Raw genomic sequence first — 118391 nt, forward strand, 5'->3', positions numbered from 1 at the left:
GGAGGGTTTGCACCGAACTCGGCTCCGAGCTGAGACCCAGCACCCCGCAGTTCCCACCTCCTCTGTTTGAGTGATGTTTTTCTCCAAAAATCAAAGAACTGCAGAGATATTTGCTATCACACACTGATCTGAGGCCCAGGCCTCTGCATCCCACTTCCCTGCTTTGCTCCCCAGTTTTCCACAGCTCCTGGCAGCCTTTGGAGGCACAGGGCAGCTGCAAAGTGCATTGTAGGTGCACAAAACCCTGGTCACTCACTGCCTTAGCTCTTGTCCCTGTCCTTAAAAAGTCCTGGAATGTCTCTAATCAGCCCCTCATGTGCCTGCTGGATCCCTGGAGAGTAAGAAATCTGGCATTCCAGCTTGCACAGATGTCATAAAAGGAGGAAGGAGAAACTGTTCCTCAAAAGTCGCCCTTTGTGGGACAGAAATCCCTTTGTCCTAGTTTTTGGGGTTCTCCTGAGGGTGCTCTGACACGGCTCATGGGGGTGCTGGATGATGCCTGGCTGCATTTTGGGATGCAGTTCCTTCTGCTCTGGGGGTGTGGGACCTGCTCTGGTCCCTTGGGGTCTTTCCAGGTCGTGTTGAGCAGCTCAGAAGTGACAAAGAGCCCAGGGGTTACAAACACCCTCTCCCTAATTCCCGAAATCTGCCGTGTTCAAGCCATCCCTGAATTTCTGCAAACCCAATCTCGAGGCTGCACCTTGCCTGCGGAGCTGCCAAACCTCCCTCCAAACCTCTTTGCCAAGTCCTGCCTGAGCTGGCTGAGGCTCAGAGGCCCCAGGGGAAGAGTTTTGAAGAAGTTCCAGGTAAAGGTGTAGCTGGAGAAAGCCGGGAGCATCCCGAGAGCACCCTGACAGTGCCAAGGGAGCCTCCAGCTATGCCACCCACATCCCTGCTCTGGGGCTGGGTTAAAGGATGCTCACACGTGGCCTCAAGCTGCCATCTAGTGTTTTCCACGTGGATCCTGCTGCCAGAGCCAGGGAAAAGCAGCCCGGAGCTGGGTTTGGCTGCAGCTCCAACAAGACCCTGAGAGCAGCAGGGCAGGAGGGGGCTGCTGGCTCCCAGCACCAGGAATTTCAGCCATCGACGTTATGGAATTGTCCAGATTGGATTTTTTAACTCTGCTGGGTTAGTGCCATATTCTGAGGAAGCAGAGCATCCAGAGCTTAAAAGTGTTTATAAAAACCAGCAATTGAAAAACTGGCAAGATTAAATCAGTCCAAACAATAAAGGCCTGCTCTAATCACAGCAGATGAGCTGGGATGGTGTCACATAAACAGGGAAGGGGTGGCCATGGTCACATAAATAGGGAAGGGGTGGCCACTCCAGCGGTTGTTTGGAGTCAGACGGAGCTGCCAAAGACAACAATAATGTCATTTGTCCCTTTGAGAATTCCAGGGTTTGGCCCCAAAGCAGATGCAGAGGGATGCATCCCCCAGGTCCTGCTGGAGGTGGGAGAAAGGAGACTGGAGGCACTGGGCAGAGGGGACATCAGCACCCCCAGCCTATGGAACGGGATGCACAGAGCTGGGGTGGCACCAGATGTTCTGCCCGGTCTCGTGGACAAGCTCTGGCCACCTTCAGCCCCATCTGGGCTTCGCCAGCCACAAAACACAGCAGCTTTGGGCTAACAGCCTTGCCCGTCTCAGGGCTTCCATTTGTTCAATTCCCTCTCCAAAGGGAGACGAGTTTGACATCAGGTGGTGATGGTGAATTGCCCCCGGCCCCTCTCCAGGACCGGATTGCTCGTGCTCAGAAGCCACAGTGGTTTGTTTTGTGAAGCGGGGCCCCTCCCGGCGCTGCTCCAGCACACCCTCCCTCCCTCCCTCCCTCCCTCCCTCCCTCCTTCCCGGTGCTGAGATCCAAGCCCTTCCCACCGAACAGAAGCTCCATTCATTCCCTGCTCGTTCCCTGTCCGCTCAATCCCTTCCAGAATCCCCTCAGCAGACTGAGCTTGGTGAGAGGCTCCCAGGTGAGGCTGGCACAGGGATTTTGGGATGGGATTATTTTGCCTGTGCTGTCCGCCCTGGATTGATGTAGGATCCCTCTGTGCGCTCAGGTGCTGCGCCCTGCCCTCGGTGGGGACAGAAATGTCACAGCAGCCACCTCTGTGTCACCGGATGAACGTGCACCAGGACACGGATGGGCTTGGAGAAACCTGGTCCTGAAGAGCATCCATGTTATATGAAAATCAGATTATTCACTTATCATTTCCAGTTCACACTTCAATTCCCCGTTGCCCTCAGAAGAATTCCATGCAGGAACCAGCAGGTTTGATGGAATCCTCCTCCTCCTGGCCCTCCCCACACATCCCATCACCCCCTCCAGCCCTCGTGGCTCTCTGGGCCATGACCTGAGGGCTCAGCAAGCAAGGCTGATCCCACATTATCCCAAATGCATCCCACGTGATGGGAGAGTCCAGCAGGGTCCAGCCTTGTGGAGCAGCACCTCAGGATAACTCTTCACTGGGCAGAAAAGTTTGAATTTGGGGGATATGTCTCTCTGATTTTTTGGTTCATCCTGCTCCTCAGGAAGGTGCAACAACACCTTCCACTAAACCTGATTGTTCCAAATTCCATCTAACCTGGGCTTAAACACTTCCAGGGATGGGGCAGCCACTGCTGGTGGCTGCAGCATCACCCAGACAAAGCCCAAACTCTCAGGGAGGCTCTTTGCACAATTTTTTTTTTTAATAAATAAATAAATAAAGGAGACTGGCTTAAATTAAAAGGCTCATCTCACCCTGACAAACTCAACTGCAAGAACCATGTGAGCTCAGCACAAAAAATCTGCTCCCTGCACAACACAAACACAAACAACCCCCAGAGCAGATGGGAGCAGCTGTCTGGGAAAATTGGTACTAATTGTTGCTGTGCTGGAGAATTCACAGCCTCAGCTCCCAGCAGCTCCTGGAGCAGGGACAGCTCCCAGGAATGAGGGGGTCAGCTCTGGTTCGGGTTTGGGGAAGGAAAAGAGGTTGGGGGGGATGAGCTGAACCCTAAAAGTGGCAATGCCAAGGCACAAGGAGGTAGAAGAGCCTGTAGTGACCCAACGGTGCCATCACCACCCAGGTGCCACTTGGTGGGAAGACCTGACCAAATTGATTCCAGTGACACTTGGAGCCACATCTCTTCTGGAAAATATTGGAGAAATTCAAACCTCTCCTCTCCTGCCTTGGCCCAGCTGGAGAATGGAGACACATCTTTGAATTCCATGGATCCCCAGGGAATGATCACAGCACAAAGGCTGTCACAATTCAAGGAGCTCTGTGGCATTGTTGGGGTGTCCCTTCCAACTCAGGGTATTCCTTAATGCTCTGACTCTGATTTAGCCTAGAGGAGCCCTCAGCACATGGTTTGATGTTCCAGATCATCTTTAAAGAGGGTTCAAAGGCGTTTCCAAAGTTCCTCTCTGTTTCACAGCAGGTATCAGTCCCATCAGGCTGTAAATGCTGCAGCACATCTCTGCTCCTCCTGCGGGGAGCCTCTGCCCAAACCTGTCCTTCCCAAACTTTCATTCACTTCTCAACACCCAGAAACCTCTGCCCAGCTTGTGACATTATCCCCTGTCCCACGTTCTGTGCTGGGAAAGGGGCTGGAATTTCCCAGCTTCTGCCGCTCCTCAGGCTGAGCCAGGAGCTGAAAGCTGGAAAACCTGGAGAGGTTCAGCCTCTCCAGCAGCATTTTCATGCTCAAGTGGAGTCACTGGAGCTCAGGAGAGGGAGATATTGCAGCCGAATGCAAACAGCACTGAAAAGACTGAACATAATTAAGGCCCTAACGACAAATGTTGGATTTGGGTTTAAAGCTGCCAAAAAAAATCTTCCTAATATCCCTGCAGAGGGATAAAACACTGAGCAAACCTGGGGGAAAGAGAGAGAAGATAGTGCTTTTCATTTCCTAGACTGATTGATGCTCTCCAAACAGCATCACACGCTGTCGCTGACAATTTCATGCTGAGTTACTCCTGCTGCCTCCCTGCCAGAGCCATACCTACAGATGGGAAGGAGATTTGGTGTGCCTGGAAAAGAAGAGAGGGAATATTTCTAGTTGACAGCTTGTTTTCTTTGGTCAATGCATGGAAGGGTTTGAGTTCATTATTTCATGTCTAGGCTCAGTTCCCAGCCAGAAAAGGTAGAGCTGGAGACGAGGGGTTAGACAAAAACTCAAATGCTTCTCCTAAATTTGTCCGAGCAAGTGAGCAAGATGTGCCTGGGGACATGGAAATGAGTTAATTGCTGTAATCCGAGTCCTGGAGAACATTTTAATTGGGTTGCAAATGGGAATTCAGTGCTTTAAAGCACTTTTGGAGCCAAAAACCTAGAGGTAAGGAGAACCCATGGGTGCTCTGCTGGGGCTGAGCCCCGAGGGAGGAGATTCAGGAGGGAGAGGATGAGGAGGAGGCACAGAAGCAGCACTTGGGATGTGGCTGATGGGCACTTCCAGCTCCCAGCCCTGCCAGGGCTGCTCTCTGTGCTCAGGGAGCTCAGCCAGGCAGTGCCCTCACCTCACCTCACCTCACCTCACCTCACCTCACCTCACCTCACCTCACCTGTGTCCATCCATGGTTTAGGATTTGTTTCGGCTCCAGCCAGGGGGGCTGGAGCTGTAACCTGAGCTGCAAGGGCAAGGACAGCACTGAAGGAGTAATATTTTCTTCATGGGGTGATTCAGAAAGCAAAGGTGGGGGTTTGGAGGGGGTTGGAGGGGTTGGGTACCTCCTGTTCAACCCAACTGATGGAAACTCAGCTCCTTAAATAACTTTTCAGTGCTTTCTGTGTGACACAAAGGATGCCTGGATAGGAGAATCCCTTGCAAGGAGGGGCTGGAGAACATCTGAATTTTCATTTGCACTCCTGCCTCCCCCTGGGGATCTGCAAAGAACCAGCAAAGCCTTTCAGGATGCTGAGAGCAGCCTGGCCAGGGTGCTTGGGGTGCATTGTCCAAAGGCCTGACCTGCATCTCCACAGACATGGCAGGGGATGCTCTTTGCTCTCACCACTGAAAAATCTTGTAGTGGGTTCAGGACATGACTCCTGAGCAGTGTAAACAGCTTGGAAAGGTCAGGGCAGGGAAAACACACATTCCCAGGACAGCTGGGCTGGGAGTGATGGTGTGGATTGAATACAGAAACGGGGAGCTCACAGAGCACTGTCACCTCAGCAGCACACAGCAGGGACAAGAGCCACACGATGTGAGGAACTGGATCCCAGTGACACTTGGAACCACGTCTCTTCTGGCAAATGTTGGACAAATTCAAACCTTTTCTCTCCTGCCTTGGCCCAGCTGCAGAATGGAGACACCTCAGAATTCCATGGATCCCCAGGGAATGATCACAGCACAAAGGCTGCCAGAATTCTGGGAGTTCTGAGGCTCGGGGTGGGATTGTCATGCTGCTCCAGGGTCAGGTCATGTCCTGGCACCTCCAGAGCTGAGCTCTCCTCCTGCTCCTGAGGGCTCTGCAAGGTCAGTCTGAGCTTCCACCCTGACCAGACCCAGCTGCTGGGCTCATCCTTCTCCTCTGTAGGAGCTCTTGTTCCTTGGGTCCCTATCCCAAGGGTGCTCCCTCCTTCCCAGAGGCTTTTGTGTTTGCCTTTGCTCAAACCCACAATGTCCCTGTGTCCACTTTTGCAGCCCTGGTGCTTCTGCTTTCCAGGAACCTTTGTGTTTTGGTGTTTCCAGCAGGTATGGAAATCAGCTTTTGGCAAATCCTTCCTGTGCTGGATCTGGGCTGGCTCCCCATGGATTCACCACATCCAAAACTCCCCAAACTGTCCAGTGTCAGGGAGACAGGTGAGCTGGAAATTGCCTGAACACAGGAATTCTCATGGCTGCTAAGCTGGGATCAACATCTCCTGCTCATCCCATTCACCAGCTTCCAAAAATTAATGGTCCTTGTTCAGTATGAGCAAGAAGAGCCTGGGATGTGTCTGAGCTGGGAGAAATCCATTCCCAGTGCTGGCTGTGAGGATTTCAGGACTCGTGGCAGATGCAGACGGCAGCAGGACAGAGGGGGAGATCTTTGGAGGGATCCAGGAGGCATTTCCCCTCTCCCAAGGGATCAGTGAGGCTCAACCAGGTGCAGGAAAGCAAGAAAGAAAAAGTCCATCTGGACAACACCCTTCTTCTGATTCAGAATGGGAAATAAAATGCCAGAAAAGGAGCTTTTTCTCTTTTTTTTTTTTTTTTTTTTTTTTTTTTTTTTTTTTTTGTTCTGAGCAGCCAGTAGGGCCTTCATATTTTCCCACTGACATCATCCAGCATGGTTTGAATCTAGAGTGACTGGTAAAGCCTCAAAGGCATAGTTGCAGTTGTCTTAGGAAAGTGAAATCATATGGTGCTCCCAAGATCCCCTCCCCCTTTGCTTTTTTTCTCTTCTTTTCTTCCACTCCCCTTTCTAATGTTTCTCACTCGGTATCCAGATGTTTCCTGAGAAAAAAGAAAAAAGGAGAACAAGAGGCAAAGCGAGGCCCAGGGCAGGATGCTGGAGTGGGAAAGGCCACGTTGCACTGGGAGCTTCCCAGGCAAAGCAGGGGAGTGCAGGGAGGTTCAGCCTGGCTTTGGGGCAGCCCAGGCTGCTGGGACACGGAGATCTGCCAGGACACTCACCCTCATCCCACCCCACCCCATCCCATCCCATCCCATCCCACCCCACCCCGTCCCGTCCCGTCCCGTCCCATCCCATCCCACCCCATCCCATCCCATCCCATCCCATCCCATCCCATCCCATCCCATCCCATCCCATCCCATCCCATCCCATCCCATCCCATCCCACCCCACCCCATCCCATCCCATCCCACCCCATCCCATCCCATCCCATTATCCCATCCCATTATCCCATCCCATCCCATCCCATCCCATCCCATCCCATCTCATCCCATCCCATCCCATCCCATCCCATCCCACCCCATCCCATCCCATCCCATTATCCCATCCCATTATCCCATCCCATTATCCCATCCCATTATCCCATCCCATCCCATCCCATCCCATCCCATCCCATCCCATCCCATTATCCCATCCCATTATCCCATCCCATCCCATCCCATCCCATCCCATCCCATCCCATCCCATCCCATCCCATCCCATCCCATCCCATCCCATCCCATCCCTACCAGCAGCTGCCCCAGCCTCTCCACATTCCAGAAAGGAGCTGAGCAAGAGATGTGGGATATGAGATGGGGATGAGGGATATGGGATGGGGATGAGGGATGCAGGATGCAGGATGCAGGATGCGGGATGCAGGATGCAGGATGCGGGATGCAGGATGCGGGTCCGAGTGCGGTACCCAGGGCCGGCCGTTGCCATGGAGACGCAGCCGATGGGCGGGCGATGCGCGGGGTTCTGGCGCCATCCGGTGGGAGCGCGGGGACATCGCAGCCCCCAAAATCCCGAACCCCCCGGGAATGGATCCGCGGTATCCCGGGCACAGGGATCCCCACAAAATCCCAGACCCCGCCGTCTGCGAGCCGTGCTTTCACCGCAGCCGCTTCCCCACCCGGCTCAAGAGCAGAGCACCAGAACTGAGGGAGCTCTTTCATCTTCTTGACCTGGCTGAAGCCAGCGGGAATGTGCCGAGCCAGTTTCAAAAGTGTTCCTTCCTCCCTCGCGTGATCCCGATGTCAGATTAACCAGCCACAGCCTTTCCCCCACCCGCCCCAAAACTGCTTTAATGGGGACAGGCTGGGACTTGTTGGCCCTAGGAAATGAAGATGATCATTGGGAACTTCCCGAGAAACCTGTCCATCCCCCTGCCTTCTGATCCTGCTTCCTAACGCTGGTTTCCATAAGCTTATCCCTTTCAGATCATGCAAATCCCGTGAATGCAGCAGGCTCAGGGAGGTTCCCAAGTTGATGTGCTGGATTTTCCTTTCAGGTTAGATTTTTTTCCCATGGGAAAAAGGAAAATTATCTTAACGTAGAACCCCTACACACACTCCTGGCATCAAGGATGCTGGAACCAAAAGTGTGGGAGAGGGATTCTGTACAGCACCAGCACCAAAATGAAATCTCTCAGCAGAGTAGGGAGAATTTGGGCAGTTCAGAGGTGTTGTAGGCAAAAATCCACAGCTGGAATTGTGAATTCTCACCGGTGGGAAAGAACTGGGTGTATATTAATAGAAGAGGAATGGCAAATTTTGGAGCTCTCAAGCAGAAGCCAATCTGCAAACAGAGCAGGGGGGTTATGTATTTTATATAAAACAAAGTAGAATATCCCAAGTGATGCAACTAAAAATAAAAAGAGACAGAGCCACAGATTGGGAGGCTGCTCACACACTGTGCTCCAACAACATGGATTGTTCAGAGCAGGAAAACTGGGGATTTACACTTCTGGGAACAAATGAGATGAGAAAAAGTGATTCTCTAGCTGAAGATTTGGGCTAGGAGAGTAGGAGGGGAGTGGGTCTGGGAAAATTTCCTCATGGCTGGAGGAAACACGCTGGGGTCGGTAAGGTCCGGGAGATGAGTGGAGGAGCTGGGGATGCTCCGGGAGCCGGGTGAGCGCACTGGGGGGAGCAAGAGAGCGAGGGAAGGAGCCGGGAGCGGCTCGGGTGTGTGACAAACCCAGCTCCGGGCTGGCTTTGCTCCCTCCGGCCGGTGACAAGGGACACGGCCGTGTCACATCCCCGGCGCTCTGCCCTGTGTCCTTGTGCTGTGTTCTGCTCGCCCAGGGAGGGGAAATCTCTTCTCTCTGCCCTGTTCCCTCTCAATCCCTTTGTCCCAGCTCCCTGTTCAGCCCCTCCAAGTCCTCACCTTCAGGTGGCTGCCCAGGTGTCCTGGCTGTCCCCAAGGTCCTACAGCTGAGCACAGAGAAACTGCTGCAGCGGGACAGACCTGCCCTGCCAGATCTCTGAGCTGGCACTGAGTTCATCGTTCCCTTGCTGTGCTGATGCTCAGGCAGAAGGAGTCCCCAGCAGCCTCTTGGTTATCTCCTTAGGACCCGGATTTTGGCTCTCCAAAAACCACTTTTCTAAAACTCTATAAATAAATCCCATTCTGCGTGCTTGAGTTAACATTAGCCTGAAAACCACCCTCCTTAGAGCTCATGTCAGGCAAACAAGACAGGCTTGATAAGTAGAAAGAGTGATTTATAAAGGCACCATATGGGAGCTTGTCTAAGAATCATAATTGATTAGTGAGCTGCAGAAATATTGCCGTGGTGCCGACACCGAGTCCCTCCGAGGTTCAGCTCCTCCCAGGGGCCTGGCACCTATTCCAACATGGAAATCACCCTCCATCCTCACCCCAGTGGCAGCCAAATTCCCTGAGGGGCTTCTCAGGCTTGTCCCACTTTTCAGTGATTCTGGGAGCATCCTCGGAGCTGGAGGACACGATGCACCCGAGGATAGCAGGGATGCGTGTGAGTGCAGCTGTCCATCTGCCAAGTCCTTTGATTTTCTCCGTGCTCCAGGAAGAACTCCTGGCCTGGGATCTGTCTAGACACTGCAGGCAGGTCCCAGGCCCTGGGGATTCTCATGACAAGAGCTCCCAGTGCTGACAGACAAGCAGGGAGGGGAGGAAAACACCCTGGATTCCCTCTTCACTGGGGATTTGGGGCTCAGTGAGAGCCAAGAGGGTCCCTCAGCACACTGAATGCTCAGGACACGTTGGCTTTTGTTCTGCACCACCTTGCAGCTTGCCCAGGGCTGTCCTGAGTCCCAGCATGAAGCTTTGTGGTCTCTCAGTGCTGTCTGTGCATAAAAAAGTTCCTTACAGGCTCGTGGCCTCACTGTGTCACTGGGCATGAAGTGAGACATAAAATACTCAATTTAGGGTGCGTGCCAAAAATCCCTATTTCTAGCAGCAGGCAGCATCCAGTGCCCATTAGCCAGGAGTTGTTGAGTTAATTAGAAATGTATATTTGATACCAGGGCTGAGCTGGGCCCCGCACGCCGCTAAGGTTTAATAATTGATTTGTAATTTATTTGCCCATTAATTCTTCCTCTTTCAGAGCCAAGCCAGGAGCTTGTGCAGGCTCGTCCATCATCCTGGGCAGCAGCAGCAGCAGCAGCAGCAGCAGCAGCCCCTGCTCCCCCAGAGCTGTCGGGGGTGACAGACTGGAGCCTCATGCAGGCTGTAATTAGTTACTGACTTCAGAAGCTTTTTATAGGAGCTGCGTGTGCCTCTCGAGGAAGATTAACAAAGGGTTCCTTTCCTCGGGCCGTGTGTCAGCACGAGCCGGGCTCCAGAAATTATTGATTCCCTTTCCATAAGGTTTGCATTTCCAAGGTAAGTGATTTGGCTCTTACAGGCAGCGGGTCCCAGGGCTCCATCCATCACGGCACAGCAACGGGGCTGACCCAAGCACCGGCAGCAGGTTCAGGTTTAAACACAGCCTGCAACACTTTCCCTCCCTGCCACCATTTATTATGATAGGGAGAAGGGTTTCCAAGGTGCCCATTCCCAGTTAATCAGAAGCAAAACTTAATTACGATCCCGGAGACCCCCGCTCGTTTCTCCTGTCACGGGATCGGGGGTTCATTCCTACCTGCTCGTTCCTCTTATTTGCTGCATGTTTTGTGAAATACCAGGGTTGTATCTGACTTGGAGTTTTCAAAGCTCCCAGAGGAAAACAGAGTTTCCCAAATGCCTGGAGTGTCCCAAGGCCCTGGAAACCAGGGACAACCTGGATGGACCAGAGGACACCAAGACAGCCACGAGCAGCAAGAGGACAAGCAGGCAAAATCCCAGCAGGATGGGAAAGGCAACAACAACAACAACAGCTGGCAAGCAGGAAAATATTTTGAATAGTCCAGAAGAATATTTCACAGAGGTGAAAATCCCGTTTTTAATCAAGAAGATACATCCCACACTCTCACCAGGAAGGAGAGCCCTGTGCCTGCCCAGCGCTGACTCCCCTCTCATCTCAGCAATCCTCACCATCCTCCACCTCTGGAAACCTCTGGCTGTCAAAACACACCCTGATAGAGGCATAAGGATGGGAAAAGTGGGTTGGGATGGAGCAGGAATGCCAGCTCCCCACATGGGCAGGGCAGAGACAAGACAAAAGCCTGCAGGAAGGTTGGGAGGCCCAGGGATGATTTTGGCAGGAGGGAGGCCACAGAACAAGCCAATCTTCATGTGTGAAATCCCACACGGAGCCGCTGCTATAAATAAAGTTGACGGATTGATTGCCATAAATCATAACCCTGCTGAAACCCCAGAGCTCTCACAAGCAGCAGGGATGCTCGTGGGGCTGGTTCTGGTCCCTTGGCAGGGGCAGGAGGGAGATCACTCATTCTTTGTGTTTCCTGAATCCACCTCCTCCCTCCCCCACAGGATGAGGGCTGGAGGAGGAGGATGGATTGAATCTCCTCGGGAAGCATTTGGTGGCATCTCTTCTTCATAGGGGTCCCCAGATCTGCAGGATCCTTGCAGTCCCAGGGAAAGTGATGCTTTCAGCACAGCTACAGCTTGTTTCGTGCAGAAAAGAAATAAGAACCCAAATCCTCTTGCTTTGAGGTTAAACTCCTTATTTACACAGATCTGTGGGGTAGCCCTGGGCTCTGGAGCAGATCAGAGGGGACACAGCTCTCACCACAGCCAGGTCTGCCCTGAGCCTCAGGCAGGCCTGGTCCAGAAATGCTCCAGAATAAAAGCCACGGGTCAGGATCAGCCCAGGACCAGCTCACACCTGCCTGGGAATGACCCTATGGGAGCACAGCCCCCGCCCAGGGCTCTCCCCAGAACCTGCTTTAGGGGTGCCAGCCTGGGGCAGCACAGAAGCACCTGGTTCCTTTGTCTGATCTGCCTGTAACTTCCCTGGCTGCAGCAGCGTTCCTGATTTACATCCCTGGGAAGAGATGAGATCTTTCCCTGGATAAAGCCCCTCAGCAAAACCCAACACCCCCAGTGACACCCCCGGCCAGCACCAGAGCCTGGAGCTTGCCCCTCTCCTTCAACCCCTTCAAAACCTTTCCCACAAACACACTTTCCTTAAAGTTCACAATGTTCTGGGCATAAATCCTCCCCCTCCCTTCCATGCTGCTGGAAGTTTGCTACTGGCTATATATTTTTAGATTTTAAAAATGTCACCCTGAAGTGCTCCGAGCGCACCTAAATACCGTAAGAAACAAACCCATATAGACTTGCTGTCAATAACCCAGCCTCAGATGGACTCCCTGCAGCCCTAGCACAGTAAATTACAGCCTTCCTCCCCCTCCTCAAATGATGGCTGGCTGCTTATTATTGGCTTTCATCTTTATTGCCTCGTCAGGTGGAATGGTTGGAGTGACAACAGCAAATAGCCAGCCACAAATTGTGTCTGCTGCCAGCCTTGCTGCTGCTTGTCTGCAGGCTCAGGGAGCCTCCAGGATCCTGCAAGGGTGCTGGGGTGGGCTGGACACACAGTACCAAGCAGTGCAGAGGGAATTCCTAAATCCCAGTGTGAGGATGTCCTGGGCAGCTGGTCCTAATTCACCCTCTCACTTATCCCACTACAAATTTTTCTTCTCTGGGAGCCATCCCATATCAGACCTCAGTGAATCCACAGCTGGCTGGATGTACAAACAGCTCTGGAACTGGAGAATATTTCCTGGGGCTGATCCTTTTGTTGCCACAAATTAACCCCCAAGTGTCTCTGCTGTCACCAGAACAATCTGATTTGTGCCTGGAGACGTGGGGCTGTGTCAGGTCAGAGTTAAAATTGGCTGAACTGAGCTCTTGTGGGTTTGAAACTCGTGGGGAGCACTTCCATGGGCTGGAAGGAATCTCCTGTCAATGCTCCTCTTCCAAAGGGACCAAGCAGAGAGCTCGGGAAGGCAGGGAGAGGAATTTCCAGCAGAGGAAGGTGGCATGGGCAGGTGGTGCCCTAAAGAAAGAGGGAGATGTATCAGCACATAAAGACCAGAGCCTTCCAGGCAGGGGTTAATCCAGGGGGGCTATGGGGACCCACCCTCACCCTGCAGACAGCAGGAAATTCTGCTCTTTGCCAAGAGGAGGGAAGCAATCCTGGAGCAGGAACAGACAGGCCAGAGCAAGCTTTTCTCATCCGACCAGAGCCTGGCAGGAGGATCCAGTTTCAGGATTAGGAAACGTCCCAGGAGCACCCAGGAACCCGAGGAGTCTGCTCGGGCAGCGGCTGGGAGGGGAGGCAGAGGGTGAGGGACACCCAGGAGCTGCCATCCCACCCTGGCCCTGCCACCTCCCTCTCACCTGGAGTGCGTGGGACGAACAGGGATGGGACAGGGCTGGGATGGGGATGGAGAAGGGTTGGGACAGGGATGGAACAGGGATGGGACAGGGCTGGGACAGGGATGGGACAGGGATGGGACAGGGCTGGGATGGAGATGGAGAAGGGTTGGGACAGGGATGGAACAGGGATGGGATGGGGATGGAGAAGGGTTGGGACAGGGATGGAACAGGGATGGGACAGGGCTGGGACAGGGATGGAACAGGGATGGGACAGGGCTGGGATGGAGATGGAGAAAGGTTGGGACAGGGATGGAACAGGGATGGGATGGGATGGGGATGGAGAAGGGTTGGGACAGGGATGGAACAGGGATGGGATGGGGATGGAGCAGGGATGGAACAGGGATGGGATGGGGATGGAGAAGGGTTGGGGCAGGGATGGAACGGGGATGGAACAGGGATGGGGCAGGGACGGGACAGGGACGGGACAGGGATGGGACAGGGATGGAACAGGAATGGGATGGGGACGGGACAGGGATGGAACAGGGATGGAGAAGGGTTTGGGCAGGGATGGGGCAGGGATGGAACAGGGATGGGGCAGGGACGGGACAGGGATGGAGAAGGGTTTGGGCAGGGATGGGGCAGGGATGGGACAGGGACGGGACAGGGATGGGACAGGGATGGAACAGGGATGGGATGGGGACGGGACAGGGATGGAACAGGGATGGAGAAGGGTTTGGGCAGGGATGGGGCAGGGATGGGACAGGGATGGGACAGGGCTGGGACAGGGCTGGGACAAGGAGGAAGGACTGGCTGGGACAGGGAGGAAGGACTGGCTGGTGGCTGATGGGGGCCAAGGCACCTGGTGCAGCAGGACAGTGCCATTTCTCTCTGCTCATCCTGTGGCATTTTGGGACCAGAATTCATTTCACTGCCAGCCCTGGACTGAGGAAAGGCTTTTCCCTCGCTCTGGGCTGGTGGAACATTGCAGGGACAAAGGTTTCCTCTGTCTGCAGTGTGGTTTAACCCCTTCCAGGCTCTTGCAGGAATGCTGGAACCACTTCCCTGCCAGGGAGATGAAGCTGCAGCTCCTCCAGCCCCTCCTGGTGACAGAGCCCTGAGGACCACACCACTCTCCAGTGATGTGCTGTATCCCTTCCCCTGTCCCTGGCAAGCAGGAAAATATTTTGAATAGTCCAGAAGAATATTTCACAGAGGTGAAAATCCCGTTTTTAATCAAGAAGATACATCCCACACTCTCACCAGGAAGGAGAGCCCTGTGCCTGCCCAGTGCTGACTCCCCTCTCATCTCAGCAATCCTCACCATCCTCCACCTCTGGAAACCTCTGGCTGTCAAAACACACCCTGATAGAGGCATAAGGATGGGAAAAGTGGGTTGGGATGGAGCAGGAATGCCAATCCCTCTCCCAGCACAAGCAGGATGAGTGGAAAGCAGCCCCCTGGGTGGGCAGGGAGGAGCTGGGAGCCCCGGGAAGAGATTCCTGTCTGCAAAACTCACCCACAGCAAAGCAGGAACACCCTCAGAGAGTCCCAGAATCACCCAGGATGGAAAAGAACCCTGAGACCATCGAGCCCAACCCTTCCCAGTCTGCTCCTGACTCGGTGGCCAGCCTTGAGCCAGGAAATTCCCCCTCCATCCCTCAGCTCTCTCGGCTCTTCAGTGAACTCACACAAGGATGGGGCCACTCTTCTTACAAGCAGGAGGCTTTTATGTTATAAATTAAAAGATCCAGACAAAATGAACCCTGAGAGCTGAATCCTCAGGAGTCACAATGACTCAAACACGAGCTTTTCACAGGAAAATAAATTCAATGTCCTGGCTGCTTTAATCATAAAGCTTTCCTACCTTTATCAACACTCCAGCAAATACTTGTGCCTTCATTTAATGCTCTTCAGCCTAATACCCACCAAAAAAGAAATCCAGCAGAAAGCCTGGCTGATAACTTCAACGAATTTCCATTTGACCCTCCCCTTGGGTTTTGGGGTGAGTGTTGAGTGAATGAGCTTTAAAAGCATCTTTTCATTTAGCAGAGGCTCACTGAGCCAAGAATCATACCTCACTCTGTCAGAAGAAAAACAAGATGTGGGCTTAGAGCAATAGAACAGCTCTGGAGCCCGGGATGGAAAATCTTTCCTCCGAAGCCAAACAAGGTTTCACTGCCAGTGTTGTAAGGCAGAGAGATGCAAAATTTTTGTGGCTGATATTTCTCGCCCCTGCCTTGGGATCTTGGGCTCTTTGGAAATGAAAGAGCCTCGGTTTAGGCAATGCTTTAAATGAGAATTTGTTAACCCTTGGTCAGGCTGTGAGGGAAGAGCAGGCACGGGCATCCCGTGAAGGGAAAATGAGTTAAAATGTGTTAGGATTCAGTGTTTGGGCTGTTGGTCTGTGCAACTCGCCTCAGCAGGAAATTTCAGAGCCAGGACAGGAATTTTAAGGTCAGGACAGGAATTCCAGAGCAGGGGCAAGGAGAAGGGAAGGAGATGGAAGTGTTTGAGAGCATCTTCCAGGGGCAGAAAACTGCTCAGAAGGACCTGATTTAGGGCACTGTGGAGTGAGAGAGGCAGAGTTTCACTTCCTCATCTTCTCAGCCTCACAGGGTGAGGGCAAAAGAAAATAAACAACAACAACAAAAAAAACCCATAAAAAACCCTCAAAACAAACCCCACCATTCTTTTTTTTCTTAGTTTTTTTCTTTTTATTTTTTTCTTTTCATTTCTTTTTTTTTTTCTTTTCTTTTTTTTTTTTTTTTTCCTACAGATCGTTTCATCTGTTTCATTCATTCCCCAGGGCTGCTCTGGGCAGGGGGACGGGAGCTGGGTAAGAGGAGAGGGAACTGGGCAGGGGAGTGGGATATCCCGGGATAAGGAGTGGGGGATCCCGGGAAAAGGAGTGGGGGGATATCCCGGGAAAAGGAGTGGGATATCCCGGGAAAAGGAGTGGGGGGATCCCGGGAAAAGGAGTGGGATATCCCGGGAAAAGGAGTGGGGGTCCCGGGCAGGGAAGGGCACCCCGGGCAGGGCTCGCTGCTGTCGGGAGATGGCAGCAGCTCTTTACTCTTTGCTCTTTGGTCTTTGCTCTTTGCTCTTTGCTTTTTGCTCTTTGCTCTTTGCTCTTTGCTCTTTGCTCTTTGCTCTTTGCTCTTTGCTCTTTGCTCTTTGCTCTTTGCTCTTTGCTCTTTGCTTTTTGCTCTTTGCTTTTTGCTCTTTGCTCTCCGCTCGGACGGGCCAGGCTGGCCCCCGGGGATTCCCGAGGCGCTGTCCCCATCCCGGTGGGATCAGCCCCGCTCCGGGAACCTCCTGGCTCGCAGCCGCCTCCCTAAGCCCGGCCCTGCTGAGCCGCGCTCAGCCAGGCTCTCTCCCAGGAAAAAACTGCCCAGCACTTCCCAAAGCCCCAAAGCCCCACCTGGAAACGCCTGGAGCGCAATTCCCAGCCCGTCCTGGGGAGCTGGGGATGGAGCGGGAAGCGCCCCAACAGCTGAGGATCAGCTGAACTCCCGGATTTTATTTGAAACGGAGTCCGAACCTGAAATCCAAGTCCTCTGAGCCCTCCCGGGGCTCCCATCTGCTCTATTTCCACCCACACAGGGGCGAGCCCGGGACGTGCCTGCGGGTGGCTGTCTCTCCATGGGGACATCCATGGGGACATCCATGGAGATGTCACCGGGAAAATGCTCTGCAGAACGCCAAGATGCCCTCGGTGGCCCCGAGAGGCCACGGCAGGACCCCGACCCCAACCCCGGGGCCAGCTGGGGTGAAAAGGCTGCTTGAGAGAGGTCAGGAGGAGAAAACCAACCTGCTTTTCTTCGGCAATTATGAAGTGACAAATTACCAGTGAAAGAGCTCATCTGTCTGGATTTGTTTGGAGAGTCCCCTCCTCGCCACAAACCTGAGGCACGGAGAGGGCCGGGATCACAGCCCTTCTCTGAAGGGCTTCCAAACACTCTGCTGACACCCCACTCCATCTCTGTCAGCGCCGGGAATGCTCAGAAATTAAGCGGTGCCTTTTCCTGCACCCCCAGCTCGGCGTCTCCCACTCTCCATCCCCACCGGGGACACAGGGAATGGCGTTTTGCAGGGGAAGCTGGAGTGCCCCTCCTCATCCCACGTCTCCAAGAGTTCAGGATTTGAGGAACTGCGGTGTTCCTGATAAAACAGAGATCCCCGGAGCTCTTTGTGTGCCGTCACTGAGCACGCTGCTCCCAGGGCAAGGGTGAATCCCGCGCACATCCAGCCCGGAGACACAACAAAAGCCCGAAGCCACGGCATGGGTGAGAGGTTTAATTGCATTACAATCATCTGCTGGTACCAAGGAATCGGGAGGAGAGTCAAAACAGGCACTTTGATCCCTGCAGAAGCTGGAAAAACAGCGACGACTTGGCCAAGGTGCAAACCTCCTCCTCCATCGCCGGCAGCAGAGGAGGGAGAGCAGAGCCCTTCCCCAGATTTAGGGGTCTGGGAGCGTCCCCCAAGCAGAAAACACAGCAGGAATCAAACACAAGATTAAAATAAAAAATAAATAAATAAATAATCAGTGGCCAGCTCGGCTTTGCTCTCCTTTCCTTTCTGTTATCAGCATCTTTAAAAATAGACGCGAACCCGATTTCCAAAAGCGAAGATTTCCAGCCAGCGGGCACCGGTGACCCGGGCAGCCCACGGGGCACTGCCCCCACCGATCCCAGCCCGGGAGAAGGGGCACAAAAAGCCCTCGGGAGGGAGGTAAATATTTACTCTCCAAGCACCGAGGGCTGCCCGGAGGTTAACGAGGCGCCCTGTGCAGCCGGAGATGGGAGCGTGGCCGGGCGGGCGCTCCGGGCTCCCTGGGGGCTCCCCAAGTGGAAATTCGCAGCTTTGGGAAGCAGCAGGTAAATAAAAATCCCCTGTGTCCCTTCCCCTGCTCTCCACAAGACTCCTGCCGGCTCTTGCCGAATGAGAAAAAGTCATTTTTCCCGAATGAGAAAGCACGGATCGGCGCTAACCGAATTGCGCCGCTGATTTTCCATTTCCATCCGCCCGGCCCCGCCGCTGCCGGGGGAGGATTTATCCCGGCTGTAAAACCGGCAGCGAGTTCCATCTCGTTTGTACCTGGCAACAAATCCACGTTAAACTCAGCCTAAAGGGTTCTCCCACCCTCTGCTCCTGCTCCCTGAGCGGCTCCAGGAGGGATTGGGGCTGGAAAGCATCACCCTCATCCCATGCTGGAAGTGCTGCCCGTCACCAAATCGCTCTGTGCCCCCAAAGGTGAGCCCTGGCATGGGGACAGTCCCCCCAAAACTGAGCCCCAGAACGGGGACAGAGTCCTCCAAAACTGAGCCCTGGCACAGAACAGTGTCCCCAAGCCCGATCCCTGGCACAGGACAGTGTCCCCAAACCCGACCCCTGGCAGAGGACAGTGTCCCCAAGCCCGATCCCTGGCACAGAACAGTGTCCCCAAACCCGAGCCCTGGTACAGAACAGTGTCCCCAAACTGAGCCCTGGCACAGAACAGTGTCCCCAAACTGAGCCCTGGTACAGAACAGTGTCCCCAAGCCCGAGCCCTGGCACAGGACAGTGTCCCCAAACTGAGCCCTGGCACAGAACAGTGTCCCCAAACCCGAGCCCTGGTACAGAACAGTGTCCCCAAACCCGAGCCCTGGCACAGGACAGTGTCCCCAAACTGAGCCCTGGCACAGGACAGTGTCCCCAAACCCGAGCCCTGGCACAGGACAGTGTCCCCAAACTGAGCCCTGGCACAGAACAGTGTCCCCAAACCCGAGCCCTGGTACAGAACAGTGTCCCCAAACTGAGCCCTGGCACAGGGACATTCCCCCCACAGCCCCAGGGTGGCCTCGGGCACGGCAGGGACAGGCTGGCACCGAAATGCCACCTCTGGGCAGCCCTGCCAAGGCCACAGTGGGCACTTGGGGACCCCAGCAGGTGCAAAGGGATGGGGAAATGTCTCGTGGAAAACAGATGAGGAAAATGGAGAAGGTCCTGGGGAGAACTCCTGGGGGTTCGGCTGCTCCTCCCTTACACCCAGCCAGGATTTCCTTGGGTTTGCAGTGCCTGGAATGGGGCCCTGATGGGGACAGTCCCCATGAAGAACTCAAGACACACCAATAAAAAACGAAGGCTTGGACTGGGTTATATTTTAAAATGCTCATATATTTTCTTTTTTTTTTCTTTTTTCTTTTTCTCTTTTTTTTTTCTTCTCATTTTTTCCACAATTCTAATACAATTGTTCTCAAAATACTGGCGTTTCCAGCAGCAGTTCTTTCTTTTTGTTTTTTTTCTTTTCTTTTTTTTTTTTTTAACCTTTTTGTTGTTTTTGAAGTGAATAATAATATATGGTAGTGATTTCACAGTAAAACAGACCTGCAGGAACGCCAGAGATACGTGACAAAAGACACCCCCAGACCAACCCTCCACCCCCCCCCTCCCACCCCTCTCCCATCCCCAAAAAGATTTTGGAAGTGGGGGGAACAAAAAATAAAAAGTTCATTCAAAAAATTATTTCAGAAGAGATTTCATATAAAGCCTTTAAAACACGGTCAGAAGTTTCTCCCTCTTCTCCAGATCCCTGTGGCTGAACACTTACAGAGAGAAAGAGAGAAAAAATAGAGAGAGTTTATAACAATCTCTGTAGAAGAAACAAAACATTCCAGGAAAGAAAATATCCGAGGATACGGTAAGGGATAAAATTACATTTGTACAAAAATAGATTTTAACTTTATTGATGCTTTAGATATTTTTTTCCTTATCTTTTCTCTTTTTTTTTTGTCATTCTAAATTTTAATGTCATTTTTTTCTTAATCTATGTATCCCATAGCCAAGGCATCCATCACTAAGTATTGGGAATTGCTAAAGCTATTCTTTTACTCCAAACCACCTGCTTGAAAGAAAGAAAAAAAAAAAAGAAAAACAAAACAAAAAGGCATCTTAAAATAGATGCAGTTCCTTTGTCTCGAGGAATAAAAATCCAGATTTGGCATCTGCCAATTTGGAAAGGGATTTGGATACAATGGGAGCAAAACAAGGAGGGAAAAAAAAAAAAAAAAGCGAGGAGAGGGGGAAAAAAAACCCAACAAAACAATGAACCAACATAAAAAAAAACAAAAAACCAAAACAGAACAAAACAAAAACCAGTTAAAAGAATGGACTTAAACCACAAAAAGCCAGGCAAAGTCTGTAATTGCTACAGTTCTCTATGTGTATATGTGAGCAGGGTATTATACAGTGTCGATATCTACAGTACATACATGGACACACACACACCCCACTGAGCCAGCCTGCTGCTGGTGGGCACAGCACAGCTCTCCAGCCTTTTTTATTTTTTGGGGGGGGGATCAGCAGCCCAGCCTTTTTCTGGGATCAGGAGCCCAGCCCAAGGCTCTCCCCACTGGCAGAGCAAGGCCAGGGGTCAGCGTTCCCCACATCCCCTAAAAACCCCCCAAGGCCAATCCTGGCCATTCCCAGTGCCAAGGGAGCTCAGAATTGCCATGGAGGGGTTTGGGATGTGCTGGATTGGGTTGAGGGCGGGTGGAACACGCAGCAAGGGATGCTGAGAGGCTGATGCTTGTGCTATCTTTAGAAAATTAAAGATTGTCCCACCAACAAAAAGGAATTAAAATAAGCATTGCAAATAGATCACCCGAATCAAAGCAGATTTCTGCAGGAGTTCTGAGAGCTGGTTAAAGCCATGTCAATGATGTGCCTTTTGTTTCCCTGCGGCCCCCTGAGCTCACCTCTCCACACTCAGCATTGTCATGATGAGGACAACAACAAAAAGCACAAAGTGAAAAGAATACAAAGGGAAAGAGTCAAACTCATGCAAAGCTCGTTCCTTTAAGGCTGCTCTGGACAAACAAAAGCTTCTCCTGCCCATGGGGAAGGGTTGGGATGAGGATGGAGGGGCTGGGCAGGCCCTGGGGGCTCAGGGAATCCCAACTCCCTTTCACCAGATGGGAAGTGAAATCCCAGGACAAGGCTAAGCCTTTCCCAAAATCCCCTCCACCACGGGCATGGATTGAGGCTGTCCTGCTCCAGCAGGGAAACTGAGGCACGGGGATGATCCTGACAGGGAGCCTGGGGTCTGCAGAGCCTCCCCTGTGGCTTTGTAAGGAAAGAGGGGAATGGGGATGGAAATAGGATGGGATGGGATAATGGGATGGGATAATGGGATGGGATGGGATAATGGGATGGGATAATGGGATGGGATGGGATGGGATGGGATGGGATGGGATGGGATGGGATGGGATGGGATGGGATAATGGGATGGGATAATGGGACGGGAGCTCCCAGTGTGCCACCCTGCAGCCACCACATCACCCAAGAGCCCCTTCCCAGCTATCCACCAGGAAAAAAGTAGCTCCACCCACCAGAGACCAGCAGGTTTATCCTAATGCAACATCCACCAACTTCCCCAAAGCTCTTCCTCTGTGGCAAGCAAATCCCAGGCTCCTTTCTGCTGGGAGAGCCGGGCTGGGGCCCGGGGGCTGGGTGGGCTCGGGGCTCTGGATCTGCCACCTCCTGGGGCTGTGCCAGCCTCCTGCTGCCAGGGAACAGCCTGCTCGTGTTTCCTGGCACCCCTGCCAGATTTCATTTCTCCTGCCTCGTTTTCTTGGCAAATTCTTGCAGGGTGAAGCTGTTTAATAATATTTTCAGCGGCTTGCAGGCTGCTGGGGAAACAGAGCCAAGGCGCTGCGCCTGCCTCTGCTGATTTGCCACTTCAGGCCGGCCCCAGGGGCAGTTACACCTGAAATCCTGAGTGCTTTTTGATTTTGGAGCTGCAGGGGATGGAGCTGGGATGACAACAGGCGTGTGGCAATGGTGTCCCCTGTCCAAAACAGAGGTGAGAGGGAGGTGGTGGGTGCTGCTCCATCCCCCTCCAGGAACAAAGGAGGAGTTTCCAACCAGCTTCAAAACAAGGGGAGCAACAAGAGGATCTGGGACTCACCCTTTTGCTTTTTAAAGCACAGAGGACATGGAAATCGTGGGGGAGCCCTTGGCCACAGGTACCTTGTTCTCAGCTCCCAGCACAGCGTGCCCATCCCGCCAAGGGCGGAAAACCTTTCCCAACATCCTTCTCCGCTCCCCTCTGCTTTGTTTTTCTTCCAATTCGTGTTTCTGGTGGGGCACTGGAGACACCTGATGAGGGTGAGGTGGGGAGGTGAAGGGGGGGGGATCACTCCCTCGCTGACCTCTGGACACACACTCCATCCCATAGGGCATGGGCACATTCCTGGGACTGTGTCCCTAATCCCCAAAACCCTGTCCAGCTCCCCGCTGTCACACCGAGACTCAAGGAAAGGGTTGTGCAAAAGCCAAGGTGCTTTTGGTGCTCTCAGAATCCTGGTGAGGGCAGGGATGGTGCTGCCAGCCCCCACATCCCTGTCCCACCGGAGAGATCCAGGGCAGGGGGAGCCTTGCTCTTGCTTCACCACTAATTAACAGCTTCAATTAACCAGCCGGGCTGAGCACTCCCACTCTTTGTTGCCTTGCAGGGTTTTGCAGGGCTGAAACAACAGGAGCAGCCTCCTGGCTGAGCCAAAACCCTGGAGTGGGGAGACACAGGGATGCTGGGGCAGCACTGGGATATACTGGGGCCGCACTGGGATATACCGGGATGCTGTGCTGAGAGCGGGGCACCCAGCAAGCCCCCAGGAGCTGGGGAAGGACCACGAGGAGTCCCTGGCAGCCTTAAATCAAGTGCTGCAGCTGGCTGGTGTCCACACGGGCACCTCTGGGGTGGGCAGCGATGCCCGGGGTGGCCAAAGGACAATTCCTGTGCCGTGTTATTGGGGGGGATTCAGCTCAATCCCAAATCCTCTGCTCTGCAGGGGAAGGAGAAGGCTCTGTGCAGCCACGGGTGACTCACTGACGGGGCACGGCCTCTCCCTCCGCAAAGTAACTACCGAGACTACTAAGAATAGTTAGAAACCAAAAATAGAATTTTTGCCTTTTTTTTTTTCCTCTCTTTTTTTTTTTGTCGCCTTCTTCTCTTTTTCAAAAAAAAAAAAAACAAAACAAAAACACAAAAAAAAAAAACCACCAAAAAAATCAAAAAAAACCCAACTCCATCCTCTGAAAATAGCCCAGCTGCAATCCGGCAGAGTCCAACCACTCCCCTCGGCTCATCCAAACCTCACTGCCCCGAGGGCTGGCACCGTCCTTGTCCCCAGGAGAGGGCTGGGGGTGGTGGCTCATCCCAAACCTCATGGCACGGCGGGGGCAGGGGTTGGCAAAGCTCTCTCCGCTCCCATTTCTCTACAAGTAGCACGGGGAACCAGCGAGCAGGTCTGGAGATGCAGCAGTGACAGCGAACGGACAGGGGGGGCAGGAGGCCGGGACGGCCGGGGGTCCCCCGGATCAGACGGTGCCTCCGGCTTGGGGGGAGCAGGGAGGGACGGGCTGGGGCCGAGGAAAGCAGAGGAAGGGCCCCCGGGCGAGGGACTGACCCAGCAGAGTTCTCTAAGTCATTTGGTGCGGCGCTTCCAGCATTTCCATCAAGAAGGTGTCGATGGGTGTGTCGCCTATTAGCTTGAAGAAGAAGAGGTGCTCCAGGCATTTCAGGCCGATGGACCGCAGGGCTGGGAGGCGGAGCAGGAGCTTGGCAAACCTGGGGAACGGGACACACGGCACGGTCAGACATCCCCAGGTGCATCCCTACTACTGCCGCTCCAAAGTTTGGGAGTCAGACTCTTGCTACCGAATCGCGGGGCTACACCCAGAACTGTGCAGGGAAATCACGAATTACAGCCCAGCCTGCGAGATCAGGCAGCCACGGGGGAGATTCATAACAAACACGTGCTGGGAACTGAGCTGAAAAAGTGAAATAAGAAATGAAAGGTCAGCCCTGAGCCGGGGGCACCCCGAGATGCTCGTGGGGTCCCTGCACTGCAGCCATGGAGAGGAGGCACCACGGGATCGGCCCTGGCAGAGCTGCAAGCAGCCTCAGCAGCTCGAGTGCTGGGCAGGGAAAAGGGCAAAGAGCTGGCAAAGGGCTGGAAGAGATGCCCAGTGGGATGAGCTGGCACTTGGCTGGGCCATGCCCCTTTTCCTGCAGGCTCTGGACACCTCCTGAGCAGCTCCCTCAGCCCTCGCTGGGGTTCTGGCCATCCCAGCTGAGCCCTGGGGCTGCTGGCGAGGCAGGAACCCGGCTGTCACCCCAAAGCGACACAGAGCTGGGGGGGGAGCACTGCAAACCAGCTGGGAAAGGGGGTGCTCCCCTTCCCCGAGCCCAGGGCTATGAGGAGGGCAAACAAAAACCCTTTCTGCACAGCCTGCCCTGCCTGGAGCAGATGGTTTGAGGTCACACAGGGCAGGAGGGCTGGGGAGAGCTGGCAGCGCTGCAGGACCCAGCAGGATGGAAATGAGCCATCTACCCAGGGAAAAGCTGCTGGGTGTTGGGATCAGAGGGTGACAAGCAGCTGTGGAGCCAGGAGAAAGCCACCAGCTCCTGCAAAAGTGCTTTGGAGTACCCCAGGTGCCACTGGATGTCACCTCCTTGTGTGAGTGCTCCCAACCCAGGGAAAAAGCTCTTCAATGCCCACAGCAGGGTTATCTGCTTTGCCTGCTGCAAAATCAGGGCTAGAACATCAGCAAAGGGCCAGGGAGAATGGGACCTTGCAGGAAACACACAGAGAGACATGTACAAGCACACAGATATTCTACATGCACGCACAATTCCCTCTCCCTACTTTCTTTAATAATTTTTTTTTTTTTTTCTGCTGAGCTGGCGAGAACTGTGGGAGCAGAGCCAGGAAAAACAAATCAGTCTTACCATCCCATTCAGGAAGTTTCACTTTAAACCAAACCAGATGATGGCTCCAGCCCTAGGATATGTTTAACTGTGAGATAACCAGCCCTGAGCACAAGGAGCCAGGGCTGGCAGGGGAGAAAAGATCCCTGGTTCCTGATTCCCTGGGCTGCTGGGTGTCACGTAGGCACCCAGCACTCCCTGGGGAGCAGCAGCGGGGAGCAGGGCTGGGTTTTCCCTGGGAATGCCTCACTCTGCAGAAAAATTCCCTTCCGGTGTTTACAGGGTGCTCCCAAGCTGCTGCTGGATGGGGATTTGGAGGAAGCCCCGCACCTGAAAAGGTGGGAATTCCAGAATTCCAGAAATCCCACAGCACGGAGCAGGGGAAGGCTCGAGCCTGGCTCCAGCTCAACCACAAGGAGAACTTGTTTGCAGCCCCAGCTGGTGATCACATTGTGCCATGAGGCCAGGAGGATGCTGAGAGTTTCAGGGAACTTTGGGGAGCTCTTGAGCAACCCCAGCCCATGGGTTCCCCCTCTTGAGGCACCTGGGATGGTGCCAGCAATGCCCAGCACCACTGAGGGATGCAGGGAGGGCGGCAGGGCCTGGGCACAGCTCTCGGGACATCCCCGAGCGTGCAGAACCTCTCTGGTCGCCAAGGGTGGGTGTGAACATCACACAAAGTTCCCAGCCCAAGGTCACTCAAAGCTAGGGAGAAATTAAATTCCAGAGCCCCTGGTGCAGCTTCTGGACTTAAAGCACTCCTTCCAACACCACTAAGCATGGAGGCAGAGCCCTGGGGAACTGCTGTGGACTGGTGGCTCAGCGTCTGTGTGTCAGGCATGGTGGCTTGGTGGGGATTTGGGGAGCAGGGCTGTCCCTGTGCCACCCCTGCCCACTCTCTGTGTGTGCCAGGGCTGCAGATCCTGCTCAGTGTGCAAAGCAGGAGCTCACCCCACCAAAGGAATAATCCAGGAGAGCTGCTGGCCATGATTCCCAAGGCAGCTCTGCTGGTGCCAGAACAGCTCTTCTGCAACACCACAACAGCCAAAGTCCAGGCTCTGACTCTGGATTTGCTCCAGAAATGCAATTTAATAAAGCTTTCTGGAAGAGGAGGCAGCTTGGGGTGCACACAAACCCCCCGGGAGAGAAGAGGTGAGAGCCCTGCTCTGTGCCCTGGGCTCATCCCTCGATTCCCCTGCTCCCCACAAACCAAATACACCCCATGGCACCCTCATCCTCACTCTGCCTGCCTCAAACCAACAGCAACATCTCAGAAATCCCTTCACAACACACCTTTCTTCATCTGCCAGCACTCTGGGACCCAAAGTGGGGGGAAAAAACAAATCCAGCATCACTTCTGAGGGCACGCTGTGCCCGCTGCACTCGCTGCTGTGAAAGCATCCTTTTTATTTAGTCATCCACACAAGGCCAGGAATGCAGGTGAGATGCAAATCCCAGTTGCCTGGGCTGATTTTTCCCCAACATTCATGCACCAGTAGCAGCTTCCAGTGCTTTGCTTGGTTTCTCAAGAAGCTGTCAGTAACTGAACTGGCAGTTGCCAGCTCCAGGCTGTAACTGGGAAAATGCGCCCACTCAGCTCCAGAGCAGTCCAGGAACACATTCCTAATTCCCCCTCCCATTCCCAGCTGGATTGGGGGAGGCAGGGAGGGGAGAAAAAGAGTATCAATTGAGGCTTTCACTTCCCAGCAATGATGCTCATCTGCCACCGAAAATTAACTCCATGTGAGTCCTATTTTTGCTGTGGTTTCGCTCGCCGCGGTTTCCAGAAGGGAAATGATCCCCCCACCACACTCCCACACGTGCTCATCCCACTGCTGGGGCTCCTCAGGTCTGCCCACCTTGCTGGATTTCCTGGCAAGGGAATAAAGAGCTCTGTGCACTGCACAGGGGAGGTTTTTTAGGGATGCTCACAGCTGGAGAGGGTAGAAATGAGAGGTTTTTATCTGTAGGGAGTCACTGGAGACAGAGAGGCCGGAAAGGAAGGGAGCCAAGGACAGCCTGGGAGCTGCAGCACCCATTGCAGGGGTTTGCAGGGGTTGGCAGGGTGCAGGAGGAGGGGCTCAGGGAGCTCACCTGCCGGGCTGGTCGGGGTATTTGTGTTTGCAGTAAGCCTCTAGTGACGCGTACACCTTCTCCCGCAGCGCCTCCACCTCCGCCGGGTTCGAGAGCCCCTTGGAGTCTAAAAGGCAACACAAAAACCATCAGCCAAACACCTCCAGGTTCCCACGCAGGCAGGAACCCCTCTGTGCATCCCTGTGAACCCCTCTCCATCTCTTCTAGCCCCACCAAAATGTGGATGCAGCCTCTGAGCTCTAGGGGAGCTTTATCTTGTGCCTACAGATTTTTCCTCACCTCATACCCCCACTCCAAATGTTTTGACTCGTCCCCGAGGTCCCAGACTCTCATTTTAAAGGGTTTGATTCCCCCTCCAGCCCTGGGCTCGTGGGGTTTCTCCCTGCAGCACTGTGGTGGGGCAGAAGGGAGAAGCCCCTGCTCTGGCACAGCCCCCAGGATGGGACACAGCGAGGATCTGTTTTTAGCAGGGTGAAAGGGACAGTGCAGAAATCGATATCCCCAGGCACATGTGCCACGGGAACCTCTCCAGATTCCCCTTCTTTGACCATATATGGCTAATCCCAAATTACAGACAATAAATTACTGCTGATTACAAGGAGGGGGGGTACTAAAAAAAAAAAAAAAAAAAAAAAAAAAACTGGTCAAGAAGAAAAACAAACCAAAGAAACAGTAATAAACTCTGCTGGAACAGCCTGGCCTGGCTGTGGTGGGAAAATCCAGGCAAGGAGCTGTGCTTGGGCACAAACTGTGCTGGGTGAGGGCAGGGAGGGAAGAGTGGTGCTGGATGGGGAGGTTTGTCCTTGGCTGCCATCTGGTTTTGCTCTGAGCTGATCCACTCTGAAATGCAGAGACCCCCTCCAGAGAGCTGTGCAGGTATGTGAGGCTGGCTCCTGCTGCACAGGGATTTGCTCCCTGGAATGCTGGAGAAAAACCCTGGCACTGAATCTTCTTCTTCCCTTGGGCAACTGGGGCTGAGGGGGAAAAGGGAGCAGCGTGACCCTCCCGGAGTCTGTGAAATTATGGCCAAAATTTGAAGGTTTTGTGTATTTTATGAGTACATTTCATGTCTTTCAGCCTCTCCAGGTCTGCAAAAGGCTTTTCCAGAAATGCAGGTCATAAAAGCCCTTGGATGATGAGGTTGGGAAGCAAGAGACAATAATCTCCATGCTCTGGTGTTGCTCTAATCCATGTTTTTCTCTTCAACAACATCAAGATTCCACTTTGCTCCAATTCAGGGACAACTCCCTCAGGCACCTGAACTTCCTTTTCACAGCCACTCTAAGAGGGGGACAGCTGATAGGACAAGGGGTAATGGCTGCAAACTGAAAAAGAATAGGCTTAGATTGGATTTTGGGAAGAAATTCTTCCCTGTGAGGGAGGGGAGGCCCTACACAGGTTGCCCAGAGCAGCTGTGGCTGTCCCTGGATCCCTGGAAGGTCTGAGGACAGGCTGGATGAGGCTCTGAGCAACCTGGGGCAGTGGAAGGTGTCCATGGCAGGAGGTTTGAAACAAGATGAGCTTTAAGGTCTTTTCCAAACCGAACCAATTCTCACCCCTGCCTCCCTTCCTGCCCTATCCTTGGCATCTGGCTACTTCCAAGGGGACTTTTTTGGGGGCAAGAAAAGCAGCCAAAAGCCCAGAAGAGCAGCCAAGAGGGGCCAGCAGAGCAGAGGCAGGCACGTACCAGGGTTGAAGAGGACGATGGCTCGCAGGCAGCCCAGCTCTGTCTTGTCCATCAGCATGTCCCTCATTTTGGACACCAGTTCTGTCAGTACTCTGCAAAAGGACACAGAAAGCACGGAGTCAGCACGGAAAAAAAAAAAAAAATAAAAAAAAAAAAAAAGGGAATGAAAAGCCCCAGGTGTCAGAGGCAGAGTGAGAAGCTCCGGTCACATTTAACGAAGCTGGGGATGGTGCTGGCCTGTACCAGCTGAGGATGTGGCCTCATTTTCCTCCTCCATCAAAAATAGCTCATTAGGAACATCAATAGTTCCTGTGTGATACAACAGGGACCATAAAAACCACCTCTATCCATTCACAGAGAGGCTCTGGCACCTGAGAAAGCTGCCTAAAAATAATAAAAAAAAATAACAATAAAAACCCACCCCAACAGGTATCTAAAAGTAATTTCCTCCACCGGTAATTTTTATTGCTCCCTTTGCTCTTACTGCAGGTGTCGGTCTTGAAATATTTTCCACTGATTGCCCAGTTTTTCATGTTAGATCCTGCAGCAAAGTCATGATCTTGCACTTATGACCTCACAGGAACAAATGATGTCACCCAGGTCCGAAGAACAATTTCCTCACAGAGCAGAGCAGCAAAGGTGATTTGGTCTCAACTCAAGATGAGTCTCAGGGAGAGAAATCAGCATTTCAGCAGCGTCTGGAGTCACACTGTGGGTCAAACACCCTGCAAGCCTGGCTTTAAAACACTTTGCCAAAGCCTGAGATTAAAGAGCCCCGGGGACACGCCTGTGGAACCTGCTGAGTACTGCTGGGGCCTTTCCATTGTGCAAATAAAATGACGTCTTGGTCCAATTAAAGATGAAAAGGAACGAAGGAGTGGCCTCCTCGTAACATCAGAAGGCATCTGGAGCCCATGAAAGGGGGCTTTGATTTGCACTGGCCATCCTCCTCCCCGTTTGGGTTTTGTGCAGCTTCCAGAAGGCTTTCACGGATGGACTCCCTCATCCCGGACTCCTCCGACTCCTCAAGCAGGAATGGAGGTGTAGACAGGGATGGGGATGTCCAGGCAAGGAGTTCTGAGGTGCAATCCCATCCCTCCATCCCTGCCCACCTGTCGAAGATGGCCCCGACGCCGGCGCTGTGGGCGCTGTTGCGGTGCACGTGCAGCCCCGTGGCCAGCAGGATCCCATCCTTCACTGCTATGGAGCGGTGTGAGAAGGAGGCAATTAGGAGCTCGTTCCACCCTGGGGAGGAGAAAACCACCGAGGCTGTAGGTTAGGGCCACGGGATCCTCGGGAAGTTTGGGAATCACCTCTCTGTAAGGAGGAAAACCCCGCCTGTGCTGCAGGAGCGTGGTTGGGTATGGGGAAGGAAGGGGGAGCCAGGTTTTTCTTGGATGTTAGGGAAGGAAAAAACCATCAAGAAGCCAAGCACTAAAAATACAGCTAATAAGGGGAGCAGTTTCCTCTATAAACCGTGCAGACACTGAGCAAACAGCTCTGCCTGGAGCTCCTGGTGGGTGTGGAGCCCTGAGCTCCCCTCTGCCCTCAGCTGATGTCTCCCAGCAGTTCCAGCCCTGTCAGCTCATCAGGCTCCTCCTCAGGCCACCAAAGATCAGCCCTGAGCCCTGTCAAAGGGACCATGAAGTCTCTGGCTTTGTTTGTGGGTTTGTTGCTTCTGCCATGAAAATACTGGGAGGGACTGGGGCTGCTCTCTGCACAGTCCCATGTCTCTGACTGCTTCCACAGCTACTTGGAAAACAGATTTTAGTCCTACTGTCTGCTTTGGGATATAGGAAGGACATCCTCTGAGCCCAGACCTACAGGGAAGGGAAGGAGATATTACCTCTATGTTTTCCAGCTCCCCTTCCCAACCCAACACCTCTTCAGTTCCTAAATCCATCACAGGCTGAGCTCAAGAAATCCCAAAACAAAGCCCCAAGGAGAGGAAATGCTGCCAAGCTTCAAGGGTGGAAATTTGGGTGATTTTCATCCAGGAGCAGCATCTTCAGTAAGAGAAGATGGGGTCTTCTGCAACACCCCTGAACATGTTCTGGAGTTCTGGTCCAGAAACCTCAGGATATTTGGATTTAGTTTTTTTTTTTTTTTTTTTTTGTTTGTTTTTTTTCCCAGGCTGGAAAAGCAACACAACAATATCCTTCACCTCTCCTGCCACAAGAACACATCTCACCGCCTGGAATAAACACAAGGCCCATGTGTGCTGCATTTACCTTCTGCTGCAGCCGTGGGTTGTGCCATCAGAAATGGTGACAAGGAATAAAGTTCACTCTTTCCTAAGTGGCCACAAGACGTTTCCACCCCAGCCACGGGAACATTTCTTTGGCTATTTACTGGGTGAGGCCTGGCACTTTCACAGGGATTGCAACACTGTGAAACCCAAGGAGGATGGAGAAAGAGCCTGCAGAAACCTTGTTCCTGGGAGGAAGAGGAACTCCCAGAGCCAGGTCCATGGGAATTTGTCCCACACAGCCCCACAACCAGCAGAAACCAGAGCTGGCTCTCCACACCCAGTCCAAGCTGGGCTTATTCCAGTGCAGGAGCGCTGGATTCATCAGCATCCTTCATCTCCATTATTCCCATATAGAGCTGGGATGTTTCAGCTGAAATGGGGAAGATTTTCCTACCTTGGCTTTCACCAGAACATCCCCAAAGAACACCCCAAAGGCAGAGGCAAGGAGGAAAAATTCACTATAACCACAGGCAGCAAACTGGAATTGGAGATCAATCAAATCCACCCCGAGAGTTCTGCACTTCAGCCCAAGCTCTGGAGTGGCAGAGCAGAATTCTGAGACTCCTGTGTCTCCTTCTCACCAAACAGGGTGGCTGCAGCCTCCAGGGATGCTCTGGCTCCTCTGGGATAGGGAAGGCACTTTGGCAGAGCAGTGGCCATCATGTCAATCCAGCTGCCTGCCAAGTTTCCCCAGCAGCCCCACAAAAGCAGCTGCAGCTGCAGGGATGTAACACTCAGCATCCTTTGCCAGGCTGAGAAAACATCAGGTTATTCCTGTCTCAGCTTGGAAACAAGAAAACCAGTGGAAAACACGTTTACAAAGTCAGGTTCCCTTCCAAACAGCTCAGAGAGGGAGTATTTTTAAATGATTCAGGATTTGAGGAAAGCTGCTGCCAGCCCATCCAGCACTGCTCCTCCAGAGCTGTGTGCTCCACTTGTTTTGCCTCCCAGGATGCCTGACTGAGGCTCTTAGCTGGATTTTAACGCTTCAATATTTCATGGGCAGCTGTTCTCAGCAGGCCACTCAATAATACATCGAGCCACTGGTTAGAAGACTTGGGGAAGGTTATCTGAGGCCCTGGCAGAGATGCTTTGGAGCAGGGAGCTCCAGGGAGCTGCTCCAGGAGCTCAGCAGTCTCAGGGCTGGAGCCACCACGAAATTTGGGATGTGATGGGGTTTGCAGCCCCTCTCCTGCTGCCCACGAGTGTGGAGTGAGCCACAAACAGAGAACACAGGTCAGGAATTCTCCAGTCCCAGCTTTAATCAGCTGCCTGCTAAAGAGAGAGGAAATCCTGGGACTGCCATGGGAGGTTTGGGTTCCACTTCCCAAAATGAAAAGGCAGAGCTTTGTCTGAATGCAGCCCTCAAAAATCTCTACAGAGAGGCTTCCCTGCTCATTCACTCTCACAAGAGGCTCTAGAAATCCCCTTCAAATCCACACTTTGGATGCTCCAAAGGGCTCAGAGCCACCTCTGGCAAAATCCATGGAGCACCTTCACCCAAGGACTGCAGGAGCCATCCTGGAAGGGTGCAGGACCTGGACAAAAGTGAACTTGGGGGAAATAAAAGGAACTTTAGAAGCACCAAGGACTTCAAAACTCCTGGTTTACAAAGAGCTTTGTGCCTCCAACACATCCTCCCTGAGCTCTGCTCCTGATTTCTTGCCCTCCACGAGCTTTGTACAGCAGCAGAAGCTTAAATCCACTCAACAGGGAAAGACCCTTCCTACAGCCAACTGCTTCCCACCTCCCAAATCCTGCTCCTGCAGCCCCCCTGCTGCACAAGAAAATTTAAAATAAGCCCTGAGACTTCTATTTTCATCCTGGTGGGTGGGAGACGAAGTGAGATGTACTTTTCACTCCTTTCTGGTTTTAATTATGATCAAATATTTCAGTTTGATGAAATTTCACGGGGGCCTGAGCCCCCTTGGTCTTTCAGTCCTTGGTTTGGGATGAAGGCAGAGTTTAACTCCTTTGGTTTAAGTCACCCAGCACCCATCTCTGAGTTCCTCATGGATCAGAGATGAAGCTGGGCCATTCTTCAGTTGATTGGCAACATTTTGGATCCAATTCAGCAATGCATCCCATGGAAGGCTTTCAAAATCCTTTTTAAAAACTGAACAGTCAGAGTCTATCAAGAATCAATGAAAGATTTTCAAGCTGCCAAGATCTAAATTTGAGGGTACAACCTGTCCCAGGTTCAGGGACAATCTGTTGCACTGATTCAGGCTCTCCTGGGGACAGATGTCACTCACCTGCTCTGAGCAAGATGACCTGGTCATCCAGGGGCAGCTCAGAGAAGTGGGGGATCCTCTTGGCCCACTCCACCAGGGTGAAGAGCTGTTTGTCTGCTGCCTGGCAGATGTTTGTCACAGGATCGTTGGGCTGCCAAAAAAAAAAACCCAAAAAAACAAAAACATAGAGATGGAAAAGCTTGGAAAAGGCAGAGTGAGGAAAAGAGAGGTTGCAGGAGCAGCCTGCCTGCCATCCTTGAGGTGGATGTTATCACTCACAGGCAAAGGAAGTGATTTGGCTGCTCCACCACAAGGGTTGTAATAGTTTTTAGCAAGCCCCAAAATGGGAATTGGGAGTGCTGAGACTCCATATCCATCACCCTGACTGATGAATCCAAGCAGCTCCAGCCTGAGGAAGGGCAGACTCCAGCATCTCCCAGCTTCATAAACCAGCACCAGAGGGGGCATTACAGGGAAGAAAAAAAAAAAAAAAAGAAAGAAAACCCCTTTCCTTTGAAATATTATCCAGTAACAGAAACCATCTGCTCTCAAGGAGGACAGTCAGCCTAAACACACCAAATCCCTGTTTAAAGGAACTGCTCACAGCTCAAGTGGATTTGTGATTAGGAACTGGAAGAGCCTGTTTAACCCTGGGGAAGGCTGAGCTCGCTGGCCCAAGTGTGTCTGTAGGGTTTGGACAGGGATGTATGAGCCCTTCCCATCTCCCACTGTAATCCCTGCTGATACCCAGCAGCTCAGATTGTACAATTAGCTTCTTCCCATGTCCTTAAAAGAGCAGTTTCCAACCTGGAGGAGAAGTGTTTACTTCACCCCTGGCTTGCAGGGGGAAGGGGTGTGAAGCCAGAGAAGAGCAGACACGAACCTCAGTGGAACCTGTGGCAGAGCCCCCTCCCAGGCTGGGCAGACCAGGACCAGGCTGCCCAAGTCACCCCCCGTGCCCCTCTGAGCCCCTGGCAGCAAACCCAAAGCTCTGTGCCTCAGTGGCCAACATCTCCCATTCTCCAGGCTTAAAATAGCCAGGATTTGGCAAGCTCAGGGCACCTGCCTTGGAAGTATTTCCACCTGTCGCGTGCAGAGATGGATGGGCACAGGCTGGCACTGCCACAGGGATGTGCCCCCCTTGTCCTACCCCCCTCCAGCAGCTCCCCCAGGGCTGCCAGGGCAGGGCAGTCTCACTCCCAGGGAGCTGGGGCTCTTCCCTGAGCAAGGAGATGCGAGCAGGGACCGGGAGAAGGAAATCAGAAGGGATTTATTTCCTCTGGACAACGGGAAAACCTGAAGTGTGTGTGAGGTGGAGATCTGCAGGGTCCAGTGTTTCATGGAAGCACAGGGAATGTTGATATTCAGATGCAGGGACGGGGAGAAGGGACACCAGAGGCCCTGAACATCCCCCATCTCCAGTTATCCCAGTTTGCTCAGCCAGGTGGAGAATCCTGGCATCCCAGGGAGTGGAATGGGGATTGTGACTTATGGCAGACCCCCTGCTCCCAACCCTTGCAGCAACAAGTACCCACAAAAGGGGGTTAAATTTAGGTAAATTAGATGGGAGTTTTTTGCCAAAGCTTTCATCAGGGCTGTCACCTGGTGCTCCAGCCCTGGCTGTCCCTCTACGGGAGGGACACACAAGCTGTCCCCAACCTCTGGTGCTCCAAAGCCTTGTCCTCGGCTTCAGTTCCACCTCAGATGGCAATTCCTGGAACCACCACAGCTCTTCCTGGCAGAACCTGATCACTGGAGTGTGAGAAGCAGCTAAAAGTGTCCAGAGGGCCCTGCCTGGCTCCAGGAGGGGAATGGCAGTGCTGGAAACCCTCCCCAGGCTAGGAAAGCAAATCCCCTCCTGCAGTAAATAGCAAGGGCACGGTGCCGGGGTGTGACAGAGCCAAAGGGCACCTGATCCTCCTGGAAAACTGCAGCTTGAAGGCATCTTCCAGAAAATGGGGACTTGAAACCAGAGGTTCAAAGGCCAATTAAGACCTAATGGGGAGGAAAGCTCTCAGTTACAGGCTTTGCCTTTCCGTGGCCAGAAGCCTGTCCCAGGTTGTGCTTACAGGGCAGGAGCCTGAATTCCCAAGGCATGGGGCACAGGCAAAGCCACCCCCTGGGACAGGGACATGGTACAAGGTGACAGCCACAGAGAGGAGTGACAGGACAAGGGGAAATGGATTTGAACTAGAAGTCAGTGGGGTTAGAGCAGATATTAGGGAAAAATCTTTCCCTGGGAGGGTGGGCAGGCCCTGGCACAGGGTGCCCAGAGATGCTGTGGCTGCTCCTGGATCCCTGGAAGTGTCCAAGGCCAGGCTGGATGGAGCTCGGAGCACCCTGGGATAGTGCAAAGTGTCCCCTGCCCATGCCAGAAGATGATTTTCAGGTCCCTTCCAACCCATTCTATGAGGGAGACAAGGGTGCTAATCCCTAAATCACCCTGTCACCCCCACCCCAGCCTGGCACAACCAGCTGGAAATGTCCCTGCAGGTCACCAGCAGCTGGCCTGAGGTGCAGAGGAACAAATCACAGCACCCAACACACGAGGCCAGCAGCAAACAGCTGTGTTTTCTTTCCCCTGTTTATCAGGACCTGGATTTGTCTGCCTTTCCATCACCTGGGCTCTGGGGGAGGGCTGGGAGGGAGGCAGCTCCTCTGTCTTCCCTCTCCTCATCCTCATCCATCCGGTGGTGGCCTCGTCACCGGGAGCTGCTGATGTCATCCATCTGCTGAACCTGCTACAAATGTCACCTCGTGGGCTTGACAATAAGAGGGCATTTCAACAAGCCTCCTGCTTCTATTTGGATGCAACACACATCCTTGTTCACAGTAATGCGTGTTGAATTATGCAGGAACCGGCTTTCAATTTGAGGAGACTCGGTGCCAGACGAAGCCATTTATTTCAGCTGGCTCTCTGGGGTTTGTTTTCAAGTCAGCACAACGCTGGCTCCAGCTCTCCTGAAGGATTTTTAATCCTGAGAGCAGTCAGAGGTACTCTGAACCCCTCACTGACTCCTCTAAAAAAAAGGAAAAAAAGCCCTTTAGAGCCTCGTGGTGATGGGAGCCCCTCTTAAATGCAGGTGAGGATTTGTACCTGATTAATTCTGTACCTGATTCTGGAGAGTTTCACTGAGGGATTGACTCTGTCCATACCACAAAGCCTTGGACATCCAAGAGCCACCCAAGGAATGCTAAGAAAAGCTGCCTTTGCAAAAAAGAGCATCCCAAAAAGCCAGTTAGACTTCTCCTGACTTGCACATCCCTCACAGACTCTCAGAATTCTGCTGGAAGTGACCCTTAAAGATGCTCTATTTCCAAACCCCTGCCATGGGAAGGGATTTCTGACCCAAACCCTCCAAACCTCACATAAAGAGAGAGATAAAAGTATTGTTGGAACAGAAAATAAACACTGCAGAGTCCTTGCACTAGCTTGGGATAGCTGCATTTCATCAGCTCAGCCTCAGAGCCACCCAGCAGGAATTGCACAGGGATATTTCAGTGCATGAGCCTGCTCTCTTGGCTCAGCCAGCCCAAATGTTGGCAGAGTTCAACCTCTGAGTCCCTCAAAGGACTTTGTGGCAATCAGGAGATGCTCCCCACTCCAGTCTCCGTTGCTGTTTTTCAGAGGAATCCCTCTATTCCCACTGCTTTCATGGGGAAAGGGGCTATGGAGGAGTGGGGACTGCACCTGAAATTCTGCCTAGTCTGCAGAGGGACTGTCCTAGAAATGGAATTTCAGAGGAGGCTCTGGCTCTCACATTAGGAGGCTGCTGCTTTGCAGGGAGATTTCTCCCTTTTGATAAGGGACTCTCATAGGAAAGGGCCCAAAACACTTTCCCTAACTCTCCATAGAATCCCAGACTGGTTTGGGTTGGAAGGGACCTCAAGACCATCTCATTCCAACCCCCTGCCATGGGCAGGACCACTTCCCACCAGCCCAGGCTGCTGCTGTCCCATTTCCCTGTCATCCCTCTCTTGTGCACACCACATCCTGGTACAGCCCAGATGCTCCAAACAGACCCAGTTATAATGCAAGTTTCTAACTGGGAAGAGAACTTGAAAGCCAATTTCTAGGCAAATTTCTCCCCTCAGAGCCAAGCAGCTGCATAATTCTGCACCTGAGAAGTCACACCCTCATTCTCCAGCTCTTATCTCTTGGCACTTCAGCCACACAGGTCTGTTCACTGCCTCAACCGGAGTCCAAGCTCTTCAGAGCACCGAGTGTCTTCCTGCCTTTTAGCACTGAGGGATGTTCTTTACAATAAAATCTTCTCTGTGAGCCCTTTTAATTACTCCTTACAGCATCTCTTACTTCCCTGTGGCAGTGGGACAAAAGCCACCAAACACTGCTGGCTGCTGGCTCTGCTTTCCTGGTGCTGAGCTGACACAGAGCCAAGAACTGAACTTCTGAGCTGGTTCTTTTCTCACACATCACAAGCCCTGTGTGTCCCAGCTTTCCTCATGCCCACTCCTGATATCCCACAACCAGCCCCTCTGTCAAGAACTGCATTTCTGAGCTGTTTCTTTTCTCACACAGCACAACCCCTCTGTGCTCCAGCTATCTCCATGCCCACTCCTGATGTCCCAAACGTGGGGCTGGGGTAGAGGTGCCTCACCGAGCTGGGTGTCAGGCCCATGTTTGCCTCGATGTAGGTCTCTGTCTTTGGCTCCACAGCAAGTTCAGCCTCCAGGATCTTCTCCACGGGCATGTCCTCGTTGGCGCTGCTCGTGGACTCCACCTCGTTCTCGTTGCGGTCCTTGCCCCGCTGCCTCTCCTCCTGCACGGCTGCAGGTGACACAGCAGGGACACAGTCAGTGGCAGTGGCACCCCCAGGCCCCACAGGTGGCCATGAAACCCCAAAGCATCCCACAGGATCAGCCCACCCCCTCTGATGTCTGTTCCCAGTGTGGCCAGACTGGGATATCCCAGGGAATGTGAGGTTTGGGGAGCAGCCCCAGCCTGGGAAATCAGATCAAAGTGTGGAGCAGGGAGAGGGATGATCCTGCCTGGGAAAAGCCCTTCTCTGCAGAGAGACAGGTCTTGGAAATTAAAAGGTTAAAGACAAACAGACAAAGGAAAGCACCACAAAAGAAGCAACATTTCGAGTAATGGCATGGGGGAAGGGATAGAATCAAGGAATCCTAAAGAAAAGACAAACAGGTCAGTTTAAAGCAGAAATGCAGAGTTCAGCCTCTCTGAGGCTGGCAGTGCTGAATTTCCCTGGATGCCATGTCCTGGCCCAGCTCCCGTGGGACAGGAGCTCCATGCAAACCTCTATGCTGCCTTTGGCTCGGGGCAAGCCCCAAACAGACAGGAGAGACCTGTCCCAAATCCTGTGGGGTGGGAATGATCTCGCCAGCAGCCTGTCACATGCTGATGAGTTATGTCTGAGCAGCTCCAAGATGAAAAACACTTATTAGATGCTAATAACATTATTATTATTATTATTATTATTATTATTATTATTAATGACCTCCCCTGGAAACCTGCACACACTCTTCCTACCCCTGGAAAGCAGCTTTGTGCAGTTGCAGTGGGAAGTCTCTCCATCATCTTGTCACAGATCCTAAATCCCACCATTTTCCATACACCACTGTTTCCCACAGCACATTTCCAAGCCATTTATTTATTGACAATTACCCCAGCACTCCCTCCCTGCTGCATTTGAAGCTGGTTCTGGGATGTTCAATGAGAGCAGCAGGGACACAGGTATTGTTTGGGAGAAACCAGAGCTGTCTGTAACACAACGAGGCTTTTCAGACCATCAGTGGGACCAGCTCTATGCCAAGTGCAAAACCAAACCCTACAATACGAAACTCGAGGAAAATAAAATAAAATAAAATAAAATAAAATAAAATAAAATAAAATAAAATAAAATAAAATAAAATAAAATAAAATAAAATAAAATAAAATAAAATAATAAAATAAACCCCAGGAAATTGAGACACAGACTAAAGGAGCTCTCTCTGGCTGTTGATCCCATTAACCCAGCTCCTGGGGCTGATTCCCAGAGCTTCCCCTCCCTTCCCTCAGCGTTGCTTTTTGTTCAGCAGAGCTCAGACTCTTCCACGTGAAAGCTGTTATGCAAAAAGGCAAGAGGTTCCTTTCTGCAAACTCCTCTGGGCTGCAGAGGCTCCCCAGGACCACCAACATTGTCTGGGCTGCCAGAGCCAGGTAAACTCACATTTGTGTCGTGGCTTTTGTCCATGTGGTGTGGATTCTTCTTTTTCAAGCCATCATAAAACCCTGCTTTAATTTCACCCCTCCAGCCCTACTCCTGCTTCTGCAATCATTAGAAAGAGGGAAGTTTTTGCTTAATGCCAAGCCTTCTTCAGCAGCACAGATGCACCAAGATTCCTCTGGGCACATTAGAGGAGATGAAACACCTACTAAATAACACAAGAGCCTGAGAGAAAAGCAAGCCCTCAACAAATGGGATCTTATAAAAAGACTTAAATGCCACAGTGCTGATGGAGATTCACAGCAGCTCTCAAGCTGGGATCACTGGGGTCACTCCACCACGGTGTTAACCCCAAAACCACATCCTCATGCCGGACACTGGGATTTGTGGCAGAGCATTGCAGAGGTCTGGGCAGACAGGGGCAACTTCAAGCCTTCAATCTGCAAATCTCAACCTCATCAGGGCCACATTCCTGGCCTGAGGAGTCAAGACACACTTCAGGGGTTTAGGAGAGGATCTCCCAGGGCACGTGGACAGCACTTGCCTGTGATCTGAACCCAGCTGATACAAGAGACAGATGGGCAGAGATCACAGACACCTCAGGAGTTCTTCCTATTGATCCGAGCTCAGAGCTGCTGCAGCCGAAAATCAGAGCTGCAGCTCCCTGCAGAGCTGGGCAGGGGACAGCTGAGTCACCCCAGCTCAGCCCCAGCCCAGCTGGCTGCCAGCAGCAGTGGCACCCTGGGCAGAGCAGATGGCACAGTCCCACCCAGCAGCCAAAGATAAACCCAGCCCTCACCAGGGAGTGTTATCTGCTCTGCTACACCCGTGCTGCCCAGCCCAGGCAGCCTGCTCTGACGGCAGGAGAAATGTGGAATCACTTCAGCATCGCCCCCAAGCATCCATCATCCATCCATCCATCCATCCATCATCCATCCATCCATCATCCATCATCCATCATCCATCCATCCATCCATCCATCCATCCATCATCCATCCATCATCCATCATCCATCATCCATCCATCCATCATCCATCCATCCATCATCCATCCATCCATCCATCATCCATCATCCATCCATCCATCCATCCATCCATCATCCATCCATCCATCCATCATCCATCCATCCATCCATCCATCATCCATCCATCCATCCATCCATCCATCCATCATCCATCCATCCATCATCCATCCATCATCCATCATCCATCCATCATCCATCCATCCATCCATCATCCATCCATCCATCATCCATCATCCATCATCCATCCATCCATCCATCCCTCCATCCATCCATCCATCATCCATCCATCCATCCATCCATCATCCATCCATCCATCATCCATCATCCATCATCCATCCATCATCCATCATCCATCCCTCCATCCATCCATCATCCATCCCTCCATCCATCCATCATCCATCCATCCATCCATCCATCATCCATCCATCCATCCATCATCCATCATCCATCATCCATCCATCCATCATCCATCATCCATCATCCATCCATCATCCATCCATCCATCCATCATCCATCCATCATCCATCATCCATCCCTCCATCCATCCATCATCCATCCATCCATCCATCATCCATCCATCCATCCATCCCTCCATCCATCCATCATCCATCCATCATCCATCCATCCATCCATCATTCATCCATCATCCATCATTCATCCATCCATCCATCCATCCATCCATCCCTCCATCCATCCATCATCCATCCATCATCCATCCATCCATCCATCATCCATCCATCCATCCATCCATCATCCATCCATCCATCATCCATCCATCCATCATCCATCCATCCATCCATCCATCATTCATCCATCCATCCATCATTCATCCATCCATCCATCATCCATCCATCCATCATCCATCCATCCATCATCCATCCATCCATCCATCCATCCATCATCCATCCATCCATCCATCCATCCATCCATCCATCCATCCATCATCCATCCATCCATCCATCATCCATCCATCCATCCATCCATCCCATTACCTCCTCCCCGTTCTCTCCACAGCACCTGGATTCTGTGAACACACCTGTCCCCCCCTTGGGGATGATGCAGGACACCTGCCCACCCTGGGATGGATGCAGATTTCGGGGATGCCTGCCAGGCTGCTGCCTCAGTTGCTGATCTTTTTTTCTTCCCTACAGGCAGCTCCAGGAATGAAGTGGGCACAGCTTCATTCCTCATGTGTGCACCAGAATTCCTCCTGCAGCAGCTCTGTGTGCCTTGGGGTACACAAAAACTCCCCAGCCATAATCACCTTGCTGTTACCTCACCCTTCCAGGTGTGGCACTCCCAGAATCCCTCTTCAGCATCCAGTGAGTTCCAACCTCATGTCTCCTCTTTCCCAATTCCAGATCCACCCTGAAGCACCCAGGAGCTCCAGGGCTGGAGAGCCCAACATGTTGTCCTGAAAGGTGCAAGGATTTGCAGCTGGAACTCCACACTCGTGGATTCTCTGGGTTCCAAGACTTGGACTTCCCTGCATGTGCTGCCATCCTGGCTTCAGAAGCTCAGCAGAGCTGAGAAGACATCCAAGGAGCAGGGAGAAGTGTCCCAGAGCTGCCAGACACTCACAGTCAGGTTTTTAGGAGAGTCCTCTTGTGCCCAATCTCTACAGGCACCAGCCCAGTGGAAAACATCTGGATTTCCTGGCACCAGCATTTCCCTGGAGCTGCTGAGGACCTGACAAGCTGTTGCTCCTTAGCAGAGGTGCTGAGGGACACGTTACCATGCCAGGAAAAGAAATGGGGACTGCGTTCCTTGAGATGTAGGAAAAAACCAACACATAAAATAGATGGAAGGAAAGAAGGACAAGTGGGGGTTTTACCCATGAAATCAGGGAAAATCCCCAGCAGTGAGCAGACCCCTCACCAGGCAGACCTAGGACCTCATCCCTGGAGTCCACTCCCCACTCCCACTGGGGATTAGTCAAATAAACCATGGTGGAGATGACAAAAATACATTTTTGGATGGATTAAGTCTGGGAACTGAGTTTCTTTGTGGGTTTGGTTTTTAATTTATATTTCTAGGAAGAGAAACATCAAGGTGGCAGCTTGTCTGGTAACACCAAAATGGCAATAACCTAGCTCTTCTCAGCTTCCCAAAAACGCTGATTTTTCTTGTTCCTGAGGGTGGCACAGCTTTTGATCAACAGCATGGATGTATCCACCTCAAGTGCAGGAGCTGAGGCAGGAATTTGGCTTGCTGCATCCCAGAAACCCCTCTCCTGCAAGGCAGAGCAGTCCCAAGCTGTGGCCACTCTGTTTCCAGAGCTGAGCCCTCTCCCTCATGCTGATGGCTGTGCCAATGCTTTTATTTTTCTTCAAGGAGACTCGGATGGATGAGAGCTTTTCCAGGCTGGCTTTTCTGAACATAAGGGAAGTATTTGAACCTTGCAATCCACTTGAGAAGAAAAAAGATGCAGTCTGAGAGCTCAGAGAGGCAGCCCCACCTCCTCCAGCTATGTCTGAGCCAAGGCAAGGACAGAAGCCTGTGTTTTCCATGGCACCTGATGAGGAGCCTCTCCTGTTATTCTGCCTGATTTGGTCTGTACTTGCCTCAGGCCAATTGCTGTCATGTTTCATCTTGAGCTTCTCCAGCCCATCTGCACTTCCCCAGGCCATGGTACAGCAAGACATGGAGCCCCATGTGTCCAAGCCACTCCTCGGTGACCTCTCGTGTCTTTAAAATCCAAAATGTCTCGTCCTGTGGATTGCAGATGAGCCCCAGCTATCCAAGCCCAAGGGCTGATGTGCCAAAATTCCAGATCCATCCTCTGTAGGTGTCCACATCACACTGGACACCTCAGCTTTGCTCATGGGGCAGCAGCTGATGGCTAAAAAACAGGTTTGAGTCCATTGCAAAGTGCTACCCAAACCAGTCAGGGTGGCCACGCTCATGGGCACTGCACTTCTGCACCAGAGGAATGTCAGTGGAGAGAGGAAGAGGCACAAAGAAAAAGGATTTTCCACAGAGAAATGGTGTTTCTGAGAGGGCAGGAGCAGCACGGGTTTGTTTGTTTGTTTGTTTGCTGGGAGAGACCTGGAGCCTACAGCAGCTCCAGTGACACCCACCCAGTGTCAATACAGAACTTTTTGGGCATGAAAACCCATCCCTCCAGGAGCAGCAGGGTGGGGGTTGTTACTTTCCATGGGAAAAGGATAATTCACTGCCCCAAAAAATGGGTTTTTCTCAGGGAGACAGACCCAGCATCTTGAGAGCACAGGGGGAAGGCACCAAAGCTCAGCCCAGAAAGCCCCAAACCTTCTCATTTTTAGTATTCCCCCATCCTGCAGGTGGGTAGCAGGTTATTTATGAGGTGCTGGGTGGGGGTTATTGGGGATTTCTGTTTTTCTCCCACTGGAATTTATTGGGCTCTGCTGCCTTTCATGAAGCCATGTCTTTGGTGTGTATCATCAGCATTTTGAAGCATTTATGCCCCAGGTACCTGTTTATATCCAAAATGCCAAGACAGCTGAGGAAACAAATTCAGACAGTGTTTCTTCTGCCTTGCTTTCCTGTGTCACCTTTTTTTTTTCAGAGGTGCAGACTTCTGCTGCTGTAAACAACCTCAAAAGCTGTGACACATGAAGTAAATGTTTTTTTTTTTCACCAACATTTTCAACTGAACACTGTAATTTTTTTAAGGGATGCAAAATACCGTTGTGATAATTAAAAAGTGTAACCTGAGAGTGTTAAAAAGTGGATTGAAACCTTTGCATGCAGTTAGTTCACAAGAGGAACAGCCCTGGAAAACAACAGCAAAAAATCTCTAGCTCACTTCACTGTCTGGACACTGAAGTATAAACAAACAGCAACAAAAGGAGAGAAAACCATAAACCAAACCCATTTTCTCAACCTAAGAGCACCCTTAAAAACAACAACAACAAAAAACCAAACCCAGCATCATTTAACCAGCTGGTTTAAAGAGCAGCACTTTAAAAGGATATAAGAAACAAGCTCATTAAGCTGGAAGACATTTTCCATTCCAAAATTACTCCTAAAAATAACTGTGCTCTTGAACTCTGCCCCTTTACTAGGCTGTGGCCACTTGCCTGCTTTCACATTCACTCTGACAGTGGGGTGGAAACCTGAATTCCTGCTCTTTCTCCCCAGATTCCTCAGGCTCCTGAGGGATGGTCCAGGAGCTGGGATGGCCCAAACTCCAGGGGGATGCAGAGCCATGGCAGGGGATCAGGCACAAGTGACTCCACGTGGGAATCTCCAGTCCCTCTGCACTAAGTGACCGAGCAGCTCCCTGGAGACATGGGAAGGTCTCCAGGCTGTAGAGATGCTGCAAGTCCAACCCTCCCCAGGCTGAACCCCCCAGCTTGGCAACTGAGAGGGGGGGAAAACCATCCCACAAACATGGGAAGAGGAAGAATGAACTCAGGCTGTGAAGTTTAACAAAGTCCTGAAGTCAGGGAGCAGGCATGCAGCTGGACAGATGTCCTGGCCGCTCCAAATCTCGGCACACTGGACCTGCACCTGGATTTAGGAATAACTTTGGGATCAGCCGCACAGCCTGAGCTGCAGGTGCTGCAGGAGAGCAGCTCTCCGCTCTCCAGATGGGCTCCAGGCTGCACCAACATCCACTTCACCCAGCTGGCACCACACCCCAGCCTGCAGCCCGGCACGTGGGAGCCCTGCTGCCAGCCTGGGCAGCCAGCAGGTCCTGCAGAGCCGGGCTGCCTCCCCCGAGGAGCCCCTCACGTCCGGGGGAAGGCTCTGGGAGCCAGTTCCCAAGGGCTGCTCCCTGCGAGGCAGCCAAGGGAGCCTGGGAAAGGGCTCCTCGCTGCTATTTCCTGCTCCCTGTGCGATCCCGAGGGCTGCCAGCACTGCTGGGGCAGCATCCCATCCCATCCCATCCCATCCCATCCCATCCCATCCCATCCCATCCCATCCCATCCCATCCCATCCCATCCCATCCCATCCCATCCCATGGGACACCCTGAGTTGCACCACGCTCCCCCAAGTCTCCCCATCCCAAGCCCCCCAGTGTTTACTCCCAGCTCTTCACAAGACCTCTGCCTCCCTGATTCCAAGGCAGTTTGCATTTTTTTCCCTTTGGAACCCAAGGCTGCTGATGTACAGACACCTCAGACCCCAGTGAGGAACAGATCCAGCAGGGAGAGTTCAGCTCCTGGATGCAAAGAGCCACCCCCACAATAATAATCCCTGCATTAGTCAGGATCCCTGATGGTAATCTTAATTTTGTTGACTATCTGGTATTTAGTGGGAGACAGAGTGCAACAAACCAAAGCTTTACGCAGCTGGCAGAAATTCATAGGGGAAAAAAAATGTTCCCAATTGCTTATTTATTATGACTGCAGTATTTCAGAGAGCGTGAGGCTCATTCAGTGTGAATGTCAGGATCTCCCTGACGTGTTTCTAACAGGGAACAGCCAGAAGACAGGCACACAGCAGGAGGAATCCTCTGCTCCTGCAGGCTTTTCCAACTTTAAGCCAAGGTTTGTAGCCCTGAAGGATCCCTGTCCCCCCAGCTGCTGCTTCTGCCCTGGCTGGGCTCCTCTGGGTCTGCTCTTGGCACGTTCAGAGACCCCTCAGCTGCTGGGATCAAACCCTTCCAAACCTCCATCAGGTTGATTTTACATCTCTAATCCAACTTCTCACCCTTTCCTTTTACCCTCTTTAAACTGAGCACAACCTTGGCTCTCACTCCTCCTCCCAGCATCACCCTGCAGGTCTCAGCATTGCTCCCCACCCCAGCCCTGCTCTCACCACAGCTCCAGCACTCACTTTAGAGGATTTTCCACTACATCCCAGGACCTCTGGGATACAGGGGAGATACTTCCCAGCAGGAATCTATAAATTAAGTCTCCAGAGCAGGATGTTTCTTAGGGAAATGAGGCCCATAACCCAGGCTCTGTTATTTAAAAGATACAAGAGTTTATGCTGGAGGACAAAAAGCCAGCTGTGTTGTGAGTATTTAGGCAAAAGGAATTAGCAATGCAGGATTTAGCCTGAAACTCTTCATCAAATTAGAGGTGGAAGCAGGAATGGTGTAAGGACAATTCCAGTCAGCTGGGATGGGTGCAATGGGAAGAGACCCTTTTTTGACAAATCAGGTGGATATCACACGTGAAACTCAAGAGCTGCTCAAAAAGAGCTCTGCAAGATCCAACTTCTGACTTTCAGCTTTGGGACAACTGAAGCATTTCTGTGAGACACTGAATTTTTAGGTTTGTAACAAGAGACAAGGGAGTAATTCCAGCTTTCCCTACATGGAGATTATTCCTAAATCATCTGATGATGACTGTCAAATCACCAGTTCCTGCCCTTCCCCAGCGCTGCCCTCTCCAGATCCATCAGCACTGCCTGAGCACACTCCTGGAGTTACCAAGATCCCATCTGTCACACTTTTAAATAACTGTCAGATCATTATGAATTCATTTGCTATTCATTGTGATAACGTTAATCAAGATGAATTAATAGAGTCCTCACACTGTACGTGCTCCCTGGGGACTTCCACCACCATTTAGAAATTAATTAATGGACCTGTAATTTTTAGCGTGCTGCCCATGCAATCACCGCTAACGGCAGGCATGGAGCAGGTACCTGCTCAGAGGGTGGCAGAGATCCAGCATTCCTGCTGCTCTTCCCAGCCCTACACACCTTGTTCTGGGGGGCTGGAAGGTAACTGGCTCTGCAGCAACCTGTGGAAGGTTCTGGATGCAGTGCCAAGGGAAGGGGATGCTCTGTATTTCTCCCGCTGGACACACAGCAGAATTCTTGGCTTCTTTTCTGGTCATCTGAGTCTCCCATGGCTCAGGTTTTGGATCAGATTTTCCTCATCCCGCTGAACATCTCCCATGGGATCCAGTATTCCCCACTGCTCTGCACCCAGGGCAATGCCAGCCCCCACTCGTGCACTGCCCTGAATGCCTCAATCTGTCCATTTAATGCTCTGCTGGGGCAGCCACATTTGTTCTGAGCACTGAAGGGTTAAGCTCAGCAGGGCCAAGGAGAGCCCCTGGGTGCCCTGGTAATCCCCCCACACCTCCAGCACAGACAGCTGTGACACTTGGTGACTTTGGTCCCCAGGTAATCCCAAAAAACTGAGCGTGGCATGGCTTGCCCAACACTCAGAGCAGCTCCAGCACTGCCACGTTTAATCAGTGCTCCAGACAGGGCTAAGTGCTGCTCAAAGGCTCCCAGGCTGGAGCTGTGGGCTAAGGCCAGAGCAGGGCTGGCTTTATCAGCCTGTCAGGGAGGCAAGTGTGGCTCTGAAGATGTAAGGGGAGAAAGCAGCACAGAACTGGGGTCACTCTCACGTCATGTCTGCTAAAAGCCTGTTCTGCCAGCAGATTAGAACAGACACAGTCAGCATTTCAAAAGATCATTTAAAAGAGGCATTGCCAGGGACATTTAGATCCTAAATTTAAATTCCAGTAGGAGAAGAGCTATCTTAAAGAGACCGAATTGCTTTCTTCTTCCCAATGAAGAAAAAAAATGCAGCCTTGGTGAGGGCCTGGCACACGATGCCCAGAGAAGCTGTGACTGCCTCACCCCTGGAAGTGTCCAAGACCAAGCTGGAGTAGAAAACATCCCTACCCATCACCTAAGTCTGGGACTCAGTGCTGCTCCAGAGAACACAACACCCTCCGGATACGGCGCGAAACCAAAACACGAACGAGATTTTTACCACCTTGGCAAGGCTGACCCTGCTTCTTGGCACCCACCAAGCTGCCTGCAGCACCCGTGGGTGCCCTGGCCAGGCCAGGCTTTACCTTCTCTCTTCATGCCCATGGCCAGACACTTCTGGTAGCGGCAGTACTGGCAGCGGTTGCGCTGGCGTTTGTCGATCAGGCAGTCCTTGTTGTCCCGGCACGTGTAGGTCAGGTCCTTCCTCACCGTGCGCTTGAAGAAGCCTTTGCAGCCCTCACAGCTGTAAACCCCGTAATGTTTACCTGTGGAAAGGGTGAAACTCGGGTTTAAAGGTGGTTTCAGGTCACTTCTTTGCCAGCAGCTCTTCCCGGGGGCTCTCCCCGCCAAGTTTGGTGGGAGCAAAGAGAAACCTCCAAGAGTTTTTTTGGAGCTGGAGAAGTGTGGTTTGGCTTCCATGGAATCAGGAAGCCATCCATGGGTCATATCCTGCCTTACATCCAGGGAAAGGCCATTTCTGGGCTGTGCAGCAGGGGTGGGGCAGTGCAGCAGTGGAACAGGGCGCTCCCCTGTACCCCTGGGAGCTCTCTGAACGCCCCAGAGCAGACCCAGCCTGCTCTGTACCCTGTGCCCACCCTCCACTTCCAGCCTGGAGCACAGAAAGGGTCCCAAAGGGCTCACAAACCAGGCAACTAAAGCTCTTCTGGGACAGGAGGCTTTTAGAAAATCAGGAGAATAAAGGGAACGAGCACATCTTTTATCTCCCCCAGGAGTGGAGAAACTCCACGTCAAGAGCATCTTTTTATGTGTGACAGTACCAGTACACCCCCTGAGGCCTTGTTTGCCAGAAAGGTGAGGATGTGACCCCACTGCTAAACAGAGCTGGGGTCTCCTGGCTCAGCTCTTCACTCCCTGCTCTGAGGCACAGGCAGGTCCTGTCCCAAAGGAGAGCTGCTAGCATTCCCCATGCCAGGAGCCAATGCCAAAGGAGCCAGGGAGCCAGTGCCAACTCTGCCAGGGCACCCACAGCCCGAGCCCACTGCCCTGAGCCCCTCCCAGGGCAGGTGCCAGCCTCACCTGAAGATCTGTCCCCACAGATGGCACATATGTGCTTGGTGAAGGAAGCCATCGTTCCTGAGGGATGTGCTGGCACTTTGAGGACTCCATTGAGCCCCAGGGGTGGCTTGATGTCTTCTGTGCTGGTGACGGAGTTCATGGGCGAGTTGAGCTGTGGAGGGACAAGCACAAGGCTCAGCTGGGACTGGGGACATGGGGCTGTGTCACACACAGGACACGAGGGACAAGCAGGGGACAAGTTTCTAGTGAGGAGCATCACTGAACCAAGAGGATTTGGGCACAGGAACCCTCAGCCCAAAGGCACAACACTCATCTGCCCTGGCACGGGAGCTGGGGTGGCTCTGAGCTGGCAGCAGGGTGACACAAGGGGCAGGACATGGCCAGACCCCCGAGCACCCTGCAGGGCTGACCCTGCCCATCCAAGAAGGATGTTTTTCCGTGATTTAATTGGAAAGCAAGTTCCTCCTGCACTGCCCCAGCACAGCCCCCACAGCCAGGGGTCAGCGGCCACCCCGTTTCACAGCAGAACAGGACACAGGGAAGATCTGCAGTGGTGGCTCGTGGGAGAGCTGCTGGCTGGGAGCAAGCCCTTGCATGGATGACGAAGGCCAGGACACTCTTGTTTAGCTCTGCAGTTTACAGATATCCCTTCAGCATTATCGCTCCAAAGGAAAGCTCCATGGCAAATAAACACATCCCAGATGCAACAGGGCCTGGATTCCAGAGCTGGAGTGGGTGGGACATGTCCCTGCAACTCCCAAATGTCTCTCCATCCTTCCCTTGGCCCCCAACAAGCAGAGACTTGGGTGGAACTGGTGCTGGCACCACGGCAGTGCTGTGGAGTCAAGGGTTGCTGGGCTGTTACGCCCCTGTGTGCAAAGGGAAACTGAGGCACAGAGCTGTAAGATGGACCCATCTTGGTAAGGAGACAAGCTCACCCCATCCAGGAAAGTCTGGGGGTGATGGGGGACCTGGACTTGGCCAGCACTGACACAGAGCTGGCTGGGACCACTCTGGGTGTTCCCAAGGCAATCAGCCTGCCAGGGATTGTCACAGAGCCACCATCTCTGCCAGCTCCAAACCCAGGATGGACACAAATCTGTGCCCCAGTTTGTTGCCTTTCTCTAATAGAGATCCTCAGCAACTGCACTCGTCACAAATTAATTCAAGGAAGTCCCGGGGCTTGTGATCTGTCAATTGGAGCAGCACAGCCACTCCTCTGGCTTTCAAGTCTCCAGGCTGGTGGGGAATATTTGGCAGGCAGGTGAATGACAGCCACACAACAGAGCCAGGTAAAGCCACCCTGGAGAAATGGGATGGATCTGCCTCCCTGTGCCACCCTGCCTGTGCCAGCTGATGAATCAAAGGCAGCTGGGACCTGGTGCCACGCAGGCATGCACTCCTGGCTTTAGCTGCTGTTTGACAGAGCAGAGAGGGGAGGGAGGAGCAGGTCCCCAGGCACGAGAGCACCTCTTTTTGAGTCCCACATGATCTCTGTGCTGCCTTGGGAGCAGGGGTTGCCAAGTCAGGGTGACCTGCCCCAGGAACTCCTCCCAGAGCCCATTTCTGGGAAGTGGAGCCAATTCCCAGGTGCAGCTGGTGGCCATGGCTCGTGTCACGCTGCATCCCTGCCTCAGCTTCACCACCACTTTCCCCAGCCCCAGCAGCCCACCCAAGCAGCCCCCTGAAAACCCTGGGGGCATGATGGGCAGAGCGAAACCCACCCAGGAGGGTGGGGGTCCCACCAACCTCCTCAGCCGGGAGAATCAGCTGCTCAAAGCTGAGTCAGCCCTGGGCTGGGGAGGGGAAAGTCATCAGTTCCTCTCCCAGCACCGGCCCCAAACCTCAGCAGAGACACCCTGGGCTTCCCACACCACCCTGGCGCCTGCCCCAGCCCTTCCACTCCGGGAGCACGTGCAGGGAGGGGACAGAGGAGGGGACAGCAGCCTTGACACAGCACTTCTGCTGTGGGACAGCACGGCTCCAGCTCACCAGTGAGCCCAGACACGGCAGGAACCAGGGCTCTGCTTCCCCAGTGCCACCAGCACCTCTCAGCTCCTTCCCATCCCTCTCCAGCTCATCGCACCCCAGACTGAATCCTGGCCCTGGTGGCAAGCAGAGCTTTATTCCTCCTCCCATCCCAAAAAACATCTCAACCCTTCCCCGATCCCCCAGTCACCCTTACAAAGAGCATTGTGCAAAGGCAGACGGTGGCTCTGGAAAAGCCTAATCCCACGTCTGATCTCTCCCCAGCCGCCCCCGGGCATCCCGAGCTGCTGCCAGCGATGCCTGGGGCAGCTGCTCCACACAGCCCTGCAAACTGCATGCAAAGTCCTTCCCCGCTGAAAATCCTGAGCGTCTTTCCCCCTGTTTTCCCAACAATTTTAGGTAAGAGGGTTTAAGTAATGTGTGAAATCCCGGAGCTGTTGGTCTGCCCTCCCAGGCTGGCTGGGACCCTGCTCACCACTGCGAGCTCCCCTCATTCCTGGGCCAGCTCAGCACCAGCATCACCCTCCCATGGATGCTGGGATCCCCTGGTAGGATCCCTGCCCCGATTTTGGGAAAGATCCTGGGGAACTCCTAGTGCTGGAGGGAGGGCGCTGGGAGCATCCTCCAGCACTAAGGGCTGCAGAACCACATGGGGTGGGGTGAGCCCCCTGTTTTTTTTGGGAGCCAGGCAGCTCCATCCCATCCTGGTGGAGCTGGGGCAGAGGGGACCCACCCTGGGGAGCTCGTCCACAGCCTGCCCTTCTGCTCTGCTGCCTCTCCAGAGGCGACAAGGCGTGGCCTGATGGCAAGTGGCATCTGCCATCTGATGCAAACCACCTTCCATCAGTGCCATCCCCGCCCGGCCACGGGGGTCACACGCCTCATTACCCCGGAGCTCTGCCGGCCAGGGCAGGGGGGCTGCGCTCCCCGCAGAGCATCGGCCTCGCTGCCCCCTTCTCCTCCTCCTCCTCCTCCTCCTCCTCCTCCGCCCAGGTAGGCGCCTCTGCCCGCTGCAGGGACAGGGACCTAATGTGGCCAGACAGGGAACAGATGGCAGAAGCCATTAGGCTGAAGCCCTCTGAAGCGTCACCCCCGGGAAAAACACTTAAGACAAGTCCCTGAACAAAGGACAGGTTCTCCAAGGGCTGGAACCACCAAGGGCTGGAACCACCAAGGGCTGGAACCACCAAGAGCTGGAACCACCAGGGTTGGAGTCACTGAGGGCTGGAGTCACCAGGGTTGGAGTCACCAGAGCTGAAGCCACTTGGGCTGGAGCCACAAAGGCTGGAACCATCAAGAGCTGAGCCACCAGTGCTGGAGCCACCAGGGTTGGAGACACCAAGGCTGGAGCCACCAGGGCTGGAGCCACCAGGGCTGGAGCCAGCTCGCTCCCAGCACCATCCCACCACTCTCACTTCCCCTTCTGCCCCGGAGCTCTGCTCCGTTTCGGTTCCCCCGCTCGTCACTCTCAAACTGCACCTTACAATCGCCCCTTCCCTGCCATCTCCTCGGCTTGTGGCTCCCCCCAGGGTTGCCTCACATCCCCCTTCCCACTCCCACTTTGGTGCTGGGGCTGCTGATTTCACCCCGGCTGCCCTTTCCCAGGCACAGTTTCAGTTCCTCTTCCCTCGGCCGTGGCGTGGGAGGGGACATGTCCACCCTGCTGCTCTCCAGCAGTGGGAAGTGGCGTGCAGGTCCCTGCACATCTTAGGGGGTCACAGCCTGAATCCTGCATGGCAGGAGCTCATCCAGAGGCAAATCTTATTCCTTTCTGACCAGCACAGGGATGCTGGATGCTGGGGAAGCCGTCTGCAGGTCCCCAGGGACAGCAGCCAGCACAACCCCACGTAGTAATAAGCCCTGTTATCTCTGGGAATAAACCAGGCCAATATTTAAAAATAAAGGTGCTGGCAGGTGCTTGAGTCCCAGAGAGGCCCTGGAATAAATAAACCCTTAGCGAATGGCAGGTGGTGGCCAATTCCTTAATCTGCCCTTTTACTAAACATATCCCGTGCGAGCAGCCAGCAACAGGTGGCAGGGGCTGGCCAGCACCCCGATCTGGCTATTTTTAAAAAGAGCTTATCTCACCCTGCTTGGAGGGGTTTTTACATAATCTTCAGCCACTGAAGGCCAGTCCTTGCCCTGTGAGGAGAAAGGGGCAGCAGGCACAGGACCCCTGGGTTTGTACAAGTGACAGGATAAGGGGAAACGGCCTCGGGCTGTGCTAGCAGAGGTTGAGATTGGCTGAATTATTTGGGATAATTCCTTCGTTGAAAGGGTTGTCAGGCTGTACAGGGGAATGGTGGAATCACCATCCCTGGAAGTGTGAAAGGTGTGTGAGTGTGGCACTTGGGGACATGGGTTTGTGGTGGACTTGGATTATCTTAGAGGGTTTTTCCAACCAAAACAATTCCACGATTCTATGGGGACCACGGGCTGGCCCTGGATGGGATGTGCTGCTTCTCAGGAAGGAGAAGAATCCCAGACAGTCCTAGGGTGGCTCTGGCTCCTGCCACAGCCACACCAACCCCCAGGTGACCCAGGTGTGGTCACTACTCCCCTTCCACCCCAACCCTGGGGACAACAGGCGATGGCCAGCTGTGCTCCAGCTGTGCTGGTCTCTACAGCCCACCCAGGACAGCCCCCCAAAGGAGCAGGATGCCTCCAGCTTAGTTTCCCCCTCATTCTTCTGCTTTTTACCTCCCCTTGGTGCCCGCCCGGATGAGGAACCCCCAGGGGTGACTCGTCCTTGCCCAAACAGGCAGAGCAGGGTCCCCCCTCAGCTCTGTCCCCTTACCTGCGGGCTGCTGGTGCCGAATCCCAGGCTGGGCGTGGAGGGGACAGACATCGAGTGTGGGCCCATGGGGGAGCTGATGACAGAGAAGGGGGGTCCCATGCCATTGATGGGCGAGCTCAGGGTGCTGATGGGCGAGTGCAGCTGGCCCGGAGAGCCCAGCGAGGAACCGATGCCCGGCCCGATGGACGGGTGCAAGGACGGGGTGGCCATGGGCCCCCGGCTCGTGGGGGAGTTCAGGGATGTGGAATTCACTTGGTTCGAGAAATCTGGAAGAGAAGGAGGAGAGGAGAGGGGTTGAGTCACCCATGTCCCCAAAAATTCCTGGTGCAGCTCCATCTTTCCAATCACCTTCTTCTGGAGTATCTGTGGCACAGGCTGAGAGCATTTCCACCTCCTTAAGAGAATTTCCCAGGCATTGGAGCCCTCCTCCACCTCCCTGGCACAGCTCTAAGCTCTGCCAAGGTGTAGGAACGAAGGACTTTTGAACAACAAATTAATGTGATTAATATAGAAGTTGATTTATTGTTTACCTTATACTTTGCTTATATATTTTTAAAACCACTGTTTACGCAATTACGTATTATTTGATTGGTGGTTTTATTTTGCTTACGTGTTTTGTACGTACTTTGTAGGAAATACAATTGATTACAATTTAGTGTTTTATTGTTTATTTTTGTCTTGGTTTTTCTAATTGTGGCATTCTGTTTTTTAGCTTATTTATTTTAAATTTAGTACAGTTTATGTTTTAGTAGTCTTGACGAATTTTAGAGTGTTTGATAAAGCACTGAAAACCAGCTAAGAACAGCTCAGCTGGTGCACTTGGTATAAAACTATGGCTTAAAACACTATTCAAACACATTGCTACACCAGGGGCTCAGCATCACTGCTCCAGCTGATTCCCTCCTGCTCCAGGATAATTTGGATTTATCACCGGGCCAGGCTGTGCGTGGGGAGCAGGGAGAGCAGCAGACTGTGCATCACCCATGTGAGATGTGTGTCCATTCACAGGGAATGCTGCGTGTTCAGAGGTTGGATTTGAGCCTTTTGGAGGTCTTTTCCAACCTAAGTGGCTCGGTGATTCTGGAACGCTCGAGCTGTGTGCAAGGGGAGCAGGAGCTCTGCAGGGCTGTGTCTGCCTGTCCTGGGGGAGCAGAGCAGGGGGGGCGGGAAGGGGGGGCTTATAAATAGACTCCAGTTCTCCCAAGAGGAGACATGGAGCCATTCCTGGCACATTTCCTCCTCATCCTGTCACGTTGCTTGCAAAACAATCCCCAGCGAGGAAGGGGCTGGCTCTGGTCCCCAGGGAGGGGCGGGTGGAAGGTGGAGGGGATTGGGCAGCACGGGCAGGGCTTCCCCCAAAACCCACCCAGACCCCCCCCAGCTCCAGGGACACCAGGGATCCAGAGTCAGGGATGCACCAGCACGGCCACTTGGGTGCTCATGGTGGGCCTGCAGACCCCAGAGTGAGCTAAAGTCTGGAAAATCCTGTCTCCAGTCACCTGCACATGTCAGGATCACCTGTGCCCCCAGGATTTTGGAGCAATTAGCACATGAATGTCACACGGTGGGAAACACTGAATCCACAGCAGCCCAGCCCCAGCAACCTTCCCTGGAGATCCCTGATCCTGGTGGGGAAACCCCAGCAGGAGAAAGAGAAGGTTCAGCAAGGCAGCAACGCTGCTCTCACCAAGACGTGGAACCAGCATCCCACTGCTGCTTCCACAGTGCCATCACTGGCCCCAGAATCCCACTGCTGCACCCAGAACCCCATCACTGCAACCAGAGCCTCATTTATGCAACCAGAATCCCACTGCTGCCCCCAGCATCCCACTGCTGTCCCCAGAATCCCATCACCACATCCAGAGTTCCATTTATGCCTCCAAAATCCCAATGCTGCCCCCAGAATCCCATCACTACATCCAGAGTTCCATTACCATCTCCAGAACCCCACTGTTGCCCCCAGAATCCCTTTGCTGCCCCCAGAATCCCATCACTGCATCCACAGTCTCATCATTGCAACCAGAATCCCAATTCTGCATCCAGAGTCCCATTTATGTCTCCAGCACCCCACTGCTGCCCCCAGAACCCCATTACCACCTCTAGAATCCCACTGCTGCCCCCAGAACCCCATTACCACCTCTAGAATCCCACTGCTGCCCCCAGAACCCCATTACCACCTCTAGAATCCCACTGCTGCCCCCAGAACCCCATTACCACCTCTAGAATCCCACTGCTGCCCCCAGAATCCCACTGCTGCCTCCAGCACCCCACAGCTGCCCCCAGAACCCCCAGGACCCCAGCTCTGACCCCAGCACCCCAAAGGCATCCCTGTCCCTGTCCTGGCCAGGATCTCACAGGATGTTGACACGGACCAAGCGCCGGCCACCACGTCACCCGTGGGTCAGTGACGTGAGAGAGGCACAACAGGAACCCCAGGAAATTCCTGGAGGATTCCAGGGCTGCTCCTGGGGTTTAGCACTTCCCAGCTCTTTGGTTTTGGGATCTTTAAAGGGCTGGGAGAGCAGCAGGGTCCCTGAGAGCCCCCGGTGCCATCCAGGAGCTTGTTCTGGAGCAGGACCCCAAAAACACCCACGGGGTGATGGAGGGACACCTTCCAAGGATGCAGCAGATCCAGGGAACCAGGGCCTTGACCCGTGCAACGGGAAGACAGCAGAGCACAGTCCTTCCTTTGAAAAGATCCGGAATATTTAAGGCAGGAGAGGTCACAGGAGGGTCACTGGCCACCAGCCCACACCTCCTCCAGCACATCAGAAAGCAAAGCACGTGTGGGGCCGGCACCTCTCCCAAAATCCCAAAATTCCTGGGCACCTCAGGAGCTCCTTGCACATCCCAGGTCAGCACATCAGCTCCCCTCACCCACCCTGCTCCCACATTAATGCCAGCACCCAGCAAGGAACTGGGAGGTAAAACCAAAAAGGGTGGGAGAGGAGAGGGATAATCCTGTGTAGAAGGGATTTGGGAAGGCACAGGCACATTTGGGTGTGTTTACACCCAAACCCCTCGGCCACACACTTGGAAATCTGAACCAGACCAGGACTCTTGCAGAGCATCAGGACTCAAAAGTTCCAAGCAACTTCTTGGACACTGGGAGGTTTCCACTCCTCATCCAAACACTCCCTGCTCCAAAACCCCGCTGGGAGAGCGGCAGCGATGGGAAACATTTACATCCAGCAAGCAAATATGGTTTTTATAAACCTAGCAAAGTCAAGAGTCCACTCGAAGCAACTCAGCCCAGATGCTGCCAGTCCCTGGCTGGAGGGAACTGGAGTTTGGGGATAACAGAACCTGAGAGATGGGCATCAGGAGTGGGCTATGAGGAGTCTGCCCTCCTCCCCATCACAGGTGTCCTAAAGGACCCTTGACTGTGAAAAAAATGCTACCAAAAAAAAAAAATATTTTAAAAAAGAAAAAATCCTTGAACTGAGGAAATATCCTTAATAGGCACAAATAAACTCCTGAACTGATGAGCACCACTTGGACTGCAGCAAACAGGGGAAGCATTCCCCCAAAGCATTTTCAGCTCAAGCAGTGTGAGACTGTTCCTTCTCCTCGAGGAGTTCTGCCATTTAAAGCTGCTGTGTGTGACTATCTCTTGACCAAAATAAACTCTGTGCCTGTTTCTAAATTAAAAAAAAAAAAAAAGGAAAAAAAAAAAGTTCTGAAAGCATTTCCCTTCTGTCACACCCATCAACTGCAGCTATTTTCTGTGTGTGTCCTTTGTTTTAGCACAACGACCTCTGTCTATCCCCGAGGATGCCCCATGGCAGTTGGGAGATCAGAAACCAGAGCTCGTCAGCAGCTGAAGAATTTGCAGTGAAGCTCTTTTTCTTCCTCCAAACTACGGGCCTGCCAGCCACAGGGTTTGGATGGGAACTTTTTCCCAAGGAATATGACATTTAGGGCAGGGCCACATGATCCATGTGCAAGGGATGGCTGCAGGGAGCCCTGTGAGTGCTCCCACACCAGGAATCATCCCCTGGACACCAGAGCCAGCATGGGAACCCGAGTTTGGTGTTTCTGGTGCTCATCCCCTTCCCTCAGCAGATCCCTGCCTTCCCAACGTCTCTTTGGGATGGATTCACACCTCAAAGAGGTTTTTTAGCAGCAGCAGCCACCAAAACCAGACACTGATGGCACAAGAAGGGCACGGACTGATGTCACTTCACTGAAGTCACACAGTCAGTGCTGGAACAGATCCTGGCAGTTCCAAAATCCAGCCTAGCATCTCAACTGCTGCATCACCCTTCCCTCAGACAGCACTCTCCTGGCATTATCATAACCAAAATTAGAACAAAAATATTATCACTCATTTTCAATAAGGGGAAAAGAAAAAATCTTCCTAAAACATTTGTACCCAATACCCATAGGCAACTCCACTGCTATTTTGGTTATTTTGCTATTTTCCCATCCCCTTAGCATTCAGCACAAAGCTCCAGCTTGGACCAGCCGACTCCCATGGCTGGATTAACCCCAGATGGGCAGGACAGACCCTCCAGGACCACCCGGAATGCCACCAGCCCTTGCCACCCTTGCCTGTGGCATTTTGTCACCCAGTGTCACTCCAAGTGCTGCTGTCTGGCCAGGGCACGTCTGCAGCAGCTGAAGCAGCTTTTGCTGATCCAGCACTATCACCAAGGGTTGTGATTTTAACAGTTCTAGACCACAAAATGTCCCAGAGCAGAAACAATTCCAACATGCAGAGACACTTCTTTATTTTTTCTTTTTTTTTTTCCCAGGATAGCTCATTTGTAGTGGAATAAAGTGTACCAGCATAAGCTTTCACCAGAATAATCTTCATTTATGCCTAAGAGGCTTTGCCAGTAAAACTACAGTGACCTAGCTCTGCTGCAAAACCTTTTCTGGCATATCCTGGGAGTTTACTCAGCAGCTTGGTGGCTCAGCATTCAGATCTGAGAGAGGGGAAGTTAAAAAAAAAAAAAAAAACCAAACCAACATATTTGAAGGTACAGACTCCTTAGCTGTGTTTTTGTGCAGCTGAGGAGAGCTGCTCACCTAAGGTACAACCCACAGCCAAGCCACTGGGATCAGAGGGGTTTGCAGAACCCCAGGCAGGGCTCCAGGAGCTGTCACTGTAGGAGCAGCCCAAGAGCCTGTCCCTGACACCAGCTGAGATTTACAAAGTCACTCACAACCCCCTGCTTCCGCTTCTCTTTTTCTTTTTTTTTTTTTTTTTTCCTCAGCACCTCTTCCTCCTTAATCAGAAAGCAAATCAACTCTGGGTATTAAACAGCAGGAAACCCTAAATTTGGGCTGCCACTCCCTTCCTTAAGTCAGCTCTTGGTGTTAAGGCTTTGCAGGGCTGGGCTGGGAGGGGAGAAGGAGCAGCAGCACAGATCAGGCTTCTGCCACCATCATCATCATCATCATCCTCCTCCTCCTCCTCCTACTCCTTCTCCTCCCTCCAGCATCACTTTTGGGGTACCCAGGCTCCAAATCCTCACCCCCAAATGCACATGGATCAGTTAAGGCAGCACCCCACGCTCCTTCTCCAGGGACTCTACACCAAAATGAACTCAGCAGTGAAAACCCGTGTCCTTTTGTTTTCATTCTTCAAAAGCAGCTCGGGAATCTCATGTGCTTTCCAGACAAGGAACCTCAAATGATGGTTTCCTTTTCTCTCACCTTCCCCACAGCAAACCAGGGGATGAGTGGCAAACAGCAGGAGAACAACAGGATCGGGGCAGGACAGTGACTTGCATGTGAAAATTGCCATGGTAATGCTGTGACCACAAGAGGTCAGGTCCTCACTTTTGTCCTGATCACAAACTCGGGAGATGAATTTAAATAGCCCCTGGCCTACAATCTTGAGTAAGTTTGCTCTCAGTTTCATAGCTGGGAACTGAAGGGAGGATGGAGCAAGAGCTGCCTCTTCACGCGGTGGACCTGAGTGTGCAGTGTGCTTGTTATCCCCAAAACTCACCCACTGAGCCAAGAAACAAGCAGATCCTGCGGCAAATCCAAGCAAATTTAGGTGCAAATTTAAAGCACTTTGCCCAGTGAGGACAGGCAATTGATCCCCTCAAACCACCTGGGTTCCAAGCACACAGGGAATCCCTGGCAATGGATCCCAAGGTGTGAGGGTGCAGCTGTGTTTTATCCATAAATCCCTCCTGAGCATCTTTTCCTCAGCTACAGGCAAAGGGATGTAGGACCACGGGAATGAAGCATGGTCAAGAGTGTTGAGTAGCTCTGATTTCACCAAAAAGTAACTGGAATTGATTTTTCTTTCTATATTTCTGGGCTTGAGCACAAAGACAAGCCTGAGAACATCCCTCTGAGATCCCCCCAAACCCTGCACATGGGGCAGCACACAGAAATCTGTCTTTCTGCAGGCATTTCAAGACCACCACGTGCAGTTCCTCCTCTGGAACCTGCTCTGAGATTTGGGAGAGTTTTTCCAGCCACACTCAGAATCTTCCTCAGGTGATGCTGTGGTGGTTTCAAGCTGCTCGAGGACCGTGAGAAACTCCAGTTTCAGCTGCAAATCTGCACAGGGTGGGTTCCTCGTCCCAGCAGGTTTCACTTTGACCAAACTAAAACCTCAAAGCCACAGAGTTTCTCACCTCTGGCTCCGTGCTCTCCCCAAAACCTTCCCGCAGCAGCACTCAGCACCTCTGCTGAACCCAGCCAGCAGCAGAGGTGCTTTTTGGGGTTTCAGTGCAACAGCAGGGCTTTTCCTTGGCTGGAGGAATTCCACAGCATCCCTCTGCCTGCTGCCAGCATTTCACTGATGGTTTGATGTGCTCTGGCGTGAGATTACAGCACCCACGAGCGGTTTTTCCACAGCCTCTCCCTCCCCAGCCAGAAATTCACTCAGGGAGCCTCTGCCCTCTTCCCACAAGGCAGAGGGGAAGCCCAAACCTTGCAGCAGCATCCCCGTCCCACAGCTGGGTCACCTCTGTCTCTGCAGCTCCAACACCTCTTCTTCCTCTCTGTCCTGTTTTGAAAGTCCCACTTTTTGGCAATCTGGCTCAAAGCACCATGGGGTGCTTTTGGGAGACACTCACCCCATCACCCGGTGGGTGCCCAGGGGTCTGGAGACCCCCCCACCACAGGACCACACCAAAAATGGGATGGCTGTTCCTGATGTTTCAGAGCTGCCATGGAGGAGGCGGCACCTGGGCATGCCAGGGCTGGCCAGGTGTGCTCAGCATCAGCACAGGGGCTTATTTTGGATTCTTTCCCTCAAAAAAAAACACCCATCCCACCCTTTCAGGAGCCAGCTAAAATCACACCCTGCTCCTGGAGCAGTGGCAAAGAAACCTGCAGGGGCTACCTCATCTCCAAGGAGGAAGGATTGAAAATGGGAATTTTCCAGAAGCCGCTATCCCCACGAGCTGCCACATCACCAGGGGAAACGCCTGGAAAACACCACATGGACCCCATCCCAAATCATCTCCCCATCCCAAACCATCTCCCCAGCACATGGAGGACCCCCACCCGTGTCTCCAGGGGCAGGCAGAGAAGGGAAGAGCAGGAAGGGTGAGGAGCAGGACATAATGGGAAATGTGAGGAGAACAGGGAAGCCCAGGGGGAGGGGAGCAGGCAGCTCTCCCCCACCCTGGCAGCCCTGGGTGGAGAGGGGGGGAGGCTGCACCCAGGCAAACAAGGATTCTGCTGATAAAGCAAATGTGACTCAATCACACGCTTGTGCAAAGATGTCACAACAGTGCTGAGAAATTACAGGCTCCTATTTCATCCCTCAAGGGCCGGCGCTGGCCCTGCTCTCACAATGCTCTCTGTTCTGCAGTCAGAGTGCCCCTAATTTACTGGCTGGGAATCTGCTGCAGGGCCAGCCCATAATAGGGGCAGTGTACTGCTGCTGCCAGGGCTCCTGGGCTGCCAGGGGTGCCTGATGAAGGGCTCGACGTGGCAGCTCTTCAGAGCCCTTGGCAGAGGTAGCTCAGGGCAGGGCTGTCCCCTCCTGGTGCTTTTGGGGTGTGGGACAGGGGAGTGATGTCCCCCAACCCAGCTCTCTGCCCCAAATCTGGCAGAGTTGGGATTTTCCAGGCAATCCTTGCTGGGGGTTTAATCTCTCCATCTTCTTGGGTGTCCTCAAACACCCTCAAAGGGAGGTTTGGGGGACCCCACTGCCAAGGGACAAGGGCTCAATTGTCCCCTGCCACCAACCACTCAATTGTCCCAACCTTCCCCAAACACAGCCTGGAGCAGGCCATGCCAAGAGGTGACTGCTGGAGCTCCTGGCCCCTTTCCAGCTTCCAAACTGCATCAGTGAAGCCAAACTAGCAGGAAATGATGCCAGAGGTGGAGAAGATGCTCCCTCTGCTCCAGCTGCTCCCAGGGATTCTCTCCTGACAGGCATCACCAGCACGGGGACGTGGTGATGGTGGCACCCAGGCACTTCCCAAAGTCTGCCCATCCTGCCCAGGGAGCTCCTCATCCTCCCTGCAGCTCCTGACCTTCCCAGCCTGGCTGGCTCCATCCCAGTCCCCAAAAAGAGCACGGTGAGAGCTCAAGCACAGTGGTCCCGCAGGTTGCTGTGGCTCATTATGGCCTTTTAATTACATTCAATTGCAGTTTTATGGGCTTACGGGCAAATTGGAAGTGATCTAATTGCCCTTGAGGGTGTGCTGGGCTCTGAGCTATGAAAATCCAAGCAGGATCCAGCGAGAATTCAGAAGCTTTAGACTCATTCCAGCAGGACATCCCAGTAAGGAGCCACACACGTGGCATGTGCTGGGCCCACCAGAGAACCCAGATCAGGCACTGCCCCAGTTCATGCCAACCCCTGTCCCCAAGACTTGGGGACATCCCCACGCTGGGCTCCAGGGAGGAGGGATGTGGAGAGCAGATGGGGCTCAGAGCTGGAGCAGAGCTCTCCACTCCTGTGGAACCTGCTCCCTTGAGCCCTAGAACATCCCTCTGCAAAGCAGGCAGGGCAAGAAGCAGCCAAAAGGATGCAGAGTGCTCTGGGAAGTGGGAGCTCCCAACCCTCAGCTTCCCTCCAGCAGACCTGGGATGAGCCAAATCCTAAAGACCAAGAGCAGAGCAGCCCAGCAGCTCTCTCAGGCACTGGCTTTGAGATCCATGGGATAAAACGTGTTGCTCATTTGCTAACGAGTCCCAGAGGTGCAGCATTTGCTGCATCCACCCTTGCTCTGCTGATTTTGGGGGTTGGCAAGAGGGACAGCACCTCCCCATCACCTTCTGCTCCCACCTGAGGTCAGCAAGGAGGGCAACCATCAGCCCACATGGCTTTTAGAGATCCTACAAGATGGGCCAAACTCCGTGCTCGGGTCTGAGCCAGCAGAAGGAGGCAAGAGAAGGAGGAGGAGGAGGAAGAGGAGGAAGACACAGCCATGAATTGCAGATCTCTCCTCCCTGGCCGCCAGGAACAACGGCCCACAAAGCACCAGGCAGGAGGATTATATTACGGTGCTGTGCGTGCACATTAATCCAGATTTGAGATAATTACAGTCATTCACTTGGCATAATGGGCTTTAATTGATCCAGCGGGGCCTGGGCCGGTGCTCACCGCCAGCGTGCAGCTGACAGCCCAAGACACCAAAGCTGCAAAACCAATGCTGCTTACTGGTTTTCCAGAAAACCAGCTGTGGTGGTTTTCCTTACGGGTTGCTGGAGGATGGCAAAGCCACGTGGAGCTTTCCATCTCTCAGTTGAGACCCAGCAAGCACGGCACGGGCATGGAGGTGTCATCTGGTCAGGAGACATCTCATGAGCATCCAAGTGGGATGAGCCACCCCTCCAGAGGGTTTCACTGCTGGGAACTGGGCAAGGGCAGCCCATGGGAAAGCTGTTTTCCAAATCCCCTTGGAGAAATGTCCACCCCTCAGAACCATGCCTGGTGGGAAGTTGGTCATCAGATCCCTGAAGGTCCCTTCCCAGCAGCGTTTTTGTGCTTTAATGGTCACAGAGCTGGAAACACAGATGGGGAAAGGAACCCAGGGTCCCAAAACAGCCATCCCTTCCCAGCTCAGCTCCTCCTCCACGTCACCACAATGACTGGAGAACCCTCTGGAGTGAGGCAGTTCCCTCAGGGACAAACCACCCACTTTGTGCCCCTCAGCTGCAGGTCCAGGAGGAAGAAGGAGCCTGAGCACTGGGTGCTACACAGGAAGGTGTGTGACAAGACAGTGAAGGCGCAGTCAGATCCCTTTCCAAAAAAAAAAGCAAGTTCCCTCTGGAAACTAGAAGCCATGCACTTTTTCCCAAGAGGAGGAAGCTGCCTTTGGTTTTCTGTGACCTGCTGGGGATCAGGAACACGTTTTGGGCAGGAGGGGAGGTCTGAGCCCCCTCAACTCCAGCTGCGTGGCCACAGGGATGGGTTGGGTGGGTTGTTCCCCCTTCCCAGGCCAGAGAGGAGGCTTGGGAAAAGCTTTTCCCTCCTTCAGGCAGGCAGCAGCAAGGGATGGGCTGCCCGCAAGCTGCCTTTGGGTTTAAGTTTCTGGTTCGAGTCCAAAGCTAATTAGGCTGCACCAAGTCCAATCAGATAGCCTCAGCTAATTGAGCTCGGCACGGACGGGTCAATGTCCAGCAGGGCTTGGTGTTCTGGCAGCCCACAGATAACCACCAGGGCCTGGGAAGGGGAAGCACCCCTCACAAAAATGTTCCCTCCATGTACAGGCAGCCAGAGCTAAGAACAGCCCCAAGGGTTAACCCCTTGGGCACCACCAGCATCATAGTCCAACCTCAATCCGTGGAGAGGCCCCAAAGGCAAGGCTGGGCAGGGATAAAAGGGGCTGAGCGGGGCATGAAATAGGGTGACCTCAGCAGGTTTTGGTGTCACCTCTCCTGGTGTCACCCCGACAACAGACTTGGTGAGCCAGACCACGGAGCAGAACCCCCACATCACACAGCAAGGGCAAACCATGTGAATTCCAGGCACACAGCTCCTGGAAATGTCACACTAAGGACCCCGGAGCTGGGTGCTCCATGCTGTCCACACAATGCTCCAAAGCTGGGTGAAATGTGTCTGCACCACACTGCACCTCTGGGCTGGGTCAGAGGGGTTTGTCCAAGCTCGGGGAGCCAGCAGGGCTCCCAGGTGGGACAGGGTCGGCAGCACTTCCCAGGTGTGCCTGGGCACTCCAGCAGGCAGGGGAGGGGGTCTGCAGGGCGGCCAAGCACTGGCATCAGGGAGAGCATGAGGAAGGTGAGGAGGGACTGTGCAGAAGGCTCCAACAAGCCCTTCCTCAGGTGGTTCTCAGCCCCTCCAAGCAGCTCCCCCAGCTCATGAGTTCTAGGGCAGATTCCAGCCAGGAAAACAACAACATCCAGCTTCCCAGAAACCACAGAGTTCCATATTTTTCCCTCTAATCCTGCCTGGATTTCCAGGCTGAGCTCCATGCAGGCAGGCAGGAAGATAGCAGCCTCAATCCCTGAACCAAGAGAATCCCCACATCCCCCTCCACCTCCAGCTGCTGGGAAAGGCTGCTCCTCTTCAGCTGACAAATGGATGAGATGTTTCATTAATAAACCCCAGCTTCTCCTCACACTTCTGATTACAATCTCTCTGTTTGGATCCGTGCTCATGTTACACGTTTGTCTCAATTATATATTCCCTTCTCCTTAAATCCCCTCTTATCTCCTTTACCACGTAAATCACAGAGTGGGCTCTGGTTTGGTTGGGTTTTGTTTTGGGTTTTTTTTTTTGGCTGCCTAACTTTCCCTGTTCCAACAGCACTCAAAAAATAATCAAGGAATTTAAACTGCATCATGTCCTGGTAAAACCTGAATTCATCTTCCAGCAAAGCCACCCAAGGAGGGTGACACTGGTCCCGCTCACCACTACTTCCTTCCAGCCCCACCATGTTCACAAAGCACTTCTATTTATTTCTGGCCCAGCCAAATCCTTACTGGGGCATCCCTGGGAATATCTTCCCACCATAAATCCCTTGTTCCAGCTGGAGCAAAACATGAGACACTGACCAAAGCAGCAGCACAGGGCCAGGCCAGCCTGGCTCCCCCCGCACTGCCCCACATCCCTCTGGCAATTAAGGCAATTGCTTGCATGGAAACCTAATTATATTAGGGAAGTATTTAGTAATTTTTAACTGTTGGGCTGGTGGCTCAGCTCCCTCCCCCTCCCACATTCCAGCAGCCCTGGGCAGGAGTTGCAGTGCTGGATTTTCCCCCTCTTCCAGCACTGCTTTAAACGGCGAAGAAGAGGAGCAAGGTGGCATGGTGGGCTCTCCTGGCGGCCCTGGAGACCCTGGGTGTGCTGGACAGCTTCCAGTTTGCCTGTGAGGTCTGTATGGGATGGCTGGGAATGCCCAGCCCTGGCACGTGGTGGTCTCTTGATGCCACCGTGAGAAAGGTGCCCCAAGGTTCCTCCTGGCCACAGCACCCTGCTGGCTCTGGGCAGGGGCTCAGCCATCTCTGCTGCAGATCCAACACTCCAGCCACAAGGTTTTGGGTGCCCTGGATTTCTCTCCATCCTCCACTCCTGTACACAAAACTTGAGTAGGTGAGAAAGACCAGAAGCACCACTACACCAAGCCCCACCAGGCACCCAAAAATAACATTCCCAGGAGCACCCTGGCCCTGCTTGTCCACAGGTAGCAGAGCAGGAGCCCATCATGGACTTGAGTTCCATCATGGACTGAGTTCCACCATGGACTCAGCTCCACCACGGACTGAGTGCACCACGGGGAACTGTGCACCATGGAGAGCAACACAGCATCATCTCCATGGGCACACCCAGCTCACCCACGAGGACCCAGCAGGATCATGAGGCTCCTCCAGCCCAGCCCTGTCCCCCTAGATCCCCATTCCCAGCCCGGCAAAGGCCGGTGGTGCCTTTAAGAGGCTGGAGGGGAATGTGATAGCCACTTTTCCAAAGGCCCATTAATTTGCCAGCGTCACATGCTCCGCAGCTGCAGCCTGGCAGTGATTTATACTCCTCTGAAGTTCATCAGAGGGAAAAGTACTTCCCAGGCACAGCCTATCCCCCTTCCCTCCTCTGCTGCTCTCCGGTGCGAGCTGCCCGTGTCCAGAGCCCGGTGAAAATCCCCCATCCATCCATCACCCCGAGTGTCACCCCCTGCCCTCGCCACCCAGCCCAGGCACTCCCCTTCTCCCCGGCATCTGCCAGCAAAAGAAAACTTCCTCTGCCTTCCTCGCCTCCGTGACCCACCGATGAGAAAGTCATTAATTAATAAGGGGCAGCGCTGCTCCGGCTCCTCTGCAGCCTGCAGAGCCCCCTCCTCCCCATCCCCAGGCCCTGTAGCCAAAATAAACGTCAGGGAGGAGGCGGGCGTCCCCTCCTCCTGCCGTCCTCCGGGGAGGTTCAAAAGTTCAAGATTTTCACATTTCCCTAACGTTATTTCAGGAAATTGCTGGAGAAAGGAAAGCCGGCGCTGCCGAAAAAGCGATCCGCGGGTGGATCCAATAACACACAGAATCCAGAGGCAGGGCTGGGTGTGTGCCAGGCGTGGTTTGGAGCTCATCCTCACCCTGACATTTGTTTTTTTGGAGCATCTTTGCTGGCTTTCACTGGATTTTTCCTAAAGCAAAGCCATAGCCACTCTAAAGCAGCCCCAGAGGTGGCAGACACCGGGATAAGCTGCCACAAGGTCCTCGGGTCATTCCCCAGAGCCAGGATGCTCAGAGCACAAGCACTTATCAAATTCTAGCAGCTGGTTTGGGGGTGATGCTGCCAAGCTGGTTCAAAGCATCCCCAAGAACATCCCTCGGTGTAGAGAATACAGGTGCGACGGTCCTGGGTCCCCAGGGAATGACAGCTTGGCCACAGATGTGCACAGGGCACCCTACAAGCACTGCCCTGGTGAGTGTTTGGGTTCCCTCCTTCCTTCCTCTCAAAACTCTCAAAAATTTCACATTTGCACAAACCTCAAAGGCGACCCGAGTCGCACCTGGGTTTGCACCAAAACCGGGCTCAACGACAGCTTTCACTGCAGTTCGTGGGAAAGATTCGTAAAACTACTGAAACTCCTGGCAAACCTGAATTTGGGGTTACAATGAAATGCGAAACTCGGCTGCTTTCATGTGGTTTGGGGTTTTCTGTTGCAAAACGCTCGGCGCAGCAGCTCCGGGCGAGAGCGCGACAGCGGAGCGCACCGCAGCGTGTCCAAAAGAGCCAGGAATTCGGAGACACCCCGGCAGAGTTCCCTGGCAAATGATTAACCAGGACTGGGAGCCACCTCATTAGCCTGAGGGCTGGACCAGTGCCACCAGCACAGGGCGCTGGCAGGGACCCAAGGTGGGGAGGTTGCCTCGCACCGGCGCAGCTCGGATGGATCCGTGGCTGTGGAAGAGCCTGGATGTGCCATAGCACGTGGAATTGTGCCTCAGGCAGGTGCTGGCAGCTCCCTGTGCGAGCCATGGTGCTCCCGAGGGCCATCTCATCCCCAAAGGACACTGCACACCTTTTTCCTGTCCAGCTGATGGCAAAGAGAGGGATGGAACCCTTCATTCCCTGGTGTTGTTTCACTCCCTCCAGGCAGTGAGGGGGTGGGATTGGTTTGCTCTGGGATTTTTTTAATTTTGAGAATTTCTTGGGATGTTTGGATTCAGAGATTCTGCTTCGAGCCTGCTTTGTCCAACTGGCCCCACTAATTCCAACTGGAAAGTGGTGGTGGAGACACCACCTTGGAAATGAGCAGTGTGAGTATCCCAGGTCTCTGGTATCCTTGGAGGAACAGGAGTTCTTCCCAGGTATCCATCCCCCTCAGCCTCCATTAACCCCTTGCTCCCCAACAGCTCCTCAAGGTCTGGGTGTCACCCAGAAGAACCACAATGGAGCAAGAGCTTCATTTTGCCACCCATCCCTGAGGCTCTTCACAGCTGTGACAGAGCTCCAGGCACCAGGCATTGCCTCCCAGAGAAACCACATCCCAAAGCAGGGAGTGGGACACCCAGCCAGGTCAAACAGAATCCAGGGTTGATTAAGGAAGTTTATATTAATTAGAGAAATGTGTTAATACCCTGGGAAAGCCACCAAACCTGGAATGCTGTACAGACACCTCCTGCTCTCCTGGAACAGCTCAGTCCCTTGTCACCCCAGCCTTCCCCAGTCCCTCCCTGCACTGACCTCTGCCAGGTACCTCCCACCTCTCATTTAAACCCCTGGGCCACTTCTTTCCCCTCTCTTAACACATTTTAAAGCTGTCCACCTTAAAGCACTGCTGCAACTCCCAGGACATCCCAAACTGGGTTTCTGGCTGCACAGAACCCAGGTGAGACCAGGGCCAAGAAGCAGCACTGGGATGTTGGGTCACTTTCTGAACCCAGCCCAGGTTAGGAAGGGATTACGTTCATTCATACCTACACTATAAATAATAATAATCATTACAATGTCATTTTTGCAGCGTGGCTCTTTCAATAGGGGATGATGAATGTATTTGTAACGAGCAGTGGTAAAGATTTTCAAGCCATATAATTAGGTGGCCGTTTCCTTTCCAGACATGCCCAAGTCCCTTTGGAAAAGGAAACGTGGCCTCCAATGCTCCCTCTCTGCTGTGAGAATGCTACCCTGGATCCTGAAGACGAACCAGAAACTCAACTTCCCCCAGGGCACCCTTTGGAATCCCCAATTTCTGATATCCTCCTGCTGAAGGAGCACCCAGAGGGACCTGGAATCACACAAGCTCTGCTCCCAGAGGAACCAAAAATCCCAGGGAGGTGCTGGTGTGCAGAACCATCCCACTGTGGGTGGTGCCAGGGAGACTCGGGGATGATGGGGAGGAGTACAAGGAACAGGACAGCCCATCCCAGCACCCGCCACCCGTGCTGATGTATTTTTCTGTTCATGCCCAGCATTCCCAGAAAACACTAACTTCATTATCGATTTCTGCTCGTTTGTCATTTTTATAACCTGGCCAGCACTTCTCCTGAGGGCTGTGACTAATTCCACTTCCCCAGGCTGGAAGGGGTGAGAGCCTTTAACTCTTTAGGGATGGGCTCTGGCAGGACACCCACAGAAATCCCAAATGTTCAGTACTTTATCCGTGGAAATGGGGACATCTGCCCCCCCCCCCCCCCATAGCTGAGCCACCAGCCTGGGAAAACCCCCAGCACTGGGAAGGTTGATGGAACCAGCAATCCTTCCCTCCTTCCAGGCACTTCCCAGCAAAGCCTCGGGATGGAACTCCCAGAGGAGAAGGTCCATTGAGTTAAAGGCAGCAGATGCTGCTTCCGAGGGGTGGGATACAGGGAGCACTGACCATGACATCTGCAATTACAGAAAGCCAGATAAAGAAAATCAAATCTCATGCTTCAGGGTATGGGCTGATGAGCCCAAGGGTCAGGAAGGAATTTCTCTCCCCTTACACAGCAGTGCACAATTGGGTCAGTGCATTACCGGGTGCCACAAGTCTGGGATTGTTTTTCCCTGTCCTTCTGGAAGCCCTAGGCACAAGTGCTGTGTCTGAGGGAGACCGTGCCTCTCCCATCACCCATATTCCCAAAGCTCAGAATTCCTATTCCCAGGCGAAAGATGGCACAAGGACCTCACTCCAGGCCACCCCTCTCTTCTGACACCACTCTCTGGTGCTCCCTGCCCTTCTCAGCCTTAATTATTTCTACCACAATCACCTAAATTAGCACACTCCCCCTGTGAGAAAGGTCCTTTTCTTCCCCAGTGTTTGAAAAATGCTGTGTACACCTCTCGTGCTATTTACACAATGAGCAGGAATAATAAAAGCAGCAATGTTGGCTTAGGAAATAATGCATGGAGAGGACGGAGCAAAAAACCCCCCGATGGTTTTGTTTCCAGGGGTTGGGAAGTGATGGTTTTGCTCCCAGAGGTTGGGAAGTGTTTGTGGTAACAGTGGTTGCTCTCACTTCACGCCTCATCCAGCATCCTTTCCCTTCCTTGAGCAACTTCCCTGTGCTAAAACTCGTTTCGCAGGGAGGATCTAACCACAGGGAAGACGGTTCAGTTTCAAATTAAAACAAAGAGAGCAAACAAACACAAATTTGGTCTGGAACACGTGTCTATCTGCATCGGCCCTTGCTAAGCCGGGCTTTGCCAAGCCACACGCTTCCTAATCCCGACAAACAGTTGTCAGCCTTTCCCACTGCCAAGCAGCTCTTCGGCAGTGGTTCCCCGTCACCCAGGGTGGCATTTCCCAGCGTGATCTGCACTGGTCACACTCGACACCTGCCAGAGCCAGCAGCTTTCCCCAAACCCCGTGAAACCACACTTCACAAATCCTGTCAGAAGGGCTTGGTGGGGATTTTATCCAACGAGACCTGTGATTAGTGCAGTCTGAAATATGAAATTAATGCAGCCAACTGCCCTCGATGTGACCAGTTACCCAGCAGGGAATTTGGGGGGGGTCTGTAGCTCCAGGCTGGGGCACGGCATCCCTGCCCTTCTGCTGGGATGAGCCCAGCACCTGCGTCAGGAGCCCGAGCCCCCTGGCCAGCATCACCTGCCCGACCTCGCTGTCAAGATCATTTTAGAATTCAGTGCAAGATGAGCTGTCCCAGAAAGGTGTAAATCAGCCAGAGGGTGGGTGCTGAGCTCCAAAGCCACCCTGCTCACAGCACCACACGGGCACATCCACGGGCAGGGAGTCACGTCTGCACAGGGGAGGATGGAAAGCTGGAATCAAAGGTATGAAATGGGACTGAATGGGATTTGGCGTGCCCAGACTTGGTCCCTACAACCCAAACACCCAGCCGAGACAAGAAAGAAGGAGCAGAAGGTTGGGATGGGGCAATGGGAGTGGAAGAATAGTTTGCAGGGGAATGTCTGAAGGAGCCTGTGGTGGCTTGCTTGGGGAAAGGGGAAAAAAAATAAAAGAGGAATGAAACGAAAGAAAGAAAAGGAGAGAAAAGCAACTGTGGAGGAGGCTGGGGCTGAGGGCTGCATGTGGGAGCATCTCCAGCAGCAGGGAGAGAGTTCCCTCCCCACTGGGCAGGGCTGGACACGTGGCCAAGGCTTGGAAAACCAAACCAAAGGAAGCAGTGGATGGTGCCAGGAGCCAGCAGAGGGGAAGGATCGGTGCAAAACTCCAGCACAGAGCTGGGGACAGTCCTGCAGCCAAGGGGAGAGGAGGGGCTGCACTGGGAGCTGTTCTCTGTCCTCAGGTCTGGTATTTCAGTGCCCAGCGGGTTCCCCGAGGTGATGGAGACACGAAGCCTCACCTGCCTGCATCCACCTCCCCATCCCATGGCTGGGCAAAGCTCCAGGAATGCCCAAAACCCCCAACTCACACCAAGACGTGAAATTCTGGCCACCATGGAGACATCCTCCCCCAAAACCATCATGTCCCAGAGCTCATGTGAGAGCACAGAGGAGGAAACATCCCTTCCCCTCCAGCCTCATCCAGCAGAACAGCTTGGAGCAAGCTGGGAACATCACCCGTGCTGGGAACAAAGCACTGGTTGTATCCTGGGCACTGGGAGAGCTGGAAGGAGAGTTTCTTTTTTTAAGTAGAAAGGCTTCAGGGGGTTGTTTTTTCCTTTTTTTTTTTTTCTTCTTTTTGTGGATTTGTTTTTTTCTGTGTTAACCAAAAATGTCAATGAAACCAGGACTGTTCCCAGAAAAAGGACTTAACACAGATGAATTAATTTCATGTTTGGAGGAAGTAACAATGGAAATTCTTAAATGATCCCATGTCAACAGCTGCTCTTTTTTTTAAAAAAAAAACAAAACAAGTTTTGTACTGAAACAATTTCTGCTCTTTTGCAGTGATGTGAAATTCTGCAAAGGCTGAAATCAAACCAAACAAAAAGGCTTGGAACAAACCTTGAGGGAACTTCGTTAAACTGGTCCAACACCTTCCCAAACACCCTCAGGTCTGGGTTCCCAGTAGGGTTTGGTTCAGTAGGACAGGAATTGGGTAGGCATGAGGTGACACATCCCCATGCCCCAGCAAGGCCACCTCAGGGACAGGACCTGGCTTTAGGACCCCAAATCTGAGTGAGCCTAAAACATATCCTGACCGTGCAGAACACCAAAAGGTGACACTGGACTGCTGAGCTCCAGAACATTAAAAAAATCCCCCAAAAGAGAAGGAAGAAGCAGAGGCTGAGCCATGAGTCAGAGCTGCACCACTGCAAGGAGTGCCCAGGGTCAGCCTGGCAGGATTTGGCTCCGGGGCTCCACCAAGCATGGCAGCAATGGTGTTTTCCTTCATTCCCCAGCACCTCTCCTCCTCCATTCCAGGTCCTGCAAGAGCCCTCAGATCTGCCATTCGCCTCAATCTGCTTCAAATTACCCACAACAATGCTGGGGCCCCGAGTGGACACGTAAAGTGTCTCAAATTTATTGTAATTTTAAGCCATCCCCAACACTGCACAGACATTGCTGGAATATTTCCTCCTCTAAGACCCTCCGGTGACTCTGCAAGGCAGAGAGGGACCCGAGGACAGGCAGCAGGAGCTGAGTGGAGCCAGCTGCCTCTGTGGCTGTGCTGGGGGCATGGGAAGGGAGCACTGGGGGTCCCCGAGGTGATGCTGAGCTCGGGCCAATGTCCCCCGGACCGTGCAGTGACCGCCGGGACCGAGCGGCCGCTGAACCCGCGCTCGGCTCCTGCTCCAGGGAGGAACAGCCCAGGCCAGAGGGGCTTTGGCTGGGGCAGGACCACCCTGGGCAGGACTACCCCGCACGGCTGAAAGCCCACCAAGGGCAGCCCCTCAGTGTCCCTCAGCTCCCTGCACGCAGCTGGCTTTTCCCAGGGCACCGAGTGGGATGCTGGCAGGCAGGGTGATATCCCTGCCACCAGCATCTGCTGCCCTCCACATCACAGGATATGGTTTGGGTTGTGAGGGAACTTAAAAGTTCATCTAGTCCCACCTACTCCATGGGCAGGGAACACCTTCCACTAATCCATGCTGCTCCAAGCTTTGTCCAGCCTGGCCTTGGACACTTCCAGAGATCCAGGGGTAGCCACAGCTTCTCTGGGCAACCTGTGCCCATCCTCTGAGTAAAGAATCCCTTCCTGATCTCTCCTCTAAATCTCTGCTCCTTCAGCTTCAAGCCATCCCAGCCAGCATCCCTGCTGGCAGCAGCCGCTGCTGCCTGCATCCCTGCTGGCATCCCTGCAGCCAGGCAGGCACTGAGCCTCTGCCTGCAGTCAGCCTAATGTTGTCACACAAATTGCACCTGGGAAACTGTTACAAGAATTAATTGATCATATAAGTACAGTAATTGGAACTTGCAAAGCATAGATAATTACCTTTTATTAGTTCCTGTAGATAATCCATTATGTACTGATTAGGTCTCAGTAAGGATCTTACAGCCCTGGTTTGATTAATGGCAGATTATGCATATTAAACTCAAGCAGGAATAGATAACTTATTTTCTTTCTTGCCTTAGGAGTACATCACCCTATGAGTTATGGCCAGGAGTTTTCTGAGGTGCTGGGGAAGTCAGGCATGTCTGAAAACCCCACCTGACCTGACCATGCTCACTCTCCTATACTGGGTACCAGTTCCCAACTTTTCCCAGTGGCTCAAGATCCCCCAGTCCACATTTATCAATCTGCTTCCCACTGTGTCCTGCAAGGCCTGACCAGCTCCAAACCTGGAGAAATAACTGCCCCCATTTTTTAACCCAAACCTCACCCCCATCTCAGATGCTCTCATTTCCAGGGATGCTTTGACCATGTATTTATTTTCCACAATCCTCTACCCAGGACAGAATATTGATCTGCATTTCCTGCCTACAACTGCTTGGCTGCTGCCTGAGGTCCTTCCTGCCCCACTGCTACATTCAGTGGGGCTGTCCCCACACCAAAACCACGATTTTCACCCTTTGCAAGAGGGATCCTCAGTGGGATCAGCTGTAGGACTGGCGTTCTGCTCCAAGGACCATCACTCCCTGTTCGCAGAGTAAGGAGCACAGGATGGGGGCAACTGGACAAAATCTGCCTGCAGGCTACAGGAGGCTTTATTTAAGAGGAATAAATAAAAAATAAGGCTGTGATTATCTCAGGCCACTCTCCAGCTGCCACCCAGGGACAGAACAGGGAGAGGGGGGGAGCGTTTTTCAAATGAATAAACAAACGCGAGCGGATGTGACATGCTAAGGCACAGGGACGGATTCCTCCTCTCTTCCTGGCCAGATAACCCTGTTATCAGCATGGTGTTGGGGATTAGGAGAGAGGAGGAAAGCAGCAAATATGGGAGAAGGGGGATAAAACACCTCCTTTGGAGAAGCCAGGGGAGCGAGGAGGCTGCGTCCAGCTCCAGCCTATTCATCCCGCACGCTCCGCACTGCCAGGGCTGGGGATGAATGGGATTTACTGCCCATTAAAATAAAGCCCTTTCTGTAGTTTATAAACAATGTCGCTGCTCGGTGGGAGGCTGGGCATTTTAGTTCATTAAGCAGCAAATAATCTTTGTCACTTTTTTAGTTTTCAATTTATTTACACGTAGGGTTGGGCTTTTTTATCCTTTCCTCCTCCTCCTCCTCCTCCTCCTCCTCCTCCCCCCCTTAGCCAGGAGCCGAAATCTTCTCCAGGCCCTGAGCTCGCTCCTCTTGTGGCTGCTGGCCAAGCCACGGAAATAATCCTGCTTATGTTTCAAAAATGTTCCTTACAGGAAAAAGAAATTTATATCTGCCTAAACCCCAGGCGTGAAGGAGGGGGGGTGCCAGGGCAGCACTGCTGGGCACAGAGGGAGGCTCAGCAGACATCCTGGGAATAGAACTGAGCCCTGGGGGAAAGCCAGAGACCATCAGCAGAGACTGCCAGGTGCCAGCATGACCTGGGACACCGACAGGGACAGGGCCACCATGATCAGAGCCCATTGTGCCAGGCAGGAATGTAAACAGACCCTTCCCTTGGCATTACAGCAACACTGCCTGTCTGCCTGGAAATGCCACCCTGGAGATGTCTGGGAGCCTTACCTTGTGCAGGGGGACACCTTGCAGGGAGGGGAGGGTGACAGGGTGACACAGCTCCAGCGAATCCCTCGTGGCACCTCCAGCTGTGTGCGCCTGCGAGCTCTGGCCCTTTTCCAAAGCCTGGAGGAGCTGCTCCCAGCCAGAACTCCCCAGCCCCTGGCTCCACACCAAGGCTCTGCCAAAAAACTCCTCCGGCAGCAGAGGGAAACCTGCAGGATGCTGAGGATGCTGACACCAACTGCTCCTCGAGCCTACGGATGCCTTACCCTAAAAGCATCCCTGGGATGGCACTGAGGAGCAGCCAGGAGCTGGCTGAGGGTCTGTGGTGCCCTCTCCACCTCCAGCACAAGGCACAGCTGCGAGGGAACAAGGACATGTAGGAGGGGCATCAGCCGGTTTAGCCTCCAGCAGCTGTAAAGATGCTCTGATGGACTTTTCCAAGGGGATGTGAACGCCCTTCCCAGCCCGGGGCAGGGATGCCCTCCTGAACCTTGCTCCGAACACGGTGCTAAGTGGCTCCGGCATCCTTCCCTGCTGCCTCTGTCACTCCCCGCAGTGACTCAGCCCTGCTCCCTGATGGGGAGAAGGGATCCCTGCTCAGTTATCTCGGTCCTAGAGCCCTTGAGCAGACGGCAACCGCGCGAGCCATTAGATCATTCACGCACTATCAAAAAGCTCACACAGTGGCACTTAATTACAGCCCCGGAAGCGCAGGCTTCCTTAATAAATCAAAGAAATAAAGTCAGAGATGATGCTCTGAACAGAGGGGGTAGGGTGGGGGGAATAAAGAGCTTACAGTCTCCCTCTGTGTGTCCCCTTTAGATAACAGATGCTCTCTTCTTAACCTCTCACTTCATCAGATCAGCTCCAGCTGTGTTTGGATCAAGTGTGCAGCCTGGCCTGCATCCAGCCTGTCTGCTTCCCTGCTCCAGTGCCAGCTCCATCCCTCCGGCTCCAGGGCTGGCTGTGCCGGGGTGCCAGAAGGAGGGGAGCCCTGCCGAGCCAGGCCCTGTTTCATTCAACACATTTTATTCCATTCCTGCTTTCAGCCACCCAGCTCCTACACCAGAGCATCCCTGGGACAGTCGGAGGGCTGAACACGAGCTCCATCAGCATCCTGAGGGTGTCCCTGGCTGGGCTCCCGGGCAGGGCTCGTGTCCCCGCACTGGGGGATGTTTGTCCTCGCAGCCCCCACGCCAGTGTGACAGCAAACAGCTTCCAGAGGCTGAGCTCGGCGTTGTCCCGGCCATAAATCACAGGAGAAGCCCTCCGGGATGCCCTGGGCCCCTGCTCCGGCACGCACCACCCACCTCTCCCTGTTTATTTGGAAGTGTCACCTCCTCGCTCCGCTGGCTGGGAGTGCCGTGATGGATGGGGCTGTCCTGGCACTGGCAGGAGATCAGATCCCTCCCTGCAGCCCCGAGGCGGGCTGTCCATGCCTGCAGCCCCGGGAATGGGGATTCCCAGTGCCAGGAATGCCCAGGTGTGCTCTTACCCACCTGCAAACGTGCGGTGCAGCCCAGGGCCTGAGCGGAGACAAAGCCGCTGAGAAATCCCGCTGCTCCTAATCCCCCAGCAGCACAAAAATAATGGAGCATTATCTCATCAGGCTTTAACTCACTAATTACCCCGGGGATGGCTTAATAAGGAAGGGACACCCACCTGCCAGAGGCAGCCTAAGCCTGTCTGCTGGCCAGTTACACAACAGCACGCTGGGCATCCTTCAGCCCTCCCAGACCAACCCACGCTGGGACAGGGAAGAAGGAACAGCCCCGTTCCCAATCTGGGGGATGTCTGAGGGAGCACAAACACCCCACAAGACACTACTGCTTCCCCAGAGCACAGCATGTCACTGCCCTGAATATCCCTGTGCATCAAGCCAGGAGGAGGCAAGTGGCTGTCTGCTCCCAAATTCCCCAAAACGGCCCCAAAATCTCAAGTGGCTCAGTGGAGGAAAGCACCTGCTCGCAGGCTCTCCACACCACCCTCCCCTCTCCAGCTCAGATGATGAGAGATCATCCCACATCGTCCTTGGGCACATCACGATGCTCCAAGGGACAGTGTGGGGAGCAGGCCATTTCTGAGATGGGTTCAAACCCTGCCCCGCCAGCTTGACCTGCAGGTGCCAGGGGCTGTTCCTATTCCTCCTGCAAGACCAACATCTCCTCACCACAAGAGCCCAAATCACGAGCAGCTTCAGCAAATCTTAGCCAGAGCTCCCCGTGAGCCCACGGATCCCGCTCAGTGAACGGAGCTGGAGCGTGAAAAGTGAGCTGGGTGGAGGGGAGCGCTTGGGTTACAGCTGGGAGCAGCCACGGCGGGGCTGGAGAGGGCTCTGACAGCTCCTGGCTGCTCCCTGGGCAGCGATATCTGCAGATCTCTTACAAATAAATATCATTGCTCATTATCTCGGCATTAAAGTTACATGCTGGGTGAGATGGGCACTGAGCTTTCTCTCGCTAATCTAAAACGGATGCCAGCGCTTCCATTATTAATCTCCCAGGTCCCTGCTGCTCCACTGATGCCAGCTCTGCCACTGCCACCCCACGTCCCCACAGGACAGGGGACAGGGGAGCAGCTCAACAGCCTCTCTGCTCACAAGTGGCCTGGCAGCTTCACACCCTGGCGCCTGGGAAGGGGTAAAGCCTCCTCCAGTGCCAGGGCTTGGAGTTTTCTGAGGGTTTGGCTTTGCTGAACCCATTTCCACATGGTAAGATGAGCAAGGGGCAGCGGGGACAGTGGAGATGCAAAGAGCATCCAGGAGAGCTCTCCTCAAACCTTCATCCTGACAAGGCTGGTGCCTGCACACCTGCTAAGTGTAGAGCTCCAGGGAAGATCCCTACAGGAAAACCTCCTGGCACAAACAAAGCCAACACCAAAACCCCTTGGTGGTTGTGCTCACCCCAGCAGCAGCATCCCAAAGTTCCACAGACAGGATCACGAGCTGGGAGCACGTGCCTCGCGAGGCACCGAGCGGGTTTGACACCCACATCCTGCTGTATCCCAGGCTCCTGCTCCAGCCTGGCTTGGAGCTGAGCTGCTGCAGGATGTGGCAGGGCACTGCCCTGCTGCCCACGCACACCAGCATGGCAGCAGCAGCTTCCTGCGACGCCAGAGGACGGTGAGTCACTGGCACGGGCTGCACAACTCGTCTGGCCCTCTCTGCAGCTGCAGGGGCACGGCTGCAATGCAGGGTCCAGCAGCAGCTTCAGGGCAGGGATGGATGGCACAGCCACGGGAGATGGGCTTGTCCACAGGACAGCCCCGATGCCCAGAGAGCTCGAACTGTACTGCTAAACACTGGTCTGATATGGAGAGAATCCTCCAAAGTCTCAACAACAGGAAGTTTCCCCTCCCCTGACCACACACAGATGGACCAGGAGAGAAACAGAAGCAGCTCTTCCCATTTCCCCAGGGTTAGTTCCCGAGGCATCCACCCAGTCCCTGCTCCCAGCACCATGAAATCACCCAAGTCACATCAAGGTGACACCACCCATCACCCTGGCTGCTCCTTTCCCTTCATTTCTCCTTTTAAAGAGAACAATTCAACTTCAGCACTTTCATTATTTATACCAGACCCTGACCTGGCATCCTGCTGGCTCCTGATCCTCGCTGTCACATCTTACCATCCCCCAGGCACGCTCCCACCGTCCCCACAGGATGAGGGTTCCTTGTGCCAACCCCCTTCTTGCCAAGGGGGGACGTTTCCTGCCTGCCCTGACGTCAGGCAGCCACGTCAGGGAAATGAACGTGGATTTCAACATCCTTTGGTTCATCAGCCGCTCCTTTCGACATCCCCACGGCAAACCCCCAAAAAAAGCACACCCCGTCACTCCCCCGCAATCTTCCTTCTGCTCACTTGGCTTCATCCAGGAGAACGTTTGTCACCTCCAAATAAATATTTATTAACCGAGCTGCAGGTGTCTGGGGCTTCCCACCTCCTCTGCTCTCAGCTGTGCTGACACCGGAGCTGTGCCGAGCTCCCAGATGTCAGCTGGGAGCAGCTCCTGCTGCCTGCTTAGAGCCCAGCATCCAGAGAACTGCTCCAACCTTCCCATCAAGGCCAGCAGGAATGTTTTGGATAACAGAGTGGCAGCACGGGGGGATCCAGGGGATGACAAATTAAAAAGCGGTGGTGGTAGGAAGGAGCTTTTCCTCTTTTCCTTGGGCTTTTCCTCCTGGCCAAATCATGGCCCGAGTGAAGGAACATCAAAGGCAAGGGTCACTCCTGCAGGACTGATCCTCCGCAGCTCTGCTGCTGCTAATGTGGGATAAAGACTTTCTGAGCAACAGAAGAATGGGAGAGAAACGAGGGAAAAAGAGGAGAGAGTCCCAAGGAAACTGCCTGCAGCACAGGGCAGCTCGGCTGTGGGAATGGAAACCTTCCCAAGCCACATCCCTGGGCATCCCTGATCCCCAGCCAAGGGACGGCGGGAGCCACAAGAGAAGGGTAAGCAGGAACCCGAGATTTAGTGGTCCACCTCAATGGGGGAGATGCTTATGCCAAGGACAGCGTGTAGAAGGGACACAGGGGTCCCTGTCCTCTCTGGGGACAGTCCAAGGCCACCACGCCGCCCTTGACGCACACAGCAAAGGGATTTGGGCACCTCCAGTGCCCTTGGGGACACCGCTGGGCTCCTGTCCAGCACAGCCTCGCGCTCAGGGCGATGATAAATCCGAGACTGGGAAACGCTCAGACGCTGCCACAGACACGGGGAGCATTTTCACAGTCTGGCCTCTCCCCCTGCAGCCCCTGTCACCGCTGTCACCGCTGTCCCCTTGCTCCCTCCCACCCCTTTCGAATTAGCAGCCATCGACCTCCTCCCCCTGCGGAGCTGACATTAATCCGGCGATGTTTGTTTAACAACAGTTCCCATTGATCTGCAGACTGATCCTCCGAGTCAATACAGGCTTCTGCCAGGGTCTGGAGTGCAGGATCTGGCTCTGGAGTGGCCCGTCAAGGGAAAGGCTGTGCAGGCTGATAGGATCAGATGCTGTCAGTGCTGCTCTGGGACCCATTAGCTTTAATTAGCTGATGATGCTGTAGAGGCCACATAAAACAATGAAGGGGATTGATCCCTCGTGTAACACTATTGACAGTGGAGCTGCATCTGGGATCAGTTTGGTGCCGGATGCATCTGTAGGGTCTATAAAACCAAGGCCTGCTTTCTTTTTCTGTTTTTTGTTGTTTTTCGTTGGTTTTTTTTCTTTAGCTTTAATTTTAAAATCTCATCGTGGTAGGGCTGCCATGTTAAAAGCAGGGTAGAGAAAAAAAAAGGGAAAAAAACCAGGGAGCAGGGGAACCCCTCTCTGGTTAAGGCACATCTAGGCACTCCCACATCCCTCCCTTTCAAAGACCCTCCTGTGGATTGCACACACCGGTCATTAGGTCATGAAGGCACTGCTTCCAGGTCAGTGTCATTATCCCATCTGGAAAACAGCCCATCAGCTCTCCATGTCCTTTGCTCTGAAGGGCACACCAGTCCCTGAACCACCTGCATTCTGCAAAACACTTTCCCTCTGCAGTGACATGCACCACACCTGCAAAACCCTTTCCTTCTGTGCAGTGTCACCCACACCTGCAAAGCTCCTTCCCTCCCCACCACACCTGCAGCAAGGAACCAAGGAACTCAGAGGGAACCCTAAAACACCAGGATGTCACAGGGAACTCTTCCATTTTCAACTGCCCTGCTGCAATCAGAGACACTGAGGTGGGAAAAGACTTGAAGATCATGCAGCAGGGCGTCTCCATGTGCTCACACCACATGGGGATTTCTCCTGGGGGCTTGAGATGCCAGCAGGCAAATGTTTTTATGCCCCAGGTACTCCCTAACAAACGAAGAAATCCCAGTGGGTTGAGCCCACAGGCATTACAAGCAAGCAGAGTGCAGTGAGAACCTCCCCAGACACCTCCCAGAGCACTGGGGAATCACAGAGGTTTCACCTCCCACAAACTCCACCCTGAAGCCTCCAGCATCCAGCAGATGCAGCACCACATCCCTGCTGAGCTACAGCTTGGGGATGCCAGTCCAGAAACAGATCCAGGAGATGAAAACTCCCCTGAGCCGGCAGTGAGTTTTCCAAAAGGGTGCCAAGAAGAGGATATGCACAGGGAGCACAGGAGCACCACAGCAGAGCTGGGGACCACAGGACAGCATCCCTGACCACCGGAAAGCATCCCTGACCACAGCAGAGCATCTCTGGCCACAGCAGAGCTGGGGACCACAGGACAGCATCCCTGACCACAGGAAAGCATCCCTGACCACAGCAGAGCATCCCTGACACAGCAGAGGTGGGGACCACAGGACAGCATCCCTGACCACAGGAAAGCATCCCTGACACAGCAGAGGTGGGGACCACAGCAGAGCATCCCTGACCACAGCAAAACATCCCTGCAGAGGTCAATCCTTGGAGGTCAATCCCTGGAGCCCTCTCTCCCCACAGCAGCTACAAAAACTCCCTCCAAACCCTCCAAAAAAGGGGAGGCAGAGGAAACTCATGCTGTCAGCCCTCTGGGGCAGGCAGTTTGAAGCCTGAGTGCAGTGTCAGGGCATGGAACAGGCAGGCAGGGAAGGCACGGAGCGGGCAGGGTGTCGGAGCCAGCACACCGTGCCGGGGGGAGCGCATGCCAGCCAGCCCAGGGCTGACACCCCGGCCTAACACTTTCCAGATGTGGCCGCAGGAAGACAGAAGCAGAGCTGTTCCCTGCTGAGGAAGCTGGAAACGCTCAGAGATAATGTGGAATTCCTGAACGGGAGCCAGCGCCGGGCCGGGGCTGGGGCGCAGGGACAGCCGGGGAGAGGCAGCGCGCCGGGACTGACACAAAACTCCTCTCTCTTTTGTGTGTGTGTGTGTTTTATTTCGGGAACTCTGCATGTAAAAGCCCTTAATTTATACGCTGCGTGGGTTGCCGGCTGTACCCAACAAATGGAACATTTTCTCCATCCCCTTGTGAGTGTGATAAACAGCCGCTGCGCAGAGAGGGAACAGAGCCTTTTTCTTCCCCGTGATAAATACGCTCCCAAGCAGCTCCCAGTTTCTTGGCTTGCAGATTATTATTTTTTCCTCTTTTCCAAGAGGGAGGCCTCATCCCACTGATCAGGTAGCCAGCCCAGCATCAGGCAGGAGAGCAGTGGGTGCTGCTGGGTCCTGCCTGGCTCACTTTGTGACCTCGTCCTCGCCAGCAGTGATGAAGGTGACACAATCCCGTGAGTAAACCCCGCCACCAGACACCTACAGGGACCAGTCCCCGTCATCAACCAGGCAGAGATGGGCACCCATCCACCTCTGTCCCATGGGAGCTCCCTGTCCAGGCTGGTACACAGCAGACACTCCATGCCAGGGTTTTGGCACAGTGGCACCCACAGCCACGCCAAGCAGCTCCCCCAGGAGCAACCATTTCATCCCCAAACTCTGCCCAGATCCTGGCTCAAAAAAACTTCAGAGAGCTGAAGCCCACGACAAGTAAACTTTCATCCAAAATTCAGGGGGTTTTGACATTCCTGACCAAGGTAGATATCTTAGACAAACAGTGTTTCCTGCACTTTTTTCAAACCAATCTTTTCTCAGAGAGAGCAATCTCAGAATGGCTTCCAGGAACACAGATGGGCTTTGGAGCAGGTCCAGGAATAAGGAAGGGTCTCTTGGAGCATTACTCAGGTTCTGGTCAGCTGGCATGAGGGGCCAGAACGGGGCTGGCACAGGCACAGGTGGCACAGGGCAGGGACAGAGACCACAGCAGCAAAGCACTGATGAATTCAACCAGGAGCCCTACACATTGGCAGCCCAGGGGAATTGGGATAGCCCAAGTAGGGTGATGGTTCTTCTCATTTGTAATCCAGCTGATGGGGAGCTCAGTCCATTGTTCCAGCAGCTCGGTTTATTTAATGTTTCCAAGAAAAAGGAGATGTTGCTTGAGATAACTTTGGGTGCAGCACTGGGGAGACCTTGGCACTGTAGTTTTGCTACCCATTTCCTGACAGCATTCCCTGGGCATCAGTGGGAATGGGATGGCTCAAGGACCGTGTAGAGGCTGGGGCAATGTCAGCTCAAGGGATGCGCTGGGATCCTCCACACAGGCAGCAGGTTAAGCTCGGGTCCAAAACTTCTCCAGTGACTCTGGGTGACAGCTGATGGGGCTCCTGTGACTCCAAGAAGACATTTCTGAGTGCTCCCCCCAGCCTGTCGCCCAGTGTGGCAGAAAGTCATGAGAGAATAGGTTAAAGAAGGCAATTCCCTCCCCTGACAGTCCCTTGGTGACCAGGAAAGGACTTCAGTCAGTAACACCAGAACATCCCCAGGAGCCCTCTGGAGAGAGGGGAGACCCTGAGGAGCAGCCTGAGCACAGGGACCATCCCCTGGCCTTCCCACCTATGCATCCAGGGATCTTTACACCGACACCTACATGGATCCTGACCCCATCACCCCAAGGCTGAGCAGCACCCAGTGCCCAGACCTCCCCAGCTTCTCTGGGGATGCCAATTCCACATGGATTTTCCACACCAGTTACATCTTTATTTCCTCCAGGACAGTTCCTGGGGAATGGCTACCCCACCTCTGGCTGGGCAGGGATGAGGGCAGGCCAACAAGCAGCACCAGGGCAGAGGATCCCATCAATGCTATTCCAAACAGATCCCATGGCTCCCCTTTTAACCTCTGCTAGCGAGCCAAAGTCCTTGAATTATCCACCCCAGCTCACCCCACCTCCCTGCAGCTCTGCTGAGCCCCTTGGGAACGGCTGCCCAGCCTCCCCAGCCAGCATCCCTGGACGTGGACAGGCGGCAGAGCTGATGCTGATGGGCATGAAGGTCAGCGGAGAGGGAAGGGCAGCTCTGGCAGCCCTGCAGGCAGCAGTGCCCGCTCCCTGCCCTGCCCACGCCGCCCCGGCCCTTCCCAAACCCATCCCGGGGGGCTGCTAGGGCACTGCTCCAATAAAAACCTTGGAAATGCACGGCAGGGAGAACGGGAGAGGAAAGCAAAGGCACGGCTGTGCTCACTCGGAGCGACGCTGCCGGTGCCACCGCTCCCTCCCCTGCTGTCACTGCCACTGCCAAAGCCACCCGGGCTGCTTGGCAGCTGCTTCCCACCACTCTCCAGGGAATGTCAGAGTCTCTGGCAAGCTCTCGGAGCAACGGGGTGGTCCAGGATGCTCTGTGCCACAGCAGGGTGTGATTCAGAACGATCTGATGCATCCAGCATGGGCAGTGACCTTCCAGCCAGCCACAGCTGGAAATACAGAAATGCATTCGGTATTTCCCCCACTCAGTTCTGGGGGAAACTGAGGCACAGAGGGAACTTAACAGGGACAACGACCCACACTGACCATTACCCCAGGGCAATCCTACCTGTTGAGTTTTAGTTTTAAAAATAAAGAGTTTAAAATCCTTAGTGACCAGGGTTCCAACACCCACCCCTGTGTGGCTGCAGCCCTCCCTCAGCAGCATGAACCCAGTGAGAAGAGCCATGTCCCCAGTGCTGTCCCCAACCACTGTGGACATCCAGAGCTGTGCCCATGCATCTCCTGTGCTCTCCTTCTGTTCCTGTCAGTTCAGAGAGGGTGTCAGGCTCAGGAGTGCCACACAGCCCCCATCCCTGCCTGCCTGCACGTGTGCACACACGCGTGCAAAAAAATCCTGCCCGTAATCCCCCTTACATCTGCTCTTCCCCACATCCACCAACCACGGAAATTCCTCAGTGCTCCACACAGCAAAATGCTGGGTGCACACAATTCCACAGGGCGTGACTCCTTCCCAGCCCAGCTCCAGGATTCCCAGCACCCGTGGAGTTTGCAAAGAAGAAAACACAATGGCCGAGCTGGACACGGCTGGATGGAGGAGAGGAAAGCCACGGATCCACGGACACAGAGGTGGGAAGGAGCCTGCATTTCATCCTCGGATGAAAATCCCAGCCTTACTGCTCTACCCCTCCATCTCCCCACTTTGAAAGGTGGGCTCACCTGCTCCCCTCTCTCTGGAAGCAAAACACAGCCCTGAGGAGAAGGACAAAGCCACCTCGTGTCCCATCCCTGCTCCGACACCTCCTCCAGCCCAGGCTGTCGCTCGTGATTTGTGGCGTTAATATTCCAGAGGAGGGGCACCATGGGGTGACAAGAGCAGGGGACAGGCAGCTCTTGGAGGATCATAGCTGAAGGCAAAGCAGTAACACTGATGGATCCCAGGATCCAGGCTGGCACAGGGCGGAGGAGGAGGAGAGAAGAGAAGAAAGCAGGCGAGGATGAGTGGCTAAACACAGAAACACGAAACTCTGCCTTTAGGAGAGCTTGTTACAGTTCAGAGATGGAGCATCAGCACCTCAGAGAGGGACCAGGACAGCAGGAGAGCCGGGCAGCACCAGGATGAGGCCACAGGCCCGGCTGCTCCCCGAGGATTGCTCCCTAACACTGGGAGCATCCACCAAAGCTGCACTGACCCAGCCCCAAGCTCAGGCATCACCTGCTGAGCCTGTCCTGGCTGCCCCACTGCTCCCACCCCACCAGCCCACTCGACAGCCTGAGCCCTTTTTAAGACCTGCAACCCTTGAGAGGCTTAAAGACAAGAATATCTCGATTATCCGTGCCCGCAGCCCTCCAGCAGCCCCAGCTTAAAGGCTGGGAATTACCAGAGGGGGCACCCAGGACCCCTCCTGGGCATCCCTAAGGCTGTGCCTCTGCTTCCAGGGGATGACAAATCTCCACAAACCCCCCCAGAAATCACCAGCCCATCCTTTCCCTGGCGCTTTTCACACCTCCCATCAGCAGCCAGGCATGTGTGCCTGGCAGTGAGCCACAGCCCTGCCTGCCACGGAGCTGAGACGGTAACATTTTGCTGGGAAAAGGGCAATTTAATTATCCTGTTCTTCTGTTTCATGACAACACAGGAACACGCTGCTCAGACACGGAAAGTGCCATGTGAGCAAACAGCAATCCCGCCTGGAGCTGCCTGGAGATGGCTCCTGGAAATGACGGGGTTAAAACAAAGCCCCAAACCCCTCCAGGTTTTTCAAGAGTCCAAAAGAAGCAGCAGAGAAATGTTTTTGTTGTCCAGCTGCAACGCTTCTCCTGAGCTCAAAGCGAGCTCCGAGTGTCGTCTGGGGGCTGTTTGGCCATGCAGGTCTATTTTTACAGGGGAAAATGATATTTTGAAGGGGAAGGTTGAGTAGAAGAGGTATTAAAAATACTGCAGCCCTCTATGGGGAGATCAAACTTCACCGAATTCAGCCAGACTTCACAAAACATGTCCGACCTTCTAAAGCACCACTTAGCAGGAAATTTACTGCTAAAATACATGAAATATACTCAAAAGCACCCCTTCAACTCAGCCTTAGCCATGGGCGAGGGATGAAGCTCGATCCATGGTGTGGGCAGGAGAATCCTGGAATCCTGGCTGGGCTGGGTGAGGAGCAGCACGTGTGCCTGATGTTTGTTGTGACAGCAGCTCCATTAGCACCCAGGAGCCAAGCTGCCTTCCCAAGGACACGGCACAGACACTCTAATTAGTGCTTTAACCCTAATTAGTACCTTAATGGAACTCGTTGGCTGGGAGAGAACAGGTGTGAGAGGATGGAGGGGGAGCTACAGTGTCCCCTGGCTGAGCCAGGTCTGTCCCAGCTCCCCAGGTGCCTCTGTCATAAGAGCTGCAGGGACAGCAAAATCACTGGGAGAAGGAATAAAGGGATTTCTCAGGTAGGAAAGTCACAAAAGGACAGACAAGTCAGCGTGGGGCACACCAATGTGCCAGCTCAACCCCAACAGCCACCCAGAAGCCTGGCACTAGGAAATTCCCACGCCCCAGTGAAACTTGGTGACAATCCCAGCTATGAGCTGGCATGTCCTGGGCACAGGAAATCACCTGGCTCACAAACAGGTGACAAACAGCCTGCTCTCTGCCCACCTAGGAGGGCTGGCAGTGGTATTTTGGGGACACCAGCCCACGGTCTGTGCCACAGAGACACAGCAATGTGGGGGAACCCCAGGAGCTTCCCTCCAGTATTCCCTTAAAAATCAATCTGCACTCTCATGGGTCCTCTGGCTTAATCTTCCCTCCCTTTCCCCCCTCCAGGAGCTCAGAGGCTGCCATCCCTGCAGGTGAGGAGCAATGTCACCCAGCAGAGCCCGATGTGACAGAGGACACCCCGTGGCCAACGCCTGACACCAGGCTGGGTGACAAAAGGCATTTCACTGCTTGGACAAATCTGTCCCCCCACGCCTGCTGGGGAGCAACCAGAGCTCTGCTTCTTGCAGGGCCAAGCAGGCATGCAGCAACAGCTCCAGCCACCCTCTCCTCTCCTCCTGCTGCTGGGGAAGGATGGGTTAAGCTGCCCCTGCACTGCCCTGGCCCCAAGAGCAGCCACAGGAGCTAGGGGCAGGTCAGTCTCAAGGCCCGGGCTGGCTGGTGCACAGCTCACATTAACCAGCACTGATGGATGCTCAGGACAGCTCTGGAGGATGCTGGAACAGCTCTGGTGGACGCTGGAACAGCTCAGAAGGATGCTGGAACAGCTCTGATGGATGCTCAGGACAGCTCTGGAGGATGCTCAGGACAGCTCTGATGGATGCTCAGGACAGCCACAGCAGGGAATGCCATGCCTGGACACACCTGCCCAGGAGGACAAGCCCTGTGACCGCCAGCTGACCCCCCTGAGCTGGTTCGGGGTCAGAGTGACCCCACAGCTGAGCTGGTGGCCAGGGGCACGGGCAGTGCAGCTCCACCTGCTCCCTGCCCTGCATCCACAGGAGCCTTTCCTGACCTCACCTTGGCTCCGGCGTCATCGGGGCCACCCCCACGCACAGGCTGAAGCAACACCACTCCAGAGTTCACCTCCCACCCCTCCACCTCCTCTCTCTCAGCGTTTGCAGAAGGGTTTTACTCATCCCCCAGCCCTGGCTCCAGCTCTGCTGTACAACCCCAGCCACGCTCGTCCCTAGGAGTGTCTGAATGGGAAATGAGCAACAGGAGTTCAGACTTCAAGGCTGGAGGCTTTAGATGTCATTTGGGTTATTTTTTTCTTAATCAGATCCATTGTCAACCCACAAAAATGTGCCTCTGACACCCTGGGGATGCGTATTCCTGACGCTGTCTTGGGAGCAGCAGAAATGCAGATGATTCAGCTCCAAAATTATCAGCAGTGGGATGCAAGCCTCCAAGCAGATCCCTGGCTATTCCTGGGCAAAAGCTCAAAGCCGCCCTTGCATCTCTCTCCTCCTCCTGAAATCAGAGCAGAGAATATAATTCCATATTCCCTTATTTTACATTCTGGTCTCTCCCAGCCCTGCAGGAAGGGAACGGAGCTGGAGCTCCAGGGGTGGCTGCCCCACTCCCAGGCTGTGGCTTTGCTTGCTGGCATTCCTGTGTGCCAGCAGTGCCAGGAAGGACAAACAGGACCTCAGACATGACCCTGTTGGCCTTTCCCATCTGCCAGGAGGGTTTGTCCCGACTCCTGCTGGGCTCGGGCGACGGCGTGGTGCTGCTGCTGCTATTTTCTCCCTGTTTTCCTAGACATTGACACTTCCTCCCTGCACCCACAGGATGGTTTCCAGGCTTCAGTTCTTTTCCCTATGGCAACAAAAACCCAGCCAAGAAACCTCAAGCCACTCACTCAACTCTCTGGCAGGGGAGGGAGGTGGGGGAAGCTCCAGCACCTCTGGGCTGGTCACTCCAGCTCGACATAAAACTATTCGAAAGCAAAACTTTGGTGACAATTACAAAGCAAACTCGCTACAGGTGTGGCTCACCTGGGTCCAAGGTGCCCAGGAGTGTCACCAAACCCCAGGGGGACACCAGGAGAAGGATGGGATCTGCAGAAATCCCTGCTGCACGTCCACCCCAGCCCAGATTCTGTCAGACTGACCCAGCCTGCAGCTCCCCTGCTCCATCAGCATCCCAGGGATGCTGCTCCACGCACACACTGCTCCTAAAATACCCAAATTGTTCATCGGGGAAAGGCCAGAGCAAGGAGTGGGTGTTGAAGAGGAAACGGGGAGGAAGGATGAGAGAGCAAACAAATCATATCAACTTAAATCAAAGCAGGCCACGGAAATGATTACACTTAAGCTTTTCACGCCTGGTTAATTTTTTTATTATTCAAACAAATTCCTGGTTTTGTTTTGCCTCCTTGAAGGAAGAAGCAGAGGGGAGAGAGCTCCTCTAGCAACCCCAGATAATGAACACTGGAAAAAAAGGCTTCCTGATCCAACAATGGCAGAAAATTAGCATGAGCTGAGGTGTAGGAGCACCTTTAACCTACCCTGCCTTGGCAAAACAAAAATAAAAACACTTTGTGGGAAACAGGGCTGAAATTAGGGATTTATTTGGGGTGGGAAGGCCACACAGCCCAGCACTGCATGTGGCACTCTGGTGCCACAGCAAAAGACATTTTGGGATCTCTGGGGAAAACCACGGATGGGATCCAAGGATGCCCAAGGAGCCTGAGCAGTGAGGACACCCTGCAGCAGGCAGGATGAGACCCTGAGGTGGCCCCTGGGTTCACAACCCCACTCCCATCTCCATTTTCAGTTGTGTCTCTGCTCAGGATTTTGGCATCTTTGTTTTTTTCCCAGTGCTCCCACAAAGCCACCCACCAGCCTTGGAAGGATTTTTCTCCCTCCAGAACAATTCTTTGAGGCCAACAGAGGGATGAAGCCCTTCCAAACCCACCAAAGCAGCAGCTGAGATGCTTCTCCAGCTGCTCAGCCCGAGGAGGAGCAGCCTCTCCCCCTCTCCAGCCGCTGCTCCTTTAACTGTCAGAGGCTCCGGGAGAAAACACCCGCGCTGCAAACCCAACTGTGCGTCATTCAGCTCTCATTTTGATTGTTAAAAATTCATTAATGAGAGCAGATTGGTATTATATCGCTGCCTTAATTAAAGAGGGCTACGGAACAGCATTTTAAATAGCAATGTCATTTTCTAATTGACACGGCTACATTATAAAGAAAAATACTTAAACAGAACTTGAAACCGAGCCGGTTTCCTCTGATGGCAGAGCTCATTTTGGCTTCAATCTTTAATCTGCTCGTAAAATATTTATGGGCAAGGGAAGGGATAATGTTTCTCCAGGTGTACAGTTCCCCTCCTCTGGCTCATGCCCCCAGGAGGCTGGTGAGGGAGGAAGGCTCTAGCATCCAGGGATGCTGCTCCTTCACCCTCCTCATGCAGGATCCCATGGCTGCATCCCTTCCTAAGCCCCAGGAGACTGGGAGACCCCAAGCCCCGCTCCACCTGCAACCTTGCAGTTAAATCCCACCGGAGTTGAGTGGAAAATGTGCTTTTTCTTTTGCTGCTTTTCCTGGGCCCAGTATTTTTTCCCCACCAAGGGCAGAGGGATGAGCACATCTGTGCCTGAGGCAGGTTCCAGAACTGGCTGGGTCCCTGCGGGCTTGCTGGGGAGGCACAGGGATGTGGGATGGGGATGCAGGACAGCTCAGGCCAAAAGCATCCCACATCAGGCCACATTCAGACACTCAACACCTTCCTCCCCTTTTTAATGTGCTTCATACACAAGCTTCCTACGGCCAACAGCTAATTCCACACATTTCAGAGCACAGATTCCTCCTGTTTTCCTTTTAGGAAAAAAAAAAAAAAAAATCTGGTCACCACTTCAAACAAATCGGGGAAGGAAACAGCTCCGTACTCCTGGATGCGAATTCCTTCGCGAGGCAGCGCGTCCCTCTCTCCCCACCCTGCACGCAGCAGGCTGGGAAAGCAGCCCCTGCTCACGCCAGCAGGAGATTTTTCCACCAGCATTAGTGGAAATTAGTGGCATTAGTCCACGCCTGTGTTTCAGCAGCCAGCCGGAGTGAACTCATCGCGGGCCAAGCCCACTGAAATCGGTAGCACCGCGCTTTGGCCACCGCGCTCAGAACAAGCACGAGGGCAGGGTGAGCCAGAGGACAGGTTGCTCAGAGGCTTAAACTCTGGATCTAACTCTCACTAGCATTCCAGATGAACTTCCAGATCCCAGAGGCACCCTGCCCTGCCTCAGTTTCCCTCTTTGCCCGCTCCCTTTTTCCAGGCACTTCTAACAGGGTCCCCAGCCTGAGGGATGCAGGGACTGGGGGGATGCTCCACCCAGCCCCGGGGGTTTGGAGCATCCCTCACCCTCTGCTTGCTCTCAACAACTTCCAAAAGCAAAACATCAGCAGCCCACAGGGTGGCTTGGCATGGCTGTACTGTTTTTCCAAGATTTAGAAAACCAACAAGAGGGGAAACATCAGTTTCTCAGCGCCTCCTTCTCCCTCGCTCTCCGAGGAAGCGCTGCTCACCTCCATACCCCACGGATGCCCATGGAAAGCAACGAGCAGGAGCTGGCACCACAGAGGAAGAGCCCATGGAGGTGGCAACACACCCACCCCACTGCTGGAGAGTTCAGTCCAATCCCTTCCCCACCCAAGCCTCCCTCTGCCACCATCCTTCCCCTGTCCCCAGTTCCCGTGGCTTCCCCTCCTGTCGCAAGAGGGTGAGGCTGTCCAGCTGGCTCGTGGAGGATCTGGCCAGGCTGTTTAATCAGGGAGAGTGATTCGGCCGTAATTTCTTCTGATAAAGTATTACAGATGCTACATTTCGAGCCATCTGGCAGCAGCCCACGTTTCCTGCCTCTGCTTCTCACACTCTCCAGAGGAGAGGGGAGAGAGGGAACAAAAATTCAAGGCAGGACGGCAGGGAGGGTTGTACCAGGATGGGAAGGGAAGCAGAGAAGGAATTCCCAGCTCCCATTTCTCCCAAAACCACACTGCCCATGCCACAGGCACTGCTCAGAAAAGTGAAGAGCACAGCAATGACCCTTGGAAAAGCAGAGCTAAGTGTGGCTGGAGCTGCTAAAGGCCAGGATAGGGACAGAGCCCTCAAACCATCCTGAGCTGCACAACCCTCCTGGAAGAGTGAAACCTCCTCCTTCCTGCCTGCCCCACACTTCAGCCCCAGCACAGGCACTGACGAGGGTCCCCAAACCCTCGACTCTGGTCACAACATCAGGAAAATCATCTTCACCGAGGCAAGCCCAAAACCAAACAGATCTGAGTCCACCCAGCCTCGCAGTGATTTACCCTGAGCTGAGCAATCCGGCGGCGCAGGGGGAGCCTCTGCAAACATGAGGCAGCTCCTTTGGATTTAGCCAAGCCTGAGCAGAACCACATTAAAAATAACTGAGGGGAAGGGCTCTCACTTCATTACTCTCGACAGAACTGGGTCTTGGTCACGCCAAGGATCTTCTTGGGGAGCCCTCACTGCCCTGCCTCGTGCTGTTCAGGTGTGAAGCCAAAGTGATGGGAGCAGGGGGATGCAGGGGGCTTCATTTCCCACTTTTCCCTCACCTGCTGTTGCAAAATGTACAAATCCTTTGTGGCCAGCATTCCCTGCATCCCTGCTCCTGGCAGCACCTCTCTGCATCCCGGGGAGATGGGGATGGAGCTCCAGCAGTACACAGAGGCAGCAGAGATGCTCATGACTGGCAAAAACACAGGAGATGCCTTGGCAGAGGGTTCCTGGGATGGGTGGGATCAAACCCCTGAAGTTTCTTTGTGAACCACAGAGAGTTAAAGGCTGGCCAAAGCCCCGCAGCACGAGCTTTATGCATATGTAGCCAATGTAATACAATTATACATTAATCTATAACTAACAGCCACGGTAATACAACATTACAGTAGGTAGATTATCCCATCTCCTGTCATTTATTATTGTTATTTGTAATCCATTAGTGTCCAGAGCTGGACTGGGGTCAGAGTGCAGTGTCCTGGCACGCTTACACCCACCCTGGAAGGAGCAGGAGGATGGAAGACCCTCCTGCTATGGGGCCAAATCCTGCCCCACAGTGAGTCCTGGGCAGAGATCTGCCTCCCTGTTGGCACCACAACAGTTTTCAGGGCTTGGGCTCCCAATGGGATACATTCACCAACACTGGATAAAGCCACCATAGCTTTGTGCATCATTCCCTGTCTCAAAATTCTGGGGCCAAAGGGGATGCGAGAGGCTCAGCAGGAATCAGGAAGCCCAGGGGCCAGACCACCACCACACCATCACCATGGAACCATTCCAGTTGCCTTTGAGCAGAGGGAACAAAGCCCAACTGGTTCCACACAGCCACCAATGAATCTTGATCGACACCACCCTCCGGAGTGAGTCATCCACCTGAAGTCAATTTACATTTTTATTAAATCACACAGGAAAATTATAGGAGCGTTATTACTTCTCTCCAATTCAATGTGAATTCTGTGTTCCCCCACCGTTCACCATGTGGGAAAACATCCCTGCATCTCCGGTTTAACCATTTCTTCCCAGCGCTCCCCATCCCAAAACAGCCCTTTTTTGCATAGCCTGGAACTAAATCAAGCTGGTCTTTATGGGAAGGAAACCAGATCCCTCGAGGGAAACCGAGACAGCTGGAGATGCTGCTGCCCAGGGAAGGAGGACTGGGTGCATTCCTGGACACCTAGTGAGTGCCACAGGCAGCACCAGTGACCCAGACCCTGGAGGGACCCCCTGGGTTCAACCAGCTCTGTTTGTGTCACTTGTGTCACCAGCACAGCCCCTGCATGGAGCTGGACCTGCCTCAGGAAGGGAGGGAAGGGCAGATCCATCTGCACGGCAGCAGCTGGGGCTCAGTGCATGTTTCTATCCATCCTTACACCCATCCCATCCCATCCCATCCCATCCCATCCCATCCCATCCCATCCCATCCCATCCCATCCCATCCCATCCCATCCCATCCCATCCCATCCCATCCCACCGTGTCTGCTGCATGCAGGATTATATTATCCTCACTGCTGCAACACAGGCAGCTGAATTCCACAGCCATTTATTTATGGCTCCCACATGATGCAAGCGGATCTGCGGGAGAGCAGGGAAGGGATAAAACCCAGTGTGTGCACAAGCCAGACCAAAGGGCTTCCCCCACAGCAGCACGTGAATCCTGTGGCTGTTCAGTGGGCTAGAATAAGAGGAAGGGTCTCCTGACACTGCCTGAATTAATATTTGCTTGAAGGGAAAGCCCAAAAGCTCCCACTGGGATCACGACTCTGTCCTGCTGGGTACTGGGATGGAGAGTGTTTGCTCAGAAGAGCACTTAATGTGACTGGGTCAGAAAATTATTTCCCAAGGATGAATGCTCCTATGATGGAATATTTCCCAAGGATAAATGCTGATTGTTTGCAAAGTCTGATCAGTTTGGGCCATATTTCCTGTGGAAGGAGTAAGAGGAAGGAGGGGAACTCACATCTTGCAATTAAATTCCAAAAATCCCGTCATTTTCTCCCAAACCAGCACAAAAGCACGGTTTGAAATTTCTGTGCTTCCTGCCAGCGGGGAAGACTCCAAGTTACAACCACACTCTTTGCAATTCAATGAGCTAAGCAAGAGCTGAAATCCCAAAATCTGAGCAATGTGCTCAGGGATGCTCATGGCACAGAGATGGCAGGGGGATGCTCCGAGCCAGCCCAGCCCTTTGGGATCACACTGCTGTAACCCCAATCCCCAGCCTTCCCTTTGGGATCACACTGCTGTAACCCCCAATCCCCAACCCTTTGGGATCACACTGCTGTAACCCCAATCCCCAGCCTTCCCTTTGGGATCACACTGCTGTAACCCCCAATCCCCAGCCTTCCCTTTGGGATCACACTGCTGTAACCCCAATCCCCAACCCTTTGGGATCACACTGCTGTAACCCCAATCCCCAGCCTTCCCTTTGGGATCACACTGCTGTAACCCCCAATCCCCAGCCTTCCCTTTGGGATCACACTGCTGTAACCCCAATCCCCAACCCTTTGGGATCACACTGCTGTAACCCCCAATCCCCAGCCCAGCCCTTTGGGATCACACTGCTGTAACCCCCAATCCCCAGCCTTCCCTTTGGGATCACACTGCTGTAACCCCCAATCCCCAGCCCAGCCCTTTGGGATCACACTGCTGTAACCCCCAATCCCCAGCCTTCCCTTTGGGATCACACTGCTGTAACCCCCAATCCCCAGCCTTCCCTTTGGGATCACACTGCTGTAACCCCCAATCCCCAGCCTTCCCTTTGGGATCACACTGCTGTAACCCCAATCCCCAACCCTTTGGGATCACACTGCTGTAACCCCCAATCCCCAGCCCAGCCCTTTGGGATCACACTGCTGTAACCCCCAATCCCCAGCCTTCCCTTTGGGATCACACTGCTGTAACCCCCAATCCCCAGCCCAGCCCTTTGGGATCACACTGCTGTAACCCCCAATCCCCAGCCTTCCCTTTGGGATCACACTGCTGTAACCCCAATCCCCAGCCTTCCCTTTGGGATCACACTGCTGTAACCCAAATCCCCAGCCTTCCCTTTGGGATCACACTGCTGTAACCCCAATCCCCAGCCTTCCCTTTGGGATCACACTGCTGTAACCCCAATCCCCAGCCTTCCCTTTGGGATCACACTGCTGTAACCCAAATCCCCAGCCTTCCCTTTGGGATCACACTGCTGTAACCCAAATCCCCAGCCTTCCCTTTGGGATCACACTGCTGTAACCCCAATCCCCAGCCTTCCCTTTGGGATCACACTGCTGTAACCCCAATCCCCAGCCCAGCCCTTTGGGATCACACTGCTGTAACCCCAATCCCCAGCCCAGCCCTTTGGGATCACACTGCTGTAACCCCCAATCCCCAGCCCAGCTCTTTGGGATCACACTGCTGTAACCCCAATCCCCAACCCCTTGGGATCACACTGCTGTAACCCCAATCCCCAACCCTTTGGGATCACACTGCTGTAACCCCCAGTCCCCAGCCCAGCCCTTTGGGATCACACTGCTGCAAACCCCAATCCCCAGCCTTCCCTTTGGGATCACACTGCTGTAACCCCAATCCCCAGCCTTCCCTTTGGGATCACACTGCTGTAACCCCAATCCCCAGCCTTCCCTTTGGGATCACACTGCTGTAACCCCAATCCCCAACCTTCCCTTTGGGATCACACTGCTGTAACCCCAATCCCCAGCCCAGCTCTTTGGGATCACACTGCTGTAACCCCCAATCCCCAGCCCAGCTCTTTGGGATCACACTGCTGCAAACCCCAATCCCCAACCCCTTCCACCTCTCCCCCATCACCTCTCTAGGATTTGCTGGCTCAGCACGGCAGCGCCTGCCCCCAGCCCAGGGCTGATGGAGCAGCCATGAGCAGAGGGAGGCAGGAGAGGGAATCCCCTCTCCAGCATCCCCCTCCCATCCCAGCAGGCTCGCTCCTCCTCGGGGGGCAGCCACGATGCAACTCCGGATTTCCCAGGCTGCCTGCAAAGAGCCTTTCTCGCATTCCTGCCGTGCCTGCAGCTCTTCTGAAGTCCTGTTTTTCCACTCCAGCAGCCCCCCCTTCCTTGTTTTCCTTCTCCGGCTGCTGACCCAGATTTCATAATGAATGAATCCATGCAGTGCTCTTCAGACTTTAATTATTTTTTCACTTTTTCTCATCATACATTATGCATCAATAATAAAAAAAAAAAAAAATCACAAAAAAAACCAACACACCCCAGCAGAATTAATTTAAGGCTGAATGGTTCACTCCTGCCTATCGCTAATCGCAAACGGGCCCTGGAAATTGCAGGGTTTATTTTAGACCTTGTGTTAATGTCAGAATGAAAACAAACAGTTTATAGGAGGCTGCGGTGCCTCAGCAATGCCAACTCATGGATTTCTTCAGAAAAGAACCAAGCATAAAAAACCAACCACAACAATTGGGGGTTTAGGGTATTTGCAGTGAGAACTCACCACGTAGCCACCTCTTCCTCCCCTGCTCCTGACCAAAAGTGAGAACTGCACAGCTCGGGCAGGAGGGCAGTGGGGGGCAGGAGGGAAATGGGAACCAGGAAGGAAATGGGATGAAGGAGTGGAAAGAGATGCAGAATGGCAGCGAGATGAAGGATGGCAGTGAAATGCAGGAGGGAAATGGGGCCAGGATGGCAAAGAGATGCAGGAGGGGAAAGGGATGAATGATGGCAGAGAGATGCAGGATGGCAGTGGGGTGCAGGATGGCAGAGGGGTGCAGGATGGCAGAGGGATGCAGGATGGCAGTGGGATACAGGATGGCAGAGGGGTGCAGGATGGCAGAGGGATGCAGGATGGCAGTGGGATACAGGATTGCAGAGGGGTGCAGGATGGCAGAGGGATGCAGGATGGCAGTGGGGTGCAGGATGGCAGAGGGATGCAGGATGGCAGAGGGGTGCAGGATGGCAGAGGGGTGCAGGATGGCAGAGGGATGCAGGATGGCAGAGGGGTGCAGGATGGCAGAGGGGTGCAGGATGGCAGAGGGATACAGGATTGCAGAGGGATACAGGATTGCAGTGGGGTGCAGGATGGCAGAGGGATACAGGATGGCAGAGGGGTGCAGGATGGCAGAGGGGTGCAGGATGGCAGAGGGGTGCAGGATTGCAGTGGGATACAGGATGGCAGAGGGGTGCAGGATGGCAGTGGGGTGCAGGATGGCAGAGGGATACAGGATGGCAGAGGGGTGCAGGATGGCAGTGGGGTGCAGGATTGCAGTGGGATACAGGATGGCAGAGGGGTGCAGGATGGCAGAGGGGTGCAGGATGGCAGAGGGGTGCAGGATGGCAGTGGGGTGCAGGATTGCAGTGGGATACAGGATGGCAGAGGGGTGCAGGATGGCAGAGGGGTGCAGGATGGCAGAGGGGTGCAGGATCCTCATGCTGCAGGATGGCCCAGGGCTGTAGGGCTGCTCCTGCCCTGCAGACACGGAGCTGATTAACACCCCAATACCACAAGAGCTGATTTCTGGCACAAACACAGAAGTCTCCTCTCGCCAAAGAGGTCCCAGCAGATGAGGCACTAAACCACAAACCTAATTCCTGTCCTCCTCCCTGCTGCCAGTGGAAGGCTGGATTTCCCTGTGCCTCCTCTCTGCTCCTGGCTGCTCCTGCCAGCCCAGAGCAGTGCTGCCTCCAGTGAGCACCTGCCCAGGGGACCAGGAGCTGGAAATGACATCGATGGCTGCTTCCTTGGATCAGTAGAAAACCAAGGGAGTGACACGAAACGGGTCCTGCTGGAGCAGGCACAGAGGAGCACAGAGCAGGGCAGTCACAGCACAAGCAGGACCAAAGGAAGCTCCCATGGGATACCACCTGGAGCTTGGGTGACACTGGGTGACAGAGCTGGGACAATGGGGTGGCAACAGTAAAGTTTCCCCATTCCCCAGGACTGAAGGGGCTTTGGAGGAAACCTCCCAGCTCACAACCAGCATGGTGATGTTGCTTTCCCCAAGGGATAGAATTGTAATCCCTCCACCTCCCAGGCCTCAGGGAAGTCCCTGACCCAACCCTCCCTCAGGATGGGCTTAGGGAAACACCACAGGCTCAGGGGCTCTGCCAGCTGTGCCCACACCTCTCCCTTCCAGGCAGGGCCAGAAACACATCCCTGGCTAAAAACCAACTCTGGACCAATTGTGACCTTTCCAGCTGAAATTCCAGCCCTGCCACGGGCACAGGTAGCACTGTCCTGGTTTAGGGATGGTCAGGATCTGCCCATCCATGTGCCAAGCTCTTCCTGCAGCCCTGCAAGTCCCTTCAGGAAAAAAAATAACAAAAACAAACCAACACAGGCAAACACAAAAGGCCCTAATTTGATCATATTCCTCTGAACTAAAAGCACCTTTGACCTAAATTTCCACAGCGGGTTGGAATTCACCCTGAGCTGTCAGTGGATTACGGGAGATCCAGAATCCTGCTGCCAGGCAGCCCCAGGGCTCTGCCTCCCTTCCCAGCACAGGGGAAGGAGGGCAGGAACCCTCAGCCCACCCTAACGAGGCCTGGGTATCTCAATTTATGTAAAGTGCAGCTAATTTCACATTATCATATGATATTAGAGCAGCCTACCTCTCTCCTGCAGCCCATGTGTAAAATCCACGAGCGGAGCTATGAGGAACATATGGAAAAACATCCCCAAGCACAAACATCCACCTACAGCGTGAGCTGTCGAAAGTCACAGAGCCATCCAAGAGAAGGGGATCACAAAAGAGGTTTCAAGCAAAAGCAAACAGTCTTGTGTATGTTTTTTTCCTCCCAAAAACACCCGGAGACTGAAGCTTTCCCTAAGAACATGCCTTGCATTTTTGCTCCTGCTGGCAGTTTAAAGGCAGCTGGCGGCGTTCGCTGGTTTTGTTATCAAGGTAGCAGCCAGAATTATTCCTGCTCTGTCATTAGGAGCAGGTTTCCATCCCCTCCAAGCCAGCCAGGCTGCCAGAGGTGAGGAGAGGCTCTGACAGAGGCAGGGGGGTTTGGTGGGTGCTCGGGGAGACTGAGCTGACCACGAGCTGCTCCTGCATCCTCTGACTTTGTCAACACCTTTGCAAGAAATTTCCTGGGGAGGAGGGAGAGAGGAGACTGCAAAGTGCTGACAAGCTCATGGGATGTTTTTGAGATGCCCCACAAGCTGCCAGGCTCTGATGAGCCTCTTCCAGGGGCTGCACGGAGAGCAGGGATCCCATGGCACAGTCCCTGCTGGGCTGCAGGGATGAGACCACCAGGTCACACTGGACCGAGTCACCTGAACCTACCCATTCTCATCAACCATTCTGGCACGAGGAACAAGTAATCCTCAGGGAAAGCTGTTTTTGGAGGCTGATGAATTGTTCTTGGCACTGCTTGGGAGAGCTTCGACTCGCTAGAAAATCCCAAGCATTTTAACATCACCAGAATATTTGCTCACAGGATGATGAGTCTCACCACGAAATGGGACCTGGCCTCTGTGTCCCCCCATCACAGGGACACTTCCCCTCTGCCTTTGTTGTGTTGATGGGGAAGGATGCTGAGACCAGCCAGGGTCACCTGCACAGGGTTGTCTTGACCCACCTCGTGGCCAGGAACTCCATGAGGAGCTGGACCAGCCCTGAGCCATCAGGATGAGATGAGCACCCATATCCACCACGCCGTGGGTCTCCAGCCTGGCCAAGCATCAAAACACCCCAGTGCCATCAGACCAGGGTGTTGATCCTCACCTTGTCCCCACATCACTGTGCTGTGTCCTTTCCCACTGCCAGCCAGGAGCAGCTCCAGCCACCTCCCAAAGTGTTGACTTTGGCTGTGGGCAGCCCCATCTCTTCCCTGGGGCCACCTCACAGCCTGTTTTTCCTTGGCCCAGGGAAAAACACCTAATTATTGCTTTTTCTTGCCTCTCCTTTCTTCTATTTTAAGATCACAGGCCTAAAATTAGATCTGCTTGCACAATGGGGCTCTGAGATTTAATCCCTACACCAAAAGCTGACAAAATAAGTTGACGTTTGAGTCATTTCTACAAACTCCTCGGCAGCCAAAATAAGTAAATAAACAAACAGAAAGTGCACGGGGGCCAAACCACTCTGTCCAGAGGGATTTAAAAATAGCTGCACCTGCACCAAAGCATCTCCTGCACCCAGCCAGGAGCTGAGCTCATGGAGAGTTCCTCTCTTTCTGCAAACCTTCCACTGTGCTGTGAGCACCACAGAGGCTGCTCAGATGCTGCTGCATCTTCTGGGGAGCACAGCGAAGAGGCAGCAGACACAGAGCCTGGGTGGGTAGTGGTTACCAGGAACATCCTGGCTTTGGCTGCCTCCCCCAAAAACGCTCACAGGGGACAGAGAGATGCTCAAGTTCCAAAGTCTGTGGGTGCAGAGAGCTTGCATAGAAAAACAGAGAGGGGGCTATGGTGGGATCTGATCCTGCCGTGCCTGCAGCCCCTGGCTGAGTGCTCACCACACCAGCAGGAGCAGAATTAGCCCTGGCTGGAATCACAGCCCTGGTGTGAGCACACCTCGAGTGCTGCTCCACACCTCAGCCTGTCAGGTGGGGTAACCGCACAGACCGCGCTCACAGCAAAACAATTAGTTAATATCTGCAAAGTGCCCTGGAGTTAATTAATTGCCATTAGCTCATTAGCCAGATTTTGTCCCCCTAAGCCCAGCTTTAAGCCCTGCCCTGCTAGGCAGTGGCTGGTGAGCTCAGCCAGCTTGGTGCGTGCAGATTCTGTGCCCAGCTGGCTGTCCCAGTGCCCAGGCAGCACCAGCAGTGCCCCTCGGGTGCCATCCAGCTGTGCCACCCTGTTTACCCTCCTAGGGGGGGGTTTGGGGCCATCTCTGCAGGGATGTGGCCACCACGCTGAATGCTGCCTGGCCATGCGTGAGCTGCACCAGGGCCGGAGCGACGGGAGCAAATTCCCATCTGGCACTGGATTACCTGCCATATGCTTCCCACGGGAACGTGTCTGCCTGCAGCTCGGCACGAGGGGGGCGCTCACCTTCCTCTGCACCCCAGCCCTCCCTGCCCATCCTCACTGTGCTCGTACCCATCCGAAAGCAGCAGGGGGAAAATTGGACAATTTTACATCCATGTCCTCTCCCCGGTAAGAGATGTCCCTTCCAGCATCACCTGAGGCTGCACAAACACTGCTGGGTGGATGCAACACCCGAGGGCTGCAGCTGCATCCTTTCCCTGTTCCCCTCTCCACCCTCAGGACAAGACTGGCCCAAAGAACTGGGTGGGAGTCTGGAGCCAGAGCTGCTCCCCCCACAGAGCCCACAAGCCCTGCCTGTCCTGCCTGGTGCTGTGGCATTTCCAGGGCTCAGACCCTGCAGGTCTCTCAGGGATGCTGCAGTCAGCAAGAACCAGCACGAGGTGTTAGTCCCTGCCAGAAAATCACCTGCCACCCCTCTGCAGGAAACCCCAAAGATTTCACCCCAAGAGATCCCTGCTGTGCCAGCAGCAAAAACCCTTCACCAAAGCACCACACTCACTGCCATGCACAGTCACCCTTCCCAACTGTCCCATTATCCCATGGATAATCCCAGGTGGGACATGGAGCAGGGCCACACCAGCAAGGTGGGCAAAGGTCTGGCCGCCCCACACCAGCTCCCAGGAGTGCTCAGGATGGACAGAGCCCAGCCCTGGTCACCCCACACCAGCTCCCAGGGATGTCCAGGATGGACAGAGCCCAGCCCTTGCCACCCCACACCAGCTCCCAGGGATGTCCAGGATGGACAGAGCCCAGCCCTGGTCACCCCACACCAGCTCCCAGGGATGTCCAGGATGGACAGAGCCCAGCCCTGGTCACCCCACACCAGATCCCAGGGATGTCCAGGATGGACAGAGCCCAGCCCTGGTCACCCCACACCAGCTCCCAGGGATGTCCAGGATGGACAGAGCCCAGCCCTGGTCACCCCACACCAGATCCCAGGGATGTCCAGGATGGACAGAGCCCAGCCCTGGTCACCCCACACCAGCTCCCAGGGATGTCCAGGATGGACAGAGCCCAGCCCTGGCCACCTCATGCCAGCTCTCCTGGCCACCCGCTGCGGGCCAGCAGCAGCCCCGGCACGCGAGACCGCGGCCTCAGGAGCGGCCAACAACAACAAACTCGTGTGTGAGCCACAAAGGGAAAAACTCGGCAAGGAAACAATATTCAGCTCGATTCTTCCCGAGCCCGTATTGTAAATAACGCCACGTATGGGTTTGTTTTATTTGTTTTAATTATGAAAACACAGCCCGGATTGTCCTGCTGGCTTGGGCAGGCTGTGTCCCCAAGCAGGGGAAGCAAGTGACACCCCGCAGAGCCACTGTGGCCAGCAACCCTACAATAAACAAGGGCCCCACCACATCTCTGCAGAGCTCTGAGCTGAGCACGGCCCTCAGCAGAGCCTCATCACCCTGCCAGGCTGAGCCCAGCCCGTGGGCCAGCCCAGGTGGCACGCAGTGGCCAGCGGTGCCAGTGTCCTGCGACAGCTCCACAGCTGGGAGGGAGGGGAAGGAGCCCCCAGAGACAGGAATATTGCACACTTCAGTGGCTGTTTCCAAGGTAATGGTGGCTGGGTCCATCAGTCCTGCATGCTGGGGCTTTAGGTCTTTCCAAGGTATTCATCCCTTCCTTGTTTTCCACAACTATCTCAACACCATGGCTCACCCGTGTCTCCATCACTGCTGCCATTGTCCTGACACACCATTCCCATTGCTCCACATTCCTGCTGGACGACCCAGCCTAGCAAGAGGCACCTTCTGCAGTGGTTTTCTTTGCATCAGAACAAACCTTTCCTTCTCTGCTTCCTCCTCCTGGTCCAGTCTGGGATGGAGGGTCCAGCCCTCACCTCTCACCACATCCATCTCCGCGCATGGCCAGGCCAGGAGAAAGCCAAGCAGCCCGAAGCCGAGACAAACTTCAGACACAACTGAGTTAAAAATACATCTTTTCCAGACTAAAGTTCAGTCCCCAAATGGTAAGAGAATCCAGGAAAAATGTGGCAGGCCCGGCTGGTGGCCAGCTTCCAGCACGAGCACCTCCCTTCGGAGGAATCCAGCAAGGAGTCTCGACTAATCCACCCAGGACACACCAACATTTCTTCCTCATATTATTGGGTAGGGTGTTGTGGGTTTGTTTTTTTTTTCTCTTTTTTGTTTTTCCATCTGCTCAGCAGATTTGGCGCTTGTTTGGAAGGCACCACAGCCACAGGGATGGAGCTAGGGATGGAGGGACCCCTGGAATGCTGCTCCTGGCACCAGTCAGGGACTGCAGGTAGGAATGGCTGGAGAAGGAACCAGTGCAAGAGCTGGGAACACCAAACACACAAAATTATCCCCGTGCCTCAGTTTCCCTGCCCTCACAGATGTGCTGGGGGGCAACACAGGCACTGGAGGGGAATGAAACCATAGAGGTGGAACAGGCAGCACTGCCAGCACCCAGCAGGATGGGTCCCCAAGGGCTCCTCCAACCCCACTGAGGACTCAGGTCTCCCCCCCAGAGCATCCCACCCCACCCCAACGCTGCCTCCACAACCTGCTTCTGTCCCTGCTCCCTTGCAAACCCCAAACTGCACCCCAAACCCTTCTCTCTGCCCAGCTCTGCCCCTGATAAGGTCCCACATGTTTCCCACGAGGATTTCTGCCCAGGGCAGACCCACTGAGCAGAGGGCACACTCCCACAGCTCCACGCAGGTGGCTCCTTGGGCACAGACATGGCCTTGCCATCCACATCAGTTCCTCACTGCTGGGAAGGAGAGGAGCTGGGGGCTCCCATTTGGTCCTTGGGGGCTCAGCTCCAGCCTCTCCCCAGCCCCTGACCAGGGAGGAGCCGCCACTTTCAGGCGATGCCCCCTGAGGAATTTGCACCTCATTCCTTGACACCCGCTTTAATTATAGGTATCAAGTCAGCTTCTGTCTTTCACAAGAGCTGTGAGCCAACTTCCTGCTCCCCTTTCTCTGCGAGGGGTTTGTGAGTCACTGGATCCCTCCCTACACAAGCAGAGGGCAGTGGGCTCTGCCCAAGCCCCCCCAAGGGCTGGAGCAGAAACTCCCAGCATTGAAGTTGTCAGCTGTGACATCCCAGGATGATTTCAGAATTTCAGCCCTGGTTTCCTGCTGCCACCAAGAAGACTGTCCAGGCAGCAGTGACACTGAGACATGATAGGTATTGTCTCTAAAGCCCTGTGGCTCAGCTCCCTGCACACAGGGATGCTCCGTGCTCACCCACCAGCCAGCACAAGCTCCTCCAATAGCAAAATGCTGATGGGTGTCCCCAAAATCCTTCCCCAACAGCACATCCCGATGCTGCAGCATCCCTGTGAGTGTGCCACTGCCCACCAGGCTCTGCAGGGAACAGGTACACCCCAATGCCAGCTTGGTTTTCCTCCCCAGCTGCTCCATAGCACCACTGCCCCAGCCACCCACCCCTTCCCGACGGCGTTCCCTTTGCAGGGTTGTGGGTTTGAGTGGTGTTGTTGTTGTATTTTGAAACATACACTCATTATTTTCAGCCTAATGAGGACTTCATTGGCCGGGGATTACCATTATTCAGCTCAAGGAGACACAAATAAACATTCACAAGCTATCAGTCCATGAAAGGATCCCGATCCCACTGATCCCACCCCAGCACCCACCTCTCCATCCCATCCCATCCCAGCCAGACAGGTCATTCCAGTGCCATCCACCCTTTCCCTCCCACTGCTAGACTTCCCTGTCCCAGTCCACAGGCTGGGAACCCCACAGGGCTCAGGGAAGGGACCCTGGGCTCACAGCAGCCACACCACACCACACCACACCACACCACTGTGTTTGCTTTAATTTTTAATCAAGTCACAAGACGGGGCGGATGCTGCTGGAAATAAATCATCAACCACAACAGCAATAAAAAAGCACCCTGGCGGCCTCAGCTCAGACATGGCAAGCACAGGAACAGCGGCCAAGCCACCACTGTCCCATCACTGAGGGGTGACACAGCAGCTCCTGCACCAAGCCTGGACACTGCAGTTGTCACTGAAGAAATGGTGACAGGCTTGGACCAGGAAAGGAAAGGCAGGAGCTGCTACAGCCAGTCAGGCCAGCTGCACAGCCCCGTATCAGCAGGAAAAAGGGATCCAGGATTGCAGCAGTCCCCGGGATACCTGCCCTGGGGGCACACATCCCTCCTCGCTCGGGGCTGCAGCTCCCCTTTCCAGCCTCCTCCAGTCCCAGGGCCAAGGGGGAAAGGGGAAAGAAAAATCTGTGCAAGTCTCTCCCACGCAGAGCTCCTCTGCAGGGATTGAGCAACGCGGGGATGAGCCAGCAGCATCTCCCCAGCCCTCACACCACTGCCCTCACCCTGCACCACAGCAGGCTGCTCCCAGGAGCTCCTCCAAGCCCACCCAAATGGATCCCAGCAAATAAAATCTCTCTCTGCTCCTGCCCAGAGCATTCCTCTGGCCCAGGCAGGAGCACCAGGTTGCTGCCTCCACACCAGGGTCCCTCCAGCCCCCGCCCAGCTCGCAGCAGAAGGATGTTCTCCCTTTATTCTCTGTGAGGATTAGACACACTTCTTTTCTCTCATTGCTTTTCAAAAGAGAGCCTTTTTATCACTGCTGATCCCTGGGGGAAATCTTTCTCTCTCTCTTTCTCGCTCTCTCATGCTTTTATAGCTGGGACAGTGGGAAAGGAAGTTTTCCTTCATCTCAATCTCCATGCTGACAGCACGGGCACAGCGCAGCCCCCCGGGACCCTGCGTGCACCCAGCACTGCCCTGACCCTGCCGGGGCTCCCCAGCATCTCCTGGCACCACAAACCCACAGAACACCCAGCAAAAACCCTCCCCGAGCCATTTCAAAACCCACACTTGCGAAATCCTCATAAAAACCCTGGGCAGAACCCGCCAGCAAACCCAGCTCAAGGCAGCTACAGGTGCCTGCCCTTGCCTACCTGCTCCCTGCTCTCTGCAGGCTCCTATTACATTTTCCAGCGTTTCTTAAATGGATTTTTTTTTTTTTTTAACTCCCTCCCTCCTCCTTCTTCCTGACTGCTGTGGAACAGATCGAGCCAAGGAGAGGAAACCAAAGCTGGGAGCTGGCAGAGGTTTAGACACGCACAGCACTTTTAATGGAGCGCTCGCATGCGGATGGGGAGGACATGCCCAAGTGTGCGTGGGATCACTGCTCCACAGCCAAACAAGCAAAGCCAGCCATCCCTGAAGTGCTGTCAAAAGTTCTAAGCGCCCAAAAAACTGAACTCATGTTTTTTTTCCCTACCCTCTGAGCTCTCCCCGTTACTGAAATCAGGGCCCAGGTCGGTCACAGACAGGGCGCTTTTTTAATTATCGACCATGTTGTAATGTTTTCTCTTTTATTTATAGGAGGCCCTCTAAAACTATAGAGGAAATTATCCAAAAGAAGTTTGTTCAAACGGCCTGTCAGTTTGAGGAAGTGAAATTAAACCAGAAAAAAAAAGAAACCCCAGCCCTGAATCCTAATAAATCACACATACACACACACACAAAATTGGAGAACTCTGGGCATGCCTCCAAAGCCCAGTAAATGGATGATAAACAAAACAAACCTAGTTCTGCCTGGTAATAAAGGCTTCCACAGTGGGAATTTCTCACCCGGGAATCACTTCCACTGAGGGCACAGCTGGTGGCACATGGGGAGCTCCCCCCTGTCCCACTGAGCTGTGCCTGCAGGGACAGCCAGCCATGCCAGCCTACACTGAGCTGCTCTCCATGGACAAAAAATCCTACACTGCATGAATTTTCCCCTGTAAATCCCTTTGGGAACACGGCCCTGGCCCTGTCCCCACTGAGCATTGGTTGGTCACCCTATGAAACAGAGATGTGGCTGCTTGGTTGTGCTGCTGTCACCAGCTAGGCTGGCAGTGGGGACCTGCTCAGGGCTCACAGACCAAACAAGACTCACATCTTGGAGGGAGAAAAAAACTGCAAAACAAAAGCGAGGGAAAGGGTGAATGGAAGGATGAAGATGCTGAAATAAATCCCACCAGGCACTGAGGTGTCTAAAGCAGGAAGTGAAATCAGAGTGTGGGACAGCAAAAAAGGCACTGCCAAGGCTCCTTTCAGACTCCAGATGCAGCTTCCCACAGGTGAGGATGCTGCAGAGAGATGCCCATCCCTCCTCACCCACGGGGTTCATCCTCTGAGGCCACACAGCAGCAGGGACAGCAGGGCAGGGACACTGGCTGTGTCCTGAGGAGCACAGCCCAGTGACCCCAGAGCAGCCCCTACATGCCCAAAGCAGCATTTTGGGAGACCACAGCTGGGCCAAGAGCTGAGGCTATGACAACAAAACCAGTGGAGGGGTGGGGACATGCAGTGGTGACCCCAGGACCAGCATGGCCACCCTGGCACGTCCAACAACCAGCGAGCTGACCCCAGCCCATCCTCTCCTCCATTCTCTCTTTACCTTCCAGCAGAGATTGCCACGAAACAGTTAAAGCTTTCTAAGCTGGGCTCTCCAGAGGACTCCAGTTAAAAGTCCACCAGGCATTTTCCCATGGTGGACTTTACCCCGGCGCGCGGCCGCGATAACGCACCTGGAGGTGCCAGCCCCAGAGGGACCGGCCAAGCCACCAGCCCTGGCACAGCAGGATGAGGTGGCACCGAGGTGGGCGACCCCTGAAAAACCTGCACAGGACAGAAATCTGCAAACCATCCCCGAGAGCAGCATCTTGGGGTTTGGCAGCACGAGGCTGTGCGGCGCGCTCCGGGAGCAGTGCTGTGCTGTGTCACCTCATGTGGGAATGATGCGCCTGCCCCCAAGGAGCCCATTCCAGCACGTCCAGCCCAGAACAGGCTCAAATTCCTGCCTGGCAGAGCTCAGAGATTTCTCTCCTCATTCCTGAGGGAGAGGCAGAGACAAGTGGCACTGCTGTCCCTGCTGGGAACAGCCACCTGGCTCTCCTCTCCAAGGTTGTCTGCAAATCCTCTCTCACCAGGACGACACACACCATTTTTTAAAAGCTGGGTGATGTAACCAACCCGTATTTATAATGCTGAAAACATCCCAAATCTCCATCTCTTCCAGCTCCCAAGCACACAGTGTTCTCTTAATAAAATAATTGCCATGATGAATAGCTCCTTATAATGTTCTTCTTCTGCAGCCACTGACAGGGCCAAGAGCTGGGATGAAAAGTCCTTCTCCTCAATGAACCCTCAAGGTATATTCAGGATTTTACCTCCTCAAAGCAAAAAGGGCTGAAAAATTGGGGAAGTGCTGCCAGTGCTGTTCCAAGTCATCCCACCAGGCAGAGAACACTGAAATCACTCTCCTGCAGTTCAGCCCCATCATTGTCTTAATAACAAAGCCAGCAAATCACTGCAGGTCAGTCCCAGTCCTTGGTTAAGCTGATGCAATCTTGAAGCCACTCGATGAAATCAATCCTGAGCTCCAGATCCTGCCACGGGGTCCACAAAAATCCACCCTGACAAAAGCTGCTCTGCCCAAAGGTCCGGGGGACTCCCAGAACCAGCGCCAGGAGTTTTGGAGGCCAGGATGTGGATTTAATCCCTCACTGCAAGTCCTCATGTGCCCCTGATTTCTACACTGACAGTTATAGGGCAGCTCAATGCACTGGGGCTGTTTTGTGGTTTTGGGTTGGTTTTTTTTTGTTTTGTTTTGTTTTGTTTTTTGTTTTTTGTTTTTTTTTTGGTAGAGTCACTTCTACCTTATTCATTTGTAAAGGTGCTTTGAATTAGGAGTGCACTGGCTCTGCCTTCCCTTCCCACACAAAGCTGGGTTTTTACTCCCAGCCAGGGTCAGGCTCTCTGGGTGTTTTCCCAAAGCCTGTGCTCTCAAAGACTTAAAACGGAGCAGCAAAGGAAGAGCCCCTGGAAGTGGTGTCAGAGAGGGACCTGGGACCTCATCCCAGCCTCGACTGCAGCTCCAGGGACTTCCCAGAGCCTGGGAGAACTGGCAGGACCGGCTGTTCCCACCCTGCAGGCACATCCCTACACCCAGCTCCAGGCTCACCCCTTCCTACCCAGCACTCTTTCCACCCCAACATGTCCTGTCCTCCCTATAAAGGGCTGGTCTGGGGTCTCCAGATTTTGGGTTTGGGCAGGACTAGAGCATCTCTCTGCCCTCAGGGATAAATCAGGATGAGCTCCACTTTCCGTGGCACTGCTTCCCAGGCTGTATCCTAAGGTTTGCTTGCTTGGGAAAGCCCTGAGAAGAGCTTTGGGGCTCCCCCACCACCATTCCTGGGGTGCTTCACCAAGCTGTGTCCCCAGGGCACATGATGCACTTTCCAGCATCTGAGGGCAAATACAACAGCTCCAAGAAAGAGACACGGAGGATTCCTGGACCAGCCCCACATCCCCTGCGTGTCCCCAGGGTTTTGGGAAGGCACCAGGAGAGGAGGAGCCTCCCCTTGTGGGTGTGGGTGGGGGCTCCAGATGTGTACCTTGCTGTTTGTGACCTGCTGCAAGAAATCCCTGCCCTGCAACATTTCCTGCTCACACCTAGAGGCTGTGAAACCTCACCAGAAGTGGTTTTCCTTGCCTGCCCAGCCTCAGCTCCCATGGCTCAACACCGGGACAACCGGAGCAGGGAGAGGCATCCAGCACCCTTCAGCCATCCCAGGCTGAAAAAAACGTGGTGGGAAAAGCCAGAGCCTGAGCCTAACAAAGCCCGATGGCCTCTGATTTCCACAGAACAAACCTGCCCCACAGGTGAGGCACAAAGAGGGAGCAACCTGCCAAAAGGGAATTGCTGGTTTTCCCCCTCCGAGAGGAAGGTGACACCCCAAGGTAAAACACCAGGGCAGCACCGCTACCAAAACACAGCTCCAAACACTGCCAAAAACCCCTCAGCCAACGAAATCCAACAAAATCCGTGCCTCCCAACCTTATAAGCAGCGGAGGAATGTGCAGGCAGGGTGTAATTCGGGGTGCCAGCATCAGTCATCCCAAATTTCCCTCTGGGAGTCCTACTCCCAGCAAGTCCCAGCTCTGAAGTGCTGTTTAAAATCTCCCACATTTGCACACAACAGGTACCCGCTGGCCTGGGGCCAGGCTATCTCCAGCTGGGATCAGCTAAGCCTTCCTAAGTGCTTAAATAGGGGCCTGCAGGTAATTGTCCCAGGAGCCTTAACTCTTCCTGGAGCCCCTCTGATATCCGGGCCCTGATGGGGAGCACAGTGTAGAAAACCAGCAAGGATGGCAGCGCAGAGGGACGTGGATTTAGGGCAGCACAGGTCACTGCACCCTGCCCTTCGAGCACTATTCCTGACTGCAGCCCTTCCCTGGATCTGCCTGGGCATCCTGTAAATAAATCCCACAGCAGGGGCTGGGCAGAGCAGCCTGTAAAGCACAAGGCATTAACACCCAGGCTGGCACGGCTGGCTCACAGCGTGCCCAAGCAGCCAACCACAATTTGCTTAGGGGTGCAGAAAGTTTTGCCCCGGCAGGAAGGGAGCCTGGGTGGCCTCTGTAGGTACAGGAAACCCCTTTCTATCACACACATCACTCTGCTTCCTCTGGATTTCTTTAACCTTTCACTCTTGGCCTGATTTATGCTTTCACACTGATTTTTGCACGCGTGCATTTCCCTCCTCCTCCTCCTCGTCACCGCTCCGGTGCTGCGGAACCACACCAGCAAAAAAGCTGGCAGGGCTTTGGCATCCAGCTGCCCAGAGGCAGAATAATCCCTTCAGGGAAACCTCCTGCTCTGCCTCACTCCAGAGGAGCTGGGCTTTTGCAGGAGGAGATGAAAATGCCGTGTCCTGTGTTGTTGTGCTCCGGGGCTGAGCAGCCAACACGCGGCTCCAGCCCAGCCGTGGGATCCACGCTGGGCTGCGTGTGATGGGCAGGCACTGGAGCAGCTAATCTGGGACCCCGGGGACACATCCCAGCAAAGCAAAGTCAGAGATGGAGATTTGCTGCAGAGATGCTGGGTGGGTGGTGGGCCCCAGGCTCCAGCACATCCCAGAGCTGATTTTTCCTTGCAGACAAGGAAAAGAATCCACGAGCAGCTCAGTCCTGAGCTCCCCAAAGCATCCAGGCAGCAGCAGCAGCGGGCAGCACCCTGTCCACAAAGGGCATCCCCAGGACTACAAGCACGTGGAGCAGTGCCCAGCGATGCCATCAGAGGCAGGAGGACATGAGGACAGCGGGGACACAGCCTTAATGTCACCTAAAGGGCCTCTTGGGTGGGAAGAGGAGCTGCTTGTTCCCAGTCTCCACGGGGATCCTGGCACAAAACGAGCAAAACATTGGACTGTGCTGGAAGCATCAGCTGGAGTGGATGGGGGATCTGAGGCCAAAAACTCCAAGGTACTGTAAGAGAAGGGACAGCAGCACAGAGCCCAGGGGAAAGGCTGGGGAGGAATCACAGCTGAAGTCAATTCTCCAGGTCCAAACTGGAGCATTTTAATCCATTCAGTTGGATAAATAGTGTGGGAGCAGGTGGCCCTGGTGTCACCAGCCATCACCAGGGAGAAGGATGACAGAGCCAGTGCACCAACCTGGTGTTCCATCCCTGCTGTGGTGTCCTAAACCCCACACAACAGCCTGCTCCAGCCCAGCCTTACACGGAAAAGGAGAAAACTCCAAAGTGAGAGCCTGGAAAAAAATCTCTTCAGCCCATTTGCATGGGACATGGGAGGCCACCCTGAGAGCCACCAGCTCTCAACCTGGCATGGCCACCGAAAAGGAAATGAAGTCACAAAGGTTATTGCTTTGGTGTTCGACTGAGCATAAAAATCCTGCTCTGAAAACAAAAACAAGGAAGAGGGAGACAGGCAGAGCGGCAAGGGAGGAGAGGTGCAGGGATGTACAGCCCCCAAAAAACAGGAGAGGGGGTGCAGGGGCTCACCCCACACCAACACACATCTCCACAGCAGCAGTTTCCCAGGAAAATAAATGCAAAGTCTGTTATAAAAGTTTATCAGCGAGGAAGAGCGAGCGCGCCTGACTACAGGATAGAGATGTCATTATTTTCATGCATCTGCCTTACCCAATTTTATTTAGTTGCTTTCTGCACCATTTCATGCTCATTCTGCTGCTGAGCTAGACAATTGCTTTATAACTCTAGGGTGCAATTTCACTGTCTGTAAGCCACACGCACGCATGCGGGGGCTGCGCCGGGATGGAGCAGGGAGCTGCACCTCCCTCCCTTCTCCCCACATCCCCAGCTTTGGGAGCTCGCCTGGAGAGGAGTTTTCTTCATAAATTTGAGGGGGGAAAAGATTAAATTGAAATGCTAAGGCACTGTATATATTAATATATTCCGGGGGGGGGTGAAGGGAGGGGGGAGCATCCCCAGTAAGCAGCAGCTCCCCATTAAGGCTGAGCAGGATGAACTGGAGGGCAATCTGCTCTCTCACGCTACGTGAACGCAGAGACACTGCAAGGCTGCAGGGCAGGAACACTGTGAATCACGCTGGATTTTTATGATCAATTGAAAGTCACACTTGAACAAGTGCGGGTCAGCAGGGAGGGTTGGTCACGCAGGTGCAGAGCTCCGAGACAGCGGCTTTCAACTCGCCCAGGTCACACCTCACAGGCCTTGGGTACCCTCCTTGGTACCCCTATTTCCTGCTTCCCCACTGAACATCCCCTCCCAGAGCTGCTGTAGGGTGTGAGGGGTCTCCAGAAGCAGCCCCAACACTGATGGGATGCAGTGTGGGATCATGGATTTCCCCACCACAGTGTGCTCGAGCATCCCCAGCGTGACCCGCAGTGTCAGAGACCACGGTTCCCCAGGCCTGATAAAATCCCTCATCTCACACAAATGGGGCAGGAAAATAAGGGGTGGGGGCAGAAGGGGAGCCCAGTTTAGCATGGTAAGGATGACCAGTGCAGAAAGGGCCTTTCTCCTTCTTTGATCTCCCTTTTCCAAGAGCCCCCACCTGCAGGCAGGCTTTTGGGAGCAGAGCAGGGAGGCTGCAGCACTGGCAATCCACTCTCACCCATCCTTCACATCCCCAGGAGCAGCCAAACAGCTCCTCCAGCTCCATGGGATGCCCTTGGCTCTGCTCCTGCCTCTCTGAACCAATTCTTCCCTTCCACCACTCACCATCCCATCCCAGCTCCTCCATCCCCTCCCATCCCAACCCATGCCATCTCCGTGCCTCAGGCTGGATTTTGGCTGGAAGCTCATCCCCTCCTGCACTTCTCCTTCCCTTCTTGCCTCACCACTGCCATTGCCTCACTGCGACTCCAGAACGGGCACGTAGGAGACACACTGCCCACAACAAAATTGTCTCGCAGCAGCCCACAGAGTTCACAGCAAAGGGAAAAAAAAATAAAAAGAGAAAAGAAAGAAAGAAAACAACTCTCCTCCAGCACTCTCTTGTCAGCCAGAAACAGAAAAACAATAATCAAATGTTTCTGCCTTCCGCTCAGCTGAAATGAGATGGGGCATTCCTCCCTAACCCACTGCTGGCAGCACAAAGGATCTGCTCCAGGAGCTCAGGGGGGCTGTAAATCTCAGGAGGCTCCCTCAGCTCCCCCTCCCTGGATTCTGTCCCTTCCCCCCGCCCCCCCCCCCAAGTCTGTAAAGCTGAAGAAAGCCAAAACTCCACAAAAGAGGAGCTCATGAAAAGCAACAACCAGCTGGGAATCCCATTACCATTTTATTGGTCCCCAATACCACTACTGTCCCTTTTATCTCTTGGCTCTGCAGTGATCCTGCAGCTGATGGGATCCAGGGAAAGGTTCAGACAAGACCCAAACCCAAATACACCACCAACTTCCACTCATGGCCCACCCAAAAAAATGTGTCTTTAACCAAAAAAATCAAATCCCCCAGGGTTTGGAAGAAGCAGCAATGACCACAGTGTGAGGGATTATCTCCTGCTAGAGAAGGGGATGCCAGCCCTCATCCTGCTGCTTAATTACCCAAAACTTTAGGGTGTTTTTCCTTGCCCTGTGCTCTGGGAGCACCTGGCTCGCCCACAAACCCCACCTGGGAGCTTTTCTTTGCTCTTGGGCCAAAACAATCAATTTTGGGAAGGGGGTTTTGGACCCTGCAAAGCCCAGGGGAGCTCTGTGGTGCTGCCATCCCAGACGGATCAGCTCAGCTGAGGTTTCACAACCATCCCACACCCTCGCTCCAGGCCCCGTTCCCAGCTCAGACTCTCCAGCTGTGCCTCAGTTTCCCACCCTGTATCAGTGTCATCTGGGCAGACCAGGAGCTTTGAAGGCAAGATCCATCCCCTCCTGATGTGCAGAGGCAGGAGCTGGCACAGGCATGGCTGCGACCAGAATTACAGCCCCAAGGTGCAACCTTGGAACTTTTATTGTGGATCACAGTAAGAGAAAAGGGGGGAAAAAAGCCTGAGCATTTCGTGCTTACCAATGGTCTGTTTGAACAGGATTATTTTTTAACTCCACGTTAAACAAAATTTCAAAGGAGAGGAGCTGCGTTTGGGCTTAATTTGAGCCCTTTCTTCCCTTTCTCACAAGGGAATTGTTCCCTGTTTATCTCAGAAAACACCCTCCATTTTGAAAAGCTCCCTCCCCTCTAAATAAAAACTCAGGTTGTTTCCTTGACTTTGCTTTGCTTTTTGTAAGCCAAACCTTGTCAGAAAAGGCAAGGTCTCACAGCCAGTTTCCATCTCAACAATAGAGCATTTTCCCAGGCTAAATTGCTTCTGTCTGAAAATCTTCTGGCAGTTTGAGCTGGCTGGCATGTGTGGGGATCCTTCTGTAGGGTTTTTTAAATCCTTATTTGCAATATTATTTCATCTGCTTCGCGCTGCCTTGATGTTCGAGCAGCCTTTGGAGAGACACAGCCGCTCCTCCCTCCTCCTCCTCTGTCCTCCCTCCAGGCACACGCTTCCCTTTGAGGAGGAGGAGAGGGGAAAAATAAAATAAAAGACAAGCAAAGAGGAAAATGTCAGAAAGCTGCTTTTTGTGTGCGTGTCAAACGTTCAAAGTTATTCCAGAGTCTAGTCTTTAAATGTAATAAAATACAGCAACTCCTGACAAAATCAATTAAAATAAAACCACCCAGGCTGCCTTCCCTATTGCTTTGGAGCTCGACTGACTTGGGAGAGCCCACCTGGGCCTTTTAGGAAGCAATTAGAGAAGTGCTGGGAAGGATCCCATGTTCCTCTGAGCATCCCTCCGGTGCTGAGCATCCTGGCACAGTGCTGAGCATCCCTGACACTTCTGAGCATCCCTGACACTTCTGAGCATCCCTCCAGAGTGCCCAGACCCTTCCACATCCCCCAGCATCCCTCTGAAATGCCCACATCCCTCCACACCACAGGACAGAGCAAGGAGAGCTCCAGCACCTTCCCTCACCACGGGACGTGAGGATGGCTCTGACACAGGAATCAGAGCCAGAGAAGGATTAATTAGAGCCCAATTAGGTTGCCCAGCTCGAAGGGAAGGTCCCTGCAGTGCTTGGCCAGCAGGGATTTGAGGGATCCCAGGCTTTAGCTCAGAGAAGGAGCCCAGCTGGGGCACAGGGACCCCTCAGTGTCCCCAAACCCCTGCTGAGCCCCTTGCCAAGGGCCACCAGCTCCTGCTGTCTCACTGCTGGGATATTTATAGCAGGAATGATTCGGGGATTTCAGGCAGCTGGGAGCCTCGGGGAATACTCTGAGCGCACACAATCCCCGGGAAAAGGCACCAGGATGCTCACAGGGACACAAAACCCATGGACAAAGCAGGACCAAAGGACACCCCAAAGCTTTGCAGCATCCTGTTTGCTTCTTTCCTTAACCAACCAAAAAAAAAAAAAAACAAAAAAAAACCCCAAAAACCTAAAACAATCCAAAATTCAGCCTGGTGGCAGTGCTCTGGCATATGGCAACTGACCCCTGCTCCCAGAAAACAATACTCAACAAAAAGGTTTTTAACCCATTTCTTAATAAATATTTATTTTCGCCTTGAAGATGTGGGTGGGACAAAGCCAGGGTGTATTTTCCAGTGAAATGTTTTGATTTCCCCCCTTGTTGTTTTTTTTTTTCCCTCAACAGGAGCAAAACGCCAATAATAATATTTTCAATGAATAACTCAAATTTTGTGGCTTTCTCCCCCACTCTCTTTTAAATAAATAAAATGCCCTAAATTTGAGAAACACAAGTGCTCCCTCTAACACAGCAGGATGATGTGGAATAAACTCAGGGATGCTCCAAGGATTTATTTCACTGTCACAGCCCAGATTCTGGAAAAGGCAAGAATTCCTTCCTGGCTTGTTTTGCATATGTCAACGAGGAGAGGTCGAGCCCTACATGAGGCTCCAGCAAGAGAGACCAGGACACAACCAGACTTCATCTCCTCCTCCTAGCAGGCCCTGCTCCAGCCCAGCAGCCCCATCCAGATGTGGGGCAGAGAATTCCTCCTTCCTCACTGGGGTGCTCAGACGCTTCCCACATCTCCCAGAATTGGAGAGATTGTCACATCAGCTGCCTGATTGTGAAGGTATAAAGAGCAGGACTGAGCATCGTGGTGAGGTCTCAACCCAGAGGTTCCCACTGAGGAGCTCCGTGCAGCATCCAGACTCATCCCAGCCACACGCCCAGGGGATGCAGGATGAAGGTGCCTGATGGATGCTCACACTCCCAACCAGAGCAGCCCCCAGCCCTGGGCTGTCCCAGCTGGGCACTGGGGGTTGTTTTGCTGTTTTCCTCGGATGTATTCTCGCTCCAGCTCCAGGACTGAGCAGAGCACAGCACGGACAGTCCTCACCCCACATCCTGAGCAGCTGCAGCCAGCCCTGGCACGGCTGCAGGGCTGGGAAGAGGGACACACAGAGGGTACAACCCTTCCAAAGGGAAGCACCAACCTCAGACACCCACTAAACTGTTTCTTGCCCCACAAAGCTGAGCCTTGAGGGAGAGCTCCCTGAGCTCACCGCCCTCTCTTTTCCTCCCCAAAGATACCCAGGGAATGGACAAAGGGAAAACAAAGCACTGAAAGGACTGTAAAAGTCAGAGAACAAGCGGGCACCTGAAAAAGAGTGTCCCTGGTTTGCACATCGGTGCCCCATGCCTGACCTCAGCCCAGAGCTGATGCCCACAGCCTCAAAAGCACTTGCACCACAGATTTTTCTACATTTTCCTCCTCCTGAAGACCTGGCACAACACAGAGGAACAAAAGCTGGACAGCAAGCTAAGCTCAGTAAAGGCAGGACTGTAACTCCAGATGGCTCTGAGGCAGCATCTGCTGGACCCTGAGGTGTTTTAAGCCTCACCTGTGCCCACAGTCCCCGTGCCAGGTTGCAGGTTGTCCTGGCAGTGGTGACAGCAACCAGCCTGGGAGATACCCAAGGACGTGCTGTCCTCACGGGGAGCTCTCCAGAGAAGCAGGAAAACGAGATACTACTATTAAAAGTGCCCAGTGCTGGCCACACTTCCAGCCATGACATCAGCAGGGTTATCTAAGTGTAACCACGGGCAGGACTGGGCCAGGAACCACCACCAGGTTGGCCTTGTTGGGCCAAACTGAGCTGAGATTTTGTGGGGACACAGAAACAGGGTGGAATTTTGGCCACATTGCTGCTGTTCCCCAGCCCAG

General features: G+C 53.7%; 1 protein-coding gene across 1 annotated transcript; it reads right to left on the bottom strand.

Moving 5' to 3' along the window:
* Positions 1-23500: 23500 nt before the first annotated feature.
* RXRA (retinoid X receptor alpha) lies at positions 23501-54083 on the bottom strand. Its single transcript, XM_062505451.1, has 9 exons — positions 53859-54083; positions 49073-49223; positions 48121-48300; positions 37774-37943; positions 33176-33305; positions 29782-29914; positions 28670-28761; positions 26983-27088; positions 23501-23745 (listed from the first exon to the last, which is right to left on the bottom strand). Exons 1-9 carry the CDS (start codon positions 54066-54068, stop codon positions 23598-23600), a joined length of 1320 nt encoding a protein of 439 aa, XP_062361435.1. The 5' UTR covers positions 54069-54083; the 3' UTR covers positions 23501-23597.
* Between the last annotated feature and the right edge of the window lie 64308 nt (positions 54084-118391).

Source organism: Cinclus cinclus, chromosome 19 (assembly GCF_963662255.1).
Source record: "Cinclus cinclus chromosome 19, bCinCin1.1, whole genome shotgun sequence".
Taxonomy (NCBI): Eukaryota; Metazoa; Chordata; class Aves; order Passeriformes; family Cinclidae; genus Cinclus; species Cinclus cinclus.

What these genes read in the sequence shown, in the direction of transcription:
- RXRA (XM_062505451.1), bottom strand. Translation starts at nt 54,068, where the DNA reads ATGGCCACCCCGTCCTTGCACCCGTCCATCGGGCCGGGCATCGGTTCC. An exon ending in TGGGCCTGACACCCAGCTCG is followed by an intron (nt 33,306 to 37,773) that starts GTGAGGCACCTC and finishes TTTTTTTGGCAG; the next exon opens with CCCAACGATCCTGTGACAAA. An exon ending in GTCGGGGCCATCTTCGACAG is followed by an intron (nt 28,762 to 29,781) that starts GTGGGCAGGGAT and finishes GTCCTTTTGCAG; the next exon opens with AGTACTGACAGAACTGGTGT.